The sequence below is a fragment of the Euprymna scolopes genome, chromosome 16, assembly GCF_053919585.1.
Source record: "Euprymna scolopes isolate OS-2025 chromosome 16, ASM5391958v1, whole genome shotgun sequence".
Taxonomy (NCBI): Eukaryota; Metazoa; Mollusca; class Cephalopoda; order Sepiida; family Sepiolidae; genus Euprymna; species Euprymna scolopes.
In genome coordinates this window covers 138518739-138662917 of record NC_136497.1, presented here as the reverse complement: position 1 = coordinate 138662917, position 144179 = coordinate 138518739, and the positions used below count along the sequence as shown (strand labels likewise).

Below are 144179 nucleotides of genomic sequence, written 5' to 3'. Positions count from 1 at the left end.
CATGCCTGACTATCTTATATACCAAATTTTTAGTTTGTTTAGTATATAGGTTGAGAAGTGTCCTCTCTTTCACACACACATATCTTTTATAGATATAGATAATGTCTACCTGTCTCCTTTTGTTGCATAGGAATTCGTGGGTCTGTTGCTTATCCTTCATGCTTATAAGGTTGGGCGGGACCCAAAGGTTGGACCATCTCCGTGACAGGGGTCAAATAAATTGATAGAGACGGTACAAATTTGACTCCAATATTCAATGGCCTTTTATACTAAGAATATTGATCCAAATGAAGTTTTTATTTGTAAATGTTTTTACTGTTTTCTCATTTTCCTCTAGATGGGGATGCCAGACATTTGCCCACTATTTCATTTATTCCAACCGAGAGATCTTTTTAAGATTTTAATCGCCTCTTAAAGTGCAAGTGTTTATATTTCTCTCGCACTTTGTTCACGGTGTATATTTGTCAGGTATTTTTTAAATTCTTTTTTCGTGAGTGCGGTTGCTCTTATAATTACTGAAATGATGGAAATCTTCCTACGATTCCAATTTCTTTTCATAAGGCGTTTGTGTGTAGTTATCTTCTCCCTCTCAGCTTTGTTTAACCAAGCATCGTGCAGGACACTAACTTCTAAGGTTGCTATTTTATCTTTATGACATATCACTGTCAGGTTTAATCGCTCCGTTTTCTAAATGTGTAATTGTTGGAATCGTATAATTAGCATGGGTGGTGTACGACTCCTTACCAACTGTTCTTTCTAAATAATAAGCAAACGAAAAAAAATGGCGTAAATAACTTTGTTTAAATGTTAAAACTTCTTTTTTTTTTAATCGGAAAAACAAAAAAAAACAGCGAATGTGATGAAAAAAGGTGAAAATAAAGATTAAGCAAACAAAAAAAAACTTTAAAAATCAAAAAAAAAATGTCCTTTATGTTGACGCGAATGCGCAACCTTAATATAAAGATTCTATCATGATAACCATTGCTCTACGATGGCGTCAGCGAAGTTAGATCTTTTTTTTTTTCTAGTTAAACCAATTCAAGAAAGGTTTTTCGCGCATGCGTGTTTGGCTAAATTGTCATGAAATAACTATTTTTTTTGCTACCCTCATTCATCGCAAACATCTATTTCTATAATATAATTGACCATTTTTTTTTTCTAATTCTCACATATTATTCGACCGAGACATCGTCCTTTCAGACGGTACCGGTTTCGACCAGCCTGATGTCCCCGAGAAAAGTTTTAGGCAGGCATACAAACACAGACAGACAGGTGAGATTTATATAATCGATTTTTTCCCAGGATTTAGTACTGCATTTGATATTCACCTTTTTACAGATCGTAGAATGGAAATATTTATACACTCCATTAGGTCGCATTAGACAGTACCCGTCTCTCAAGAGAACTTTGCAACTGGATGTTAAGTGACTGGAACTTTACTTTTGTGTGGTACTTGTTGTGATTGATGAGGCCATTCCTCACCTTAAAAGTATTGGTCATCAAGCTAAAATCTTTGGGCAGCCATTAAGGAAAAATGTGACCAAAGATTGAAAAAAGAGCAAATTGTTAGAACTGTTGAAACAATATCACCAAAATTAATTGGCTCTTTGTCTTTGCTTTTTTCACCCCATGCAAGGCACATTGCCACTGAAATGTAAGGGTCTTCTGTGAACAGGGGAAACCTAAGTGGGGAGTTGAGCAGCAATGTGTTATTCACATTATGTTTCTGCTTGATACAGTCGAAGAAACAAGGAGCGGAAAGGGAATTCCAGCGATGAGCAGTTCAAGGAAAACAGCTGTTAAAGCAGAAATTTTCCGACATCTGCAGACCTTTACAGTGAAGGTTTGCGATTTTGCTGCTAGTGGGGTTTGCTGTAGGTATTTACGTTTAGGAGTTGCAAGTGTATTACGTTCCTCGGAGAACATTCTGTGGCAGTATTTATAAGAGTAATTTTAGATTCAGTACAGATACAACATTGCAGCGATAGGATAGGGGCTGAATCTATTAAGTTAGATTCATTTTGAGTAGTAACAACAATACTCTACACACGGATGAATAGTGGCTTTATAGAGTGAAAATTGCTACCGAAACACTCGCTATGAAGCAAACAGACAACAGAACTTGTCTTGAAAGAAACAGCTTAACTTGTAAACTTTATATAATCATATTTTTTAACAGTTTTCACTTGTTAAATGTTTCATTTCGGCTTCCAGTTAATATCGGGTCATCAGCAGAGAATACGAACCGTTTCCGGGCCTTCGTAGTCTTAAGTATTTCACTTGTAGACTTGTATATAATCGTGTTTATCGTCTGTTTTTACTTGCGTATTTTATTTCGGCCTCCAGGTCATCAGGAGAGACTACGCATCGTTTCAGGGCTTTCCCTTCTAGAGATATAGGATACAAGCAGATATGAGACCTTTATTCAAAGGTGCATTGATGCCTGTGGAGGTAGCTTTTTTTTTAAATGCCCCTCTATAAGCACCACCAAATACTGACAAGTTCTCCACCACATTTGAGAACAATTATGCAAATGTGAAGCTAGGTTGAAGAGCCACCTACGTGCACATGGACACTCAACATCAGCCTGAAGGGATTAAAAGGTTCTGGCAATCGTTGCATATACATGTATAAAAATCTGAAATTTTGCTTACTTAATTATAATTTTTTTCCAAGTTCCAAATAATCGAATAACAAACATTTCGAAGTATACTTTCGCCAAAAGAAACTTTTTTTAAAAATGTCTGAAACGTGAATGGCCCAGCATGGTAATCGAACATCGATCAGCTGCCAAAAGATTAATGATCCGATGATAATTGAATAGAGGCAAGTGATTGGTTAATCGCACACTCAAGTGAACGGACTCCGGTTTGAGCCAATCTGCAAAATTCAAGTTGGAGTCTATTCAAGATCAGGCAATCAGTGCAACCCTTCATTTCAAACTCCCCCATCTCTCGCACCCTCGGGCCCGGCGCACCTATAAACAGTAAATTGAATGGTTTGATATCCCCCTCTCTCCACTCGACCACCCAGCCACCTGACAAATATCTGCAATCGTTGGCTCCAAACCTGCTACAAATACTTGCCTGTTCGACTTGGTGGGTGCAACGTGGGGAGGGGAACTTCAGTAGTTTTGTTGTTCTTTGTTGAATTGTGAGCACTAATTGCATATTTTTCGCAGAAATCTGATTGGGGATACGAAATGGTACTTATGTAGAATAAAGACCGTGCTATTGTTCGGAATTTTCCGGATAGTTTATGTAAAACGCTAGAAAATGCCAAGAGAAAATTGTGATTTTTTTTTTTTTTTTTTTTTTTACCGCAAACACTGGCTAAATTTTTCAATGGAAAATATATTGTTGCTATTACGAAAAGAAGTCAATGAAAAAAAAATGATAAACAATACTCGTTTTGCTTGTGACAAAGAAAATACAATGAATAATTGGACAATTTATATGAAACTTAAACATCAAATAATTTTTTTAAAAAACACTTATTGTAAGGTAAGTTTCATGAATAAATATTTAATTTTAGATGGACACAATTTTTTTTTTTTTTTTTTTACCATTACTTTATAATAAACGAATGATAGTTTGTTTTCCTAAAATGACGGTGGATTCTGTGATTTTTATTGGCTCGGCGTTTGGCTACTTTCGATCTTTTGCGTAAACTACCCAGAAAATTCCGGCAATAACACAATGTATAAGTTATACGAAACTTAGACATCAAATAAAAAAAACACCCATTGTAAGGTAAGTTTCATGAATAAAAAAGCTGGAAACGCATCTAAATAGCAATATGTATTTACTTTTAACTTTTTATAACTGGGTTCAATTCCAGCTTTTTCCTTTAAGAAATATAATTTGTAAGCTTATTTACTTTGTTTATTCAATTACTGGGATCTGTTTCCTTCCATATATAATGTGTATTTTTTCTAACTTAAGCACTTGGCACTACTTGAGTTTCAAACTAAATAAATGCTTTAAAATATATTAAAACAGAAAACGAAAATTATCCCGATAAATAGAAGAATAACATCTGTTGCCTTTGGTAACATTTATTTGTTATATATTTGTTGATTACCATTTTTTATCTTAACTGCAAAATTTCAGACACGTTTTTAAAAGCTTTAGATGCGTTATAATTACATTTTTATTTTTCTGCTATTATATAAAAGTCACTTTGTGTGTGTGTTCCTTCTCATAGGTTCCGAAACTGCTGAGCCTATCTTTTGCGAATTTCACACAAAGCTAATTTATATGTCTGGCAGTGTTCTCAGATATGTTGTTTTATACAGAAATTCGTCCGATAAATTTCGAAAATCAAAAACATCCGATCCTAAAAATATTTTTTCTTTCTCATAGATAAAAAAAAAAATTACAGTGGAATATTTTAGGTTGCACCGGCAAGGGAGATAATAAAATCTTAAATTCTTCTTAAAAACAAGAAATTTGTTGAAATTTGGGAACATAGCTCAGTAGTAGAACAATCAAATGATCTCGTGTTCAAACCAGAGTGCACCTTACCATATTATTTTAATTTTTTCTTGTTAATGAATTCGATTTACGATAAAAGTACCATTTAAAATTGCCGCAAATCATTTCTTCGTTTGCATATTTCGGAAGTGAGTTTCCAGGGCATTCATCGTCAAGCCCAAATATTAGCTCACATGATATTGTAAACAAACACAGACGGAATTTGATGAACGACATTATCATTATTATTTATTTTTTTGGGGGGGGGAGTTTTTTTGGTTTTTCTGTTTTTTTCAAATTACTCAACCGGGCAAATTATTCTTCGTAATATATAACAACCAAGACAGGGTTGATTAAATAATGGTACATACGTAATCTGCATAAATTAAAATACCGTGCTTAAGCGTATTGTACGACCGAGCAACGCCGGGTGTACAGCTAGTTTTTAATAAATGTTTTTAACTACTTCTAATAGAATTTAAAACATTATTGATGATACTAGCGAGACCTGTAGAAATTCCACAGTGACATCTTACATATGTAATATATTGCTGCTGGGCATTCTGTGGACGTTTAGCGTAAATGTAGACCCCGCGATATTATCGTAGCCATTTTTGTTAAAACTGTAAAAGTATTTATCTAATTAATCTGGTTAAGGTAGTGTCAGAATATATCTGGTTATTACTGTTTATCTCCAATATTCTTATAGGAGTCTGTGTCATATTTCCATTGTATAGATGCCAGACACTAACGGAATCCCATTATATCATTATACCATCTTTAGTCAGAACAGATACTACCCTTGGATCCTATCCAGAAGACCAAAAAGGTATATTTTAGTTTCACGTATGGTCCAAAATCGACATCATTTTTTTTTCTTTTTTCTTTTTTTCCTTTTTCTTTTTCCCTTTTTTTTTTTTTTTCATTTTTCCTTTATCTTTTCTTTCCTTTTTCTTCTTTTCTTTTTTCCTTTTTCTTCTTTCCTTTTTTCCTTTTTCTTCTTTCCTTTTTTCCTTTTTCTTCTTTCCTTTTTTCCTTTTTCTTTTCTTTTTTTCCTTTCTTTTTCCTTTTTTCCTTTTACTTTACTTTTCTTTCTTCTTTTTTCCTTTTTTCTTTTCTTTTTCCTTTTTTCTTTTCTTTTTCCTTTTTTTCTTTTCTTTTTCCTTTTTTCCTTTTTCTTTTCCTTTTTTCCTTTTTCTTTCCTTTTTTCCTTTTTCTTTCCTTTTTTCCTTTTTCTTTCCTTTTTTCCTTTTTCTTTTCTTTTTTCCTTTTTCTTTACTTTCCTTTTTTTCCTTTTTCTTTTCTTTCCTTTTTTTCCTTTTTCTTTTCTTTCCTTTTTTCCTTTTTCTTTTCTTTCCTTTTTTCCTTTTTCTTTTCTTTCCTTTTTTCCTTTTTCTTTTCTTTCCTTTTTTCCTTTTTCTTTTCTTTTTTTCCTTTTTTTTTCCTTTTTCTTTTTCCTTTTTTCCTTTTACTTTTCTTTCCTTTTTTCTTTTTTCCTTTTTTCTTTTCTTTTTCCTTTTTTTCTTTTCTTTTTCCTTTTTTTCTTTTCTTTTTCCTTTTTTTCTTTTCTTTCCTTTTTTCCTTTTTCTTTCCTTTTTTCCTTTTTCTTTCCTTTTTTCCTTTTTCTTTCCTTTTTTCCTTTTTCTTTTCTTTTTTCCTTTTTCTTTTCTTTTTTCCTTTTTCTTTTCTTTCCTTTTTTTCCTTTTTCTTTTCTTTCCTTTTTTCCTTTTTCTTTTCTTTCCTTTTTTCCTTTTTCTTTTCTTTCCTTTTTTTCCTTTTTCTTTTCTTTCCTTTTTTCCTTTTTCTTTTCTTTTTTTCCTTTTTTTTTCCTTTTTCTTTTTCCTTTTTTCCTTTTACTTTACTTTTCTTTCCTTTTTTCTTTTTTCCTTTTTTCTTTTCTTTTTCCTTTTTTTCTTTTCTTTTTCCTTTTTTTCTTTTCTTTCCTTTTTTCCTTTTTCTTTTCTTTCCTTTTTTCCTTTTTCTTTCCTTTCTTTTTTTCCTTTTTCTTTCCTTTTTTCCTTTTTCTTTCCTTTTTTCCTTTTTCTTTCCTTTTTTCCTTTTTCTTTCCTTTTTTCCTTTTTCTTTTCTTTTTTTCCTTTTTCTTTTCTTTCTTTTTTTTCCTTTTTCTTTTCTTTCCTTTTTTTCCTTTTTCTTTTCCTTTTTTCCTTTTTCTTTTCTTTCCTTTTTTCCTTTTTCTTTTCTGTCCTTTTTTCCTTTTACTTTACTTTTCTTTCCTTTTTTCTTTTCTTTTTCCTTTTTTTCTTTTCTTTCCTTTTTCCTTTTTTTCCTTTTTTTCCTTTTTCTTTTCTTTTTTCTTTCCTTTCCTTTTTTCCATTTTCTTTTTTTCATTTTTCTTTTCTTTTCCTTTATCTTTTCTTTTCCTTTATCTTTTCTTTCGTTTTTTGTCCTTTTTCTCTTTTCCTCTCTTTTCTTTTCCTTTTACATTGCGTCTTCGGTGATCGGGAGATCCTATTTATTAAAAAAAAGAGGATAGAAGGTGATAAAATACTACGAACATTAAATTAGAATATATCTATGAACTAATCTAATGTCGTAGTATGTTATCACCTTCTATCCTCCTTTTTTGATAAATAGGATCTCCCGGTCGAATAATTTATAATCTGGAAATTGTGACACACGTACGTTAAAGGAATTACGGTAGTAACATATATATGACGTAGCATTTTATTTTAAATAGTCAACAAAAAACACACTCTTTTCTTTTTCTACTACAGTAAGTTTTAAGAGATCAAGGGAGCTAACTTCTCCTGGAGCTAACACTATTACGATTTAAATTTATATCCGAGGGCTCTTTTAAGAATTGACACTGTTCCCTTTAGAGCTGTTATTTGTATTTTGTTATAGCTTGGTCTTCCAAGGATTGCTCCTAAGTATTTCTGAAGATTCTTTTTTACTAGGCCAGTTGCTCCTATCACAACCGGTCCTGGATATGACCTAAAACTATATCCGATGGTGAGGCCCCACCTTGCGAGCTTTGGGGAGTGTGGAGCCACCCTTTAATTGCCATTGCTCCCAGGTCCACTCTGACCCGGAGTGTTAGTACCTGTTAGGGTCCCAACTATGGATTAAATAGAATCTGACTTAAATATATATATATATACTCCATTAAAAATAATTCCTCAAAATAACTAGATTCGACATTAAATAACCTGAAAACGGGTGATATGCCGTAAAACAAAAATAACCAACCAATCTATCAAAACCGGTTAAATGTCTATTTATTTCAGGAACCATGTCGCTTTTAAATCATTTTTTAGGTCCTGATATTTTGTTATCTTATTGAAATGAGACAACGCAATGGAGTTTCATTCTATATTAATAAACAAACTTTATTTGTTATTTTCGTTAGTGGAAGAGAGAGAAACGGTTAGTAGTGTTTTTGTGTAAAGATAGAATTAATATATTGCCGACTTGTTTGGGAGAGAACCGCTCAGTCTACACGTGCTTGTAGGTAATCGTCGCCGGGATGAAGGAATTTGCTTCAAGAAGAAAGAAAGGGCAAAGACTTCAGTGTGTTGACGTGTTGTCGTGAGTGCGTGTGAGTTGTATCCCCAGATTTTCAGTACTCTCCACCTCTTTCGATTACATTTGCAAATGAGTTTGCATTATCGCAACAGCCGTTTACTATTAATTTCTCGCTAGCAGCGGCCATTCGTCTCCACTGGAGTTTGAGTGGCAATAAGCTTCCCAAGATACCAGTTCTCTTGGCATTTGCCCAGCGGAGGTTTGGTCAGCGCTCTCACCTCAGTCTTTCCCTCCTCCTTGAGCCTTCTAGACATTTTGTATCGTTTGGGTTCAGCACATGGAAGCTTGTTTTGTACTCATGTCCTGCCTGGGTCAGGATCAAAGAGAATTAGTGGTTTCCAGTGTCACCTTTTATATACTCGGTCACGTGATTGAGAGCTGGCTTGTGATTGGGCAAGCCAGGGGAAATGGATTTCAAATCTCGAATCGTGAGAATTAGCTCCTGCCTGTGTTTGTAGCGGCTGCTACAGTCTTTTCCCGTTAAGTTCAAAATTATTAGGGACTGTGACATCGATAATGAGCGCAATTTTTTCGGGTTTGAACCATATTACAATATCTGACTTGATGGCCTTTCTTTATCTTGCCTGTATCTGCCCGCCTGTATGTCTTTGTCATAGAACACGGTCACTTTTCCGTTTGAGGTTTTCGGGAGTGGTTCAATGAGGTCTTCCAATAAAGGTATTTACATACTTTGTTGTGGCAGACAGTGTAAAGGCCATCTTCAAATAAGATTTCCCATCCAGATATTAGGTGACTTGGGCTCACAATCACTGAGTGGCAAAATTTGCACTGGCCATTTGCTTGAATCCATCTGTATCAAACTATCAAGTGCGTAAATTAAGCTTTTATAATTTTCCGCTGCGCAACTTTTTAGTTCCTTAAATCAAGCAAAAAAACTACAAGGAGTTACACATATTTTTTGTCGTTTCCAAATATTGATTTTGTTTTTAACGGTAGATTATATACTTTTTGTTTTTCAAAATGTGAGCAATTATTTAATTTTAATTTATCTTGCTGTCATATTAAATGGTTTATGAGTTCAGTTTGAGTTGATCAGCAATTAGAATGTCACTTCCTTATATCTCTTCATTTCTATGACAGTTCAAAATAGACTTCGTAGCCTAATGAGGGGTGCCCTTCTCTCTTCCCTGCAACCTCTTATGGTAGCACATCAAAGACAGTAAACGCCAAGTTCTCTCTGATTCTCTCTCCCCTGATCTTGAGCACGTGATACAATTGGGAAAGGGGTGGCTGGTTACTTTTAATGCATCTAAAACCAAGCTTCTATCTTTACATTATCAACGCTCTGATCCCCATCTGGCATCAATTGAATGGCTCTCGTCTTGGGGAGACTCCATGTTTTGACAAGCTTCTGGGCTTGACCTTTACTCCTGATCTGAAATGGAACACGTACATCAAATCCGTTGCCAAGGTCGCTGGAAAATGGTGGGATCCTTTTATAAATCCAGTAGATATCTCCCTGCTGATGCAATTCTCTATCTATATAAGAGCCAGGTACATCCAAAGATGGAGTACTGTTGCCACATCTGGGCAGAAGCTGCTAGAAAGGATTTATCCTGCCTTGAGAGTTCAAAATAGACTTCGTGGTCTCGTAGGAGATGCCCTTTTCTCTTCCCTGTAACCTCTTTTCCACAGAAGCGACGTTGCAAGCCTGTCTCTGCTTTATCATTTTCATTGCAAGTCATCGTCTGAGCCTCCCCTAGCCGGACTTTCACGAGAAACATCCGTCTAGCTGAAACACTATCAATAATTTCCCTCACTCTTTATCTGTGCCTTAACTTAAACGTAAATTTAATTAACAAAGCTTCTTTCTTAGTGAAACTCTCTTTCGTTCTCTCGCTTTCCAACTGACTGCAATATGGTTGTCTTCAAGTCCAACATAAACAAGTTCTTAATGAGCCATTCCCCTTATGTAACCAATTTACCAAATTTCCACTACTAACGATTGCCACATTTTCCCATTGACTACTGTACACTCATTAACCCCCCTATCCTCGAGTGGCTTCTAGGCCTTGATAAGCGGTGCCTCCTTTGTAAAATAAATAAATATGTATGATAGTAACATATATACACTTTTAATGTATATATTCAATCAAAATTATTTTTTGAATTGCCACATTTATTTAAGCTCAATAAAAGTGGATTTGCTCTTTCAGTAATCAAATAGTAATAGCACACGTATATTTATATATTAGGTTGGTGCAAAAATAATGTCGTTTTTATATAGCTGAAGGTCAAAAACGTTTTTGCACCAACCTAATAACATTTATATCAATTTTATTGGCTGTATGGTACGTCTTACATATGTTTCATTGAATGGTATAGATTGATTAAACAATTCATCAGAGACCCATATAAATCCATAAGGAACATATTATTTTGTTTTTTTTTTATTATTAAAAAAGACAATGGGGGAATAGGAATAATGTTCTTTTTAAGTAAAATTAAGTAAAAAAAAATTTTTTTTGTAGGTCTTTCTAGGTCTTTGAATACGGATTTCACGAGTAAGGTTTTTCAAATTTTTTAATTTTTTTTTTTATTTTTACTCTTATGACTTTAAGAGAACTGTCTTTTTCAACCTTGGGTCCTAATCAATAAAAAAAAATGTATTTTACTTATTTGGTCAATCTTTATAATTCAATGAAATGCGTGTAAGACGCACCATACGACTAATAACATAATATGACTGTCATTTAAATATACTTATGGTTTTGGAATTGTTTACTAACGAGATATATATAATCCGAGGTTAATATTTTCCAGATGTAAAGTAGCCAATGAAGTTAATACAAGAGTGCTCAATACCGAAGTAGGACAAGGTATACTTTCTATTTGTTTCACATAAGAATTAATATGTCGCTACACATTCATGAGCATGTTTCGGTCAGCTAGTTGCTAGTAACTAGAGACCTCTTCAGGCGATACTGCTTATACGGAAGTGAAGTTAGCAATGAAAATATCAGGTCTTCAGTGTCATAGAAAATTAATATCAGGAAGTTCCATCACATGCTGTTGAAAATAGGAATAAGATTTAGTTGTATGTAAAGAAGACTAAATAGGGTATCGATTATGGTCTGTTGAAATATAAGAACAAAGAGGAAAAAGATGAGGGTTAAGAAAAGAGATATAGATAATCAACAGGCTCCTTCAGTCTTTAACAGATTATGGATACCCTGCGCGTGAAATTTTTCTGGCAGGAGGTGCGCAATTTCCAACCACGCCTCTCCTAGAATTCCCAAATGGTCACCCATCTGATACTAACCATGCTCAACGTTGCTTAACTTCGGTGATCTGACGAGAACCAGTGTGTCAACGCGATTATGCCGGATATAGATAATAGACTAGAAAGAAAGATATATGTATGCGTGTGTGATAGCGACCTTAAACATTCTTGTGCGTATTGCGTCCATTAGCAGAAGAATTCAAGTTGACAACTTTTTGGAATATCTATGTGAAAAGGAATCTGAGATTAATCGGAATTGTTCCGTTATAAAAAATGCTTTTGAATTAACCCGAATTTGTCGTGGTTAGAAACCGTAAAACTTACGTTGCTTTCTTGCCCCTCACCCCCCCCCCTCCCCAATACCATCCCTACATGCATTTGTAAAGAGATAAAAAGACAGAAGAAAAGGAGATGAAAAGAAAAAAGGGTAGAAGGGAACAAAAGAAAAAACTATAAATATGGTTGGTGGTGATTTGGAAACATTTTTCTAGTCCTCCACCCTTGTCTGATCTCCCCCACCTCCACCCGCAGAATGTTGGTGGAAATGGGGGATGGGACAAAAGCATTTTTATAACAGAACAATTCCGATTAATCTTGTACCCCTTTTTACATAGATATTCCAAAAAGTTGTCAACTTGAATACCTCTTCTAATGGACGCGATAAGCACTAGAATGTTTAAGGTTTAAAGTGGCTATTACATACGCATACATATACCTTTCTTTCTAATTTTTTTATTGTCTATATCTGTTTTCTTAACCCTTATACTTTCCTCTTTATTCCTATATTTCAACACAGATCATAATCCACACCCATATTTGGTCTTCTTTTCATACAAGTAAATCTTATTCCTATAGTGTGTGTGTATATATACACTTGTGCCCGATATTATTCATATCCCCCCTTGAAAATTGAGTTTATTAGGTGTAACTTTGTAAGAATTTATTGTTTACGTCCATATTGATACATATTCTTAATAAACCTCTTCTGATCATTTTCGTCATTTTAAAATCTCGGGATACTTGTAATAAAAGAAATATACAGCTATTTATAAAATCTGCAATGTTCAAAAATAATCATACCCCCTTATTTTTCAGTATTAATCGAGTTTCTGACTGTTTGTTTCCTGTTTGATTCTTATTTTGAATGCTTTTATACAACCTTTGATTAATTTCATTTCGTTTTTTGCATTTTTCAGAAATTAAAATGATATCAACTGAAAACCAATAAAAGAATAAAAAATATTAGAATGGGGAAGAAAAAAGAGCTTAGTAATGATCTTAGGACTAAAATTGTGAATTCACATAAGGATGGTTTAGGTTACAAGTCAATCTCCAAGAAATTTGAGGTCCCTACAGTAACAGTACAGAGCATCATCAAAAAATTCCAGAGCCACCACACAACAAACAACTTGATTGGTAGAGGAAGGAAAAGGAAACTGTCTGCTAGAGCCACCAGAAATATTGTAAGAAGTGTTAATGCAAATCCAACCACCACTACTAAGGACATTTTAGAAAATCTGGAGTCTTCTGGCATAAAAATATCAAGGCAAACATTGCAAAGGACTCTGCATGAAAATGGTCTGAAAGGAAGAAGACCAAGAAGGACTCCATTGCACACCGGAAAACACCTTGCAGCACGTCTAAAGTTTGCTAGGACCCATGTGAATTCTCCAGAGTCCGTTTTCTCAAGTATTTTGTGGACTGACGAAACAAAAATTGAATTGTTTGGCCATATGGATGCTTCTTACGCTTGGAGGAAGAAAGGAGAAGCTTACAACCTAAAGAACACCATACCCACGGTGAAACATGGTGGTGGTAGCCTAATGGTTTGGGGCTCCTTTTCGGCTAGTGGTCCAGTTAGTTTGGTCAAGATAGATGGAACCATGAAGGAGGAGCAATATTTGGAGATACTCCAGAAAAACATTAGACAGGATGCGGAGAAGCTCCATTTAGGACCAAACTGGGTCCTTCAACAGGATAATGATCCAAAACATACTGCCAAAATAGTCAAGAAATGGTTTGAGGATAATCAAATTAATGTTTTGGAATGGCCTAACTAGAGTCCCGACCTGAACCCTATCGAAAACCTCTGGCACATATTGAAAACTAAGGTTAAAAAGCGGAAACCTAGAAATTTGAGGGATTTGGAGAACTACTGCATTGAAGACTGGTCAAAAATCAGTGTTGATGTTTGTAAAAACCTTGTTGATAAATATCCAAAACGGTTACAGGCAGTTATTAAGAATAAAGGGCATGCTATTGACTATTAGTAAGAGAGGTATGAATAATTTTGAACTAGTGCCATTATTGTTTTCCTTTGTATAATGTTTCAAACTTGCATAATTTATTTATTTGTTGAGTTTAAATTAAATGCTTATGCTTGATTTATTGTTTGAAATCCCTTTTATATTATCTACCTTCTGGTTTGAGCAATATTCTTATAGAAATCTCAAAGATCCGAGGGGTATGAATAATATCGGGCACAAGTGTATATATATATGGCATAATCGCGTTGACACACCGAAGTTAAGCAACGTTAAGCCTGGTTAGAATTAGATGGGTGACGATTTCGGAATTCTAGGCGCTGTACGTGCTCTCCGCTTATCTCGGCATTTGTTTCCAGTCGTCATGTACAGGCACTTCACTTGCCACTGGTATTTAACAATGTCGACTCAGGAGAGGTGTGGTGGGAGATTGCGCACCTCCTGCCAGAAAAATTTCACGCGCAGGCACCCCTTCGTGGGTATCCATAGTCTGTCAAAGACTGAAGGAGCCTGTGTGTATATATATATTACTTTACTTTTACATACTTTAATAATTTAAATTTTATGACTGGAAATGGGTAAATTTAAAATCTAGAATTTTTATTAAATGCAAGACAAAGGATACAATTCAAAAGTTTATCACCTTAACCCATAGGTTTTCCATGTCTACTCATCTTCTCAGAGGAGAAAATGTTATTGCAAATATTATAATGGTTTATACATAATTTGCTACATACAATGAACATAGAAAATCATAATTAAAAGTTTTTAAATAATAGAGTAAGATAAATTATATATCCTTTTCATTTTGAACCAATATCTATACTAGCAAAAGTACTCGTCGTTTACTGGGTTCAAAAACAGCCTACAGAAAATGGACTGATTTATGAAAGTATGATAGGTTATGAAAAGGAAGGGTTGTAATGAGATGGCTTCGAATTTGGGGGTATCAAAACCAAAGCAAAATATGATGAAAGTAAAAATAAAATAGATAAACCCCATAATTTATTATACCATACCTGTTCACACTGAAACACTTATCACAATATTCTGTGCATCTATATTAAAAAAAAAAACCTTGTTAAACTTTGTGACATATTTCCATTCTATGGAGGTCAGAAGCGAACGAACACCCCATAATTTTATTATACCGCATTTCTTCAAACTGCAACATAATTATCAAAGTATACTTACGCAGATAGATATAAAAAGTCTTTATTAAAGTTGGTGCTTATTTCCATTCTATGGAGGCCAGGCGCGAACGCAGACCCCACAATTTTATTATACTATCCCTATTTAAGTTAAAACATACTTATCAAAGTATTATTATGTACATCTATATCAAAAACACTTGTAAACGTTTTTTTTTTAATTTTAAAATTTTTTATTTCCATACTTTGTGGACCAGGCGCGTACGCAGACCCCACAATTTTAATGAACCACCGTTCTGCCAGATCAAACATACCCAGCTATCTCTTTACAACCCTTCCTTTTCATAACTTATCATACTTTCATAAATTAGAGTCCATTTTCTGTAGGCTGTTTTTTAACCCAGTCAACGACGGGTATTTTTGCTAGTGTGTGTGTGTGTGTGTGTGTGTGTGTGTGTGTGTGTATATATATATATATATATATATATATATGTATATATATATATATATATATATGCACATAAAGTTATGAACAGTACATAGTGCTACGGTATAACTGGAAATGTTTTCTCAATCATTAAATCATTTCTCTCCGATAGGCTCATAAGAGTAGTGGTCGATGGACAAAAATCAGAGGCCTGCAGTATTAATGCTGGAGTCCCTCAGGGGTCAATCCTGGGCCCAACTCTCTTCCTGATCTACATCAATGACCTCCCTAAACACATACTTAAATCATTCGTTGACATCTATGCTGATGACACGACCATCTACGGCAACACATCAAAGGCTGTAAATGACAAAGTTCTCTCTGGTTCTCTCTCCTCTGATCTCGAGCGCGTGGTTCAGTGGGGGAAGTCGTGGCTGGTTATCTTTAATGCATCTAAAACCAAACTCCTATCCTTACATCATCAACGTTCTGATCCCCATCTGGCATCAATTGGGATGGATGGCTCTCGTCTGAGAGAGACCCCGTGTTTTGACAAGCTTCTGGGTTTGACCTTTACTCCTGATCTGAAATGGAACACGTACATCAAGTCTGTTGCCAAGGTCGCTGAAAAGATGGTGGGATCCTTCTACCGCTCCAGAAGATATCTCACTACTGATGCAATTCTCTATCTATATAAAATCCAAGTACGTCCAAGGATGGAATACTGCTGCCATATATGGGCAGGAGCTGCTAAAAACAGCCTATCCTGCTTTGACAGAGTACAAAATAAACTTCGTTGCTTAGTGGGGGGTGCCCTTTTCTCTACCCTGCAACCTCTCTCCCACAGAAGAGACGTTGTGTGCCTATCCTTGTTTTATCGTTATTTCCATGGCAGGTGCTCGTCTGAACTCTAATCTTTCGTCCCCCCTTGTCAATCTTTCACGAAAAACACCCGTCTAGCCGAATCCACTGTGAAAAATTTCCCCCACTCTTTGTCTGTGCCTAAATCAAAACGTGGATTCCATGAACAAAGCTTCTTTCTTAGAACTGCACGCCTGTGGAACTCTGTTCCGTCTGCCTGCTTCCAACCTAACTACAACTTGGATGTGTTCAAGTCCAACGTTAACAAATTCCTAATGAACCGCCCCCTTAAGTAAACACTTCATCAAATCTTCACACTAACGTAATGTACTTGCAATAACCCTTATCCCTGAGTGGCTTCCGGGCCTTGATAAGTGGTGACCACTGTGTAAAAAAAAAAAAAAAAGCACGAGCAAAGCCGAGCTGAACTGCTAGTATAGAAGTCATCCACACCCATCTCAGCAGCAGCATAACGGCGAGAAGCATTGACTGTCGCTTTGCAGTTGAGTTTCAATTGAGGCTGGTCTAGCCGCATGTATGTGGATGAAATATATATTTATGCTGTTTCGCAGCTCATCAGCGTCGACAGTCGAGGTGGCAGTCAGCGCTTTTCACCGTTACGCTATTTGGCAGCTGCTGAGATGGGTATGCGAAATTAGTTTTTAATGTTTAAACACTACATATGGTAAATTTTTACATTAGGCCCACCTCCACAAATGTCTTTAAAATGACCACTTTCATAAGTTTTCGACTATGCTAAATAAGAAAACCTCCTTTAAATTTCGCAGAGACGAGTAGTTTTCGAGATATTAAAGACCTGTATCATGCACTGTAATTAACTGGCGACCATGTTTGTACGCGCGTGCGATAAACAAATCTACTTCTCTGCGAATGATACTGCCACTGATGAAATATCTTTTGAATTGGGATTCTACTCAAACATGTATACACATATATAATCAATTATGTTTATATAATAAACAGACCATATATATATATACACTACATAAATAGATATTGCAAACAAATATTTTGATACTATAAATGTTTGAAGTAAAAGCTATTATGGAAATTTTTATTGTGATAGAAAGCTAAAGAACGATTCCTTCTTAATTTAACCATGACCCGTGCAAGATGAAAATCTCCTTCATCTGATTCAAGGTTAGCTTTGTTTATTTCGTTTTTCGCATGTTTTCTTTTTTTATATATATATTATCTCCCCTTTTTTTTTTCCTCTGATGAATGAAACGAAATCAATTTTTATTTGATCTTCCAATCTCAACATCATTGATTCGACTTACAATCTGCTTCCATTCAATTCGACTAAGAACATTTTCTGGAATGTATTTTTTCCTTTTTCTTTTTTTTTTTTTTTTTTTCTCCCGCTTTGTAATTTTGACAAGAGAAAACCACAAGGCTCTTTGCCAACCATCCGATTCCAAAGCTTTCTTGGATCAGGGATTTTTCGTTAGGAATACAATCAAGATTAAGCCACACGTATATAAAACGCAATGGATCCACACAAATTCATCTATATATCTATGAAAATGAGAATGTGTGTTAGGACACTTCTCAACCCATATACTCAACGAATTTTTTATGTACATACTTGAAATTTAGCATATAAAGTATTCAGACATGTGGAAAACTTTTTAATTGGTCTCATCTCTAAAAAAAAAAAAAAAGGGTTGCTAAAGGAGTCAACATTGAAAAATTGGTACTTAGGGATCATCGGATTTTTATCTGTTTGTCAACTGTTTCACAAATGCGCATGCGCGAATCGTTTACATGACATGTTAAGAATAAGTAGGTTTGAAAACACTTTTTAAAGACAGGTGAGCTAGCCTAATGGTTATCGTACTTGACTTTCTGTCTTTAGGTTTTGGTTTCGATCTCGGCTCGAGTATTTTTTCTATTTTTTTTTTACTTACAAGAAGTGAACTGTTTAGAAAAAAACATGATACTCGCATGCACATGTCTCAGCTTCTTTCCGTTTTTTTTACTTTATTTTAATATCGGGCAACGCCAAGTACATCAACTAGTATGCGTATATACACTGCATGTCAAATTATATATATATATATATATATATATATATATATATATATATATATATATATATATACGTTTTATTTTTATTGCCGTATCTTTCTGTTAAGTTACATTATTGTTTAAGCTACTTGGCCGTTTTTTTTTGTTTGTTTTTTTTTTGCTGTCTGTAGCATCCTCAGACTTTTACATTCTTTTTTACGTTCTGTAAAAGTCTGAGGATGCTACAGACGGACAAAAAAACGGCCAAGTAGCTGAAACAATAATGTAACTTAACAGAAAGATACGGTAATAAAAAATAAAACGCATATTTGCTCTACAACGGTATTGAGCACTTTCTTCAGTTTTTATCAATTACCATTTCCACTAAACTATATATATATATATATATATTAATGGCCTGGCAAGGCCACATGGGAGACAACGAAGCAGCAAAACTGAAGCTGGTTTGCCAGGACACTATATATACAAATGTAGGCAAATTTGGGCATATTTTATTGGTTTGAAAATATAGGTTCTTTTTTACTAATTGTCATAAAATTTTAAGCATAGAATAGCATCATAATCTTCAAAAAGCCTTCAAATTTTCATATAGTTTCGTCCTATAGAACAATGAGTATTTCAATACTTAACTTGGCCTACCAGTATAGATATATTCATATATAGATATAACACCTTTTTTTTTTTTTTTTTTTTTTTGTCAATTTTATAAGTTCGAAATCAATTGATCAGAATTTAACAAATAAAGGCTCGTTGGAAAGGTAATAACCTGAGTTGTGTAGTGGGCTATGTAACACTTACCTTTAAGGTCGCACATTAAGGGGATCATTCAGAGCCTATCTTTGGCGCTTTTTTTGCAGCCACAAAATGTTTCAATCATAGCCATTTGTTTTCCTAGTTTGGCATATGAATTACAAAGTATTTAATATTTCCCCCCAAAACATCTGACCTTGATGGAGGGGAGACTAAAACTTGCTGTTATAATTTCAAATGATCTGAAATAACAGCAAGGGGAGACTTGATTCCAAATATTTATGTTATATTTCCCCTCTTTGGTTTTCATACATAAAATAAATTTCATAGTGTATAAAAATTTGATACTGGAGATATTCATAATTGTACCCTATTTCCAAAAGAGAGAAGATACAAAATATGAGAAATATTTGGAATCAAGTCTCCCCTTTCTGTTATTTCAGATGATTTGAGCCCATAGCGGCAAGTTTTAGTCTCCTCTCCATCAAAACCAGAAGTTTTGGGGATATATATCGCATTCAAAATAATTTTTGTTTCTCTCAATCATGGTTTTCAGGATATTTTTCTTCTTTTCCCAAAGTACACAATCTTTTATATATATATATATATATATATATATATATATATATATATATATATATATATATATATATATAATGAAATAAGTCTTGATGTCCATTTTTGATAAAACCGAAAAGTTAGTCTTTGTTTTTGGTCACAGATTTTACAAATGTGATTATATTTTGGGGGACGAAATTTGGAAGGTTGATATTTCATTACAAACGTGAAATCTCGCTCGAAATCTCGCTTGAAATCTCGAAATCAAATTCACTTCTATGGAAACCAAATTAAAGAACAGCGATAAAATAAATCTTATGCCTTTTGCTGATATATGAAAGAATTAGTTATCTTTTTGAGGCTTATCCAATTTTATAATAATTTTCTTTTCAACGACATTTGTTATATCCTTACTTTAAAAAAGAATACAGCAAGAAACACGGGGTTATTGGTGAAAGACAAAGGTGTTTATTTACAAGGGAATACATGTGACATAAGAGTTACTCGACATATTTTCTTATTCTCTTCCTGTCTTTATTCCTTCTCTCTCAGTCACGTGAGAGGGTCAATATATCTATAGTTCATTTCATATATAAAGGGATGTTAGGTTATTCCATTACATCACTTTCCTCTCAAGCTAAATTCTTCCATAGAATTTTGCTTCACCCATTTTTTCCTTTTTAGACTTTGTCCAAAAAATTCGATCCTTTTCCTTTTACTTCTCCTCACCATTTGTGTTTGGCGATTTTTTACTTTTGTAGAGTGACTTGATTTCTGAGTTACTGGTACTTCCTTGTTTGGAGGTTGTACATGGAAAGTGTCATATAGCACTTCCATGGGTAACTCTTGGTTTCTGACTGTTTCTATGTATCGGGGTTTCAGTTGGTTAATTTTTTTGTGGAAAAAAAAGTCTGCCCTTTTATAACGTACCTTCCTGGCAAACATAATTTCAGCTGGGGATAATTTAGCATTTGTATTTGGATTTGGTTTTATCCTATATATTGCTAAGAATTTTTTAATGCTTTTTTTCTTCCGTGTCGATGTTATTATTCTTTTTTAAAGCTCGTTTAAAAGTATCGACAAATCTTTCCACTTGTCCGTTTGATCGAGGGTTAAAAGTTGGTGTTGTAATGTATTAAATAGCCAGTGCCTCACAATTCTTGACCTGTGAACATAGTGCCATTATCACTAACAATTGTTTTCGGAACTCCGAACCGACTAAATACCTCGTCCAGCGCTTTTATTGTGTTTGCCGCTGTAGGGTGTTAGTATTTAAAAATTTCTGGCCATTTTGACATACTATCTACGATTACTAGGTAATAATATCCCTTCAGAGGTCCTGCGTAATCGATATGGATGCGTGTCCAGGGTACATCTGTTTTAGGCCAAGGTTGCGGATCTCTCGGCTAGTTGGCAACATTTACATAATTTCACCATTTTCTCAATGTCCTGATCCATTCTAGGCCAGTATGTGAATCCTCTCATTAGGGCCTTCATTCTGGAGATTCCAGGATGTCCCATGTGGAATTCTTTTAGGGTTTTCTTTTGTAATACTTGCTTTCTTTCTCTCTCCTCTTTTTATTGGTATTACTTCGACCTATTAACTTTTTTCTCGCCAGCTAGTTTATTATACTTTTGCTGGTTTTGGTCTGACCCATGACCGATTGACATCAAGGATCTAGGTCATTCTAAATCCCGAGATTTCCCATTGTTCTTATTTGTTTGCCTGGACACAGTGATCGGCCGCACCTCTCCTTAACACTTGGTAGTAGTAATAGGCTAGTTATACGTTTGTATCCGATCCACATTTTTCCTCCCTCAGCAAAAAAAAAGTAGTAAAGAGTTGTTTGCACACAGTGTTCTCTGATATTTTTAACTACCTACACGTTGTATTAGTCTGGTTTTAAAGTTTGTTTGTTGGGGTTTTTTTTCAATAAAATTGTGATCTTTTCCACCCGCGATTTTTCTTCTTACCTTAAGCAATCTGCCGCACATGTCCGTCTTCGTAACACGCCTTCTTCCAACTCAACCTCCCATTCCCTTTACAGTCCCTTTTATGCGTCTGGTATTGTCTCAATTTGCATAGAAACAACGCGGGTCTACGTTACTCACGCATAATCATCAAGTACACAAACAACTGCGAGCCGACATTTTTTCCTTAAGCGACCGAATCCAACCAAGCACACACAAGCGCTACACAGGTAAGTTACGATTTCCCCTACATTCACAAATTTACTTAAATAAAACCATAATTGCTGCAGTAAGTGCCCCATTAAGTAATAAACAGCACACTCTCATTGATCACCAAAGTTAAACGACGTTGAGCTTGGCCAGTACGAGATGAGTGACGATTTGGGAATACATACTGTATCGAAGCGGCACTAATCCTAGGCGGGTTAAACCGGCTTCCCCCATGTTTCTGGATTCTATAAACTTCTGTCTAGTTGCACCAATCAGCACCGGACTTAGATATTAAGCATACATTCAAAATCGTAATGGCGGTTGTTGTAACCGTGTTGCTGTTGTCCCATGCTGTTGCTACAAACTCACCAATCCTTATTTGGGAGGGAGCAACATGCGGAACGTCTGTTAATGTAACAGACCACAGACGCGCGCATGGAGGCTGTGTGCGAAGTGACGTCACGGCCAGGAAGAAAAAGATATAAAAAGGAGTACGTGTGAGTAGACTGAGGATCACGTTTTATTTAGGGGAAGTACAAATGTAGCCGTTTCAACAGAAGTGCGTCGAGTACTTCCTTATTTTGTTCTCCTTTGCAACTGAGTCCACAACGTGTTGGGCCCCGAGTATCTACATGTTAATTCACTCAAGACTGTTTTTGATTTTCCCCATCTTCTCCACCTTCTACATTTCTCAATCGGCATACATCAAACTAAATGCAGTAATAAAATGTGAATGTTATGCAGTTGCTTAATCTATAAAAGTGAAAGTGTGTGTATGTGTATTTCACTACCAAAGTACACTGTCAATTTTCAGTCGACAGACTCGAGATTTGGGAAAATCTCAATAATCTGTTTTAGTCAGAAATTTGGTTGTCAATGGGGCCATAGTTCAACAATTTCATCTTTGAGAACTCTACCAAACTCCTCCGCCAATTTTTGGTCTAAACTCTTGAAATTTTAGATGTAAGGTTACTTGAACATGGATCAACTTTTTAAGTTGATTTGAGCCCAAACAAATGTTAAAGGGTTAAAACTGGGGGTCAAAGTTTAAAAAATTTACCTCTGCGATTTCTGCCAAATTACTCCGGTAATTTTGGGTCTAAACATTTGAAATTTGACATAAAATGTATTCAGACATAGGGCAAGCTTTTTAATCGATTTTTAGCCGAAATTTCGATTGTCAATGTTCAAATGATTTGACCTTTGCGCTCTCTAGCAAACTATTCAGCCAATTTTGGGTCTAAACATTTGAAATTTTAGATAAAGGATATTCAGATATGCAGCAAGCTTTTTAATCAGTTTTTGGACGAAAATTTGGCTGCAAAGAGGTAACAGTTGAAAGAGTTGACCTTTTCAAACTCTACCAAACTCCTCCGTCAATTTTGGGTCTACACACTTGAAATTTTAGATGTAGGTTACCTGGACATGAGTCGGACTTGTTCATATATATATATATATATATATATATATATATATATATATATGCACATAAAGTTATGAACAGTACATAGGACCCGAGCAAAGCCGGGCTGATCTAGTGATGTAGAAAGAAAACTTTGATAATCGCCAAGTGCGAAATGTTACCCTGAAGGTCTTGGTTTTCATATTATCCATTTCAGTAAACTATTTAATTAGTTAAGAGAACTTTACTCTCGTTCTCCAGTGTGAGCCAATTCTCTCTAGAAATAAAACTTTAGAAACTTTCAGCAATCGTCGCAGTGTTTCTTTCTTTAATTAAAAGACGTCTTATTTGTCTAGCTAAACTGATGAAACGATCGACGGCCATACCATAGAATGCAGTGATCACTAGCTAATGCGGCAGTCAAAACTAGACTACTAGAAACGTCGGCATTAGTCAACATGTAAAGAGGAGAAAAAAGACACTGAATTAAGACACGCCACATGCACGCATATACATCTATCTCTATAAAAGTGAAAGTGTCTGTCTGTCTGCCTGTGTGTGCACATTCCCCTACGCAATAACTCTGTCAACTTTTAGTCTACAGACTCGAAATTTGATATACAGGGTACTGAGATTTGGGAAAATCGATGTGATCTGTTTTCGGCCAGAAATTTAGCGATTAAGGGGTAAAAGTTCAACGATTTGAACTTTGAGAACTCTACCAAACTCCTCCGACAATTTTGGGTCTAAACAATTGAAATTTTAGATATAGGTTCCTTGGACATGGATCTAACTTAATAACTTGATGTGAGCCCAAAACAAATGTTAAGGGGTCATAATAGGGGTCAAAGTTTAAAAAATTGACCTTTTTTCTTTTTTTTTTTTTTTTTGCTCAGCATACACCTCCAAACACCCGGGCAACGCCGATCACCCATGCTAATAATGAAGACGACGTATAAAAAACGTATATATATACGAGAGGCGTTCCAAAAGTAATGTCGCCTATTTTTTTTTTTATTATTATTATTTCGTCCGATTGAAGGGATTGCAAATTGCATTATGATTACTGAACTTCTGCATTCATGATCTGAAAGTTTTCTGTGTAGATATTGACGGTGTGAAACTCTAAGAAAGCAACCCTTGTCATGGACGTGCGTTAGAAGTAGAAAAGCGTCATTTGTTATAGAATTGATCAAGAGAGAGAGGGGAAGGAGTGTGAGTTATAGTGTAGACACGTTGACCGGAAGTCAAGATCAGCTGATCGGATTGCGTGTGAGTCATGTGATCAGGTTAGCTGAATCGGGGAGATTTGGTTGGGACTTGGAAGAGAGCAGACGGCTTTGCCGTTGTCTCCTCCCCTTCGTTGGCGGGGGGGGGACGAACGCTGACGTGGTAGAAATAAGACCTAGAAGAAGAAACCACACAGGCCAAATTCACTTTCCATTCTTCTGCGATCGATCTGGAAGATGAATAAAAAACTATAGAACTAATATCTTGTCTTGGGGTGAAATAAATTTTCGTCCCCAAAAACAGGGGTATCAGTCTCCCTCCCAGACGAGATGTTCCAGATGGACCAACAAAATGGTAGAAGGTATGTTGAAAATGCATGTCACACACACAACGAGATTAACTCTGATAAGATGATCAAACACTCAATCCTTTGATACGACAACGTAACACATTGAATTCCTCCATACGGAAAAAATTGAACCAATAAACAATCACCGGTCTTTGTTTAACGTTTACAAAGCCGATGTGGTTGATGTCAGCACAATTAGTTGATGGGTTCGTCGATTTCAGAGTGCTGACAGATGTGAGTAATAAAGCAGGCTCTGGACTTTTATAACATTGTTGTTACATTTTAACACAGACCCACATGTTACATGCAGAGACAGTCGCAAAGGAATAGAAAAGGACAGAAATTCGATTTGCTTATATTTCATAGTTGAAAGAAAAGGCATTTATTCATGGTACTTTCCAAAATAACGCATTTCATCTTGTTTCAAAGGTTTCTTAGTTTGCCATGCAGTTGACAAAACTCTGCCGTGCTTTAAGTCTCTCGCACCACCATGTGGCCGCACGTCCATTTTACGCTGGCACGCCTTGCCGGTCATCTCACCACATGTATAATATAAACAAAGATGGCTGCCGGAACAAACAGACGATGTGAGTTTTATCTATGAACCTTTCTATTTTTTTTTCAGCATCATATTGTAATGCAATTTTTTATCTAAGAAAAGAATTTCTGATTTTTTTTTAAGAGTATATGCACAAAAAGAGACTGCATTGACATAAAAACCGTTTGTTTCTGCATAACGAAACTGATCTGGAAAAAATGTACCGAAATTTTAACATGCTGGGGGGGGGCTATTTTTCTCCGTTTTTCTTTTCCTTCTCTTTCTCTGCTCTAACGTCATCTCACGCATCGGCAAGTTCATTTGTATACGTGTCATACGGATGCTGCTGCTGCTGCTGCTGCTAAATATGTGTCTGCAGCTCTGTTACACTTTTACGACCGAGGCATCTGGAGGTTGGTAAAAGTGCATTAAGAATGCTGGTGACTATGTAGAAAAATAAATTCTGGGGCACAAAAAGGTCGCTCATTTTAATTGTACCATTCCTATCATCTTAACTCTTAAAGGTCTTCGTTTTCGCAAATACGACTAAGTAACAACCCTTCACCTGCTATCTAGGTTATCATTCTTATTCACTATCATACTTTTTGTCGATCACACCGGGAGGGGGGGATATGCATCTAAAAAAAAATGAAACTAACTGCTTCAACTAGAATTTGAACTCAGATCACCGAGCCCGTCCTTTCAATCGCCGCCGATAGCAACATCTGCGCACACGCACCCAAAATGTGATTGGCATCCAAATAAAATTCCATTATCTCACGCCGGGCGATTTGGCAGCGCCGTGAATTGAACCGTTGAACTCGATCCTTCAGTTTCGGTGTCGTTGCCCGTCGGCTAGCACCAAGTGGCGCTTCTGTTGGCAAACGTTTATTTAGCTTGGCATTGATTTCGTGTTTTGAAACTTCTTCAATTTCACCAAGAAGTAGAATGCAATAAAGTGTTTTTGCCAAAGCCTTCGCGCGTGTATTTTCCAATTCCCTGAATATCCCGAAGGGGCTTTGCTAGAATTGCACTGCCTGAACACGCCAGCGCAGATTCATCGGTTATCGTCACAGGCTGCGAATGATTGTGCTTCAACAGTTACTTACAACTGCTCAGCCCTCATTTGGAGTAAAGAACACAATGAAATTATATAAAACAATAGAATCACACATACAAAATTGTGCGTGTGTGTACGTATATATATATATATATATATATATATATATATATATATATATATATATATATGGCGATCAAGCTACACTGAATATTCGGCGTTTCATCCACTCTAGGACTCTTCAGGCTTATGCGCCCAAGCCTGAAGGGTCATAGAGTGGATGAAACGCCGAATATTCAGTGTAGCTTGATCGCCATATACATTTTATAAATTACTAACTAGCTCTAACTACGTATTGAACACTTTTGAAGTAAATAATTAAAGTTTACGCATAAATCTATACTTTCGTATATTAATTTTATGTGAGTAAATTAAGTAGTTATATATGTGTGTGTATATGTGTGGGCGTATATATATGTTTGTGTGAGTGTGTAAATATGTGTGTATACACCTGCGTATATGTATATGTGTGTGTATGCGTGTATTTGTGTACATATACAAGGTGAGCCAAAAGTAGGTGGACAGCATTTTTAATAGGTTTTTAATTGTCTTATTACATATACGTATATATTTATTTACTGCCCACCTACATTTGGCTCACCTTGTATGTATGTATTTACTTACGCGCGTGTATATTATGTGTGTGTGCGTGCGCGTGTCTTCCTTATTCTAGTATTTTTCTTTTGATTTCATTTAATTTTTCTGTTTTTATTTTTTTATATTTAATACTTTGTGTACTTATGCTTTTATACTTTATCACTTTAAATTTTGTCCCATTATTATTTCTATTTTTTATATTATCTTTTTTACCTTTTCTTTTATTATATTGCTTATTTCGTAATATATATTTTTTTACCTATATTCTTTATTTATTTCTCTTCGTATTACACGCATTAAATAATAGATAGATGATTTACAGCACGTATATGAAATAATTTTACCTTTGCGAGGACGGGTAATGTACAACACATTTAAAATAATTTTACCTTTGCGAGGACGGGTAATGTACAACACATTTAAAATAATTTTACCTTTGCGAGGACGGGTAATGTACAACACATTTAAAATAATTTTACCTTTGCGAGGACGGGTAATGTACAACACATTTAAAATAATTTTACCTTTGCGAGGACGGGTAATGTACAACACATTTAAAATAATTTTACCTTTGCGAGGACGGGTAATGTACAACACATTTAAAATAATTTTACCTTTGCGAGGACGGGTAATGTACAACACATTTAAAATAATTTTACCTTTGCGAGGACGGGTAATGTACATACATATATGAAACAATTCCACATACTCTCGACAGGTATTGTACAACATATGTTAAATAATTTCTCTTTCCATCAGGGCTACCATAATTTTAAGAAAACTGATTATCAGGATTTCCAAATTAATACATAAATACATTGTCGTTGCTAAGGATTAGGCGACCCTTGCTTCACCATAAATTTCAACATTACTGGGTTTCTTTCCTTCCTCAGTATCGGCACTATAATTGTCTCAGCAGGATTTTCAAATTAATGTATAAATACATTGACACAGTTAGTGATTAGACAACCCTTGCTTCATTATCAAATTCCACATGCATTAGTATATATATTTTTATATTGTCGTTTTTTTCTTCCTGTTCTTTCTTCATATTCTATATAAGCTCCAAAACAACGTGCAGTCTATATTCCAAATTTCATTATGCTGACCATCTTACAATGTATTCTTTTATTACAGTTGACGCTTACGATTCTTAACAGTATCTGTTTCGTAGCACAAAATAAGTGAATCTATTTTGCCCTTAACTCATCGGAAGAAATAGCAACAATCAATGAACGAAAAGGAAATAAAATGCGTTTGGACATGATTAAAAAATCCGAATATTGAAAAAGAAGCTGAAAATATAAATGTTTGCTTAGATTACGTCAAGAATTGTAAGTGTAAACTGAAATAAAGGAATAAATTGTAAGATGGTCAACATCCTGAAATTTGAAATATAGACTTTCGTCATTCATTATATGCTCTGTAATTACATTGAGCTTTTTAAATAAGGATTGGTATATATTATAAGGAAATATAAGTGAATAAAGTATGTGTGTGTGTGTGTGTGTGTGTGTGTGTGTGTGTGTGTGTGTGTGTGTGTGTGTGTGTGTGTGTGTGTGTGTGTGTGTGTGTGTGTGAAAATTCAATATGGCGTAATGGAAAAATATAAAGGTAACTGCAGCTTCTCTTCCAATTTTCGGATTTTTATCATGTCAAATCACATTTCAATTCCTTTTGACGGATTGATTGTTGCTATTTCTTCTGATGAGTTAAGGGCATAATAGATTCACTGGTTGATATATTAAGTGATTGATTTTGCGCTACGAAACAGATGCTGTCAAGAATTGTATAAGTCAACTGAATTAAAGGAATAAATTATAAGATGGTTAACATCATGAATTTTGGAATATAACTTTTTGTCATTTATTCTATATATTGCTCTGTAATCACATTGAGCTTCTTAAATAAGGATTGATATATAATAAGAAAATATATTTCTACAGAAATATATTTATATAAATAAAATAAATATTTCTACAGAAATATATATATTTACTTATATAAATATATTTCTACAGAAATATATTTATATAAATAAATAAATATATATATATATATATATATATATATATATATATATATATATATATATATATATCGTGTGTTTCCTGTTGAACATAATGATAGGTTTCATGGACTCTACAGAGGGCCAGCATCGTTACCGCAGGACTGCTGTTTCTGGGAGGGTCTTTTGCAATTTAATGAGGTAGCCTTCTGGGAAGATAGCTAAAGGTACAACTTATTTCCCACGAAATTATGCAAGAATCTTGCTCTCCCCAAAAGGAAGAAATAATCGATGTAATTGTTCTTTGGTTTATCGAGAACAAAACTTGGCGTGTCCATAACGGGATTTTGAAGGCATGAACTAGTAATACCACGGGGATTTTCAGGGAAAGTATTGTTTTTTGGCGGGAGTGAAGGACGGATCTGCTCATTCGGCCATTTTGAATTCGATAGTCAATCAGTGCTTGCTTTATAACGTCACGGTATCGATGAGAACCACGCGCGCGCAGGTGTGAAAATACTATCCATGTGTACGCAATAAAGTAAATCTTTATTACTTCCGGTCGATCAAGACCAAACAATTTTTTTTTTTTTTTTTTTTACACAGTGATCACCACTTATTAAGGTCCGGAAGCCACTCAGGGATAAGGGTTATTGCAAGTACATTACGTTAGTGTGGAGATTTGATGAAGTGTTTAATTAAGGGGGCGGTTCATTAGGAATTTGTTAACATTGGACTTGAAGACATCCAAGTTGTAGTCAGGTGGGAAGCAGGCAGACGGAACAGAGTTCCACAGGCGTGCAATTCTAGAAATAATCGAAATAATTGAATTGGCTTTAAAAAAAAAAAATAGAATCCGTTTCGTCTTGTTAAATCCATTTTCCGTTGCCTGTAAAAAATATAGATTTTTTTTTTTTTTTTTTAGTAAGAACACCATCGCGCTAAAGTAATAAACTTGACCGCATATTATAAATGTTATTTTTAATTTATTTTCAAAACAGGAAATTGTAAACATTACTATTATTTGTTCTCATTTTGAGTTTTATTCGCACACATTTCGGCCGGTGTAACATCCGACCTTCTGCAGGTATTATTGCATATTAGGACCCTACGAATGGAAATACCAATACATTAGCTAATTTGCATAGCTATACTGAAAGAATGTTAAAACAAGTTATGGAAATAGTAAAAGGAAATATTTGACATAAAGTCACGCACACACACACGCACACACATACGCGCGTGCGCATATGTATGAGTAACAGTATATTTACATTCCAAGGTCCAAATATCTATTTTTTATGCAAATGTTAAAATTTCGGTACATTTTTTATATGATCTTTTTCGTTATGCAGAAACAAACGGTTATGTCAATAGTTTTTTTTTCGCGCATATACTCTTCAGAAAAAACAGAAATTCTTTGCTTAGATAAAAAAAAAAAATGGCATAACAATATAACGCTGAAAAAATTAAAAGGTTTATAGAAGAAAACTTGCATCGTTTTTTTCCCCGGCAGCCATCTTTGCTCATATTAACACCCACCCCCACATACACATATATATATATATATATAATATGTTAGTTGGAAGAGAACCCCAGCAGAGTGCCGATTATTAAGAAATACTAATAAGAGTGTATTGTATATTTACTAGCAGGAAGACCAGACGTTGTCCTGGACTGAACGAGGATCAACAAATGTATCACTCTCCCATACTTTTCTTGTCATTAAAATCTTTTAAATTGCTCTTTCTTTAATTAAATCGATTGCCTACTCTAGTTACGGACCCCCTCCCCTCAGTGTACCGGGACGAAGCTTCACATACCTCCCCGCAGTGACTTAGTCCACAATACATTGTAGTCTACATTGCACTGTAGACAATTTATTGATTTTATAAAATTATCTGTAAATAATGGCTTTATTTAATGTTTAAAATGCAAAAGTGGTATATAATTTTTAGTGTTATTTTAACAAATCTCGGCTGATGTATTGTCTGTGAATGGAAAGACTATTCGGAAAAAAAATGTAGATCAAGTTATAGAAATAGTAAAAAAAGAAAATAGTTAAAACAACAAACAAAAGTTAAAATGTTTACAACAGAGGGTTGACCTTCTGGAAAAATGTAACGAATGATTCCATTACATTGTCGGAGTAAGTCAGTATTAGAACAAAGAAATATTTTTGATATATACACGTAAACCCGAATCAAAAGGAGTCGGCCAAAGAAAGAAGAGTGTCGGTTAACGGGGAGACATGCTTTTGAGAAGTCGTCAGTTTACATACGGTCGATTTAATGATGTAATCGACAACAGGATGTAGACTGGTTCCTTCCAGAAAACCAAAAGGCAGAGCGACTCTGGATGAATAAAACCGAAGAAATAGACTAAATCTTATCTGCTTTAAGAGTTTCCTTAGTATGCAGCAATAGTTTTTACTGAACCTCAAGCAAGTGATGACCCTCGAAGAACAACGAACGGTAAAAGGTATGTCTCTTTGTCCATTCACCTTGCAGAGGATATGTTTATTCGTCACGCCAGTTTAAATATGTAAAAAGCCTGCATAGAGTCAACGACAATGTGACAGCACTGCATTTTATACATGCATCACAGAGACACTTATTGGTGTCTGTATAAACACCACAAGACCACACAGCGTATATAAGATTATACGAGGTGCCTTCAGTAATTTTTCAGACTTTTTGTACAGGCATATAAAATTGTTGTAGACTCCCGAAAATTCAGTATGTTATTGCTATACATCTTATGAGATGACAGACCAATTTTTATGATTTCAGGTTCAAATGAACAGCTACGACAGGAATTGGAATACACCATACTAAAGCCTGATTGTCCGAGCTGGTGAATTACAAAATGCAATCTAGACGTGAAGAGATTTTAAAAGCACGATATACAATAAAATTATGTTTTAAATTTGGAAAAAATGATACAGAAACGTATAGAATACTTCAGACTGCTTTTGGATCATCTTGCATGAATCGAGCATCAGTTTTGTAATGGCATAAGAGATTTAAGGAAGACAGGGAGTCGGAGAGGTGTGGAAGGAGTAAATAGGTCAGAGTTGATTGGCCAAATAAAGAATTTTATGGATAAGGACCGTTGTCTATGGAGACAATAAGTGCGCAGTTTGATGTCAGTGTGAGAACTGAAGACACAATTATTTGCGAGGAACTGAAGTTGTGGAAGATTTGGGCGAAGTTTTTCCCAAGGATGCTCAGAGAAGATCAGACTATTTTACGAAGATGAACATAAAGATAGTTCCTCACCCTCCCTATTGTCCAGATCTTGCTCCCTGTGACTTTTCATTATTTCCTAATCCCAAGGAAAACCTTAGATACTGTCGTTATGAGACATTTAAGATGAAATAGGCTGTGATGAGGGTCATTGACACGGTCACACAAAAAGACTTCCAGAAATTGTTGCAACGGTATAACAAGTGCATTGCAGCCGAAGGAGATTACTTCGGGGGGGACTAGAGTTTCATGTGTGTACTATCAATAAGTGTCCATACGAAAAAGTCTGGAAACTTATTGAAGGCACCTCGTACATACACTGTTAAAGACTGTTCATGCATTTAAAGAGACATTGCTGGGTTGTGTATACACCTGTAACAGCCAACACCCGCTACATCACAGGCAGAGGCTACTTCTCGTGACCTCGATATTTAAAATCCATTTCTCCCTGGCTTGTCCAATCACAAGCCAGCTCTCAATCACGTGATCTAGTATATAAAAGGCGAAATCACGAACCTTTAATCCTCTTTCTCGTTGCTTTGCCCAGAAGCACACATCGTCTTGGGCTTCAGCCCCAGGCTGGACGTGAGTACTGCGAGCTAACAATGGCTCTCTTATAACTACCGTTTATTTCCTCGTGCTGTACCCACACGAACTTTATCATTCTACAGGACTACTCTTGTCGATACACACACACACACACACACTCGTCAACACACTGAATACCTTTTCCTTTTCTGTTTTTTTAACCGGCTTCCTTTGTTCCGGCGATTACTAGCTATAAACACGTGTAACGGAACTGAACTATTCTCTCCTCAACCAGCCGGCATGATATTAGTCTATCTTTACATAAGAACACTTCCACCTACTAACGAAGATAACAAAGTTATTTATTAATATGGAATAAAACCTCCATTTCGTCGTTCCCTCATTTCTATACACCCATTATACAACAATACATGTTTTGTACATGGATTAAAGAGACTGGTGGCGTATCGTTTATATAGATCCCGCTATTCAACAGTACATCTTTTCGAATTTTGGAATCGAAGGTTCAATCCTCATTGCGGGCGATATTTGAAGTACAATAGATATCTATCCGACTATGGCTGAGGGATCGAGAGCATACTACACCTGTGTGTGAAATAAAGGGTACCGTTTGATATTTTGTGCAGATTACAGAGTTCGAAAATAGACACCTGAAGAAGGTTGGTGGTTGCATCGGCTGAAACGTTGTTAAAATAGCGATGAGAACAGTAGTCCAATGATACAAATTATTAATCCTCATCTCACAAATTCAAAAATATGACGATATTTGAAATTACATTACCTCATCTCTGGCCTTCGGGCCAAGATCACAGTGTAGTATCTGTTCTGAGGCTGCATTCCACTTCTGTTTTGTTCTAGGTTAGTGGAGGAGAAATCTTTTATGACTGACACAATTTTTATTTTTCTTCCTATCCAGAGTTCTCGTTTTGGGGAACTGGATTTCTCCCACATTAAAAACCGAGACGCAAGTAAATAGGAACAATATATCCCCACACGGGCAACGCCGAGTGAATAGCACGCATGAAATGTAAAAGTAGTACACTGTACTATTATTCTCCTCCCTCTCGCTATATGTTGTCTGACACACCCTTTTATGGTCCTGGACATGATCTTAAACTATATCCAGTGGTGAGGCTCCAGCTTGCGGGTTTAGGGAGTGTGAAGCCACCCTTTAATTGCCATTGCTCCCAGGTCCACTCTGACCCGGAGTGGTAGTACCTGTTAGGGTCCCAACTATGGGTTGAATAGAAACCGACTTGAAAACAACAAATATATTCTATTTTAAAAAAATTCTTCAAAATCTTTGGATTCGGCATTAAATAACCTGAAAAGGGTTGATATGCCGCAAAACAAAAGCAACCAACCAACCAATACCCTTTTATTTTATATACTCTCTCAACAATAAAGAATAATCACTACCTCTCTCTTATCGTTTCCTTTAAACCCGCCTCTCCTTCCTTTTCTCTTTCTTTATTGACGAACGAGACAGCAAGAAATGACTATTACTACTTATTACTACTTACATAGCTGAGAGGGAGGAAAAAGAAAGGAAGATATAGCAGAGTAATTTGGCATTGTTGTCTATATACCCCAGTCGACCTAGGTCGACCCATAAACAATGAACACGTAACCTGGTAGGATATGTTTTCCCAATCCTGCTTCACGTGACCAATTAGTGTAACAAGACCGTCTCTATTACCTAAATGCAGTCGCTAAGTCTAGTCCCCGTGGCTACACTTTTACCTTTGTCTAGTGATGGGCCCTTCAAAATGTAACCAGATACTTACTTGTCATTGGAACTACCACTCTGATTCTCAGAGCGCACAAAACGCACATGACCTTAAGTCTGTGTGGCAATACCTTTTAGCATGCGGGCTGGTCGTTCATCGTCAGATGCTATTGGTTGAGTCCTTTTCGCAAGTGTGTTGGTGGATGGCTGGTTGTGGTGTCGGCGCTGGAAATAACTGGATTTTCAAACTAAAGCAATCCAATAATAACTCATCTCATTTACTTCTAAATGAAAATAATTATTCATGCCCAAAGGAAAGTTAATTATTCGAGTTCTTAACGGTTTCAAGATGCAGGATGTTTTCATTTAGATTCGTTCAGACAGCTTTTAAATCAGAGGAGGGAGAGCTTTACAACATAGTTCTTTTTAGGTTATCTAGCCCTGGTTTTTTTATGGAACCCTATTTCAGACCAGCATCTTTGAAATTAGCATTTCCTCCTCTATCGTTTGGAAATTACCCTTTCCCTTCTATTGTCTTTCTCTTCCCTGTTCTTTTTTCTTATAAATCTCTTTTCTCTCTCTTTCTCTCTCTCTTTCTCTCTCTCTTTCTCTCTCTCTTTCTCTCTTTCTCTCTCTCTTTCTCTCTTTCTCTCTCTCTTTCTCTCTTTCTCTCTTTCTCTCTCTCAAAAATCTCAATTCTCCTTCCTTTTTTTTTCTTTCTTTCCCTCTCCCTCCTTTGCTCCAAAGAAACTTTATCAACTATGTCGGAAGTCTTTAATCTTTCAAGTTAATTCTTATCACCTACAAGTGGGTTTCACTTAACATAAAACACGTGGTTTATTGCCGATATATTATGGATGTTGGTGACTTTACTTAGCTGAGAAATTACTTTTTTCCACCATATCAACAATAAAAGCATTCATTCTTTTCTTCACAATTTGGTATATTTTAAACCTCGTGCCAAACACCTCACCCAATCCTTAGTCCGTAAGCAAGTTGAATTGGTATTGCCCAGTGCAAACTGGCTTTGCAAACTGGCTTTTTTTTCCAAATTCTAAGAATCTAAACCCGGACTCAGTGGCTGATTCAACGGATCAGTTTTTCAACATTATGCATTGATATTACCTTTCAAGGCAGTTTTATGTTAAAGTAGCAACTCTCGTGACTCCATTCGTCACTAGTACCATTTTCTTAGCAAGAAGAAAATCGAATTCCATTTCTGGTTTTCTGCGAGTTTTGGAATCCTGATTGAAATGCGAAACAAAATTCTCTTCATTCTTTAAAATATGTTCGCAAAGTTTCTAGTTTAAATTATTTGCTTTGATGCGTCCGCGTCTCATCGGTTTGTTTGTCACGTTTAGGTTTGAATTAGCATTCTCGATGGTCTGTCGAGCTTAGATTTGAATTGGCATTATCGTTGGACTGTCACGCTTAGACTTGAATTGGCATTATCGTTGGACTGTCACGCTTAGATTTGAATTGGCATTTTCGTTGACCTGTCACCCTTATGTAATGTTTAAGTGTAAATTTGTGTTTTCATTGTTAAACACGCAGATTGAATAAATGTATATAATTTTAGTTATGTCCAGAGATATGTCCGTCGGTTAGTCTGTCACGTTTGAGTTTGAAATGAGGCGCAGATAAAATGGACGCATTTTCAGATTATCAATTATTGTTTCCGATTATGTTTTATTATTTAATCTGTCAAAGCCTGGTTGTTCAGATTGCGGTAATCTTTCGTGATTTTAATTTTTATATTTATTTTTTATATTTTGTTTTCAAACTTTGATAAGAGCAGTTAAATTAATAATGTTACTCAAGGTCAAAACCGAATTGGTTACGGAAATCTCGAGCACGTGGATGTCGGGTGTTAGAGGGGTGTGCTACTAGCGATAAGAGATTCAAATACTCTGATTCGGGTGGAGGTCAAAATTATATGAAGGGAGATCGCTAATCCGTTTAGTATTGCGCACATAATCAGTTATACACACACACATACACACACACACACACACACATATATATATATGAGTAGCCTGGGTGCCAGGCGTTGTCCGGGTGTTTGGAGGTGTGTGTTACGCAACAAAAAAAAAGTGGTTGCAGGCAGGCAAGATCGAACCTGTACCACGAAGGAGGAAAAGAATGTGAAAAAAAACATAACGTCTTTGCTGTTGCGCCCATCGCTAAACCGGAAGTGACGTAGGTTTTAATTATGGCTAGTCAATCGAAAAGCGGGGGATAACTTTCGAAAATATAGGCGAGAAAGGTACCCCTCCCTGTAGAAAAATGCTCAGTTGAGGGTGGAGGAATTAATGTTTTGGCCAAATTTTCGATATTTGTCGTCCGAGACATCGATCTTCAAAATGATACCTATCTCGTGAAAATCCGTCGCCTCTGTCGAAAGTTTTAGGCAGACACACGCATACATACATTTAAACAGACAGGTGAGATTTTTATTATAGATAACTAGATATACGTGCTACAAAATACTAAAAAACATTAGTACCGTCAGTTTCAAATCCAAACAAACGAGACCAATATCTGGTCGCCTATGTTGGACTCTTTTCAGCTTCTGTTTATATCTGTCTCCACGGAAATGGCACCTCGGACGCTGTATGAAACTCTGCGATATTTACAGTTCCCAATTTTGTTTTATTTTTTGTTATCTCACCTATTTTATGCTTTTTTTTTTTTTTTTTTTTTTGCTGTTATAGGTGGTTGAATGAAAAAGATTTTCTCTTTATTTTAAATGCATAAACTAAAATATGTTTAAGCATACTATCCAACCGGGCAATGCCAAGTTGCCAGCTATTGCACTCACTCTCTGGGTTTATCATGTGTGTTCATATATTTGTGTTGTAACTTATTTTAAAGCGAAATCTTTAAAGAAGGGGTTCAAAACAAAAAAATGGCCACTCTGTGCTTGATTTAAGAAAATTTCCAAAATAAAGGCATAATATTTATTCATATACGTGCTACAAAATATCAGAAAAACATTGATGCCGTCGGTTTCAAATCGAAACAAACGAGACCAATATCTGGTCGCCTATGTCAGAATCTCTTCAGCTTCTGTTTATATCCGTCTCCACGGAAATGGCGCCTCGCACACTCTATAAAACACTGCGACATTTACAGTTCTCAATCTTGTTTTCATTTTTGTAATCTGTTTTTAATATTTGGTTTCAACCGACAATTTTGATGATATGTGAGGGACTAGCGTAAAATACGCTTAAATATGATATTTTAATTTGTCCAGATTTCGTATATAGTATTATAGAGTCGTGATTTCAAAAGTATTTTTTAAAAATGTATTTAGATGCTATCAGCTAGAATCGAAACCGAAACTGTAGCAAAGCTGGTGACGTTACCACTGTACCAACGTAACATGCATATGAACTTTTTTTTCTTTTTAATTACATTTTCACCCCAAACAAGGCACATTGCCACTTTGGTGTAGGGGGCTACTATCAGGGGCAACAACTACTGGGGTACTATCTAGGGATTTTGGATGCAAGATGTCTGTTCACGTTACACTTGAACTTCTGCACGCCAGTACAGCTGGGGAAGCAAGGACCTGGAATGGAATTCCAAAGTCTAGCAGTTCTGGGGAAGAAACTACTGAAGTAGAAAGATCTTTTACATCTAGGGATCTCTACAGTGTGGGGGTGGGATTTAGCAGCCTGTCGGGTTTGTCGAGGATGTTCACATCGTGGGGGGGCACAAGTGATTGCAGTTCGTCAGAGCATTCACCATTAAAATACTTGTAGAATAGGCAGAGGGATGCAACGTTTCGTCGATGGGACAGAGACTGAAGCTTAGATGCCAGTTCAGGGGCTATCAGATTTGCGACTCTCTTTTGGACCTTGTCAAGGAGCGAGAGACTAGTAGATGCACCAGCCCAAATATGACAGCAATACTCCATACATGGGCGAATGGTGGCCTTATAGAGGTACAGAATACTTTCTGGTGTTAGTAGTTTTCTAGCACGGTAGAGAGAGCCCACCTTCCTTGCAGCGGCCCTGGCAATGCCTTCAATATAATTTTTCCAACTCATGTTTCCTGTGAACGTTAGGCCAAGGAGTTAAGATGAATGTACAAAATGATTAACGATTTTTTTCGATTTTGACCCATTTTAAAACAATTCTAACCGGCTAAAGATCCATAAAAGAACGGCATATAAAAACCCCAATCATTTGAGGCCCCTAGCACTGTTCTGCAACTTTTAGCTTCGGAGAACAGTTTGAAAACGACGATCGGGCGATTCCATCTTTAAAAAATGGTTTAGAACTGAATTTATTTATATATATATCTTTTTCCCAATAAGAATATAAACTTGCGTTTATAGTTTTAAAATTACATTAACGACTATATGACGTCACTAAAATTTCCTTCTCTTTAACAGCGCCAGCCCCCCCCCTCCCCATCCTTTTTGAATTTCCAACATCATTTTTCCGTTTCTCTGAAATAGAACTGCGTCACACTGTGCACGTGAAACATTTTCAAATATTTTGTACTGGTATATTTTTTGGTTTCTTAATCTCATTCATCCAGAGGAAGTCTCGAAATAAAGACGAAACGTTGATGAACACATAATACGGTTTGTTCCTTTTTATTTTTTCTCTATATATATATGTGTGTGTATGTGTGGCCGTGATTCAGAGGCTAAGTTATAAAGGAATAGTTGTATGTTTTGGTTTCGATTCTAGCTGATGGCATCCAAGTCATATCATATATATATATATATATATATATAAAGTGAAATTGCCTGTCTTTGTGTATACATTTCTCTACCAAACTACTCTGCCAAATTTCAGTCTACATACTCGAGATTTGACGTAAGGGGTATTAAGATTTGGGGAAATCTTCTTAATCAGCTTAAGATAGTCCCATCTAACCTCGAGAGAAGAATAGACCGCACCAGTTTCTCAATCTGATATTTTACCTCACGGTACATACAGCGCCTCGTCTTCCTAAATGGTCACTCAACTGGTACTAGCCAGGTAACGTTGCTTAACTTCAGTGATCTGGTGAGAACCGGGGTGTCAACGTGATTGTGTCGTATATACAGCACAAGCTGAGCACAACCCCTTTATTTAATAAACTGAAATAGTTTTGGTTCTTCTTCGTTATTGTCGCAGAATTCGGAAATTGAAATATTGAATTTCAAGTGAAACCAGTGATCTCTACTTAATTGTCATGTCGCAGTAATGAATATATAAAAAAATTATGAAAAACGATCAGGTAGAAAATTAATTATTGATGATTAATGAAAATAGCTTTCGAAGACAATTAGCGAAAATTATGTTGTGCTAAATTGGCCAAAGATTTTCAGTTTTCAGAAAAGATTTACCTCCCTTTTGTTACGATTTGAACTCTCCGGTTTCTTTTCTTTTTTTTCTTTTCTTTTTTGTATAACTCAATTAGCGCTAATTGTCTTCGAAAACTATTTTCATTTCTACTTGTTTTTCGTAATTTTTGGATATGTTCGTTACTGTGGCATTCAGTAGATATCATTGATTTCACTTGAAATTTAATATTTCCATTTTCAAATTTCGCTTCAATAATGAAGAACCAGTATTTTCATGTCCTTTCTTTAATCATTATTATTATTATTTTCATCATTATTATTTGGGGTCGTTTTTATTTATTTCTTTGTTTATTTAAATAGATTCGTGGTCATGCCGTCGTTTTCAGATCTATATACTAACTTTCAAGTCTGTAGATCAAAAATTCATTAAGCATATAGATGGAGAGTTCTCCTCATACACAAATTCTGACTTTTAAAGATATATAGATGAGAAAATCAAATTTGGAGTATACGAGGAGTGACAGTCTCACCTGCCATTTTGAAAAATATCTTTTTTAAAAAACAAGGGAGATAACTATAATTCAAAACTTACTAAATTTATGTTGTAATGCCTACGAATTCTTATTAATTGCTTAAAAATGATTTTCTTTATGAAAATAAAACAACTTGTTACAGATGTGTATGTTATACAGCTTTTCTTTAGTTTTAATATAAGAAGAATTATGGACAAGAACGATTTCTTTTTTTATTATTTTTTTTTCTTTTTAATCAAGTTTGGCCCTGTTGGTGGGGCATTAGAATACACTGACTGCCCCCCCCCCTGCAGAGAGTAAAGGTCCTTCGGTGATGCCACCTGTTGACCGTGGGTGGGAACTCGTAATGCCTAAGGACGGGATCCTGGTGGTTGAGCAGATCATTTAGTATTACGAATGAAATACGGATAAAACATCTTTTATATTCATACTGTGGCGTGATTTCTGTCCCTGGAAACTTCATTTTGGATGACGATAGCGCCTTTGTGTATTTCCAAAAATTCCACCAACATTTAATATAAATTTGATATAAAAGTTATGTAAAAGCGATATGGGGTCGAACAAGGTTTTAGTCTCCATTTTCTTTGAATAAAAAAAAATAAAATAGTAATAATTAAAAATTGCAAATATCAGTTGCTAAACCTCTGGCCTTGCATTGATCAGTGTTTTCAGTTTTAAGATTTGGTTATCTCCCTTGATTTAATAAATCTGAAAGTCTTTCTGGTGCTTGTGTATTATAGTTGAATATTAAAAACGAAATACATTTTGAGTAAAAACACTTTCGTACTTGCGTGGCATGGCGAAATTAGTAAAAATTATAAAAATTACAGAAAAATGAAAGAGTAGAAAAATAATTAATAGAATAATAGTTTTAGCAGTTTGGTCTATTCCATATGATAAACTGACTTATCTCCCTTCTTTTCATTTCAAGTTCGCTATTAGAAAATTGCCAGATCGATAACGACGCGCTTATTAGTTTTTTTTTTGTTTTTTTGGGGGGGGTTGTAATAAAATTAATTCTTCTGGATCATTTTTCTTCATTTTTTTTGGGGGGGGAGGGGTTGTACTCTTGACATCACACATAATTACGTAATAATGTTTTACTTTAAACATTTTTTATGCTTATCTCCTCGGCAATCGTTAATGTGAGAGACGATAGCGAGAAGAGAAGATGAAAGAGAAGGTCATGGCACACAGTGTTGGGGTGGGGGGGGGATAGCAATTGTTGTCGACCAGGGGTTTGGGAAGCACGTGGTTGCACAAGATGACAAATTAATACTTTCAAAATTACTTACATTTTTTTTTTGTTTTTTTATACTCTTATGTTAACTTAGATATTAGCTGGCCACCCGATATTGCCCGGTCATAAAATACGCTTAGATATGATATTTTAATTTATGCAGGTTTCGTATTTATGTTTATAGAGCCAAATCTCTATTGATTATTATATTGTACCCAATATATAGTAGTGATTTCAAAAGTTTAAAAAAAAAATGACTTGAGTGCCATCAGCTAGAATCGAAACGAAAACATTTAGCACTCCAGCTTTAGTCGTTACCATTTGCACTATCGTCAGATAGATGAAAAATCATTAAAAATGAAGTGACTTTAACGAATAAATGTATATTTGCACATGCATACAAGAGCACTTTAAGTCGACTTATGCCTAGCTAGTTTCAATTTTTTCTTAATTTTGAATTTTGTAGAGACTGTTCCTCACAGACAGACAAACAAGATCACTTTTATATATATAAAACAACAATCTACTAAAAATGCAAATTATTTAACCCGCCACATGCCGCTCTGTGACCTTTGTATCTCGCAGAAGATGCACTTTGAAAAAAATGGAGACTGACAGGGAAGGCATCCATCTTGTAAAAATGTACTTTAAGGAAACAATTTTCAAGGAAACTTCACCAGAGATAAGTGTAGAAATCTTTTTTTTAAAGCCGCCCAACACATGCCAACTTGTAAAACCGGTGTTAAATCCGTTTAACAATGAAAAGTTACATTTTAAAAAATTATTTAAAGAAAAAAATCACCCAAGCAGTTGAACGATGAAGAATATTAGGAGAGGATTGAAAATGATGAATGGAATAAATAAAATTTGAATTTTTCATAGAGTACAAAATAGACTTCGTGGCTTAGTGGGGGGGGGTGCCCTTTTTTCTTCCCTGCCACCTCTCTCCCACAGAAGAGACGTTGCGAGCCTGTCTTTGTTTTATCACTATTTCCATGGCAAGTGCTCGCCTGAGTCTAATCTCTTGTCTCCCCCTCGCCAATCTTTCACAATAAACACCCATCTAGCTGAAACCACTGTCAGTAATTTTCCACACTCTTTATCTGTGCCTAAATCAAAACGTGGATTCCATGAACAAAGCTTCTTTCTTAGAAGTTCAGGCCTGTGGAAGTCTCTTCCGTTGCCTGTTTCCCACCTGACTACAACTTGGATGTCTTCAAGTCTAACAAACAAATTTCTGATGAACTGACCTCTTAAGTAAGACACTTTATCAAATCTCCAGTACTAATGATTACTACGATACTATCCCATTGATTACTGTACACGCAATAACCCTTATCCCTGAGTAGCTTCCGGGCCTTGATAAGTGGTGACCTCCATGTAAAAAAAAGAGGCAGATGAAGCACTTTAGGGACTTGATGAGCAATTACCTGGAGATGACAGTTCCATAAAAATACTGGTTCTCAACACCTCACTAGGTTGGGGTCCGAAAGGGTCTCTGACCTTTAAAACTCTTCAATCAATAAAAGAAATAACTTTCAAAGAAACTTTACCAGATATAAGTTTGGAAGTCGACTTTTTTAAGTCCGTTTTTATATGCTCGTATGTAACAACGGACGTCAAATTCGGTATGATGAAGATGATGGTATCTCGCAGAATTTGTAGATAAACACAGAAGAAACTGGCCTTAAAAATCAGGAGAAAATCTCGTTTTTCTTGGCATTCGATTTTGGATTGTTTAGTTAAAGCACTCTTCGGCTTTGGTGAGCAAATTATCTAGAGACGGTATCTCGATAAAAACATTGGACCCTATCACCTCACTAACTTGGCATCAGGGAAGGCATCCAGCCTATAAAGAAAATTTACTAGAGATGAGTTTAAAAGTCTATTTTTTTTAAATCCGTCCACCACATGCCAGCATTGAACAGACATTAAATCGATGATAACAATGATGATTGTTATTGAGTATCAAATTATTATAGTTGGCATTCGTTTCCCTATCTTTCTTGTTAGAATTATTTCCAGAAAGATGTCAGATATTTACTGGAGGGGTCACGTGAAGGTTGCCAACATCCCTAAGTGAAAGTCGTTGGACGAACTGGATTTGAACTTGGCACAGTCGGGTTCTCAGTTCATGCCGTTAACCACTTAGCCATCGTCACCTCGACGATGATGATGATTTGACTTTGTAGAGGAACAGAAGAAATTTTTATTAAAAACGAGGCAGAAAAATCAGCCAGTCTGAAGATATTGGTTTCCTGACCTAAAATGCACCAAACATTGATGTTGTTTTTTTTGTTTTGTTTTTTTACTTTTTACAAAACTCAGTCATGTTCTGCAAAATCAAAAACAACTATCTTTCTAGTTATAACTGTTTAGTTGGCATTCGTTTCCCTGATATCTTTCTAGTTATCTGATATCTTTCTGGAAATAGTTATATTTACTGGAGTGATCACATGAAGGTCGCCAACATCCCTAAGTGAAAGTGTTTCTGTAGAACAAACTGGATTCGAACTCTGCACAGCTGGGTTCTCAGTGCATGCCATTAACCACTTAGCCACTGTCTCTTGATGGTGATGGTTCGCAGAATTTGTGAGGGAACAGAGAAGAAATTGTCATTAAAAACGAGGAGAAAATGTTGTTGGTTTTCAATCTCGTTATGTTTAGGTGTGAAGATTGATTAAAAACGAAGCCGAGTAATTATCCGAGTTGGCTTCCGTCCACCATAATATGATCACGAATGTCACCGAGATGACAAAGATTAGCAAACAAATGATTAAATTGAAAGAAAAACTGTTTTATCGGAACCAAAATTTGTTTATCTTACAAAACTTGGAAAGACGTTTACGAAATGTTTGGCCAAAGACTCCGAGAGGTGGTGGAGGTTCTATTTAATTCTCGAAAATTGGTTTAAGTCCAACGTTAACAAATTCCTAATGAACCGCCCCCTGAAGTATTCAAATCCCCACACTAAAGTAATGTACTTGCAATAACCCTTATCCCTGAGTGGCTTCCGGGCCTTGATAAGTGGTGATCACTGTGTAAAAAAATTAAAAAAAAGTGAACGTATACTACACTTTAGTCTTGGTCCGAAAGCCAAGAACAATAGAAGTTCTTGGTGTATTTTTGGCGACTCTTTTGGATTATTTCCATATCAGACTTGTTTTCTGATTCTGTTTTTTTTTTTTTCACACAGTGATCACCACTTATCAAGACCCGGAAGCCACTCAGGGATAAGGGTTATTGCAAGTACATTACGTTAGTGTGATGATTTGATTAAGTGTTTACTTCAGGGGGCGGTTCATTAGAAATTTGTTAACATTGGACTTGAAGACATCCAAGTTGTAGTCAGGTGGGAAGCAGGCAGACAGAACAGAGTTCCAAAGGCGTGCAGTTCTAAGAAAGAAGCTTTGTTCATGGAATCCACGTTTTGATTTAGGCACAGATATAGAGTGGGGGAAATTTTTCACAGTGGATTCAGCTAGACTGGTGTTTTTCGTGAAAGATTGGCGAGGGGGGACCAGAGATTGGAGTTCAGACGAGCACCTGCCATGGAAATAATGATAATGATGGACGTTGTTGTTCTGTGGACTCTTGTTTCATGATGTTGGTGTACCATTCTGAGGTTTAAATTTTGGGAGCTCATCAGATATTGCTCATGGTTGTGGCACATCTCTAAGAGACCCGTACTTCCCATTCCTCTGGATGGATAAAGTCAAAGACACACTGGTTTCCATTTGTTATTCTATACAGTGTCAACATTTTCTGCATTTTAGTGTCCAGTTTATGTGTGTCCCTTGGTGGTCAGTCGACAATGCCAAAGCTGTATGTTAGCAGTCATGGCAAGTTGGTTAATGGCAGTTATTTTGTTTTTGTTTGTAATCTGGTTTACAGATTTTCCTTACATGACGTATATATTCACAGACAATTTTGAACTTCCTTCCTAGCTCTGTCCAAACCAAACTTCACTCTAATATCCCTGGAGAAGCTATGTATAACCTACAAAAGTTGACTTAATTCAGTTTTGGTTATCGTTTTATTTTACTTCAGTCAGTTCTCAGAAATCAAGGGGCCCCCCCTACCTGGGGCTGACACTTGAACTCTATCTATATGAGATGCATAGATATTCGAATGTTCCATTTAAGTTCTTTACTAACTCAAACACTGAGTTAGTAAAGAAATTGAGAACATAATTTTCCTCTCTCCAACTAACCATTTCCATACGTTGTAGTATATCTTTCGTTTTGGTCTCTTGGATTCCAGGACAAGAATTTATCTAGTCTGGTAGAATATCCAGCTTCGTGCTATTACTTGAGGTAACATCACATGGAGAAGGTGCACCATTCCTCGTAAAAGCTAATGTAAGTTAGCCATAGTGAGATCTTATTTGGGCAGTGAATACGAAAATGTGATTTTGAATATTTGGCTAGGTTTTATTTCTATGGAAAAAGTATCCTCGTGCCAGGTTGTTCTGACCTTAGGATAGTGTCTTTAGATTGTAGGCACTTTGGTCTTTATTTTCTTGACAGCTATCTCTTTGGAAGATTCTTTGTCTGATCCTGATGTCAAGAATTTTTACAGTTCTATTAGTGTAGCTTAATGTCATCGTTGTTTTGCCACATTTTTATACGTACAGCCATGGTCTCTTTGATTATTGGACGGATCTTATGTAAATTAAGGCATCACAGTAGTCATGTGTGGGACACGCTATCATGTGCATTTTCATAATCAATCCATGCCATGCTTAGGTTCTTTGCATCCTCTTGTAATACTCAAGGATGGTTTTAATCAACAATGGTCCTTGGTGCCTAAACAACCCCTTTCTGCATCCCACTTGTTCTTTTTCCAAGTATGCCCCAGAGAAAAGGGGTTGATAGATGCTGTCTGCAACCAAGCCAGTGAAGAGCTTGTAGGTAGTAGTTAGACAGCAGATGGGTCTGTTGAATGTTGTGTTTGACTCGTTATCAGCGTGAAAATTGCATCAGCTTTTTTAACAGTGAATCTTTAAACCACAGGTCCGGTCACAAATGACAACTTAACATTGAAGACTGTGCTGTTATAGCCACCACATAACTGTCGATTCTTTTATTGATTATCTGATTTATGCAACAAGTTTTTTGACAGAAGAAACCTATCGCAGACAGTGCACTTCAATTCCTGTAGTATATTCTCTGACACTATATTCTTTTTTAAAACACTCAAGACATTCTTTAAAATCCTTGCATATTTCTCTAATGCTTTTCTTGAATTGCAGTATAACCAAAGTTGAACAATTACTCTAGTTTTGACACCATTGTTTTACATAAGAGTTGCAGCAAAACTATGTATGCACATATGTAGCTAATAAATGTTGGTATAAATGATATACTACACTTGGCTAAATTTTGATGTCTTTTACACAAGAGTATGTAAGAATAAAGGCTGTAAGTGTATTTATTAAATTACATTTAGACATTATTAGCATCAAGAAAGGAGATGCCTATGGTCTTTAAAAGACCAAGGCTGTAAGTAGGAGGGAAACAGTCAGCAGGAAGAGAATTCCACAGGACTATAATTCTTGGGGAAAAAAAAAACTACTGGAATAGGAAGCTGTATTACAATGAGGTATCAAAAAGTGAATTGATGAAGACCACTAGACCAACAATTCAAACAAGCTGAAACAAAGGAAGCAGGGAATAGATCAGACAATTTTGAAGATCACATGACATATTAGTATTTATAGAAAAGACTGAGACTAGCAACATTGCGTCTGTGAGAGATTTTGCAAAGAAGAAAGGAGGGGGTCAATCAAATCACGGTTTTGCATGTTATCAAGAATTCTTGAATGGGAAATGTGATTCAGCGAATCATCAGATATTAAAATTAAGCCTCTCCTTTGCTCATAAAAAGCAAACATACATTCACTTTTAATATATAGATTAACAATTCTTTTAACAAATGTTTTATAAACTGTACAATGGCTTAAACTTTTCAAGAGTTTTTATGCTGTGTGTGTATATATATATATATATATATATATATATATATTGTTCTTAAAGTGTGTATATTTTGGCATATAAGACGACCCTTAAAGTTAAAAAAAATCATCTATAAAAAAAACAATATTTTATAAGATACCGGGTGTTGCAATCTCTAGTTTCATGATTGACAGTCGTCTTATACAACCGATATATGATAAATTTATTAAAATTCGCTCCAATTTTGTACCTCATCTTATCTGACAGTCGTCTTATGCGTCGAAATATACAGTATTTTATTATTTTAGTAAATTTTTATCTAAAAACAAAAAATTAAACTTGCTTTTAGAGACTTATATATACACACACACACACACACACAGCAAATTGTTATAAATGTCTTATTAATTAGAATTTTTCAATTTATTAATAGTTGTTTGAACTAGTTTCCATACTTCTTGAGTTAATCTGTAAAGGTTTTGTTTGATTTTGTTTTTTTTATTTCCTTTGCTTTCAGTCTTTACAATAGTTTTTCAGGTTTTTTCCCCCCTCCCCTATATATTCTATATTGTTCTTAGTTAAAGTATCTTATTATTTTGGTCTACTTCTGACAGAAAATACAAACAACACCTTAAGCTTTTATGCAAAAAAAAAAAAAAAAAAAAAAATTCTATAGACAAACAAAATCTTTTAAATTGTTAACAATTTTATTCAATTATTTATCAAAATTTGAAAAATGGACTCTAATACTGAAAACTTTGGACTCTTTTCCAGGCACATTTAAATTTTTCGGATTTGTAAATGCATTATGAGAGAATTTGTTGGATGAAAAAGAAAAATGTATAGACAAAGGATGGGGGTAAAACCCAATTTTATTCATGAAAAAAAAAAAAAAAAAAATGTAATTAAAAATGTTTGGTTGAAAAGAGGAATTTCAAATTTTCGCCCATCGTCATTATTAGCACCTTTTTAAAATTTCGATTTAATTTGAATAGTTAAAAAAAAAAAAAAAAGTTGATTTATTAAATATACGTTCATTCGTCTTTGCTTTTCTTTTTTTCCATTAAAAAAAAACTCAATGCAAATATAAAAAGAAGTCTCATTCGTTTGGGGTTGAAAAATTGACTTTTTTTTTAAATGTCCCTTTCAAATTTCTCCTAAAAATAATTTTATTGTATCTGAAAAGAAAAGAAAAATTGTTAAAATTAAAATGCTGAAACATTTTACATTCCAAAAATAAAAAATATTAAAAATATTAACATCCAAAAAATATTTTGAAAACATTTTTTGCAATAAGGAATTTGTCTTTTTTCCAGTAGAAAATTCGAAAAAATGCACTCTCATTCATTGGAGATTAGAAATGCTAATTGACTTTTTCCTTTTATTTTATAATTTAATTGTATGTGAAAATATTTTGAAAACTTTCACATCTTTTCTGCAATAAGGAATTTAATACATTTTATTTTGACTAAAAAAATTATACCTGCAAAAATTCAGAAAAAAAAATTGAAATTTTTGAAAATCACTGCAAACATATTTTACAAAAAAAAATGTAATTACTGTATAACATGTTTGAAATAATTTATATTATCAATTTTTTTTTACTTTCTTCCCACTGCTGGAACATGTGACACAAGGTTAGAATGTGGGGTGAATCAAAGCAGTGCCTTTAGAGTAGGAGCACTCTGACGAAGCAAAAATTGCATGGACAGCCCTGTTAGCATTCTCCATTGAAGACACCTCAATCAGAAAGCAAAGCTGGGAGACAAGGCCTAGAAAGATGGACCCCAAAGGTACCACCCAAGTAAAGACCTCAGTTTGACAGATAAAAGGCCAGTGAACAGGTCTAGCACCTGCAGAGTTGATTGTCAAGAATGGATTCTTGACTAGCATTCTACGAAAGTCTCCAAGCAACCAAAGCAACAAGGAGACTGCACATCTTTTTTTCATAAAAAAGTTTGGAAAATTATAATTCTTTTTTTCATTTCAAATAAATAAATTCTTATTCATATTTTAATCTTTTCCTACTCTTGATTATTTTAAAAGATAAAAATTGTTTAATATATATAATAGACTTGACCTTGACATTGAATTGTGCATTTAACTGTAATATATCAAGGTCAGGGAAACACATTTAATATGCTTAGAATAGATACCACCAACACGTGAATTCTAGCTAGAAAAAATATCAGAGAAACTAATGTCAACAACAGAATCATCAGATTCATATGAGATGAATGAATTTATACAGCATAATGACACTGACACACCGGTCCTCACTAAATCACTGAAGTTAAGCAACATTGGGCCTGGTCAGTACCAGGTGGGTGACCAACTTGGGAATACCAGATGAATGGCCAATTTAGGAATACCAGGTGCTGTATGCCATAGTTTAGTTTTCATTTTCAATTAACGAATTCACAGTGGATTGCAAATGAAGAGTATACAGCTATTTTTGTTCCCAATCCAAAGTATCTCTCTATGAGTTGGATACCAAACCGCATTAAATGACATTGTGTGGAGAAACAAATTTAACCTTCATCTTTCTCCATAATGCTTGAATTTCCGCCAACGCCTCCCCAATCTTCAAATCGTCTTTTTACGACAACCTATTGAATAGAAGACTTCTATAAAATCGCGCCCCCCTCTCCCACACACTTCATCTTTTCACATTTGTGTGAAATTAACTGTTCAATGACGCTACTTAAGCGTTATGAACATCAAGTTCTTTCTTGGTTTTATATGATGGTTTTTGGCCCTCTGGTCAACGTCACACATAAAAAATATGAAATGATTAAAAACATTTTTCACAACTATCAAGATAACGGTCTGCAAAAAAAAAAAAAGATGAATACACAAATTATGAAGCCTCATCTCAAAGGATTCCAAAAAATAATAAAAACTTATATATATGTGTATATTTCTATGCATGGTGTAGCAATCTGTCTCCGAAGACCAACAGGGGCACCACGTGAAGGTTTGCTACTTGCCCCCTATAGGATGGAACGATGGCGAGACTATAACAGCAGGAATAAAAATGAAGCCCTACCAGACCCAAAAGAAACACTCCCCCACAGTTCAAACCTTGGTAGAAAAAAATGAGTGACTCTAAATAGAGCCAGAGCCAAAGTAGACAAAACGAAAGACAATCTCCACAAGTGGGGCCTAGACACCTCACCTTTATGTCCATGTGGAGAGGTAAAAACGATGCACCACCTTAGGGAAACCTGCCGATTGGGTCCTCATTGCTTAAACCAAGACCTTAAGGAGGCAAACAGCACCGCCATGCGATGGGTTAATTTCTATTGCGATAAGATATGCTGATGGCTGCTAAAATCGAGTTAGGTGTCTGTGATGACAGGGTTGTTTTTAATTGGTTTAACTTTATGCCAACAGCCATGTATTTATCCAGCTATGAAGATGTTTAAAGTTTTTGTTTGTTTCACGATTTCTTTAGTGCTGGTATGAATTTGTCTATGAAGGAGGTAGGAGTAATCTTCTGTTTAGTATATCGACAATCTTGAATTAACGTTTGCTGCATGCGTAAATATTTTAAAGAACAAAGAAATTTCTGTTGTCTGAAAATGTGATATTACTTTTGTGCAGGGAGATTTTGTTGAGTGCTTTGTTATGTTGAGACATGTTAGAATTTGTCTTATTATTTTTTTTTAATTCCATAGCTAATCTAAACATATTTTTCTTCTAGTTGTAAACCTTTCTTTATTAGTTGTATGAGTATCTTCTTTTTTTAGTTATTTTATCAGTAACTATAAATCCTGTCTTCTGGGGAGAATGTTTCAATATTTTTGGTATTCCTATGAGGGTATGATAACAAAAAATTGGTAGGTTCTATTTATAAACATGGATGATAAGAACTGACCAATCAAATGGAACCATACTCTGCTACCAACCAATCAGAAACTGAAAACACCCCAGAATTCCTGCACATAACTAGTCATTTTTATTGCGATATGATGTGTGTGTATATATATATATATATATATGTACATGTATGTGTGTACACATATGTATATTTATATATATATATATATATATATATATATATATATAAAGAAAGAAAGGAGGAAAATCGTCTGCCTTAAACCACTAACCTAGTTCTAAAACAGATCCTTTGTTCGATAAAATGCATGCCCATTGGCTGATAGGAAGGGGCGCGGTGGATACTAGAAAGCTGATTGGCTAACTAAAATCCTCAACATATATAAAAACGAGAAACAACCATAGAATTCGCGCATAAGCCTGACGAATCCTATAGTGGATGAAACGCCGAATATTCAGTGTAGCTTAATCGCCATATATATTTTATAAATTACTAACTAGCTCTACCTATGTATTGAGCACTTTTGAAGTAATTACTTAAAGTTTACGCATAAATCTATACTTTCGTATATTAATTTTATGTGAGTAAATGAAGTAGTTACACATATATATATGTATGTGTGTGTTATAAAATAAAATTCAGATGTTATCCCAACAGAAAATGATTAGCAAATTGTGAAGCAATAATATGACACAAGTATTTTTCAAAATGTTTCCCTTGGACCTCTTCACATATCAAAGGCCTTCGATAAGGTATGGCATAAGGGCCTACTTCACAAGATTTCCAGCTACGGTATAACTGGAAATGTTTTCTCAATTATTAAATCATTTCTCTCTGATAGGCTCATAAGAGTAGTGGTTGATGGGCAGAAATCAGAGGCCCACAGTATTAATGCTGGTGTCCCTCAAGGGTCCGTCCTGGGCCAAACTTTCTTCCTGATCTACATCAATGATCTCCCAAAACACATACTTAAATCATTCGTTGACATCTATGCTGATGAAACCACCATCTACAGCAACACATCAAAGGCCGTGAATTACAAAGTTCTCTCTGATTCTCTCTCCTCTAATCTTGAGCGCATGGTACAGTGGAGGAAGAGGTGGCTGGTTACTTTTAATGCCTCTAAAACCAAGCTCCTATCGTTACATCAATGCTCTGATCCCCATCTGGCATCAATTGAAATGAATGGCTCTCGTCTTGAGGCTCCATGTTTTGACAAGCTTCTGTTGATGTGAGAATAACTCTCCACCCGTGAATTGTATGTTATTGATACGGTTTAACAAGAGTTGACTTCTGATGAGTCTCTTTCCAAATGTGGGCGCAGAAAGAAGCTGTCACTTATATTTGTAGGTCACTTCGATATATTCTTTGCACAGTCTTTGATCTTCTTGGATTTCTTCTGACTTTTTTTTTCCCCCTGACATTTTTATGAGTTTAGGTGTTCTGGAGGTGCAAGGATGACCTAATTGTTGTCTATCTTTGATTGACAAAGTTTCCATGTAACGATGAATCGTTCGTTTTTATGAACATTTTGTTGATTTTGAGGTTTTTCCCAACTTAAATATTTCTCGTTGACGTAAGCATTTCTCGTGCTGCTCTATGATGAATATTCTCTTCAATTCAACATTCTTAAAAATTAGTATCTTTTGTTTCTGAAAAATAAGAAATCATTATCAAATAATGACAATGAAAAAATTTATTTTAATATTTTCATAAAAATTTATCATAAAAAAAATACTTCTGAAATTTTGTAACAACTACGTATTGATTTTTGTATCGAAATTTTGTAACAACCCCGTATTGATTTTTGTATCGAAATTTTGTAACAACTCTGTATAACAAAATGATTTTGCAACAACCCCTTATAATAAAATTATTTTGCAACAACCCCGTATAATAAAATGATTTTGCAACAACCCCGTATAATAAAATGATTTTGCAACAACCCCGTATAACAAAATGATTTTGCAACAACCCCGTATAATAAAATAATTTTTGTAACGAAATAAAAAAAACTTTACTTACAGCTGTTTTAAGAGCTTGATCTAAATCCGCTATCAAATCGTCTTCTTCCTCTAGTCCGACAGACAATCGAATCAAATTGTCGCCAATTCCCAATTCTTCTCTTTGATCCTTAGGAACTGAAGCATGGGTCATGATAGCACTGGAATAAAAAAAAAAAAAATTATTAAATCTTAATTTTATTTTTTTTTTTTATGTTTTGCAAAGTTTTTTTTTATCATCATCTATATATTAATATAATAGCGTGTGTGTTATTTTCTGAGTCACACTTACATCCAAGTCGTTGAATTGTTATGGACTTCCATTTCTTGTAATAAATAATTTTTCCAAAAATTCTTCATAAGTTTTGGTTTTGGTTTCGATTATAGCTTATGGCACTCAAGTTATTTAATTTTTTTATGAAGAATTCTTAGTAAAATTATTTATAAGTTTGGTTTCGGATTTGATTATTGCTGAAGGAACTAAAGTTATATATATATATATATATATATAAGAAGAAAAATCTATATATTAGTATAATAGCGTGTGTGTTATTTTCGGAGTCATGCTTACATCCAAGTCGTTTAATTGTTATGGACTTCCATTCTCTGTAATAAATTATTTTACTAAGAAATCTTCATAAGTTTTGGTTTCGATTATAGCTGATGGAACTCCAGTAATCTATACTTTTTTAAAATAATTTTATCCAAAATTCTTTATAAGTTTTGGTTTCAGTTACAGCATTAAAGTTATATATAATTTTTCATAAGTTTGGTTTCACTTTCAATTAAAGCTGGTGCACCCAAATCATGTGGATATGTATTTTTTGAAATCGCAACTTTATAATATAATAAAAAAAAAAATAAATATAAATAAAAAATCGAAAGAACATTAACTCTATAATAATATATAATAAATTTGCAAGAATTAAAATATCATATTTAAGCGTACTTTATAACCCGGGCGTTCGTGCTAGCTTAGATAAATTGATTGATTGATTGATTGGTTTTACGGCATATCAACCTATGTGGTCATTTAATGCCGGAGTCCTTTTTTTTTTTTTTTTTTTTTAACTTTTTTTATTGGGAGGGGGGGGAATGATTTTTTCAGCCTTTCCTCCCTTTTTTTATAAAATTGAACTAAGAAATTAAATGTTGTATTTATACATGGATGTGTATATTTGGGTGACTTTAAATTTCCTTAAATTTTCTTATATAAATTTACTTTCCTTAGGTATGCTAGAATATTTGCTGAGTTGACCTTTTCAAAAAGGTCTTCCATATTGCTTTCTGTATAATATAATTTTCTAGTTGGGGCAAGGTCATCACACCCAACTAGGATATGTTTTACTGTGAGTGTCTCCTGGCATGGGATGCACTCTGGCGCCGATTCTCCATTTAGTATATAAGAATGAGTAAAGTTGGTGTGCCCTATGCGCAGTCGAGTCAGTATCACATCTTCTCGGCGTGATCTCTTGATGTCCGGACATCGTTCCTTAAGTTCAGGTTTGATTGAGTATAATTTGTTGCCCTCTTGCTGACTCCACCGCAGTTGCCATTTTTCCTGTATGTATGCTTTTATCTGGGGTCTAAGATCAGTATGTGGAATCTTAAAATTGTCAGTTGGAAGGTGAGAAGATCTTTTTGCAGCTATATCTGCCCTGTCATTGCCTTTGATCCCCACATGGCTGGGGATCCAGACAAGAATAATGTTTTTAGTAGTTGAAAGGATATTGATTTTTTCTATTAATTTTGTTGTTAGTGGATTTTCTTGTTTTTGATTTTGTATAGATAATAGGACTGATAGAGAATCTGTGAGAATGATGAAGTTTTTGGTGGTTTCCTCTGAAATTATGTTGAGTGCTAGATCGATAGCTATAGTCTCTGCAGTGAATATAGATGCTTCATTTTGAAGATTTCTCTTCATTGTGGTTTTATGGTACGTTGCTGCACATCCAGTGTGATTGTTGCTTTTAGACCCGTCTGTGTAGATAAAGGTGTAGTCTGAATATTGTAATTTTAAATGTTGAAGTTCGTCGTGGTATTCAATAGGGTTTGTGGTAGATTTGGACTTTTTGTTTAGGTTGAGTTTTATTTCAACTTGTTTCATGGTCCATGGGGGTGTTTTAGGCAGTATGAAGTTGTGAATGCTGGAGATTGGAATTTTCGATTCTTCAATGCTTTCCTTCATTCGGAGCCCGAACGTTTTGATAGTTTTTCTTCTCATGTTAAAGAGTTCTTCATATTTAGGATAGAAGGTACATTGGTATGCAGGGTTGTTTGGGCAAGACTTCAGTTTCAGTAAATATTGAAGGGCTAACTTTTCTCGCCTTAGATCTAGTGGGAGTTTGTGTGCTTCCGTGTATAGACTGTTCACGGGGGAAGTTCTGTATGCTCCTAGGGCCAATCTTAGGCCAGTATGGTGAATAGGGTCTAGGCTTTTTATATATGATGTTCGGGTTGATCCATATATGAAACAACCGTAGTCTAGCTTTGAGCGGACTAGTGCTCTGCAAAGTTTAAGGAGTGTTTCCCTGTCTGCACCCCAATCGGTATGCGCTACCACTCTCAAAAGATTTACAGCTTTGTTACATTTTTTTTTCAGATAGTTTATGTGTGGGATGAATGTTAACTTTTTGTCAAATAAAATCCCTAAGAATTTGTACTGGTCAGTAACTGGTATGGGCATTCCTTCCATCGTTAGGACAGGATCATTATGCATGTTCTTTAGTTTGCAGAAATGCATGCATTTCGTTTTTCTTTTGGAGAATTTAAATCCATTCTCTTCCGTCCATCTCATTACTTTGTTTAAGCACAATTGAAGCTTCCTTTCTATTATAGATATATATCTAGATCTACAGCATATTAGGAAGTCATCCACATATAGGGAGCAATCTACCCCAGGGTTAAGGTTTTTTACAATGTTGTTAATTCGGATACTGAACAGGGTCACTGACAGTATACTCCCTTGAGGTACTCCATTCTCTTGTTCTTTCAAGTCCGAGAGAGCTATGCCAACCTTTATTCTGAACCGTCTATTTTTTAAAAAATTTTCAATAAAAATTGGCATTCTGCCTTTTAGTCCAAGCGCCTTCAGATCCCTTGTAACACCGTACTTCCACACAGTATCGTAGGCTTTTTCCATGTCAAAAAACACTGCTGTTAAATGTTCCTTCCTTACAAAGGCTTCTCTGATGAAGGTTTCAAGTCTGACTATGTGGTCTATTGAACTTCGGTTTTTCCTGAATCCTGTTTGAAATTCTGTAATAAGATTCTCTGTTTCCAGGAACCAGATTAGTCTTTTGTTTATAATCCTTTCCATGGTCTTACAAATGCAGCTTGTTAGAGCTATTGGCCTGAAATTCAATGGATCTGAGACGTTACTTGATTGAGATTGGATGTTTGAGTTTTCAGATTTGGGGATTGGTATTATTGTGGCCTCTTTCCAGGTCTCTGGTACGTTTCCACTGGACCATATAATATTGAAAATTTCAAGTAGGTATTTCATTGAGGCTTCTGGAAGTTTTTTGAGGATTTCATATGGAATTTCATCGGGCCCTGTAGTTGTGTCATGGGATTTGGTTAGCGATTCTTTTAATTCAGGCAAGGTAAGAGGTTGGTTGTATTTTTCAGTATTTTGTGATTTAAATAGAATTTTCTTTTTCTCTTCCTTTTCTCTAATCTTTTTGAATTTCTCTGTTTGTCTGTCACATGATGAAATTTTTGATAAATTATCTGCCAGGTTATTGGAAATGTCTTTTTGATCGGTGTATATTTTGTTGCCTTTAGAGATGTGGGATATTGGTGTACTACTACACTTTCCTTCTATTTTCCTCATCATGTTCCAAACTGTTTTCGCCTTGGTATTCACATTAATTTTGGATATATAATTTCTCCAGGTTGTTCTTTTGGATTCCTTTATGATTCGTCTGGCTTTTGCTCTGTTGTTTTTGAAGAAATCCAGATTTTCGCTTGTTGGATACTTTTCGAATTTTCTCAAGGCAGCTCGTCGAGCTCTGATGGATTTTCTGCATTCTTTTGTGAACCAAGGTTTGTTGTGATTGTTGGTTTTGGTTGTTTTCGGTATGGTATTATTTGCTATGTTTGTGAGTGTTTTAATGAAGTAGTTCAAATGGTCATCATCATTCTTTTCGATAATTAATTGGTTTTTGCACTGTTCCTGGAAGTCTTCTCAATCCGCTTTATGTAGGTTCCATTTGGGTGTTTTTTGTTCAGTGCTAGTACTTAGACTTTCCAGGATGATTGGGAAATGATCACTCCCACAGGTGTCATTGTGTACTTTCCAGTCATAGTCCATATATATGGAAGGATCACATAAGGTAAGGTCAATGGCGGTGAAAGTACCTGTTGCTGGGTACATATAGGTGTAGTTTTGATTATTAAGGAGGCATAGATTATTTTTATTTATTATGTTTTCTATTTCTTTTCCTTTTTTATTTGTTTCTTTACTTCCCCATATTACATTGTGACTGTTGAGATCTCCTAGTAGAAAAAAGGGTTTAGGGAGTTGTTTTATTAATTGAGTTATCTCAGTTTCGTTGATTGTATCTTTTGGAGGGATGTATATTGAGCAAAGTGTTATAGTTCTATGTAGAGTCACTGAAACTGCAATTGCTTGCAAGTTTGTGTTTATATTTATTTGTCTTTGAGGGACTTCATTCTTCACAAGTATTGATGTGCCTCCAGAAGCTCTGTCCGTATCTTTATTTATGTAGTTGTAAGATGTGTAGTGTTTTATGTTGATGGTATTATTTTCTTTCAGAAAGGTCTCCTGTAGACAGACAAGTGCTGGGCTCATATTTGTTATTAATAATGTGAGTTCATTTTGGTTTGCTTTTATCCCTCTGATATTCCATTGTAATATTTTGTTCATCATTTGGAATTGTGTTCAACTTCCATCGTCTCCAATCCCTCAAATCTATTTTCTGTCGGAGTCCCTGTTCGAGATATAGATCGGGATCTTTCTTTTCCTGTTTTTGTTTGTTTTTTTTTTTGTCTGGGGGGATTTTTGATTCTTTTCTGGCTTGTGATGTGTTTGATGGTTGTTCGGTTGTTTTTGTAGAAATGGTTTGTGGTTTTGTTTCTTTTTGTGGTTCAGTAGTGTCTTTACTTAATATTATCCTTGGATTGGTTGCAGACATTGCACTATTCATTTTCCTCATTTCTTCTAATAGTTCTTTCATTTCCTTTATTAGTTTGCTTAGGACATCAATTTTCTTGTCAGTTGTATCCGTTACATGTATATGACCATTTTGATTGTTGATTGGATTAGTTTTTTTTGTTGCATCTGCATATGTTTTAGTTTCGATGATTTTCCTGGCCTCTGGGTAGGATATATTCTTTATATGTTTTAGTTTGGTCACTTCTTTTTCTCTTTTCCATATTTCGCAATATCTAGAGCCAGCGCCATGGTTTCCCAGGCAGTTGGCACACTTGAAGTCTTTTCTGCAGTCAATGTGTGGGCCACTTTCTCCACATCTTCCACACACTGATAATCGTGTGCACCGATCTTGATGGTGTCCAAACTTCTGGCACTTGAAGCATTGGAGGGGGTTTGGAATATAAATTTCTACATTTATTTTCATATATCCGACTTTCACTTCTTTGGGTATGGTGAGGGAATCGAAAGTTAGTATATATGTATTGGTATCAATTTTCTCACCGTTTTTTTTAATTTGAACTCTGCGAACATCTAACACATTCTGTTTCTGTAAGTTTGTCCGGATTTCCTCCAAGGGACAAAGTGCAAGTTCGTGGCTTTTCACTACTCCTTTGCAGGTATTTAGGGTTGGATGTCTGTAGCATTTGACTTTGATGTTTTCAAATAATTTTAGTTTCAATATTTCTTTAGTTTGTTCTTCGTTATGGGTTTCTATTAGTAGGCTGCCGTTAAATTGTTTTTTAATAGACTTTGGTTTTAGAGTTTTAAGATTTTTTTCAATTTTAAAAGGTGATAGTTTGCTCAAAGGAGTTTCCTCCATTGATTCTATTACTACAAATGTTGAGTTCCTTGGTTTTATCGTCTCTTCGTCAGAGCTACTGATGTCAGAGACATCAGAGTGGGTTCTCTTTGGGTGGTTGGGTGGTTTTTGGGAGAAATAAGCCATATATTTTGTTTTCTTTTTTCGTCATCTTTGTTCCCCACCCACCTCGGAGTCCTATTTGGGAAGAGCCTGGGGGGAAACCCATTCGCCCAGCCTCTACAGGGATACAATGATGATATAACCGACTTTGGTGGTATCATAATGATTATCTGTTCTCTCTTGATATTGCTATGGGATCTGTAGCAATCCTGAGGGGTTTACAGCCTCGTCATCGATATTCACACCTAATCGATTGACCCTCAGCCACCGCTTTCCATCATATATTAGGGAGTAGGGTTATTTGTGGGAGAGGGGGGATGTGTTGTATTAGTAGTGAGTTTTTGGAATGGGCAATATATGGTGGGGCTTGGCGTGACTGGCCGATTGGTCGGATCGGGCCTCTCCGACCGCCCGTCTAATCGAAGTAAGGGCCAAAGTAATGTGTTGCGGTGCCTAAACTTCTATGTATCCTGGTTTAGGTTTGCTCAATCATCAGGATCACGTCCTAAGACTTTACGGGTAGCAACCTACGGCTAACTGGTTGTCCCATTGAGGGATTTTTACCCTCTGCAGGGGGACAGTCGGTTTGTTCTCATGCCCTACCGACAGGGCAAAAAAATAAATAAATAAATAGATAATTTAATAGAATATATTTGTTTTCTTTTTCTTTCTTTTTTTGTTGTTTCTTTTCCTTTTTAAAATCTGTTTCTATTTAACCCATAGTTGGGACCCTAACAGGTACTACCACTCCGGGTCAGGGTGGACCTGGGAGCAATGGCAATTAAGAGATGGCTCCACACTCCCCAAGTCCGTAAGCTAGACCTCACCATCGGATGTAGTTTAAGGTCATATCCAGGACCGGGAGTAAGGTAGGAAAAAATAAAATAAAAAAGGGGGGGGGAATAGGCTGTTGTTTTTGTTTTTGGTTTTGCAGAACATAATTAAGTTTTACAAAAAAAAGATCAGAAAACAAAAAAACGTCAATGTAGGTGCATTTCGTCTCAGGAAGCCACAGGGCAGCCTGATCTGGTAGCACCAGAGCTTAGATAAATACTTTTGCAGTTTTAACAAAAGAGCTACAATAATATCAGAGCTTCTCTATTTAACCTGAACATCTACAGAATGCCAACATCAGTATACTACATATAAAGGAGTCCGCTGTGGAATATCCGCAGGTCCCACTAGTTTATTTTAACCGATTAGAACAAAGTTTTCAAGCATTTTCATCTACAAATTTCAACTTAAAATCTAACACATACCCTCAGATCTTTTGTCTGTCACGTTTAAGTTTTAAATAGTATTCGCTTGATACCCAGTGTTGCTCAGTCGTACAATACACTTAAAAATGATATTTTAATTCATGCAGATGGCGTATGTATTATTATAGAATCAATCCTTTATTGATTATTTTATATTACGAGGAATAATTTGTCTGGTAGACTAATTCGCAAAAAAAGTAAAAAATGATAACCTTTTATTGAGATTGTCGAACTGACTTCCTCATCTTGGTTGTTATAGTCACAACGTTTCGGCCGTTTTGCCCTCCGGCCTTCATCAGGTGTCTTGTATCGAACGGGGGAGGGCAAAACGGCCGAAACGTTGCGACTATAACAACCAAGATGAGGAAGTCAATCCGACAATCTTAATAAATGAAAACACCTCGTCTCAAAAATACAGACAATCACTAACGGTAACCTCGTCCATCAAATCACGTCTGCATTTGTTTACAATATCACGTCAGCTGATATTTAGGTTTGACAATCTTAAAAATAAAAGAATATTTTACATTATACCGGTCAAGGTTACATTGGTGTAATGTAAAATATTCCCCTGCAAAAATTTTTTTTTTTTTTTTTTTTTTTTTGTATCTATAAGAAAATAAAGACTATTTTTAAGATCGGATTTTTCGATTTTCGATACTTATCAGATGAATTTCTGTACAAAACATATCTAAGAACACTACCAAAAATATAATTACCTTTTTGCGAAGTTTGCAAAAGATAGGCTCAGCCGTTTTGGAACCTATGAGGAAGGAACTCACACCCAAAGTAACTTTTATATAATAGCAGATATAAGAACCATATTATTCCTATAATAAATGTTACTTATACTTAAAAAATAAAATAAATAATTTCATTGTTAAATGCACTAATCGAATGGACGCATCTTAATGTTTCTATTCTGAACTGGAAAACCAATAGACAAAATTTCATGAGCATTTTTTTTTTTTTTTTCTAAAAAAAAAAAACTAACAAGGGGAATAACTCATGATTAGAGTTACTTCCCTTTAAGACTAACAGTTATTTCCCTTTCATTGTACAAAGTCTGCAAAAGTTACAATGGACATTGTTCCTATTTACAATGCCTCCCCACGAGACAAAGTTAGACACTAGGATCGTAGAGAAAGAAACAAAAATTGTCTCAGTTGTGAAGGATTTCTCCTCCACTGAGAGAGAACAAGAAATTGAAGTGTAGCCTCTGAGGAATAAATACTACACATTGATCTTGGCCCAAAGGCCATTAAAAAAATAACTTGCTTTGATTTTGTGTTTTGGATTATTCGGACTTCTGTTCTCATCTTGAGTGCTATTCACACAACAGCTGAAGGTTCAATCCTCAGTGAGGCATCACTCAAAATACAATTGCGAATTAGAACTTCTACTCAGTCATGGCTGACAGAACAAGAACGTGTTATCTCTTCATGGATTAAATAGTTTTTTTGTTCGAAATTCTGTGCATGTTCCCGGGTTCGACAAGATAAAAGGTTGGATGCTGCATCGATCGAAACATTATGTTGATGCAATTCTCTATCTATATAAGAGCCAGGTACGTCCAAAGATGGAGTACTGTTGCCATATCTGGGCAGGAGTTGCTAGAAAGGACTTGTCCTGCCTTGATAAAGTTCTAAATAGACTTCATAGCCTCGTAAGAGCTGTCCTTTTCTCTTCCCTGCAACCTCTACCTCCGAGATAAGATGTTGCGAGTTTGTCTCAGCTTTATCGTTATTTTCATGGCAACTGCTCGACTGAGCTTCAATCTATGGTCCCCCCCCCCAGCCAAACTTTCACAAGAAACACTCGTCTAGCTGAAAACATCAATAATTTCCCCCACTCTTTATCTGTGCCTAAACCTAAACGTAGATTCCATGATCAAAGCTTCTTTCTTAGAACTGTACGTCTGTGGAACTGTCTTCCGTTTTCTTGCTTTCCAGCTGACTACAATCTGATTGTCTTCAAGTCTAACGTAAACAAGTTCTTGATGAGCCGTTCCACTTAAGTTGACAAATTTACCGAATTTCCATTACTAACGATTACTATATTGTCCAATTGACTACTGTACACACTTAACCCTTATCCTCGAGTGGTCTGAGCCTTGATAAGTGGTGATGCTTATGTAAAAACAAAAAAAAAAAACACTTAATGAGAACAGTAGTCTGAATAATTCAAATATGAGTTATCAATCCCCATCTCAAAAATTCAGAAACCTATTTTGATATTTTCCTTTTTTTAATTTTTTACTATTAATTAACTTGCACGACCATCTGGATCGTATTAAGATCCAGTACCAATCTATCTACAAATCCATCCATAACTTACGAATAAGTCTTGGATAAGTCCTTGACAATCAGTTCAGCAATAGATTTGTTGAGTCAGTACTAGGCGGTCCGTCCTTCCAGGACTTATTTTCTTTCTGAGAAGGGTGTCAGTTTATTGATAATCGCCAGAGACGCACCTACCAGAGAATGCTGAGGATCGCTTGGACTTTTTTTGTTTAGTTTATAAAAAGAAAAAAAAAACAATGGTTCACTTCATCTACTGCACTAACTTTCTGAAAAGCACTTGTGTCTAACCTCTTGTAGAGGAAGTAGATAAATATGTAATAATAATCCAGAAGTATTTGTTGCGATCCATATTGAAAGATCCAATTCAGATTGGGATTAATAATCAAATATTTTTTTTTTTTTAATTTATTTTGCAAGTCAGAAGGATTCTCAAAGTTCACAGTAAACGGTGTTAGGTCAAATTGATATTAATAGGTGTTCAAGAAAATCTTACTTTTATAAAAAATACAAATAGTTAAAAATATTAAATGATTTTTAAGCCATTAATGGGAAATCGTAGGCATTACAAGGCTGATCTCACAAGTTTGAATTATCAAAGTGTTATCTCCCTTTGATTATACAAGATGATGACTCCAGACAGTTCTTTCTTGTTTAGTCATAAAATTTGATTTTCTTAGTCCAAAATAAAACTACTTGATCAAATTACGTGATTTTCGGAATAGGATGTTTGTTCTATCACAGCTACACACATCATCCAGATTTTCTTTGACTTTTTTTTTTTTTTTTTTTTATTGGGGGAAACCTGAGATAAAAACTCAAACTGGAATATCTTGTGTCAGCCTTTGTAATTTGATTACTGAACTGCCACGTAATATTTTTTATAGATGCCAAATACTTGGGGCATACCAGCAGGTGTCCAGACTCAAAGTCCGCAGTAAACGGTGTTAAGTCAAAATTGGTTTCTGATATTAAAGCGTGGTTTAATATATATATAAACCATAACTGCCACCATGTGCACGACTTCTAACACGTTTCTTTCGTGCTAACCATCTCCCTGTCCTTTCGCCCTCAGTCTTTTTATAATATCCTCTTTAAGGCTGCTGATTCGTTGATATACAAATTTATGCATTTATAACTACGTAAAGATTTTCTGTTTTCGTCAAAATTAAGTAATCAAGAAAAGTTTTGTATTGATTTTTTTACTTTTACAAAAATAAGTTTTTTCAAATTAGTGTTATTTTATTGGGAATGTATATAATAAATTTTATTTATTCCTTTTTTTTTTTTTTAAATTAATCTATGAAGGTTTTTTTTTTTTTTTTTTTTTTTTTTTTTTTTTTTTTTTTAGGTGGGAGGTCATCACTTGTAAAATCTCCATTTCTTTTTATATATATATATATATATATATATATATATATATATATATATATATATTAATGCCTGTGATAAAACATTTTGTGAAAACAAAATATGGATTCCAAGATATGAATTCACTGTAATTATTATTTTTTTTTTATATATCTGCAACAAAAAGAAATATTTACAGTATGGAAATAAATTGGAAATGTTAGTGGATTCCATTTAAGGCAAAGTTAACGTTTGCCTCCATATATTATGAGTTAGAATTTGGAGTTTTTTGTGCGCAGAAGAAACTTGAACGTTTTATGCCATCATTCACGTATATCCGCCTTGTTTTTTTTCCCCTCAACTCTCCCACGCCCACCTATCTTTTTTCATGCGTAAGTCCTCGATTTTGATTAGCTGAAAGAAAGGAAAGAGGAAAAGAAAAGAACGGGGTATAATGGTAGTAGTCGTAAACCACAAATCCAAGAAGTTCTTTTCTTTTCGAGGTGAGTGAATAAAATGTTTTTCTTTTTTAATTTGTATTTTAAATTTATTTTATAAAAATAAGAATTCAAGTAGATGGTTTGATTTTTTTTTTTTTTTTTTTTTTTTTTTTTTTTTTAATAAAATATTTTTGTACTATACTATGCATAGTTCAGCACTTGCCAACAGTTATATAGAGAGAAAAGAATATTACCCCACATAAGAAATCCGAAAATCTCATCGAAAGTTTGATATTAGGAAACAATTTTGACCTAACACTATTTATTGCTAGCCGAATCTAAATTCCGTCCTGGTTTGCTTTGGTTTCATTTATTGTGTGTGTGTGTGTGTGAAATAATAAATTAAACTTTTTATAGATTTACGTGCAAATGCGGTGGACAAAAGGGGGATAACCGATGTCATCGACTAATTTCAAAGGGAGGTAAGTGTCCAAAAGTTACTCCCCTTTTTACTACTGGGAATATCACTTAAATCGAGTGAAATTAACGCAAATGGATTTCAAATATTATAAGCAAATGGTTATTTTACTTGCTTCAAGACGTGCCACAAAGTTGTTGGTGCTTATTCATACTGACACTTATGGCGACAATAAAAGTAAATAAATACAAAAGTCTGTATGATATTGATGTATGTAACAGTCACCGAACGAAGATGAAAAAAACAAACTAATTTTTACCGAGTGTGTGTGTGTGTGTATATATATATATATATATATATATATATATATACTAGCATTTCAGCCCGGTGTGTGGAGGTGTATGTTGAGCAAAAAAAAAAAAAAAAAACTGTCAATTTTTTTAAACTTTGACCCCTATCATGACCCCTTAACATTTGTTTCGAGCTAAAATCAAGTTATTAAGTTAGATCCATGTCCAAGGAACCTATATCTAAAATTTCAAATGTTCAGACCCAAAATTGGTGGAGGAGTTTGGTAGTTCTCAAAGGTCAAATCGTTGAACTTTGACCTCTTAACAGCCAAATTTCTGACCGAAAACAGATTAAAGATTTTCCTAAATCTCAGTACCCTGTATATCAAATTTCGAGTCTGTAGACTGAAAATTGACAGTTATTGCGTGGGAAAATGTACACACACACGTTCACTTTATATATATATATATATATTATATATATATATATACACACACACACACACACATCTTCAATAAAAAATTTTATATCATGTTAGAAAGACAACTGAAACGTAAGATTTAAAAACAAACAATAATTTACTAACATAACGTGTATTTTTTTGTTTTTCTTTTAGTTTGTTTTTGTTTTGTCTTTTTTTTCCAGAAAATAAAATTTTCAAATGAAAAAAAAAAAAAAAAAAAATTAAAAAGTATTAAAATTGATTCAGCCGTCACTTTCCATGACAGGTAGGTACATAAGTTTTTCTTCGTTTATTTATTTATTTATTTTTTTAATTTTTTTTTTAAATCGCCATAAATGCTACTTCTCAATGAGCACCAAGTCGTTTTATAAAGTAATTCGGGTTTGTTTTGCTATACACAGATTCGAAAAAGTTGTCAAAAAACAAATATATAACAAATAAATTTTATCAAAGACAAGATAAGTTACTTTTCAATTTAACTGGATATTTTTTTAATGTTTTTATTTAATGTAACATGTTTATTCAGCTCGAAAAACAGTGTTTACCGATGTATTGGAAAATTTAAAATGGCGCCCGACTCTCTCTTGAACACGGTAAGTCTTGGAAAATGAGTTAAAAATAAGAAACTATGTAAAATACTGTTAGAAACCCATCAAATATATGTTAGCCCATGTCACGGTAAAATATTGAGTTTCTAATAGTATTTTGTATAGTTTTTTTTTTTTTTTTTAACTCATTTTTCCCAAACTTACCGTGTTCAAGAAAGAGTCTGACGCCATTTTAAATTTTCCAATACATCAGTAAACACTGTTTTTCAAGCCCAATAAACATGTTACATTAAATAAAAACACAAAATTATCTTGCCTTTGATAACATTTATTTGTTATATATTTGTTTTTTTGACAACTTTTTTTAATCTGTGTGCATAGTAATACAAACCCAGTAATTCTAATATCTTGAATAGTACTGTGCAATCGTTTATGAAAAAAAAATGGAGTAGACTATTTTTTTATCAGCAAGCCATTCTTATAGAGTTCTAGAAGAGTTAACTTTTTTTTTAGCCTGTTTGGAGCCCAGGAGATAGAACGCTGGCAGTGAGGTCTTTTAAGTTTGTCTTAAAGTGATTCTACTTTACTTTGTGATTATTATAAGTAAACTAGCAGGACCTGTGGAAATTCACAGCGGACTCTTTCCTATGTAATATATTAACGTTAACATTCTGTGAATGTTCAGCATAAATGGAGATGTTCTGATATTATTGTAGCTATTTTGTTAAAACTGCAAAAGTATTTATCTAAGCTAACACGGAGGCCTGGTTGTAAAATATGCTTAAATATATTTTAATTTATGCAGATTTTGTATATATTATTATAAAGTAAATTTTCTATCGATTCTTGTATATTATAAAGTTGTGATTTCAAATATAAAAAAAAAAATATATATCCATGATTTCGGTGCATCAACTTGAACCAAAACTTATGAAGGAAATATATATATATATAACTGGAGTTCCTTCAGCTTATAAATAAAATCAAAACTTATAAAGAATTCTTGGTAAAATTATTTATAAAAAAAATAGATGACTTGAGTGGCAACAGTCACTCAGAAGAAAAAAAATGTAAACGTGAAATAAACACATAAAATAACACGTTATCGTATTAATATATATATATATATATATATATATATATATATATATATATATATATAGAACAAATCTGATCTTTTATTCTTGAAATGAAATGAAATAAAATGTTGTTTACAACTAATACGGCAAATGCCATAACTAGAAATCGAAACCTTATGAATTCAAGATTGTTCAGATTATGAAAGTTCTAAAACAAATTGTTTAAAAAAAAAAAAAAAAAAAAAAAAAAAAAAAAAAATTTAAAATTAAAAAAAAAAAAAGAAATTTTTTTTTTAATCATTTCCGGCAAAAACTAAAGATAAAACAGCAAAAATCAAAACTCAACAAAATTGGAAAATTAAAAAAAACTTAAAAAAAAAACTCGATTAGTTTTTCATGTTTGTTTTGTGGGGACTATACACAATATCTGAACTCCTCCGAATGGTACAAATATACAAAGGTACCACTCTTTAGGTGCGTACATCATAGTACGCCATATTGGCATTAAGTACGACAAATCTCATTCTCTATGAATTCTGTCTTGTAAATACAAATACTTTTTCTTAAACTATATCCATGTCCTAGTCTTAATAGACCTTTCAGACCACAACAACTTGATGACGAGGAACTTTAATTCAGAAAAGGGATACCTATAACATCGCATCACCACCAATACTTACACATCAAAACTATTTGACGATGGAGTGGCATTCTCAATGAATCTGATGCTACATTTCAATTTTTTTTTTTTCTCTGTTAGTGGAGGAGAAATACTTTACGACTGAGACAATTTTTATTTTGGTTCCTTCCCCCACATTAAAAACTGACCTTGGTGTCCTACTCTGCCCTCATGGGGAGGCAAGTAAGCAGGAACATTTTTGACCAGAAAAAGTTCAAGAAACGAAAACCTACAAAATCTCTTTAAAACTCAAGTTGTCTATGAAAAAAAAAAACAAAGATTTATGAACTGAAGCAAATCAGGAAAGACTTTGAAACATAGAAATACCAAATTAATGGAATTTGCACAAAAGAACTGGGATGTCATTCAAAAACTAATAGATGATATCACTAAAGAAACAGAAACCTTTAATCAAATTTAAAAGGATTGGCGATATCGTGTATATCATACAAGGTTCCAAAAATGTTGCTTAGCAATAGCATATCCATTCACTCTCATGGTGTGTGACATTGGTTCTAAGTACGACAACTCTCGCTTTCTACGTATTCTATCTTTTTCTAAACCATATCAGTGTCCATGGCAAAAGACTCTTTCAGATTAACTTGGGGGGGGGGGAATTTCTCATAAAAAAAACGTTTATCATTTCATCCAAATTTTTTAACTATACTCATTCTTGTGGCAAATGATAAAAACAGTTTATAAAGAAAGTAAATTGATTTCAGAAATATTTATAAAAAAAGAAAAAGGGTAAATTTACTTACGGTAACTCAGCCAAGCTTTCATAACCACCTAAACTTTCTGCAGTCGTAAAAAGCTGAAAATCAGGAGGAAAGAAATAAATTTTTGTAGAAATAATTTTAGAAAAAAAAAAAAAAAAAAAAAGATTTTGTCCATTAGAAGTATAATTTTTCCATTAGTCACAAATTTTTTTAAACATAATAAATTCATTTTGAATTTTGTCTCATTTTAAAATTAGATATGGAAAATATTGCATTAATAGTAAATAAATTCCCAACTAATAACCACCAATGCCATGACTAGAAATCGAAACCTTATGTTCAATCTTAATTTCTACCGACTATTCATAAGAAAGTCTGAATAAATCAAAGCTTAACATTATGGTAACAAACGGTAAATCTGACATAATGTCATAGATTTGATTTATATCCGGTTTTAAAGATGAATTCAAACAAATTAAAAATTAAATTGATACGTAAACATGAATAAAATTTTGGAATACAGTTGTTTTGTCATCCAAATATATATATATATATATATATACATACTTTCAATTTGTCTTTACATAAGCAGTAACTTGTTGCTACACAGTCATAAGCATGTTTCGGTCTTCTAGTATTTAGAAACTAGAAACCTCCTTAGGCAACAACGCTTATATCATAAGTTTTTTTTTTTTTAGAATTCCGTTTTTGAATATAAGCGTTGTTGCCTAAGGAGGTCTTTAATTACTAAATACTTGAAGGCCAAAACATGCTCATGATTGTGTAGCGACAAATTACTGCTTATGTAAAGACAAATTGAAAGTGTAACTTGCTCTACTTCTGTATTGAGCACTCTTGTATTAACATTGTTATATTTCACTGGTTACCTTTGAAAAATAGCAACCTCAAATTTTTTACATATATATATATATATATATAAGTATATGCAGCTTCTCTTCCAATTCATGTCAAATCACACTTTTCCTTTTGACGGATTGATTGTTGCTCTTTCTTCTGAGGAGTTAAGGGCAAAATAGATTCACTGATTGATATAATAAGTGCTTGATTTTGCGCTATGAAACAGATACTGTCAAGAATTGTAAAAGTCAACTGAATTGTTTCTTAGAATTTTTTTTATATATTCCCTAGATTATAAGGTCTCTGATTTACGAAATGAGGTCAAGTCTATCTTTTATTTCAGCAACATTTATGTTACAAAATTTGTGCCGTGCTGTAATTTCATTTCTCTATGCCAGGCACCACCACTAGTATAATTATAAAACTCAGATCAGCTTGCTTAGGCATTTAAACCGTCCATCCGGTTTCTGACTTCCGGTTTATAAAAAAAAATTTTTTTTTTTTAAAAACTGCTTACCTATTTCATGTCCACCCTGTCCAATACTAAAAGCCACTGCTGCTATTCAAAGCATACACAAGATCCACAATATTTTTTGTTTTAACTTATTTTAACGTGTTTTCCTTACAAATAAATGTAGTTTAACCCCATCGAGTTAAAAAAAAAAAGATTTAAATACAAAAATACAATATATAGCTATGATCATATTTATAACCATATTTACTGCTTTTAGTTAGTTTTAGTGGATTCTGGCATTTTTTTTTTTTTTTTTCAGGCCTTACTTAAAAATTAGTTTCTCTTCAAGGAGAGGGGAAGGTAGAAACTTCGTTTTAGTAGAGCTTTTAATAGGGTCTCCTAAATTTTAATGAGTGCTTGTAGTAGTGCTCTGGAGACTTCCAGAGTTTTATTTTTTTTCACTCATCACTTAAAAAATATTTTCTCCAAACAATAAAAAGACAATATAATCTCAAAATCACTTTTTATTTTGAACATTTTACATTTTACCCTTTAACGGCTAACAGGCAGACTAGTGATATCTAAAATTAAAAAAAAACAACAGATTCATTGTTTGGGATTAAATGGCGATTTATATCATTTCACGTTTTTAAGACATGCACATCTTTTAATGTTCTCATGTAGTCTGGGGTTTTTTTTAGCCACTAACTAAAGGGAAGTAAACAATTTTTTCACAGTTACGAGGTGCCTTCAATAAGTTTCCAGACTTTTTCATATGGATACTTTTATTGATAGTACACACATGAAATTCTAAAAATTCTAATCTTTTTCAAAGTAATCTCCTCGGCTTGCAAAGAACTTGAAGAACAACAACTCCTCTCAATGACCCCTATTTCATCTCAATTGTCTCAGAATGACAGCCTCTAAGGCTCATCTTGATGCCTATCTTGGTCAAATACTCTGCAATAAGGATGGAGTTGTGGACTGGTGCATTCGTGCAAATCTTCTGTATCTTCAGTTCCTCGCAAATAATTGTGTCCAGTTCCCACACTGACATCAAACTGTGCACTTACTGTCGCTATAGCCACATGACGGTCCTTATCCATGAAATTTTTTATTTGGCCAATCAACTTTAGTGTTCTCACTTCCTTACTCCTCCACACCTCTCATCATACCTCAGATTCCTCGTCTTCCTTGAATCTCTTATGCCACTCAAAAACTAATGCTCGATTCATGCAAGATGGTCCAAAAGCAGTCTGAAGTATTCCATGTGTTTCTGTGGCATTTTCCCAGGTTTAAAACAGAATTTTATTGCATACCCTTCTTCTAAAGTGTCCTCATGTCCTGATCGCATTTTTGAAATCCTCCAGCTATGATAATCAGGCTTTAGTAGGGTGTATTCCAATTCCTGCTGTAGCTGTTCATTTGAATCTGAAATCATAAGATGTATAGCAATAACATACTGTGACAATGATGTTTTGACAATTTCTGACTGTTTACACAACCTACCTGGAATATCTCATCCCTATTCTTCTTGGGTACCAAATTTTCAAACACTTACCTTGAGATTCTGCAGGAATTTCCGAGATTCTTCAATACCTCCCTTGAGATAAACAGTAACCATTCCACTGAAACCACGGGTTTGCCGTTTAGCAAGCAAATGTTGGGGATGTGATTCAAGACCTAAAAATGAACCAAAGACAAGTTTTAACTTACATAGCAATTGCGATGTTGCTAGTCTCAGTCTTTTCTCTAAATATTATTATGGCGTATTGCCATAAGGACTTACCCATTTATTCATAATGGACTCTTCTAACCATTATATAACCCTCCCCTGATATTTAATACTCTCATGGGGTAATATCCCGACCTAACGCAAAACTGTCTTAATTAGAAAAACCAATGACATTTCTTTGTATTTACTTTCTTGTGCAATATATTCTTTCTACCAAAAGCTATTGTTTGTGTCTTTCTTTACGACTATTTCCTAGGGCCACAACACAATTGTCTGATTTATAAATAAAAAAAATTTGAGTGAACCTGAATGATCTTGCCCCTTACCTGTAAACGATTTCCGTTTCACTTTTTCTTCATTCTTTTAAAAGGCACAAAGATCTAAGGAATTAGTTTGGTTGTTTTGTTTTCCGGCATATCAACCCTTTTCCGGTTATTAATTAATGCAGCATCCAGTTATTTTTTAAACAGTTTTTATGCTTCAAGTTCTTTATATTTTTAAATATTTATTTGTAGTATTTGGTTTGGTTGTTTTGGTTTACGGCATATCAACCCATTTCGGGTTATTTAATATCGAATCCAGTTATTTTGTAGAAAGTTTTTATTCTTCAAGCTTTTTGTATCTTTAATCGATAGTTTGTAGTGTTTGATTTGGTTGTTTTATAGTGGATTTTATCGTTTTTGTTCCCTGCCCTGTAGAACATGAGTTTTTCAATGGTAGAAGGGAAAAGGGTTACAGTATTAATGTTGGGTACATTTTAAGTTAGGAAACCAGTCAGGAAGTGGGGGAGATGGAAATGGGAAGACAGAAAAGAGGCAAAAGGTGAGTTGATTTTGTTTTGGTTTTGCAGAAAATAATTAAGTTTTGCAAAAGGAACTAGAAAAACAAAAAGCATCAATGTTCGGTGCATTTCGTCTCGGGAAGCCAATATTTTCAGACAGCCTGATCTGGTAGCAGCAGCGAGATGTAAGGGGCTACTTTGAATTAGGGGCCAGATTTATAGGGGCATCCTAAGTGGGGAGTTGTGTAGCAAGATATTTGTTCGCATTATATCTAAATTTATGCTTGTAAGTGCAAGCAAGAAACAGGGAGAGAATTCCAAAGTCTAGCGGTTCAAGGGAAGAAACTATTAGAGTAGAAAGTTTTCCAGAACCGAGAGATCTCTACAGTGAAGAGGTGGGATTTTGCTGCTTGTCGAGTAAGTCAGGAGTATTTACATTGAGTAAAGTATTTGTTAAACACAGGAATACAACATTGCCGCGATGGGAAGAGGGGTTGAAGCCTGGTTGACGATCTTAGATCGGACACTCTTTCACTCTTTTTGGGCCTATTCTAACAGGAAATGACTAGCGGTAGATGTACCAGCCCAAATGTGGCAACAGCACTTCATGCATGCGCGAATTGTGGCTCTGTAAAAATATAGGATACTCTCAGATGGGAGTTAGTTTCTAATATGCTAAAGGGAGACTACCTTCTTTGCATTATCTTCTATAGACTATTGGATACATCATCAATTTTCTTTTATACCGTACTTTGGGGTAATTGTGCCAAGTTCAGGGTAATTGAACCAGCTAGCTAAAAATACTTTTTGGCAACCATGCATATAAAGAGCACTTTCTTTTTTCTTTTTTTTTTCAGTTGGAGCAATTACCCCAAAGTACAGTATAACTAGTAGGCCGCCCAGCATTGCCCAGTCATAAGATATGTTTAAATATGATGTCTTAATTCATACAGATTACGCGTTTATTATTATAGAGCCCCTTCTCTATCGATTATTATATCGAACCGAATATATAATATCAATATCAAAAGCAAAAAAAAAAATAAAAATAACTTGGGCACCATCAGCCAGAATTGAAATCGAGACCAACAACTCTCCAGCCACATTCCTTAGCTTCTGAGCCACACCTATATGCATATAAATTGTTAACAAATAAGGTTGTTTAACCTATGAATATAGGTTTGTACATGTGAACGTGTCGACTACTCCTGCCAAGGTCAACTGTTTTGTTTTCAATTTTAACCTCTTAGCAGCAACTTTTGCCAGCTAAAAACAAAGTCAAACGTGTGCTACAAGTCCAAATACTCTATATCAAATTTCTACTCTGAACACCAAATATTCAGACGAGTTTGGTAGAGATTTTTCACACATACAGATAAGGTAACTTATATCTGTGCGTGTGTGTGTGATGGAATGCCTTCATCTTAAAGTATGCAGAATGTAGAAACTATGCATAAATAGAATTCAGCATAATAATGAAATGAAACGAATCATTTAATAAGAAACGATAAAAAATGAATAAGTAATTAAGGATCATTTTTTAAAGGAATATGTTATTATTCATGTAGTCGTTTGCATATCTGTGACTGAGTATATTAAAAAGTCTGTTATAAAAAAATTTTTAAATAGAAAAATTAAGGTTTTAATATCAATGGCAGAGTGAGGAAAAACTTAACTTTACAGATTTTTTTTTTTTTTTTTTTTTTTTCAAAATCAATGTTTTTAAGATATTGTAAAAGTTTAATATTATAACCTACAAATTAAAACTAAATAAATTTAATTAAATCTTTTTTTTTTTTTTTTTTTTTTTTACCTGGATGAAGAACTTTTACAACTCTTGGATTTTTTTCCAGGAATCTTGCCACAGCCAAACCATTGGACATGTGCTGCTTCATACGGACATGCATCGTTTTCAGGCCACGATTGACAAGGAAGCAGTCAAACGGAGACGGAACTGCACCGCAGGCTGGAACCAAAGAAAAAAAAAAGACGATTAATAAGAAAATAAAAACGTAAGTAATTTGTCATCGGATCGAGTCATCGAGAGCCAAAAGTTATATTCTATTATTGTACCGTGAATCTTTCTTGCAAGTGTTAGAGAAATGCAAACAATTGCACTCAAAAGGACACTCAGAATCTTAAAAAGATCTCTCGGTTGAAATATCTGAGTTAGCGGCTAAATGTTTGGCATCCGGTTGGATGCCCCACTCCCAGCTTGAACAAACTAATAAGAAAATATAAAAAGAAAAGAAAGGATACGCATAATCATCATGTACTTATTTTTTTTTTTTTTTTTCTTATTCTGTTGCATTCGTCCACTCCAATCTTGGCAGCTAACCAAACTATCCAGTTTTACATCTCAAGCCACAGTGAAGAGCAGTGAACGACAAATATGCTATCCCCAGCGCAGTGGCATCTGACTCACCTGTTTGCACGTATCCGTTGTCCTTAGATCATCCGCATAGCTGCAGTCTAATAATGTAACTTTTAATACCATAGAACCGTTGATCTGCTAGAGATTCATCTTCCTCCATGGCCATCCAACGTCCTGCTGCCGACATCAGTTATCTTCTCCTAGATGCAGGTCTTAACTAAGACGAGGGTTGCATCTCTCTCAGTGAATTATACACCTCCAGATATCAACCTGTAAATTTCTTATGACTTGGCACGATACATACAGTCCTAGCTTTCCCAAATGGTTACCCATCTGGTACTGGTCATATTTAGAATTACTTATTTAAAATAAATGCAGAAAAATCTTTATAATGTACATACTCATCATGGAATGGAGACGTCATATTCCCAAAATCACATAAATTGATCAAGTAGGGTTTTCTTTGTTTTGTTTTTTAAGCTAAGAAGATTTACAATTTATAATGATTTTAATACTAAATTGTATCCATTATAAGGTGGATTTTGATCTTGATAGTTTGAAGTGAATTGAATTGTCTCCCCCTTATTTTTTACTAGATCTAAAACATATCTGTTGGAGACACTGGGAGCTGTTTAGCTACCGGTTATAGGCTGAGGTCCCCACTTAGTATGCGGAGTTGAGGAACTGGTTTATTGAGAAGGTTGCATGTTCGATTACTAGAAAGATCGAAGGTCGTCATTTGCAGACCATACGTCATAATGAAAATAATCAATCACTTGTTACGAGTACATTTTTAAGACATTAAAATGAAACACGCCTAAACAGCAGGATCATATATTTACATATGTATCGGGAATATAGGGTCAGAAGTTGTTATTGAAGAGTCAGCACCCCATAGGAGAAGCACTCTGGCCTAGCATTCTCCGGTAGAGGCACCTCAGATGATCAGCAATAAACCATCCTTTTCAAGAAGAAAAGGTAAAGCCTGGGAGGGTGGACCACCTAGGACTGCACGATCAGCAATATACCACAATTAACAGGGAAATGGCCATTTCAGGAATGGCATAGATTGTTTATTTTGGCGCCGAAGGAAAAATATTCTGGTTGATTTTGTCGCTAATAATTTCCCATCTCTTTTAATAGAGTAGATACTGCAGTAATTAAGAAAATTTAGTAGATTCAACTTTCTGGACCATATTTGTAAATCTTGGGAGCATTTTGTATATAAGAAGTGTTGGTGGATCCCGGGAACTGTTTGGTTACCCGATTATAGGCTGGAGTCCCACTTTGTAAGCTGTGTTGAGGAACATGTTCTAGGAGTATATTTAAGCATTTAAATGAAGCACACCAAAGCAGGATTGCATATTTACAGGAGAATTTATTTACACAGAAAGTTTATGAACATTCGAGTTTGTGTGTATATGAACTAGCATGCATGTAGATAAAATGTTGGTTGCGTGAATGTATACGAGAGTTTGTCAAATCTTTTTTTTTTTTTTTTTTTACACGGTGGTCACCACTTATCAAGGCCCGGAAGCCACTCAGGGATAAAGGTTATTGCAAGTACAGTACATTAGTGTGGAGATTTGATGAAGTGTTTACTTAAGGGGGCGGTTCATTAGGAATTTGTTAACATTGGACTTGAAGACATCCAAGTTGTAATCAGGTGGGAAGCAGGCAGATGGAACAGAGTTCCACAGGCGTGCAGTTCTAAGAAAGAAGCTTTGTTCATGGAATCCACGTTTTGATTTAGGCATAGATAAAGAGTGGGGGAAATTTTTCACAGTGGATTCAGCTAGACGGGTGTTTTTCGTGAAAGATTGGCGAGGGGGGGAGGGACCAGAGATTGGAGTTCAGACGAGCACCTGCCAAGGAAATAACGATAAATTGGAAGTCCATTGTGTGTGTACAAGTTTGTTAAATTATACACAAGTATTCGATCCTACTTTGGAGAAGGAAAACGATTCTGTTGAGGTGGGTTTAAGGGTGCGTCCTTTATCTGGACAATAAGGCAGGCAAGCGAGGAAAAGAGAGAGACGGAACAGGGAACAGAACGCCATCTGTTGAGCAAACGCGGATTATGACAGGGTCAGTAACTGGTGTTTATTAGAGATGTATGTATGTGTGTACAGTTTGAGCAACGCATGTTAGCATTTCAAAGGCATGTGCCTATATATCCGACCAAAAAAAAATCACATCTTGCTTAGTTATAAAATTTGATTTTCTTAAAACAAAAATAAATAAAAATAAACTTGATCAATTTAGGCGATGTTTGGATTACGATATCTTTAATTCTATGGCAAGCACGTCAAAGATTTTTTTTTTTTTAAATAAGCAATTCTAAACAAGCACTATTCATTTTGTATGAGCGGGACCTGTGGAAATTCCACAGGGGACTCATTCATATGTAATATATTGATGTTGGCATTCTGTAGATTTTCAGTGTAAATGGAGACGCTCTGATATTATTGTAGCTCTTTTGTTAAAACTGCAAAAGTATTTATCCAAGCTAGCAGGGACGCCCGGCATAGCGAGATTGTAAAATACGCTTAAATATGTCTTTTGTATATATTATTATAGAGTTAATGTTCTATCGATTTTTTATATATTATAAAGTTGCAAATTCAAAAATTAAAAATATGTCTATATGACTTGGGTTCATCAGCTTGGATCGAAACCGAAACCAAAACTTATGAAGAATTCTTAGTAAAATTATTTATTAAAAAAAAAAAAAAAAAAAAAAAAATAGATGCCTTAAGTGCCATCAGCTATAATCGAAACCAAAACCAAAACTTATAAATAATTTTATCAAGAATTCATAACAAGAAATGGAAATACATAACAATTAAATGACCCGCATGTAAGCGTGACACAGAAAATAACACACGCTATCATATTAATATATAGATTATAATTTGTTTTTGTTTTATTATTTCAGATGACTGTATTGTTAACAGTGAACCTATCTCCGCTTTTATTGCCGTAATTAACTTTATTCATAGCTAGCAGGGAGACCCAACGTTGCCCGGGATTGAATGATGATCAACGAATGTTTCACACTCCCATATTTTTATTGTCTTCGAAATCGGACATTTCTCAATCAAATCTATTAATTGCTTGCTCAAGTTGGGGACCCATCGCAGTGCATCTTGAAGAAGCTTCATGTGCCTCTCCGCAGCAACTTAATCCACAACACATTGAGGTCTACATTGCACTGTAGAGAACATACTATTGATCTTATAAAATTATTTTTACATATAATGGTTTGAGTTAAAGTTTAAAATGCAAAAGTCAAGTATCCTGATTTAATTGTGCGCTAAACAGAAACATTCATTTCGAATACACAGTAGGTTCTTTGATATGACATAAAACCAACAGTAGTTTCTTTGATATGTCAGGCCTTTCTGGTAATAAAACTTCTCAAATGCGCTGGTGATGTTAGGCTGTGTAAGGTGTTAACTTTGTTCAAAATCGCCTGTTCCTTCTTTCATCGAATTATTTTAATTATCGATACTTATTGAAGACATTCTGATACAAAACCCAAGAACATTGCCAGATACATAAAGTACAACTCACACAAATTTCCTTTTATATAATAGATATTGAAAAATTGTTTATCAGGGATATTAATTCCTCAGGTTTATCATTTTCTTTCTTCATATCTGATTTTCTGTCATTAAAGATTATTATTAAAGACCAACATCGGGTATTCTTTGATAATTTATAATTAGTCCTCGCGCAAAAGCGCAGGACACAAAATGTTTTAAATAATAATAATAGAATAACAATAATAACAAAGTCTTTTGCTAGCGAGGACTACTATTGAGCGTAGCCAGTTATACACTCCTTTTGAAATTTTCATCTCTATTTTTCTCATTATCTACTGAATATTTTTAATGAAACCTATATGAAATATGTTCCTTATTAAATTGCAAAGATTTTCTATTCGGAAAGAAGTTTAAAATAACTTTTTTAGATTAAATTTTTTTTAAGTTTTTGTTAAAAAAATTCAGATTTTCTTATTATTCAGACATGTATGACAAAGAGGGAGTTGCAAAAAAGAGTTGTGGTATGAGGAGAATTACGAACTGAAACAGAGAGAATATTCAGACCTGTAATAATACAAAGAGGGGGTTGCAAAATAAATGAGTAAAACCTGGATCATCTCCCTTTAACAATACTTCACAGACCGCTTTCTTGTTTAGCCGTTACGAAAACGCCTTGCCATTATATGTACACTCACAACCACATTAATCAGTATGCAAGACTTTCTCCTCAACTTACATTGTTTAAAAAAGAATTTTAAACAGAGTAGACACACATTTGTTGTATTTAAAGAACATTTGGTTGACAACAATGGTTTTATGGCAAAAGGAATTTCTTAATAGCATTGACCGACATATTTATTATTTCAAAAGAACAATCGTTATTAAAAGTAAAGTCGATATAAAAGGCACCACGGAATTTCCACGATGTCTCACTAATCTATCACACCATTAAAAATTAATCAAAATTTTTTTTTTTTTTTTTTTTACACAATGGTCACCACTTATCAAGGCCCGGAAGCCACTCAGAGATAAGGGTTATTGCAAGTACAGTACATTAGTGTGGAGATTTGATGAAGTGTTTACTTAAGGGGGCGGTTCATTAGGAATTTGTTAACGTTGGACTTGAAGACATCCAAGTTGTAGTCAGGTGGGAAGCAGGCATATGGAACAGAGTTCCACAAGCGTGCAGTTCTAAGAAAGAAGCTTTGTTCATGGAATCCACGTTTTGATTTAGGCATAGATAAAGAGTGGGGGAAATTTTTCACAGTGGATTCAGCTAGACGGGTGTTTTTCGTGAAGGATTGGCGAGGGGGGACCAGAGATTGGTGTTCAGACGAGCACCTGCCATGGAAATAACGATAAAACAAGGATAGGCTCGCAACGTCTCTTCTGTGGGAGAGAGGTTGCAGGGTAGAGAAAAGGGCATCCCCACTAAGCCACGAAGTCTATTTTGTACTCTATCAAGGCAGGATAGGCTGTTTTTAGCAGCTCCTGCCCAGATATGGCAGCAGTACTCCATCCTTGAACATACTTGGCTTTTATATAGATAGAGAATTAAAGTAAAACAGAAAATGACTCACCATTTTGTAAAAATCTTAAACGTTCAGCAACTTTATCGTCCCTCACAACAACACAGCCCATAACAGCATCGGAATGACCTGCATAGATAAAAATATTTGGATTATTTGAACGATTTTTACCCCGAGTGCCATTTGCACAATGTTTCAGTTGATATAACCTCATATCTTGTTGCACTCAGGAATCTGCATGGAATTTCGAACAGAGCTTTTTATTTAATCCACTGAAGTAGCATGCGTTCTTAATATCACCTGCATAATAGAAATCATCTCTCTGGCAAACGTAATAGAAATCATCTCTCTGGCAAACGTAATAGAAATCATCTCTCTGGCAAACGTAATAGAAATCATCTCTCTGGCAAACGTAATAGAAATCATCTCTCTGGCAAATGTAATAGAAATCATCTCTCTCGCAAACGTAATAGAAATCATCTCTCTGGCAAACGTAATAGAAATCATCTCTCTGGCAAATGTAATAGAAATCATCTCTCTGGCAAACGTAATAGAAATCATCTCTCTGGCAAACGTAATAGAAATCATCTCTCTGGCAAACGTAATAGAAATCATCTCTCTGGCAAACGTAATAGAAATCATCTCTCTGGCAAACGTAATAGAAATCATCTCTCTGGCAAACGTAATAGAAATCATCTCTCTGGCAAACGTAATAGAAATCATCTCTCTGGCAAACGTAATAGAAATCATCTCTCTGGCAAACGTAATAGAAATCATCTCTCTGGCAAACGTAATAGAAATCATCTCTCTGGCAAACGTAATAGAAATCATCTCTCTGGCAAACGTAATAGAAATCATCTCTCTGGCAAACGTAATAGAAATCATCTCGCAAACGACCTCATGTTTGCTTAGCTTGTAAAATGACGGCAGAAAATATAAGAAAAAAGAAGACAGATAGAAAGTGTATGGAATAATCAATCAAGTTTTCATCGGAGGAAACATAACAAAATCATATATGTACGATCGTTTCAGAAACAATGTCTTTTTATTCATTCGATATTTACAAATAAAACCATCGAGAAATAAGTAAAATAAAACTTGATCGATAATTTCATACACTTTCTCTCTCTCATATATATATATATATATATATATATAGTATTAATAAAGGTGAATTTGCATAACTTTTTCTACCATCATATCTTAATTTATTTCAGTTTGTGTATATCCATTACACGTCTGCATTGTATTGCTTTCTATAAATTTAAACTTTATATACACACTAAACAATGCTTCAAGCAAACTACATAAACTTCTTGCAAAAAAAAAAAAAAAAAAAAATCAACTATTGATAGTTTTCACTGATAATATAAACAAAAAACCCTGAAAACGATTAGATTTTTTTTTGTTTGGTTATGTTTTTTTGTTATTTAAAAAAAAAAAAAAATGTTTAAAATAATGAAACGCTCACCATTCATGTATTTTGTCATGGAATTAACAACAATATCGGCTCCTAGTTCGAGTGGTCGCTGTAAGAAAAAAAAAAAAAAATTGAATCTTTGCAGTTTGAAACTATGTTTATGATGAAGGTCCGGAGAAGAAAAATTAAAGTCATCATCAATGGTGATTGTTGAAGTTTTGTTACCTTGGTGATAACATTGGAGCAAAAGGGGGGAACAGGTGCGATTGCTAGAGTTATGCGTGGAGTAAGTTCAGAGAACTTCTGCCATTACTAACCAGCAGAGTGTTGACACTGCTGACCAAGGGAAAAGTTTATCAGGTATGTGCATGCAGTTTGATGATGCATGGGAGTGAAACCTGGCCAGTGAAGGTTGAGGACATGCGTTGCATGGAGAGAAATTATATGGAAATAATACAATGGATGTCTAATGCGATTTGGTTGTTGGCAAAAAGTTTTACACTTCAAGTTCTTTATAACTTCAAATATTTATTCATGGTGTTTAGTAGTGTTGGGACGATTGAGCGAAATCAGAATCGAAAGATTTGGGGGTATCAGAATCGGTATCGGAAAAATTGTTGCCTAATTTTCCGATGCCAAAACGATTCTTTTGTCTTTTTTATTTGATTTTGTTTAAACTAAAATCTTCCATTGCTGGTAATAATGATAAAATAATGAATATTTATTGATTTGAAATATCAGTAAAGCTAAGATCGATGGATCATCCTCCACAAGTGTATTTTAAATTTTAAGGAAAATATCTGAATATTTAACGCGTGTTTCGATGAAAATCAAGGGAAATAATTTTAAAGTTAAATAATTAGATATTTATAAAGATTCAGTAATCGTATCGGAATCAAGAAAAATATTGGAATCGTCCCATCACTAATGTTTAGTTTAAAATTGTTTTTGTTCTTGGCTTTGAAGAACATAATAGTTTTGCAAAGAGAAAGGAAACAAAACGTTTTGTGCTTTTAAGTCAGGAAATCAACATCTTCAGATTGATGGTCCCGTTATGTTAAAAGAATAGATGAGAGTTCTTTGTTTGATAGATGCAAGACAGTTTTATGGACTTGAAAGAAAGAGGGGAAAAATGAAGACCTGACCAGAGATAGATTAGTCTGGAAGTAAATTTCTAAAAGTATGTCAATATGTACAACAGACATCATCTAGACGATGAGCAATTATGGTGAAATTTAATTTTCTATAACTGAATGTTTTATCAAAAAGAGGGGTACATCTCTCTTGTAGGTTCAGGTTGGTTGGTTGTTTTATGGCATATCAACCTTTTTCAGGTTATTTAACGCCGAATCCAGTTATTTTGAAGAAAAATTTTTTAATAGAATATGTATATTTTTTTCAAGTTGGTTTCTATTTAACCCATAGTTGGGATCCTAACAAGTATTACTACTCCGGGTCAGAGTGGACCTGGGAGCAATGGCAATTAAAGGGTGGCTCCACACTCCAAAGCCCGCAAGCTGGGGCCTCACCATAGGATATAGTTTAACGTCATATCCAGAACCATCTCTCTTGCAAGAAAAAAAAAAATTTAATTTTTATTCATAATCCAGAAAAAGAAGAAGAAAAAAAAAAATGGTTACCTGAAAATAGCAGGTGGCAAAAGTGTTATCAATAGCAACCAGAGCGTTCGATTTCTCCTTTGTTATTTTCACAACGGCTTCAATGTCAACAACATTCAGCATTGGATTCGTAGGAGTTTCTATCCATACAAGCTGAAAAATAGGTTAAATGAATAAAAAATTTAAATTCTAGATCGAAAAAGAAATTTTTTTTTTTTATTAAAATGTTCATTAATACCAACACTTTCATTTTAACTTTTCTTGATTAGTCAGACAATGAGAAGCTTCGTTTAATGTGTGCACTACTTATCAAGGCCAAGAGGCCACTCGAGGATAAGGGTTTTTGTGATACTATTAACGCTGTCCCTCCCCCTCCAAGTGTTAGGAAGAGGAAAGGAAAGAGGATAAGGTATAACAAATAAAAAAAAAAAATTTTAAATACAAAAAAAAAAAAAAAAAAGAAAGAAAAGGGAAATAAGTTTATCAGATAAAACAAAGACACAGGAATTTGTTTATCAACGCACATAAAGGAGAGCTGAGGTTGCAATCCAGATGTAGCACATGACAGGAACAAAAGGACCAGAGATATTTTTAGAGTTGGTTTACGGACATATTAGGAATGGCTAGCAGTTTTACGGCAGTGGGGATGCTTTGCGACAGTTAACAACAATTATAATTTGAGGAGAGTAACGAGTTAAACAGCTGGATTATGATTTGAACTGGATTGGAAGAACTTCAGAAAGTTGAGATGAATGGATCAACTGATTGGTGAACATAGCCTCAACAGAAGAACTATATAGATGTAGACTTTGGCTCTTAATGGGTTGTTTTCCACGATGGTGTCACACACACACACACACACACAAACTAAAAATGTTTACAGAAAATGTTGGAGTTTATTTTTTTCTTCTTGTTTTATTTTATATTTTTATAGTTGTGAGCCAGTGCACTCCTCGACAGTCATCAATGCGTGGGAGATGACAACACGGCCAGAATGAGAAGAGAAGACGGCAAAAAAATTCCACAGCATACAATGTTTGGGTTGGCAATCATTATCAAGCAGGGCGATACATGATTTTCTCACATCTGAAGAAGGTCAAAGGTTGTGTATGTTATCATTAGGGCTGGGACAACAGCATATTCTTTTCATTGTTTTGACTCTCGAGTGCGTATATGGTGATATCTTATATGCTTTTATATAGTGATGTGATTCTCGGTTGATTAACTGTGTCGGATATATACTTGAGAGTCAAAACAATGAAAAGAATATTCTGCTGTCATAGCCCTAGTCATCATAAACCAAACCTGCAAAACAATCGTTCCCAGAGATGGGTGACGTAAAGTTGAAGCAGGGGGCAGCAGGTGAAATGGTAGGCAAACTAGTTGAATGGTAATTAATGGCATCACATTTTCGAGTTGAAAGATTTTCAAATAAGTCTCTGTGGAAACCGTGTGAATGAGACACCGCCAATGATGTAGAAAATAGTGAATATTACTCCAGATTTACATATGCAAAATGTAAATAGCAATACTAACAAAATACAAAATTAGCAAGAGCAGCGATAGTGATAAAAATGGACATAAACCAATCGGGCACGTTCAAAACATATGAGAGCATCAAAGACTTTTTTCAGTATAATTTATGATTCATTTTAGCAAGAAAAATACTAGAAAGGACTATTCGGCTCAAAAACAATCAAGTCTAAAGTGTGAACATCTCTCAGGATATATATTAGCACAAATAATTCAAGGGACACCATGAAAGTATAATTGTTTTACTCGAATATATTCACAAATTTATCAGCATTAATCCGAAACGGACAAGCCTCCTTCAAAGAAGAAGGCCCGGCAACAATACCCCGGGTATGTGATGAGACATACTTCTGAAAACTGTTTACGTGGCTACGGTTTTACACGTATTTTAGAAGGAGTGAAGTTATTTAAAAAGAAAAGACCTTATTTTACGTGACAAGGAATTTTGGAACCTCCTACAAAGAAGAAAACCCGGCAAAGAAAACCCCGGATATGTGACGCGGCCATACTTCTGAAATCCATCTGCATGTCTACGGTTTGCACACAAACATGGAGGGAGAGAAAATTCTAAAAGAACTTTAAACGAGAAAAAAAAAAAGAAAAAGGCACGTGCCTGACTGGCTTTCAATTTGTGAGTACGCTCCTAAAACTAAAACACAGAAACTAACACAAGCCGAGAAAAAAAAAAAAAAAAAAATTTTCCTTTTTACTTTTGAAATCACGACTATAATAATAATACAGGGTGTCCAAAAAGTCACTCCAGAGTCATTTTATCATTAATGATTTTTTTTTTTCTCTATTTTAAATATTTTACAAATAATATTTAGAAAATTATTTAGAAATTAATTATAAATAAGTATAGCATTGAACAACGTATGCAAGTTGTGAAATTGTTTTACCAAAATCAGGGGTCAATTGTTTTGTTTTCAGTAACTTTTTGGACACCCTGTATATACGAAATCTGGAGAAATTAAAATATATTTAATCGTATTTTATATCCACGCAAAGCCAAGCGAGCACCCCCACCCCTAGTAAGTTGATAAACATTTCTATTTCTCTAGACCTTAAACCCGAAGCGATTTAATTCTAACATTCTTATAGAGAACTACAATTCTAACATTCTTATAGAGAACTACAACCTTGTTGTAGTTCTCTATAAGAATGTTAGAATTAAATCGCTTCGGGTTTAAGGTCTAGAGAAATAGAAATGTTTATCAACTTACTAGGGGTGGGGGTGCTCGCTTGGCTTTGCGTGGATGTAAAATACGATTAAATATATTTTAATTTCTCCAGATTTCGTATATATAGGGTGTCCAAAAAGTTACTGAAAACAAAACAATTGACCCCTGATTTTGGTAAAACAATTTCACAACTTGCATACGTTGTTCAAGGCACTTCCATTTCTCGTTCTCTTTCAGTGGAGGAGAAATCCTTCACGACTGAGACAATTTTTATTTTTGTACCTTTTCTCCACGTTAAAAAACGACCCTAGTGTCTAACTCTGTCCCGTGGGGAGGCATTGTAAATAGGTACAACAAGAAACAGTACTATCTACTGAACAACTGTCAACGTTTTAAAAAAATAAATAAATAAATAAAAAAAAAAATTAAAAAAGAAAAAAAGATGACTTTGTTAAGTCAAAATAAAAATAAGTTTTATCAAATGCTCATTAAGACAATAACTTTCAAAGTTTCAAATTTACAGTGCCTGTTACAAATAATCACTTATCCATGTATGGACTTGCCTCAACATTGATGGGAATTTATAGTTCAACCCAGCATAGTTTGATTTGCTGAAAAGCAATAAAACGATCACTTTTTGTTTTGTTTTTTAATTACATTTTCACCCCAAACAAGGCACATTGCCACTTTGATGTAGGGGCTACTATCAGGGACATAAGCTATAGGGGTACTATTTGGAGAGTTGGGCAGCAAGATGTCGGTTCACGTTACACTTGAACTTCTGCATGTCAGTACAGTTGGGGAAGCAGGAACCCGGAAGGGAATTCCAAAGTCTAGCGGTTCTGGGAAAGAAACTACTTGAGTAAAAGGCTCTCTTACATCTAGGGATCTCAACTGTGAAGGGGTGGGATTTTGCTTCTTGTCAGGTTTGTCGGGGGGGTATTTACGTCAAGTGGGTACAAGTGCTTGCTTGTTTTCATCACTTAATAGCTTCAACGAAATTCTGAAAGGGCACTGCACTTTATGACCAGTGTAGATATTAATGTGCCGAAACTATTTTTATCTGCAAGAAAACGAAGTCATCTGCTTTCCTTTCTTTCCTTTCTACCTTCACTTCCCTCTATCTCTTTCACAAAAATATGAGTAGAATTCGAGAAAAAGAAATTCAGAAAGAGGGAAAGAGTAAGGTTATGCATTTGTTTCTTTTGATATTTGGACCGTCTTGAAGTCGACACTTGTGCCAAGGATTTCGAGTCTAAGAAAGTAAGTTTTGTTTTGCATTTTCTCTTCTGATTGTTCAATCAATGAAAGACTTCATGTTAAAGGAACTGCCAGTACTTCTACAGTATAGGTTCTTTGTCTATCACAGGTACTCAAACACCTAAAACAGATAAGTGGAAAATTCTATTAGAAGTTAAAACTAGAGTTAAGGTTTTCCTTGAGCTTAGGGAATAACCAAAAGACATAGGAAGCAGGATCTAGACTCTAAAAAGAATGAGGAACTGTCTTGATGTCAGTCTTGGTCAAATAGTCTGAGACAAGGATGGAGTTGTACCTATTTACTATGCCTCCCCACGGGACAGAGTTAGACACCAGAGTCGTTTTTTAACGTGGAGAAAAGGTACAAAAATAAAAATTGTCTCAGTCGTGAAGGATTTCTCCTCCACCGAAAGAGAACAAAAAATAAAAGTGCAGCATCTGAAGAACAGATACTACACTTTGAGATATTAAATCTTTTATTCATGTTAAAAAAATACAGAAAAAAAAAAAAACAACGATGAACAAAAAACTTAGGCACATGGCCAACTCAAAAGGGGGGATTTTGGGGGTCGTTGGTCATCCTTGTCACTCCAGAACCACTTTGATCTTGACCAAAAGGCCAAGTGGATGGAGTTGTAGACCGTTGTTTATACATTTAAATTAAACGCGTTTTGGCATCTTTATGACGAGGAGTGGATAGGAGTTTTGAGTGAAGATGCATAGCTGTTTGTTTTTTGTTTTTGGGGGAATGTATTTTTTTTTTCAATGAATAACTAATTTTCTTCATTTCTTATGTTCTTCTGTGTTGACTGGAGGACATAATCCATCGCGCCTCATCGTCCATTTTCAAACAACTTCTATGCAGTCCAGGAACATCTAATTTGCATATGAACAATGAGAATTCATATTAATTTCATTGAACATAAAATCAACTGCACATTGCTATTTTGTTGTTAAGTAACTTGACTTTACAAAATCTGCAGACGTTTCTCACTACAATTGTCTTTACAGATTGCAAAAGCGGCTATGTTTTCACACAGCTACTTCATCTCCACATGATGGACGGGTTGGGGATATATTTGTATAGCATATGAAGAAAAAGAAAAAAGCATTGTCATTTTTAATTACTTTTACAACTGCTATAATTAAGGAGATGACTGCAATAGAATGAAAGAAAGACATCACTACCCAATGAGCAACAAAACAAGGAATAAGCTGTACTAAAAGACAGCAGTCAGAGCTATGCTCTTATATTATATAATCAAAACTTCGTCCAGTTGTTTGAATAAATTTCTTAAAAAAACATTTTTCTTAAAAAGAAAAAAAAATGTTGACAAAGAAAAAAGAAAATGTTTAAAAATAAAAAAAAAATGTTTAAAAATAAAAAAAAAAATGTTTAAAAATAAAATTTGTTAATAAAACCTCTACTAGATACCTTAGTATTATCTTGAAATGCTGTCCCAAATTTATTGATGTCGGTGGCATCCACAAATGTAATATCGATTCCAAATTGCTTCATTGTACGGAAATAACGGTTCGTGCCTTCAAAAAAAATTTTAAATCCTCAAAATTGGCAGAAATGAAAAAATGTTTTTAAAAAAATGTTAAAAACAAAAAAAAAACGTTTAAAAATTAAAAAAACGTAAAAATTAAAAAAAAAACTTTTAAAATTTTAAAAATGTTTAAAAATAAAATTAAATAGACAGACAAATTTTTTCAACCGGAAGTGAGAAATGCTGGAGTTCTTCAGGGGTCCATACTATGCCCAACTTGCTTCCTGATCTACATCAATAATCTCCCAAAACACATACAAAAATCTTTCGTTGACATCTATGCTGATGACACGACTATCTATGGCAACACATCAAAGGCCGTAAATGATGATGTTCTCTCTGATTCTCTCTCCTCTGATCTTGAGCGTGTGGTACAGTGGGGAGGAGAAGAGGTGGCTAATTATGCATCTAAGACCCAGCTCCTATCTCTACAATATAAATGCTCTGATCCCCATCTGGCATCAATTGAAATGGATAGCTCTCGTCTAGTGGAGGCCCCATGTTTTGATAAGCTTCCGGGTTTGATCTTTACTCCTGATCTTAAATGGAACACATACATCAAGTCTGTGGCCAAGGTCGCTGGGAAAATGGTGGGATCCTTCTACCGCTCCAGAAGATATCTCACTAATGATGCAATTCTCTATATAAAAGTCAAGTACGTCCAAGGATGGAGTACTGCTGCCACATCTGGGCAGGAGCTGCTAAGACCAGGCTATCCTGCCTTGACAGAGTACAAAATAGACTTTGTGGCTTAGTGGGGGATGCCCTTTTCTCCTCCCTGCAACCTCTTTCCCACAGAAGAGACGTAGCAAGCCTATCTTTGTTCTATCGTTATTTCCATGGCAAGTGCTCGTCTGAGCTCCATTCTCTGGTCCCCCCTCGCCAATATTTTTCAAAAAACACCCGACTAGCTGAAACCACCGTCAATAATTTTCCCCCACCCCTTATCTGTACCTAAATCAAGATATAGATTCCATGAACAAAGCTTCTTTCTTAGAACTGCACGCCTGTGGAACTCTGTTCCGCTTGCCTGTTTCCCTCCCGACTTCAACCTGGATGTCTTCAAGTCCAACACAAACAAATTCCTGATGAACCGCCCCCTTAAGTAATGACACTTTATCAATTCTCCAATACTATCACTACACTATCCCACTGATTACTGTACACACAATAACCCTTATCCTCGAGTGGCCCTTGGGCCTTGATAAATGGTGAACTCCATGAAAAGAAAAAAAAAAAAAAAAAAAAAAAAAAAAACGAATGGACAGTTTAAAAACCCATGCAAGCAGGCTGATGAGATTTTTATAATCATATAGATGTATAATTTTATATAATATATAAACTCCATATTATAATTCATAAATAACTAGCGGAACCTGTAGAAATTCCACAGCGGACTCTTTCATTATTGTAGCTCTTTTGTTAAAACTAGCCCGGTCATGAAATATGTTTAAATATGATATTTTAATTCACGCAGATTTTGACATATTATTATAGAGTAAACGTTTTATCGCTTCTAATATATTATAAAGTTGCGATTTCAAAAATAAAAAAAATATATATCCATATGACTTTGAATGGAAAACGAAACTTATGAAAAAAAAAAAAATATATATATATATAACTTGAGTTCCCTCAGCTATAACCGAAACCAAAACTTAAGAATTCTTAATAAAATTATTTATTACAAGAAATGGAAGGTCATAACAATTAAATGACAGTCACTCGGAAGAAAAAAAATATGAACATGACACAAAATAACACTTTCATATTAAAATATATATTAAAATATATATTACTATATATTACTATATATATTACTATATATTAAAATATATATTAAAATATATATTAAAATATATATTACTATATATTACTATATATATTACTATATATTAAAATATATATTAAAATATATATTAATATATATTACTATATATATTACTATATATTAAAATATATATTAAAATATATATTAATATATATTAACATATATTAATATATATTAACATATATATTAATATATATTAATATATATTAACATATATTAATATATATTAACATATATTAATATATATTAACATATATTAACATATATATTAATATATATTAACATATATTAACATATATATTAATATATATTAACATATATTAACATATATATTAATATATATTAACATATATATTAATATATATTAACATATATTAATATATATTAACATATATTAACATATATTAAAATATATATTAATATATATATTAATATATATATTAAAATATATATTAAAATATATATTAATATATATATTAAAATATATATTAATATATATATTAATATATATTAATATATATATTAATATATATATTAAAATATATATTAATATATATATTAAAATATATATTAATATATATATTAAAATATATATTAATATATATATTAAAATATATATTAATATATATATTAATATATATATTAATATATATATTAATATATATATTAATATATATATTAATATATATTAAAATATATATTAAAATATATATTAATATATATTAAAATATATATTAATATATATTAATATATATTAAAATATATATTAATATATATTAAAATATATATTAATATATATTAAAATATATATTAATATATATTAAAATATATATTAATATATATTAAAATATATATTAATATATATTAAAATATATATTAATATATATTAAAATATATATTAATATATATTAAAATATATATTAATATATATTAAAATATATATTAATATATATTAAAATATATATTAATATATATTAAAATATATATTAATATATATTAAAATATATATTAATATATATTAAAATATATATTAATATATATTAAAATATATATTAATATATATTAAAATATATATTAATATATATTAAAATATATATTAATATATATTAAAATATATATTAATATATATTAAAATATATATTAATATATATTAAAATATATATTAATATATATTAAAATATATATTAATATATATTAAAATATATATTAATATATATTAAAATATATATTAATATATATTAATATATATATTAATATATATTAATATATATTAAAATATATATTAATATATATTAATATATATTAAAATATATTAATATATATTAATATATATTAAAATATATTAATATATATTAATATATATTAAAATATATTAATATATATTAATATATATTAATATATATTAATATATATTAAAATATATATTAATATATATTAATATATATTAAAATATATATTAATATATATTAACATATATTAAAATATATATTAATATATATTAACATATATTAAAATATATTAAAATATATATTAAAATATATTTTAAAATATATTAAAATATATTAAAATATATTAAAATATAACTATAGTATATAGTAGAGTGAAAAGCACATATTTTTCTTTTATTAATATTATTTTTTTCCTTGTACACATTTTTGTGAATTATTCCATGGATTTCTGCCTTTGGATTATTATGAACCATCTTCCAATTACAGGATTTCCTTGGATTTTACTTGTACAAATGGAAATTCTTTTAACTTTCTTGAAGTTTTACATTTGGATTTTACCGTCACTGGATTTTTTATCTTCCACCAGACTATCCATTCATGTGTAATCACCTTTTTCTTTACCATATTCCCTCTGCTTAACTTATTTTGTTTTCAAGTAAGATCTTTGACTTACTTGTTGTTTCAGCAAATACTCCTGCATGCAAAATCCGATCCCGCATTTTGCTAATTCCTACCCTCTGATGAGAAGGAGAGTATTTCTTCGAAACTCCGCGGATTAAGGACTATCCATTTATCTAGTGTTTCCTTTTCAGATTAAATATGTTTTTAACTCATTTCAAAGTGTTTTTTAACATATTTTATTAACTGTTTGCTCATATATATATATATATATATATAAAAAATTACAATAAGTTTACAAAGGTAATCAAAATGGTGAACTTAAAATATATTATAAATATTAAAGAGTTAATATTTACAAATAAAGTAATCTCAACCAGATGTAAAAGCTCAATAAAACCGAAAAGGAAATAGAGCTTATAATATGAACAAATGAATAATAAAACCTGTTAAAAAACATCTTGAAAAAGAGTTAAAAACATATTCAATTTTAAAAAGGAAGCACAAGATAAGTGGATAGTCCTTAATAAGATAAGATTTCACATGAATGGATAGTCCGGTGAAGGGTAAAAAATCCAAGAATGGTAAAATCCAAACACACTCGAATTAAAAACTTCCAATCCAACAGGTAAGTTCCAAATGGTCCAAAATGATCCAAAAGCACAGAAGAGATGTTGCGAGTTTGTCTCTGATGTATCGTTATTTTCATGGAAAGTGTTCGACTGAGCTTCAATCTATGGTCCCCCCTCGCCAAACTTTCACAAGAAACACTCGTCTAGCTGTAAACACTATCAATAATTCCCCCCACTCTTTATCTGTGCCTAAACCTAAACATAGATTCCATGAACAAAGCTTCTTTCTTAGAACTGCACGCCTGTGGAATTGTCTTCTGTTTTCCTGCTTTCCGGCTGACTACAATATGGTTGTGTTCAAGTCTGACGTAAATAAGTTCTTGATGAGCCGTTCCATATAAGTTATCAAATTTACCAAATTTTCATTACTAATGATTACTATATTGTCCAATGTCTACTGTACACTCTTTAACACTTATCCTTGAGTGGCCTCTTGGCCTTGATAATGTGGTGATGCCTATGTAAAAAAAAAAAAAAAAGGCAGAATTCCTTGGAAAAAAAAATCACAAATGGAATGAGTTAAAAATCATTAAAAGAAAAGTTCAAATGTGCACAGAAAAAGCACTGGAGAGAATATTTAAAACACGTCTGCCAAGGCCGGAAGAATCGAGTAAATTTTTTAATTCGACCGTGTTTGGATTTTACCATTCTTGGATTTTTTACCCTTCACCGGACTATCCATTCATGTGAAATCTTTTTATCTTTTTTACTTTTACCTCCTATTCCCCTTACCTCACCCTTTTTTAACCAAGTAAGATCTATGACTTACTTGTGGTTTCATTAAATACTTTTACATGCAAAATCCGATCCCGCATTTTGCTAATTCCTACCCTCTGATGAAAAGGAGAGTATTTCTTCGAAACTCCGTGGATTAAGGACTATCCACTTATCTTGTGCTTCCTTTTTAAAATTAAATATGTTTTTAACTCTTTTTCAAGATGTTTTTTAACACGTTTTATTATTAATTTTATTATACCATATTTCTTCAAACTGAAACATAATTATCAAAGTATACTTACGCAGATAGATATGAAAAGTATTTATTAAAATTTGTGCCTATTTCCATTCTATGGAGGCCAGGCGCAAACGCAGACCCCACAATTTTATTATACCATCCCTATTTAAGTTAAAACATACTTATCAAAGTATTCTTGTGTACATCTATAACAAAAACAATTGTAAACGTTTTTTTTTTTATTTTTTATTTTCATACTTTGTGGACCAGGCGTGAACGCAGACCCCACAATTTTAATGAACCACCGTTCTGCCAGATCAAACATACCTATTCCTGTGTCTCTATACATCTTCTATCATTATATGTAATCAGTTTTTTAAAATCGTCAACCATATAGGAGCCTATTCGTGACCAGACACATACACAGACATTCAGCTTTATATATATATATATATATATATATATATAAAACAAATTCAATTATAATTAAATATTTTTATTCCTGAAATTCAAATGTAGCTTTTTTTTTTTTTTTAATTTGCAGTATCTCTGTGCCCGTTTTACAATACTTTCATGGAATGTGCTTTGATGAACTCCTAGCAATTATGCCCCCACTCCTTGACGTAACTAACCCGACAAGCAGCAAAATCGCACCTCTTCACTGTTGTTGCTAGAAAGCCTTTTACTCTAACAACTTTTTCCCTTGCTATGTTAGACTTTGAAATTTCCTCCCTGTTAATTACTTTCCTGACTGTACTAACCTGCAGGAACTTAAATGTAATGCGAACAGACATCTTTCTGCTCAACTCCTCTCAGTCCCCTGCTAGACATGTTCCTAAATAGTAGCCCCTTCTGTCCAAGTGTCAATAATTCTTGATTGGGTTGAAAATGAGTACAAAGAAAAAATTGTTTGTTTTTTTTTTATTAAAATTTCATTTTCTTTTAATAAAAAGTGAACAACTTACCTCCATACAAATCGTTCATGCTAACAATGTGGTCACCTGCCTTCAAAAGACGCACGACAAGGTCGGTAGCTGCAAGACCTGATGCCATACACAAAGCTGTAAGAAATAGAAAAATTATCAATAGAAACTTTTTTTTTTCTTATGATTGCAGAGAAATTCATCCAAATGCATTTGCCTCTAGTCTATCAATATTTCCATGGAAAAGGGAGCCTTTGAGTCGCCTTCAACTATGGTCAACCGCTTCATTTTTAGTTGCAACCCACTGAAATGACCACCAGCAGGTTTTAGAGAACTCGATATATTAAGAATCTACCCACAACTCTAATATAATTTTAAACATTAAAATTTAATTTTTTTAATTTAATCTTTAAAAGTGATAAAATTTTTTTGGTTTTATCACTACTTATGAAGGCCAAGATCCACTCGAGGATAAAGGTTAAGGAAACAGAATGATTGTTGGCCAATAGATGGATCAAGATAGACATCCAAACAACAGTCTAGAAGTGTAAGCCATGTTTAGTTTCAGAACAGTTTCTGATGGTTTGTTGTTCTACACAAGTCCTGAGAGATGACTGGTTTGCAGTAGGCAGTTCTCAAGTTGGAATCCACAGAGCAAAAGATTCTTCTCGTGTTGAGACGGAAAAAACATATGCGAAATTGCTACAGAAAGGTTTAATATTTATGGAGCAATTTTGGTTTCTGATTGGTTTTTTTTTTTTTTTTTTACATAGGCATCACCACTTATCAAGGCCAAGAGGCCACTCAAGGATAAGGGTTAAAGAGTGTACAGTAGACATTGGACAATATAGTAATCATTAGTAATGAAAATTTGGTAAATTTGATAACTCATATGGAACGGCTCATCAAGAACTTATTTACGTCAGACTTGAACACAACCATATTGTAGTCAGCCGGAAAGCAGGAAAACGGAAGACAATTCCACAGGCGTGCAGTTCTAAGAAAGAAGCTTTGATCATGGAATCTATGTTTAGGTTTAGGCACAGATAAAGAGTGGGGGGAATTATTGACAGTGTGTACAACTAGACGAGTGTTTCTTGTGAAAGTTTGGCGAGGGGGGGGGCATAGATTGAAGCTCAGTTGAACATCTTCCATGAAAATAACGATACATCAGAAACAAACTCGCAACATCTCTTCTGTGAGATAGAGGTTGCAAGGAAGAGAAAAGGATATCTTCTACGAGGCTACGAAGTCTATTTTGAACTCTATCAATGGTTGGTAGCAGAATGTGAATTAATTTGATTTGTCAGTTCTTAACAGCATTGTTTATAAATCTCCCGACTGTGCATTATAGAGCTAAAAATATTGTAACAATATGTGTAGAGATACAAAATTCGTATACACATTTAAACATTAGTGGTTTGCAGTAGGCAGTTCTCGAGTTGGAATCCACAGAGCAAAAGATTCTTCCGTGTTGAGACGGAGAAAACATATGCGAAATTGCTACAGAAACGTTTAATATTATCAGCGTTGATTCATAAATATAATGGCGCCAACCTGTGCTTAACTAAAATATTCAACTGACTGTTAAGGAATTATGTTTTTTTGTACCCATGCTTCCACTATGGCAAACAGTTCATTATCGCAAAGAATTATCGGGTGAAATACATTGTCCAAGGAAATAGCTACGTTAAGAGAGAGAAGACCAGGAGATTTCGACAGATGGAATACGAATATATGTGATAAAAATATTCATGAAATGGCCACAAGTGACAAACTTAGTCTAAATTCGTTCTCGGGTTTAAACAGGTAGATGCGACGACTCGTATGGATTACTCTTTCTCTAACAGCAGCAGCTAACTCAGAACGTCTTCACCCTTTCCTTCTCATAGTAGCAGAGGCCGTTCGCTCACCGAAAACAACAAACTTTAATAACAAGGACTTTAATATTTTCTTCATCTCAAACATCCTGCATCAACAAGAGATATTTCTAATCATTTTCACTCAAACAAACCTTAATAACAAGGACTTTGTTATTTTCTTCTCGGAAACTTTTTATCAACAAGAGACATTTTCAACCATTTTGTTTCTTTTCAATAAATGTTTAACTTAATACTCTGTTTCTTTTGCTACCATACACTAAAATTGTTATTGTGAGTGTCGTTATTGGGTATTGAGATACAATACCTTGTGTCAACGATATAACTATTGGCGTCAAAGCTTTACAACATACCAGAAGTAACAATATAACAATATTAAGAACTGCTCTGCTGAACTAGCCCGTCTTGGTTTCCTGTTAGCTGAAAAACTGCCTTTATTGTACCAGTATTTTAGAATTATAGTTTTTTTTTTTTTTTTTTTTTTTTTTTTTTACATGGAGGTCACCACTTATCAAGGCCCGGAAGCCACTCGTCGGGGATAAGGATTATTGCTGCGTGTACAGTAATCAATGGGATAGTGTTGTAGTAATCGTTAGTATTGGAGATTTGATAAAGTGTCATTACTTAAGGGGGCGGTTGATCAGGAATTTGTTTATGTTGGACTTGAAGACATCCAAGTTGTAATCAGCTGGGAAACAGGCAAGCGGTAAAGAGTTCCACAGGCGGACACTTCTAAGAAAGAAGCCTTGTTCATGGAATCTACATCTTGATTTAGACACAGATAAAGAGTGGGGAAAATTATTGACAATGGTTTCAGCTAGACGGGTGTTCATCATGAAAGATTGGCGAGGGGGGACCAGGGATTGGAGTTCAGACGAACACCTGCCATGAAAATAATGATCAAACAAGGACCAGAGGTTGGAGCTGACAAGCGCTTGCCATGGAAGTAACGATAAAACAAAGACAGGCTCGCAACGTCTCTTCTGTGGGAGAGAGGTTGCAGGGAAGAGAAAAGGGCATCCCCCACTAAGCCACGAAGTCTATTTTGTACTCTGTCAAGGCAGGATAGGCTGGTTTTAGCAGCTCCTACCCAGATGTGGCAGCAATACTCCATCCTTGGACATACTTGGCTTTTATATAGATAGAGAATTGCATCAGTAGTGAGATATCTTCTTGAGCGGTAGAAGGATCCCACCATTTTCCCAGCAACCTTAGAAACAGACTTGATGTACGTGTTCCATTTAAGATCAGGAGTAAAAGTCAATCCCAGAAGCTTGCCAAAACATGAAGCCTCCCCAAGACGAGGGCCATCCATTTCAATTGATGCCAGATGGGGATCAGAGCATTGATGATGTAAAGATAGAAGCTTGGTTTTAGATGCATTAAAAGTAACCAGCCACCTTTTCCCTCCACTGTACCACACGCTAGAGATCCGAGGAGAGAGAATCAGAGAGAACTTTGTCATTTACAGCCTTTGATGTGTTGCCATTGATGGTTGTGTCATTAGCATAAATGTCAACAAATGATTTAAGTATGTGTTTTGGGAGATCATTGATGTAGATCAGGAAGAGAGTTGGGCCCAGGATGGACCCCTGAGGGACTCCAGTATTAATACTGTGGGCCTCTGATTTCTGCCCATCAACCACTACTCTTATGAGCCTATCAGAGAGAAATGATTCAATGATTGAGAAAACATTTCCAGTTATACCGTAGCTGGAAATCTTTGGAAGTAGGCTTTTATGCCATACCTTGTCGAAGGCCTTGGATATGTCAAGAGCAATTGCCCTAGAAAGGAAGCCTTTGTCAAGAGATTCACTAATCCTATGGGATATAACCGTTAGCACATCTGTTGTAGATCTAGCAGAACAGAAACCATATTGTGTGTCACTAAGAAGGTTATTCCTGCTGAGGTGGTTGACTATTTCTCTATTTAATATGGATTCCAGCAGCGTACTCATGACACACAGGAGACTTATTGGTCTGTACTGAGAGGGAGATGACTTATCACTTGAGTTCTTAGATACAGGGCATACTGATGAGGTTTTCCAGGGTGTTGGAAAGCACTTTTCCTTAAGGCAACGCTTAAACAGTTTTGTAAGTATGGGGGAAAGTTCTGGTTGAAGCTTTTTCAACACTATAATTAGAATGCCGTCAGGGCCAGTTGCTTTACTGGAATCAAGGTTCTTGATTAGCTTGGCGACCTCACGCACAGATATTTGTATGTTGCATAGCGTGTTGTCTGTTATAGGAGGAAATACGGGGAGTTGATGGCCTTCGTCGCATAGGGTAGAATTAACTGCAAAGTTCTTGGGAAATAGTTTGGCCTTGTCTGATGCTGACGAGATGACCTCAGGTCCATTGATGATGGTTGGGATAGAACGCACGCTTCTGTTCAGGATCCTGTTTGTTATTTGCCGAAACTGGTGGGAACCAAGCCGCTGCTCAGCTACTTTGGATTTAATGGATTGAGAATAGCTCTCTTGCATTTTTTATTACTCTTTTACAGTGGTTGCTGGCAGTCCTGAAAGCAGCTTTAGTCTCAGTGCATCTATTACGTTGGTAGCTATGGAAAAAGTGATTTCTGTGCGCGATGGCAGCAGCACATTCTGGGAAGAACCATGGCTGGTTGTTAGGTTTTTGTTGGAATTTTTTGGATGGTATGAATCGGTCTATTCCTACAATTAACCATTTGGTCAGGTCTGATACCATAGAGGACACATCCTTTTTAAACATGGAATGCAGAGGTAGATCAGATATGAATGTACGGAAGCTATCACAGTCATAGAGTATCGATATACATTACGGTGGAGAGGTAAGTCTGAAGACTTATTACATTTCATTTTTATCTTAGCTGATACAACGGAGTGGTCGGAGAATCGCAGAGGGATAGAACAGAACATGAACATAGCTGAGAACGCTTGCATACTGACCAGTAGCATTGGGCACATGGGTGGGTTTGCGAACAATCTGAGTGAGGTCATAGGCAATGGCAAAATCATGACAGAACCTCACCTCATCTGTCTTATTTGAGTGGGTCGGCCATTCCACATTATGGACATTGAAGTCACCGCAAATGTGAATGTTAGTGAAAGAACTGACCCATCTTTGCTAAAATTCGAGTCTTTAATCACTCAAGCACTAGTCCACCATATTGTAAATACTTAGCTTCTTTCTGACCAACAGCATGGATTTAAGCAAACCTGTTCCAACGCAGATATTTTAAGCATCATCTCTGAATGCATATACCATGCACTGGCTAAGGAAGAAGAAGCTAGTGTGGTAGCCTTTGATATGTCCAAAGGCCTTTGACAAAGTCTGGCATGAAGGATTTTTCAGAAAAATTAAATCCTTAGATATTTTCTTGACAAATACTCAGCATAATCAGATCCCTCTAGAAAAATCCAGATTGTCCTCGATAGCCGTACGTTTAAACAACATATTTATGCAGGTATACCTCAGGGGTCGATACTTGGACCTTTATTTGATATTCAGAAATGACCTCGCTGATAAAATTGTGTCTCAGATGTACATATTTGCTGATGACGCCATGCTCTATAACAAACATGAGGGAAAAAACGAATGTACACGTATCCAAGGCAATGGCAGAAACCCTAAAAAACAACCTTTAGTTGGTAGTGGAATGAGGCCTGTAAGTGGATGGTTACATTTAATGCTACTAAGACAAAGCTGCTTTCCTTTAACAATTAAAAAGAACCTTCACAACTATCGATTGTCATGACATAACACACTAAGCGTCTTTTCTGTAACTATGAAAAACTTTCTCAATCACTGATTGCTATGAAAACACCTTGAGAGTCTAGACAAGAGACAAAGCTAGATTGTCCTCGATAGCGATACGTCTAAATAACATTAATGCAGGTATGCCTCAGTGGTCGATCCTAATATTAATAAATGACCCTATTTGCTGATGACAACATTCTATAATAGACATGGGGACAAAACGAATATACACATATTCAAGGCAATAGCTGAGATCCTAGAAAATGATCTTCAGTCGGTAGTGGAATGAGGCCCATAAGTGGATGTTAACATTTAATGCTATTAAGACTAAGCGTCTTTTCTGTAACTATGAAAAACTTTCTCAACCACAGAGTGCCATGACAACACATTGAGAGTCTATCTTTAAGCTTAACTTTCACAGGCAACATGAATTGGAACAAATACATTGCGTAGATTGCCAAGGCTGCTGAAAAGAAGGTAGGCTCCCGCTACTGTACTAGAAAATTACTCACAGCAGGCAGCATTCTACATCTTTACAAAGCAACAATTCACTCATGCATAGAATAGTGTTGCCACATCAGATGTACATATTTGTTGATGACACCATGCTCTATAACGGACATGAGGGAAAAACGAATGTACACGTATCTAAGGCAATGGCAGAAACCCTAAAAAACAACCTTTAGTCGGTAGTGGAATGAGGCTCGTAAGTGGATGTTAACATTTAATGCTACTAAGACAAAGCTTCTTTCCTTTAACAATTAAAAGAACCTTCACAGTGTCTGTTATAGAGCATGATGTCATCAGCAAATATGTACAGTTGGTCAGAAAAAAGCTAAATATTTACAATATAGTGGACTAGTGTGAGACAAAATCCAAAAATAAGGAGTTGTAGAAGTCATCATAACATTATTTTCTCTCGTGGATTAATGACCACGCACTGACTAGGGAGTTAGTAGGGCATATTAATCCTATATGTCCCTTAGGGAACTAATTATCCATCAGGAGCTAACCAGTATCCAACAGAGGAGCTTAGACCACCAAAGAAGACAGATCTCTGATGTATCGTTATTTTCATGGAAAGTGTTCGACTGAGCTTCAATCTATGGCCCCCCCCTCGCCAAACTTTCACAAGAAACACTCGTCTAGCTGTAAACACTATCAATAATTCCCCCCCACTCTTTATCTGTGCCTAAACCTAAACGTAGATTCCATGAACAAAGCTTCTTTCTTAGAACTGCACGCCTGTGAAATTGTCTTCCATTTTCCTGCTTTCCGGCTGACTACAATATGGTTGTCTTCAAGTCTAAAGTAAATAAGTTCTTGATGAGCCGTTCCATATAAGTTATCAAATTTACCAAATTTTCATTACTAATGATTACTATATTGTCCAATTTCTACTGTACACTCTTTAACCCTTATCCTTGAGTGGCCTCTGGGCCTTGATAATGTGGTGATGCCTATGTAAAAAAAAAAAAAAAAAAAAAAAAACTCTCTCCTCTCACTCTCTGTCCACTGAATCCCCACAGATTGCGACTACTTCACTGAAGACCTCCACTGGACAACCTCGGGACACTTCAAGTTTCTGCCTCTGCGACACAATATTATTCAAGAACTTTTGATTCCTTTTCTTTCACCTCGGACGCAGTCCCTCTTCTTCCGAAATAAACCCTTTCGTTGTTTTGTTTTTAAAAAGAGGTGTTGATTAATTACTCTGTGCTTTCGTGTTGCAAATTAATCTTTTATTAGTTTTGTGTATTCACGTATAAAGCCTATCTGAAGAGCCTCAAAACTAATAGATGCCACACTATCAACCAAGCTCCAACCTCTGTCCCATCGCCACAAGGTTGCATGCCTGTGCCTGCTTTACAAATACTTTAATGGAACGTGCTCTGATGAACTCATAGCACTTGTGCCCCCTCAACATACATGCTCACGACTAACACAAAAAAGTAGCAAGTTTCTCTGCTTAGACTGATAAATTTTGGAATTCTCTTTTCCTGCTTCCCTGACTGTACTAACCTGCAGAAGTTTGAATGTAACGTGAACAGACATCTTGTTGCTCAACTCCCCTCAGTTCCCTGTTAGATACAATCCCAAACAGTAGCCCTTTACATTCCAAGTGGCAATATGCCTTGTTTGCAGGTGAAAGTGAGTTAAAAGTAAAAATATTCACATTTTTTAACAGTCAATATGAGTGACAGAGTAAGATGATCTACGGATGCACTAATCCAGACGATATAGTTATATCCAACCGCGGCAGCGCCTCATGCCATTTATTTAGTTTCGAGCTTAGCAAATAATGGTTCTAATTTTAACAATCAGAACAGCAGAAAGTGGGCCATTTCAGTGGGATTTTTTTTCTGTCAGACTAAGGCATTAGTTGTAAATACTTAGGGGGTCCACCAATTTATTGCTTACTTCTAAGGTGCCCTGTCTGAGAATGCCGACAATGCTGCACAAGCAATTAAAAAAAAAAAAATAGAATGCTCTTTCTTTGGACAGGTTAGCTTAGCTCTCCTCACCTTGTGTCACATTTTCCTGTGGTGGGAAGAAAGTACATACAATATCTGGTAGTTATTGCTCTAGAATCATGACGTGTACTTTTGCTAAGACACTTTTGTTAAATATAGTCATACGACTGTCCGTCTTGATTAATGCTTTTAAAAAAGTGTATATTATTGTTATGGGGTAAGCTGATTTACACATTTTAGGAATAAATGGACTTACCTAGAGACAATTACATCTGAACGTTGAGGCAGTCATGTTGCCAGAATCAAGAAGTGTACCTTTGTAATATACTGTTTTTTTTTGTTTTTGTTTTTTTAGTGATCACCACTTATCAAGGCCCGGAAGCCACTCAGGGATAAGGGTTATTGCAAGTACATTACGTTAGTGTGGAGATTTGATGAAGTGTTTACTTAAGGGGGCGGTTCATTAGGAATTTGTTAACATTGGACTTGAAGACATCCAAGTTGTAGTCTGGTGGGAAGCAGGCAGACGGAACAGAGTTCCACAGGCGTGCAGTTCTAAGAAAGAAGCTTTGTTCATGGAATCCACGTTTTGATTTAGGCACAGATAAAGAGTGGGGGAAATTTTTCACAGTGGATTCGGCTAGTGAAAGATTGGCGAGGGGGGACCAGAGATTGGAGTTCAGACGAGCACCTGCCATGGAAATAACGATAAAACAAGGATAGGCTCGCAACGTCTCTTCTGTGGGAGAGAGGTTGCAGGGCAGGGTAGAGAAAAGGGCATCCCTCACTAAGCCACGAAGTCTATTTTGTACTCTGTCAAGGCAGGATAGGCTGTTTTTTGCAGCTCCTGCCCAGATATGGCAACAGTATTCCATCCTTGGACGTACTTGGCTTTTATATAGATAGAGAATTGCATCAGTAGTGATAAGTTCGTCCAAAGGCTATAAAAGTTGATACCAAAATCATTCGGAGAGTAACTTCTGAGGTTGCTCTGGTAACATGTCATGTTGAGTTATTTCATTCGGGATCATGTCGCGTTGAATCGTCAGGTGTTCAGGTTCGAATCTACAGAGTTGTTCGGGATCATGTAGTGTCGAATTGACAGAGGTGTCCAAGTTTGAATCGATGGAGATGTTCAGGTTTAAACCGATGGAGTTGTTCGGGTCCTGTCATGTCAAATTGACGGAGGTGTTTGAATTGTATCGAGTTGTGTAGACGAAATTGTCCGGGGACCCTGCTACCACGTATGATAACAGATTTTTTTTTCTTTTGTCTCTTTACGAATACACTTTTTGTTGATCATACCATATTATTTGTTTACGATGATAAAAATCACAGTTAGTCAAGGATATTTAGGTCAGATGAACTTTAAGGTTTGCAAACAAAATCTCTAACTTCAGAAGGGGGAGATTGGGTGGATGGTGGATGGTCCTAAGTAAATACAAAATATTTGAAAAGCATTTCTTTTTCAATGTTTTAAATCCCTCCTTCCTCCCTTTCATGTTTTATGGATGAAAAGCAGTTTGACAAGGCAATTACAGTAACCAGAGGAAATACTTTTGATAATAGTTAGATGTTAAAGATTAGAAATTTGCTACTAAGTGTTGTTGCAGTACATGCTGGGTAAAAGGATTGCTTGGTTGTTTTTGTTTTATGGCATATCAACCCTTTTCAGGTTATTTAATGCCGAATCCAGTGATTTTGAAAATTTTTTTAATAGAATATATTTGTTTTTTGCAAGTCAGTTTCTATTTAACCCATAGTTGGGACGCTAACACGTACTACCACTCCGGGTCAGAGTGGACCTGGGAGCAATGGCAATTAAAGGATGGCTCCACACTCCCCAAAGCCCACAAACTGGGGCCTCATCATTGGATATAGTTTAAGGTCATATCCAGGACCGGGGTAAAAGGAAACTGATTGCAAATGATCAAAAATTTCCAAATGTTTTTTCCTCGAGGCGGGTGGGGGATTATATGTGGGTCTATTTTCTCAATTCTTTTAAGTTCAAATTATTTGAAAAAGTTTTTTTCAATATCTTAATCCCTTCTTCCCCTATTTTATGTTTTACTAGCCTCGGCGCCCGGCGTTGCCCGGGTGTTTGGAAGTGTGTGTTGAGCAAAAAAAATAAATAAAAATTAAGTGCTAGTAAGCAGGCAGGAAAAGAATGTGTAAAAAAAAAAAAAAAAAAAAAAAAATGTGACGTCTTTGCTGTTGCGCCCATCTCAAAACCATAAGTGACGAACGTCAATAAAAGCTAGTCAATCAAAAAGAGAGGATGACTTTCGAAAATATCTGTGAAAAAAAGCGACCCTTCCTTGTAAAAAAAACTGTTGAGGGTGAACGAATTAATTTTTTTGGCCAATTTTTCGATATGTGTCGTCCGAAAGTTCGAGGTTTAAAACGATACCAGTTTCGCGACATTCCGATGCAGCTGTCAAAAGTTTTAGACAAACATACATGCATACATAAAACAGAAAGGTGAGATTTATATTATAGACTAGCAGGGCTACCCGGCGTTGCTCGGGACCGTATTAACAATGAAAAAACAAAAGCAGATATTGAATATATGTTTTATTCTTAGGGGAGAGGAATCTTTCATCTCTATGTATTATTTGTTTTATCTACCCTAGGACTGGTATTGTTCATGTTTTATCCCTAGCGTAGGTAATTTACAGCATGTATATGAAATTGTTTTACCTTAGGGAGAAGAGAACAGGTAATATACAACATAATGTGTCTATATTACATCCCTGGCAACGCCTAGAAACCAGCTAGAACATGTATTTCAGTCAATCTTTATTACATCCTGGGCTATGCCGGGAATCCAGCTAATCTCTATTTAGTGACTTGACCACCAAAATACCTCCCTAAGTGTGTCCTTTCTTTTGAACTTATTAGATATAGGTATCTAGAAATTTGTGTGAAATTTTGTTGAATGCATTGTTCACTATGATTTTCTTATTGTTCTACACAATATCAACTGTAGCGAAATAACACAGTAATTTATATTATAGATGGCTGGAAAGCAGTTTGACAAGTTAATAAGGGGAAATATATTCGATAATAGTGAAACCGTAAACAAATTTGTTTCTTTTGGTGAGAGAAAAGAAACAAATTTGTTTCTTTTGGTGAGAGAAAAGAAACAAATTTGTTTCTTTTGGTGAGAGAAAAGAAACGTTTTAGATAGTGCTTCAGTACTTTGTTGTTTAAGTATGTGTTGGAAAATAAGGAAACTGGTTGCAAATAATCAACCCTACTACAGTAAAATTTCCAATAACAAAAATGTTTTTTGTACGGGGAGGGAAGGGAGGGTTATATGTAGGTCTTTTTGCAGTTGCTTTTTTTTTTTATGTGGCTTTCATTTTTCATATTCAGAGCTTATTTTAACAGTTGCGCTATACAAATGAAGTTTCTTTTTATGTAGGAAAGATAAAAGGAGATGTTTGCTAAAAGTTCTTAAAGATATTCATGCTTAGATTATCAAAGTTTGTTGCATTATATATCAACTGCCATGTGCAACTGATTGCAGATTCACATTATTATCGGTCTGCCGTACAGCTTATAGACACAGTATATAGATTTTTCTGGTCAAACAAAATGCTTATCTCCACATTCATCACACTCCCCAAGAAACCTAGAACAACTTATTGCGAATGTCATAGACTGATTAGCTTGAGGAGCCATACGTTGAAGCTCCTTCTGAAAATACTAATGGTGAGACTGCAAAACAAAATATGTGAAATATTAGAATTGCAATTTGGATTTATCGCAAAGGAACAACAGCTGCCATATTCACAATGATGATGCTGACAGAAAAATATATTTAGATGCAGAAAGACATCTACCAGTATTTTATCGATTTTTCAAAAACCTTTGATAAAGTAAGACATGAAGACCAATTCAAAATGCTTAGAATTCTGATTGGTTGGTTGTTTTTGTTTTATGGCATATCAACCCTTTTCAGGTTATTTAATGTCGAATCCAAAGATTTTGAAGAAAGATTTTTTAATAGAATATATTTGTTGTTTTCAAATCAGTTTCTATCTAACCCATAATTGAGACCCTAACAGGTACTACTACTCCGGGTCAGAGTGGACCTGGGAGCAATGGCAATTAAAGGGTGGCTCCACACTCCCCAAAGCCCGCAAGCTGGGGCCTCACCACTGGATATAGTTTAAGGTCATATCCAGGACCTAGAATTTTGAGATGGAGAGTACAGTAAAGAAACATCTATATATATATAAGCGAAAATGTATGTATGTATGTTTGTGTCTGCTGAAAACTTTCGACAGATACAACAAAAATTCACAAACTCGGTATCATATTGAAGCTCCATCCTTCGCTCAAAAAATATCGAAAAATTGGCCAAAAATGTTAATTTTTTCACCCCGAAATCGACAATTTTCGACGGGGGGGGGGGGTCAACAAAAACGGCCCTTTCGACCGGTTCTACGCATGCGCCAGATGACGTCATAACCTGATTTACTTCAAATAGTTGAAAAACTGAACAAATTTCATGTACGTCGTGTTTAGGTCAGTTGATTAGCACGTTTGTGCATTATGTAAATGTTTTGGGTTCGAATCATGGTGCGAGGTCTTTTTTTTTTTTTTCGATTTTTTAAATTTAAATATTAAACCAGCCATTTAAGCCATTTTTTACGTAACGTTCGTTTTTTCTGTTTTGTTTTTTTTTTTTTTGTTTTTTTTACTTCGCTTATCTACCTCCGACCACACACCCAAAAACACCCGGGTACCCACCGATTTTTTAAATTTTAATATCGAAACAGGCGTATTCACGTGTTCGTTTTTCTGTTTCATCATTCGTTCGCCTACGTTAGTTTTTTTTGTGTGTCCCCTCCCCCCGCTTAAGTGTTAATGTTGTTTTCTTTTTTTACTTCGCTTATAACAAACAAACCTGGTCATTGACATCGTCGTCGTAACGCTCGATGACTTCCGGGCGCGCACGTGTCAATTTCGTTCTTACTTAAATAAATTCAAACATCGTACACTAACTCATTCTGGATGACCAATTTTATTTTCAAACTTCGCCTCGGGGCTTCGGTTCGATCATACCCCCCCCCGGGTTCTTTTTTATTTAACACCACACACACACTTACAAACACCCGGGCAACGCTGGGTACCCCCCCCCTAGTTAATAATAATAGGCGTTTTGTTACAAGATTTATTCTAACCTCTATAGCGAAAATATACTGAGAGAAATTGAGGACAAAGGAATACATTCCTGTGCCATGATTATACATGGATCTTTTAAGTCCTGAACTGGCAACCAAACTCCAACCTCTGACCCAGAGATAAAATATTTCATTTGCGTGCCTATTTTACAAGTATTTTAATGGTATGTGCTCCAGCAAACTTCAAGCACTTGTACTCCGTCTACTTAAATATTCCCGACAAGCAACAAAACCCCACCCCTATACTATAGAGATTCCTAGATGCTTGAAAGCCTTCTACTATTAGTCTCTTCTCTCAAACTGCTAGACTTTGAAATTCTCTCCTGGGTCTTTGCTTTCCTCCGGAAATGCAGAAGTTCAAGTGTGATCTGAACAGACATTTTACTGCTCAACTTCCTACATAGTAACCCTGTAAATTTGGAGTGAGAAAGCAGTAAAACAACATTTTCCACATGTGTTTTGAATTGCTTTGTTTGTTTGTTTTTTTTGTCTCATTTTTGCAAACTATGAAATTATTCATTTCCTTTTATCAAAATTTTTATTTTTTCCAAGGTAATTAGAAAAAAAAAAAAAAAAAAAAATTTCCAACTATTTTTTGAGGAATGTGCCTTTGTCTCTGATTATGACGAGATCCCTGGCGACACCAGATGATCTTGCTTTTCAAATAGAGGATGAGGCATGGGAGGGGAGGGACATACTGACACTTGGTCAAGGAAAAACAGATGTTTATGAGAGAAGAAATAGTGAATATTTTGATAGGAAATTAATTAAAATGCAAACTATCAAATTATTCATTTCCTTTTATCAAAATTTTTTATTTTTTCCAAATTCTTATTTTTTCCAAGGCAATAAAAAAAAAAAAGACAACTTTCCAACTAATTTTTGAGGAATGTGCATTTGTTTGGTGGGGTTTCACTATTCAATTAAACACGTGTAAGACATACTTCATTAAATATAAATAAAATATTAGTACAAATTATACATCTTTAGTTATCATTTTGAAACCAGATGTATTTAATATCTCTACTATTATATAAAGGGAGCTGTGTCTGTGTGTTCATTCCCTATGGACTCCAAAACGGCTAAGATGATTTTTATGAAATTTCACATGAAGGTACTTTATGTGCCTGGCAGTGTTCTTAGATGGGTTTTGTATCGGAATGACTTTGATAAGTATTGATGATTGAAATAATCCGATGAAAGAAGGAACAGGCGATTTTGACCAAAGTTAACACCTTACACAGCCTAACATCACAAGCATTTGATAAGTCTTATTACCATACAAGCTGACACACCTGATAAAATTTTATAGTTCCACAGTAGGTTCTCTGCTGTGACGGGCTCCAATTAGAGTAGGCAATCAATCGATTTGATTGAAAAATGGGCAATTTCACCTATTTCGACAATAAAATATTCAATTCCGGACAAAGTCAGGTCTCCCTGCTAGTAGTGCATGTAAGCCTAGCATTTTGGTTGAAAAGTCTGTTTCCAATTAATTTATTTATTGTGACGCTCAATTCTCACAAGCAACATGGCTCCAACTAGTACGGATGATTTTCAAATAATAGAATTTTATTAGTAATTTCATTTTTTTTTTTTTTTGATAAAGTAGGTAAGATTATATGGATCAAATAGAGCCATTGAATTACCAACCAAGATGGCAATAGGTAATATCGTTAATAATTTACAAATAATGTTTAGGTTGGCTCTGACATGACCGAAGATTGGTCCCCAGAGAGAATTGCCAATCAAGTGTTTCAATGGTGGAAAAAAGAGAGGAAAACCAAAATTCCACTAGAAACTGGCAATTGAAAGGTTATTGCAACAGGAAAAAACTGGAGAGACGCTGAAGATATGGCTTTAGACTGAAAACAATGGTATACTTTAACTGATGTGTCGCAAAAGAGTTCCTAAGTCTAAGTTTGGAGAAAAAAAAAATTGATGTTTTTGACTCTGCAGAACATGATTGAGTTTTGAAAACAAAAAAACAATAACAATGTTTGGTGCATTTTTGTTCATAAAGCTAGTCTCTTCAGACAACCTGACCAGGTATATATAATATCCTAATAGTTACTACCTCTCCAGGCCAAAGTGGATCTGAGAGCAAGAGCAACTAAGGAGCAACTTCGTATTTCCCAACCCCGCTAAATGAGGCCTCACCACTGAATGTCTCTTATGGTCATACCCAAGGCAAGGAAGCAGTAGACAGCACTGGATGACTTAATGTCATAACCAGGAACAATAACTTTAGGAGTAAACTGTATATACAAATATACAAACATATAAACATATCTAACTTAGATTTCTTATGGAGGTTTGTGTACAGAAAATCACATAGCACCAGGTGAACAGAAATCGATTTTTTTTTCTTTTCTATTGCATTTAATTGAAAAAGATTTGTTCTAGAAAAAAAAAAAAAAAGAAACTGTGCACCATATGGTTGAAAATAATATTAGAAATCAGTAATGAAAGTGGATCATGGGTTCTCCCGCCTCCCCTATGTTTGTCATTCTAACCAGTCCCGATAAACATTCTTTATTACCTTAATAATCAGACAATCTTCTACATATATAAAAGCGAAAATGTATGTATGCATGTATGCTTTTCCTCGATGTCCACAAAAGGCTTCTTTCAGAGAAGCGCTCGCTCGCTTCACAACTTCTTAAAACTTATTATATCATCTATAAATTGTAATATCTCGCAGTTAACCACGGAGCTCTCCTGTCTATTTAATTTTATTGACTTTCAAACGTTAAATATTCCACATTTCCCCGCATCGGCACACGTTACATTCGGTTTTCGGTATAAACAAAAAGCGAAACTCGACTCCAATCACAGGCCCAGAGCCAGTGAATGTTTGTCAACTTTGTCATATCAGACGAGGGGAGCGGGTTTTTGAAAACAAACAAACCGATTTATTGACCTCATTAAAAGCTGTCCCACACAAAATGCCGACTGCTGAATGCCTATCGCCGTCACGTCAATCAAAAACGAGCACCTGTTTTTTTTTTCACACTTTACTATTTTCCAACTGCGCATCGTCAAGACTGTTTTTTTTTCACGGGCACCTGTTTTTTTTTCACACACATCTACAAACACCCGGGCAACGCCGGATACCCCTCGCTAGTCTATAATATAAATCTCACCTGTCTGTTTAAATGTATGTATGTATGTGTGTTTGTATGTCTGCCTAAAATTTCCGACAAAGGCGCCAAATTTTTACAAGACCGGTATCATTTTGAAGCTTGACCCTTTGGACGACAAATATCAAAAAATTAACCAAAAACATTAATTCCTTCACCCTCAACTGGGCAATTTTACTACAGGGAGGGTCGATTTTTTCGCTGACATTTTTTGTAAGTCATTCAACCCTCGCATTCACGACATCGCTTAAAAGGCGTTATTTCGACAACCATGGTAGGCACTTCAGTAAGAGTTTTTTTGGGGTTTTTTTCACGTCTTTTTTTCTCTGGCGCATTACGGGTTCGATCCTGCTAACTACTCCTATTAAAAAAAAAATTCTTTTTTGCTCAATGCCGGGCACCTAGTCTATAATATAAATCTCCCCTGTCTGTTTAAATGTATGTTTGTATGTATGTATGTTTTGCAAAAACTTTCGACAGAGGCGACGGATTTTTATGAGATCGGTATTGTTTTTAAGCTTGACACTTCGGACGACAAATATCGAAAAATTGGTTAAAAACATTTATTGCTTTACCCTCAACATTTTCGATTGTGTCGCCTTAATTTAAACCTACGTCACTACCGGTTTCGTGATGGGCGCAATAGTTAATGCATCACGTTTTTGTTTTTTTTTTTTCTCCTTTGTGGTTCGCATAGCTCTAAAAAGTCAGCAATCCATCCACACCCCCATACGAAAACTCTGGAGACCCCCTAATTATTTAGTTAACAGAAATGAGTGACGCACGGACAGACATCCAAGCAACATTTCATATCCTGATCATCAAAGCTTTCTAGTATAATCCTATGGGCTGCATCACCTGTCACCAGGAGCAGAGTTGGGCCGCACCTTAAAGGTAACCTCACTTCCAACAGCTCGGATTACATTTTTAAAAATAAAAATAAAATAAAAAACTTGTCAAATAAAATTCAGTAACTTTGCATCTGGACCCTTGAAGTTTTCAATGCCTTAATTTTCTTCAAATTTTTTCAAAAGCTTTTGAAAGCCTTTAACTCTTAAACTCCTTGAAAATTAGAAGTCTTTAAACTGGTGAACACTTATTCATAACTCACTCCTTGTTGTGGCTTGATCGTCTAGTTTTTATCTTTGTCTTCATCTTTTCTTCATCTAGTGGTTAGGACCTTAATATCTATGCCAGACACTCACTGGTTGCTGGAACTCATCGCTTTTCTACTTAAACACGCAACTCATGCATAACCCTAAGTTCATGTGGCAGATCTCTCATGATGGCTGGTCAGTAACCCTACCACAAGAGTCCTTCAGTTGGTCATCTGCCGTTGAACGCAGAGGAGGAGGTCCTCTTTCACAGACGGGTGCGTCGCTCTCTGCTGCATTTTGAAACTTTGATCTAGGGAAGAATTCATTTCACAACCACAGGCAAACAAAAGAAATCACAAAGGCTTTTTAATAACATTCATTATTCAACGTTGTAACAGGTGTAGTCTCAGTAAGGACATGAGCTAGGAGCTTTCATAAGCTTGGTAAATCAGACCGACTTCTGGGTGCAGGATTATAATGGTTTAAATTAAGTTTTGTTTCACCCAGGCCATCAGATGTCATGCTCAACCGCTAGGTTGTCAACAAAATCTTCTCACAAAACGTAGATTCCATGAACAAAGTTTCTTTCTTAGAAGTGCATGCCTGTGGAACTCCCCACCAAGTAAAAAAATAAAATAAAATAAAAACAGCATATGCAAGACAGAGGATGGAAGAGATGATATTAGCAAGAATACAAAGTGACCACACCTGCTTAGCTTTTTTTAGGAAAGGTAGTTCTTTTACCTTTCTAATAAAATATTTTAAAAGAAAACAGCACAAAAGAACAACGAACTTCTTTTACACAATAACAACTTAACCCTAACAACTTTTAACAAGATTTAATTGGTAGCAAGAATTGGCAGGTCGGACTGTGAAAAAGAAGAACAGAAAATTCTTTTTGAGGTCATCGGTCAGTCAGTAGTGCATCATTCCCAGCTAATAGCAATTAGTGGAGGCTGTTGATGCTAGAGCAAGATGTCCAGTGGACAGGGGACGACAGAAGAGATGTTGCTTGAATGATTGATATTCGCTTGAGACTTTAGAGAGCAGATGAATCAATGTGCACTGTTAGCTGATAGGTCAGCCTGTGGCCCGAATAACTCTGAGGGAGAGGGGGGGATCATTGATTCACTACAGAAAATATATCTCTGGGAGAGGAACCATGCTAGTCACCATAGAATACATGCTCATTGTCTGTAAAGATCTCCAACAAATCAGACAAAAATACTATTAGGTTGACAAGGTTTTTTTTCAGAATTTTTAATTTTGATTTCAAATAAGTTTTTGTTATAATACCTTTACTTTATATATCATTTTTAAAGAGCGTTTTTCGCTTTATCTAATCATTTAAATTACAATCGTTTTAAAACAATTATGTCTTCTTTTCAAAGGGTTGAATACAATATGAAGAAAAAAAAGCAAATTCGCACAATTTTCTTATTTTAATTCAAACTAGGCCAAAAATCTGCTAAAACGGTTCGCAATATCAATGACCCAGGAACCATGACTGAACACACAGCACAATGGTGGTTTAAGAAATTTTGTGGCGGCGATGAGTCTTGAAGATGATAAGCATAATGATCGGCCATCGGATGTTGATAACGATCAATTAAGAGACTTAGTCGAAGCCAATCCACGCACAAGTGTTCGAGAACTTGCTTCTAAATTAGATGTAACAGACAATTTCCAACCATTTGAGAGATGGGAAAGACAAAAAAAACTTGAACGGCAACCAAAAGAAACGCCGTTACGAAGTGTCATCTTCTCTTTTATGCAACAAGAACAACCCGTTTCTTGACCGGGTTGTGACTTGTGATGAAAAGTGGGTTCTTTATGACAACCAGTGGCGCTCATCTCAGTGGGTAGATGCCAACGAAGCTCCACGACACTTTCCGAAGCCGGAGTTGCACCAAAAGAAGGTCGACTGGTTTCATCCATTACAGTTTTTTTTGACTGCAGGCGAAACCATTACGGCAGCAAAGTACTGTCAACAAATGGATGAAACGTTAGAAACTTTGACAACAACACCCAGCATTAATCAACAGAAAAACTCAATTCTCCTTCATGACAATGCCCAACCACGCGTTGCTAAACCAACCCTGCTGATGTTGAACGAATTGGGTCATGAAACTGCTTCATCCACCATACTCTCCAGACCTCTCACCTACCGACTACCACTTTTTCAAGCATTTCAACAACTTTCTGAATGAGAAATGCTTCAAAAACCTAAGCGATATCAAAAACGCCTTCAGCGACTTCATTGCCACCGAAACGCAAGATTTTTTATGTAACTGACATTGTTTTGCGTTGTTTTGTTTTGGCAAAAGTGTGTTCATTCTAACGGTGGTGGTTATTTCAATCAATAAAGTTTTGTTTGTTTAAAACTGCAGGAATTTTCTTGTCTACCCGATAAAGAAAGAAATAGTTACCAACCATGTTTGCCATTTTCCAAAGAAGCGATGCATGCCTCTAAACAATTCCTCGTAGGATTTCCACTTCGTGAATAATCGAAACCCTAAAGAGAAAAAAAAGGAAAAAAAATGTCAGCATGTCATGAGAAGGAGCAAAACTAAATAAATGAAACAATAAAAACAATTTTTAAAAAGCAAATATTACGTGTGCACATAACCTTTTCTCTTCCCTGCAACCTTTCCCACAAAAGAGATGTTGCAAGCCTGTCTCTGCTCCATCATTATTTTCATGGTAAGTGCTGGTCCGAGTTCAAATCTATGATCCCTCCACTCCACCCTTGCCAAACTTTCATAAACAACACTCGACTAGCTATAACCACTATCAACAATTCTCCTCCCCACTCTCTTACTAAATCTAAATGCAGATTCCATGAATAAAGCTTCTTTCCGCCTGGGGAACACTTGTTCTGCTGGCCTGCTTTCCGGCTAACTACAACATGGTAGTCTTTAAGTTCAGTGTAAACAAGTTGAGCCGTCCCCTTAAATCAAATTATACCTAATTTTCATTACTAACGATTACTACAAGTTGTACCAGTCTCAACTGTCCACTCTTTAACTCTTATCCTCGAGTGGCCTTCAGGCATTGATAAGTGGTGACTCCCTTGTAAAAAAAAAAGAAAAGAAAAAAAACATACAAAACAAAACAATTGATACTTTTATTCAAACTATAGAAGGAGAGAGATCAAAATATAACACTTCAATGAAAAGTCAAAATTATTTTTTTACCATCGATAAAATGAAGAAAAAATGTATGCAACCAAAAGTCAGAAAAAAAAAAAAAAATTATGATTTTATTAAATTTAACCCTTTAAATCCCAGTGCATCTAATTTGTCCCGTTTTTTTTTTTTTAAGTTGAAAGTAAAAATGGGTTACAATGCACAAATTGAAAGAAAAAAGTTATTCATCTATTATATAAATCTCACCTGTCTGTTTAAATGTATGCATGTATGTATGTCTAAAACTTTCAAAAGACGACAGATTTTCACAAGATCGGTATAGTTTTAAAGCTCGACCCTTTGGACAACAAATATCGAAAAATTAGCTAAAAACATCAATTCTTTCACCCTCAAGTGAGCACTTTTCTACAGGGAGGGGTCACTTTTTTCAGATATTTTCAAAAGTCATTCCCTCTTTTTTACACACACACACACACACACGTCTCCTCTTTAAGTCTCCAGGACCGAATATGGAAAACTTATGTTATTAAGGTTGCTAAGACAAAAAAAATTTTTAATTAAAAATCAATGGCTGGATCATTCTATCATTCCAGAAACTACCCTACCCCTGACACAATCCTCTAAGTATATAATAGCCAGATACAATTTGTAGCAGATAGAATTTATTCTTTTGATAAAGATAAACAAAAAACATATATACATAATTTATCAATTTTTGTAAAAAAAATTTTTAACAGTTTCAATTTCCAATTTTCTTTTTAATAAAATAACTGATTTAATTACCTCTCCTGTTAACCGATTCAAATCGGTAGAATCTGAAACTAAATCGCTAGATTTTACAAATATCTTTTTCATGAATAATTATTTTTCTACCTTATCGTTTTCTGTAATTTTTGGATATGTTACTATTTGTGACATGACAATTAGGTAGGTACCATTTCTTTTACTTAAAAGTCAATTGTTTTTTTTTTTTTCGTCATTATAATATAGAAGTACCTGACAAGTAAATGCATGTTACCCTCGTTCTCATAAAAAAAAATATTAGTCAACCAATCAACCATTGTTTGATTTTGTGGCTGTTTTTATTTATTTTTTTATTATACTTAACCTAGATTCATTTGAGAATTTTATATTTCTAGCTGGCTTTGTCAACTCGTAGAATTCCCTCTTTAAAATACCTGAAATTTTAATCTCTAAAAAAGGAACTTTGTGTGTGTTTGTTCCCTATGGACTCGAAAATAGCTGAGCCAATTTTTATGAAATTTCACACGAAGGTGCTTTGTGTGCTTCAGTTTGTTTTTTTTTTGTTTGTTTTTTTTTTTGTTTTTTGTTTTTTTTTTTACTTGGGAGTCAGTCCTGAAGGCCACTTGAAAAAAAAAAAAAAAAAAAAGACCAAATTCATAAAATTTGGCTTTAAAAATCCAATATGGCAACCCTAGACAAGAATATGAGAGTGACCTCCCTTTCATATAGCCTCGTTTTCAAACATCATTATATGAATATATGGTGCGAGAAAGGAACTCATAGTAATTACGATGTGAAGCTGTTCTTCACCTAAGAAAGAAGTCAACAAAACATTACGTAAAAAAAAGAAACACTCAAAAGAAATAGGGCAAAAAAGTCAGGAGATGCCGGACTGAAGGAGTAAATTAAAGATTGCCTCTTACAATGTGATTTTACTATTTGTATTGAACTATGTAGCACAATATTACTTTCTATTTATTAGTACTTATTAATTTATCTAATTTAGGTAAGTTCTATATTTAAAATACAATAGGCACTATTTTCATTCGCTTAGAACTGTTTATATACCCCCTAGATAATAATATCTAGGATTTGGGAATGCAGGTCGCCTCTACATTTATTTATGTCGATTTTTACAAAATTATTGCTATTTCAGCCCGTCTTGTGTTCATTCAGCTTTTTTGTATAATACCGAACCTAATTCAGAGCTAAGGCGTGTTCCCGGCAATCGCACCGGGAAACGTCCAAAAGCAATCAGCTTTGATCAATGTGGGGCCAAACTCCTTATATCAGACAATTGCTATTCAACTGGACAATGGGGAGCTGGTTTTCCCCTCCCCAACATCTTGGGGAAAAAACCAGCCGAAGTTGGGTAAACAAACCCAAAAGCTGTCCCGCAGCAAAAGTTAACTCTGGGACTTCTATTTGACCTCATTAATGAGGTTAAATAGAAGTTCCAGAGTTAACTTTTATTGCGGACACGTGTCAATTCTGTTTTTGATACTTAAATAAATAAATTCAAATGCGTTTCCATTAGTATGTCGCGGTGGCCCAATGGTTAACGTCGCACATTTTTTTTTTCACATTTTAATTTCCAACTTTGCCTCAAGGGTTGGGATTCGATCCTCATACTTACTTAAAACTTTTTTTTTTTATTTTACCCCCCCCCCCCGACACACACACCTCCAAACACCTGGGCAACGCCGGGTACCCCCCGCTAGTTCATCAATATAAAAATTAAACGGAGACAAACATACGAGAGGTCTTCAATAAGTTTCCAGACCTTTTTTCGTATGGACACTTTTATTAATAGTACATACATGAAACTCTAATCTCCTTCGAAGTAATCTCCTCCGACTGCAATGCACTTGTTGTACCATTCCAACAACTTCTGGAAGACCCACCCCCCATGGAAGTCCTCTTGGTGTGAGTATGCCAATGACCCTCGTCACAGCCTCTTTCATCTCCTACACCGTCTCATAATGACATCCTTTAAGGTTTTCTTTGAGCTTAGGGAATAACAAAAAACCACAAGGAGCAATGTCTGGATTATAAGGAGAGTGAAAAACTGTCTTGATACTCATCTTCGTCAAATAGTCTGTGACAAGAATGGAGTTGTGGACTGGTGCATTCGCGCAAGTCTACCGCATCTTCAGTCCCTTGCAAGTAATTGTGTGTACAGTTCCCACACTGACATCAAACTATGCACTTATTGTCTATAGACACACGATAGTCCTTATCCATAAAATTCTTTATTTGGCCAATCAACTCTGGTGTTCCAACTTCCTTACTCCCTCGGCAACCTCTCATCATCTCTAACAGATTCAGTCTTTCTTGAATCTCTTATGCCACTAAAAAAACTGGCACGATTCATGAAAGATGGTCCAAAAGCAGTCTGAAGCATTCCATATGTTTCTGTGGCATTTTTTTCCAAGTTTAAAACAGAATCGAATTGCATATTGTTCTTCTAAAGTATCCTTGCATCCAGATTGCATTTTTGAAATTCACAAGCTGTGACAATCAGGCTTTAGTAGGGTGTATTCCAATTCCTGCTATAGCTGTTTATTTAAACCTGAAATCATAAAAGTTGGTCAGTCATCGCATAATACGTATGGCAATAACATACTGAATTTTCAAAAGTCTAAGACAATTTTAAAATTCTGGAAACTTATTGAAGGTATCTCGCACAATTATGAGATCCTAATTTGTTCTTTAAAACAAAACTATTAAAACGCTAAAAATATATGAAAAGTTAAAATCGTTTCCTCGGCTGATCATTTCAGATTTTTTTAAATAATTATTTAAAACTACTCAGCCATATACAGAAAAAAAAAAAAAAACGTTTCAATGTATTGTCATCTAGTGGGGATTTCGAAATGACAATCCATGGAAAATCTTAACCTAACATGAGAAGAGTGGTTTAAATGATGACCCGATTACGACTAACTTGCAACTGATAATGCACTTGAATCAAATTACATACAAATATTTTGTGCGGTTGCACAACTTTCTTTTTTCGGGGTTTTTTTTTTTTTTTTCAACATAGAGATTTCACGCAAGTGAACAATTTCTCACATGGGCAAAAAATCTGGTTCAGTTATTTTTTTTAGCAATGAATTGCGTTTTTTTTAAAGAAATAATAAAAAAAAAGAAAAGAAAGGGCATGTTTTGTTTGAGAAGAAGTTATCAAAAAGGACTAAAAAATTTTTGTTTGTTTCTTTTGTTTTTTGTTTTTTTTTTACAAGAGATTCACTACTTATCAAGGCCTGAAGATCACTCAAGGATGTGTTAATAAGTTTAAGGTGTGATCCAACCACCTGTGATGGTCGAAATTTACATCACTAACGGTTAAAATAGGTCAGAGTTAGAGCTTTTATATGAGCAATCCCGAGCAATTCCTGGTTGCCTTGCTGGTTCCATTTGATTGGTTGAGGACTCAGACCAAAATAAGGAAAAACGATTTCAGCTAAGCGGATTTGGGTATTGATAATATTTAATAATATTGTTTTGAAGGAACCCATTGCATGGCGTATGGTAATATTCACGATTCTTTTGTCTAAACTTGAGAATCAGTTTGACCCAAAGTCAATTCTAAGGCTGTGCCATGTGAGAAAATTTTGATGGAAAATTACTTAATATGCACAAGTGATTTTACCAAATTGGCTAATCAGGGCAAATTCAATTTTGATGCTGCAAAGCTTGATTGGCTGAATGAAACCTCAAACCTCGTCAGACTCACCACAAATTTCAGTAGTCTAACGGGAACCAATGTGTCAATGTGAATTATGCCATAATCAGCATAATCCTAGATAATAATATACATATATATATATAAATTAGAGGGAGGAGCAAATGGTCGTTTGTATCATTTAATATTATCAAGAATTAAGCACGATTTTTAATGCTATCATGTAATTATATAACACAGGAAATGAGTCAGCATTTTTAACTATTGTCATTTCTCTACAAAGAAAGGGATGGGTAGGAAAAACTTGATTTTAGTAGTGCTCTGGAGGCACCCTTTAATTTTATTTAGCACTTTCGGTAATGCTCTGAAGGCCTGCTAAGTTTTATTTTTTCCCCCCTCACATAAAAGCAATTTATTTTTTGCATGGAGGGAGGGGGTGTAAGAAACTTTACACTATTTAACAACTATTTATTTTATGAACCCTGGCAACGCCAGATAACTGCTAGTTTTATGTATGAGCTAAGCACTCATGTTTTTATTAAGTAAAACTTCAGTTCAGAATTTATTGCTTTTACTCTTCAAATTGTCATCTTAAATTGTAAAACTCTTGAATATATTCCTTCGCCACCCTAACCCAACATTTGATTTGTTTATTTTTCTGTTTTATTATTGAAGCGATCATTACATGTGCAATATAAAAGCAAAATTTTATCAAATACTTGTTACTGAAATATATCAGTGTACACCAAGAATTATGGAAAATAATCAAGTGTTTTTATTTAAGAAATTAAACTAATATGCATAGTTCTCGAACAATGCTATTGATGCTCATTCAAGGGAGGTAAATCAAACTTTAAATTTTCACATATATCTTTTAAGATAAAGATGACACATGGCGTCACTCCATTGTAAAATCGTCAACCTTATATCTACATTCATTTTTTTTTTTTTTTTTTTTTTATTAAATTTCTATAATTTTCGGTGCATGCTAATATTTTTCAAGAAGAAACATTACATTTGTGATATTTTCAGGTTTACATACAAACATCATAATATTAGATACTTGTGCATCTTAGGTTAAAAGAACATTTTATTTTTGTTTTCAATTTCGAAAATTCCCAAGGGGAGACAATTCAAAAGGTTCTTAAGGTTTATAATTTAATAATTGTTTTGATTTATTACAAAAGTTTTTGTAAAGTTTTATAAATTTTCATTTTTTTTTTTTTAAGTCATATATTTTACATACAATGAGCACTCATTTATTTGAGAATCTTTTTTTTTTTTAACATTTCTTTGTTTTGTTTTCGTTTTACAATATTTCCAAGGGGAGACAATTCAACTTTAAATGATGTTTGGATTTTTTATAAAATATCAATTTTGTAAAATGTTTTTTAAAAGTCATACATTTGAGAATTCTTTTTTTCAGTGAGTGTACATCAAGAAGTTTTTCAAAAAGGGTCATGCATTTTCAAAAAGGTTTGTTTTGCTAAGTCGTACATTTTCATATATATACATCCAAAAAATTTTGTTGTAATATATTTCGAAATTCTAATTATTTTAGAAAAGATAAAAATTTATTTTAATAAATGTTCAGATAATGTTTTATTTTGTGTTCTTTTTGTTATTGTTAATTTAATGTTTTTGCTTTGCATTTACCAATATATAAACACTTTAGCAACTTTTTGAATTGTCTCCCTTTGGAAATCTTCAAATATGAAGACCAAAAAAAAAAAAAAAATGTCTTCCAAATTTAAAATGTACATCATTATGCAAAACATTTGTTTATCTAATGCTTTTTTCTATATACTTTCGTACTTATTCAGAACCTAATTTCATACCAGCATCTTTCAGAATAAGCAACCGGAAAAATTTGACACAAAGATTGCCAGAAACAAAATCTAAACTGTAAACAAAATTGTAAAACAAGAAATAGTTATAAGTTTACTTCTATAAAAAAATTTTTAAATTTTCAAGCAAATTATATATAATTATTTTTTTCCAAGAAAATTATATATATATATTAGTTATTTTTTTCTTGCAAGAAAATTTTATATATATAGTTATTTTTTTGTGCAAGAAAATTATATATATATATATATAGTTTTGTTTTTCTTCAAGAAAAGTTTTAAAGATTTTTTTTTTTTTCAGAAAAATGTATTTTAAAAGGAAAGTTAAGTATTTGAACATTTTTCAGGGAATCTTTTTTTATATACTTCAAAAGGTTTTCTGTTGATCAATGTTTTGACAAATAGTGTGTGTGTGGGGGGGGGTTACTTCTCACAGCATTTGCTATAATTTATTTTCAATTTAAAAAAATTCCTTGTTGAAACGACTTTCATGACTTCACCTAAACGTGTCTGCTGATTACCAATTAGTTAAACACGTTGACATATTCTAGCTGCTAACTATAACCTGCCGGCGCAAAGTTAAGTAAAGTTCTGAATAAGTACCTATACTTTAATAAAATATATGCTAAAAATATACATTTGTTCCCAGATTGAATTATGTTAGGGTTTTTTTTTGGGGGGGGGCAACTGAAAATAATTCATTATTAAAGCAATAATATTTGCCTTGAATCCCTGACAAAAAAATTTATAGCTTGTAGTAAAAATCCTAAAAATACAGGGAAGGTGGGAGGGGAGTGCTCTGATTTAGATAATATGTCACTTAGAGATAAAACAAAATCGACCAGTTGATATTTTTATTATTACTTGGGTCAATTCAGATTAAACCTTTATCTCTCCCAAACAAACCTACACATCAGGCTATTAAGGTCAATGACTTGAAGTAGAAATTATCAGGATTTGGTGAAATTATTTTCTTCAGCTTCTGTGAAACAAAAAGGCAAACATAAAATTCACATAAAAATTTGCCAAATTTTTACAAAATTTGTATTTTTTGTTATTTTATCGCCAATTGTATTATGTGGCTGAATGTTTGCTGTTCTGTGCACATACGTAAATAAAATTTTTAAAAAATAGAATATTTTGTAAATATGTACATAATAACTAGCAGGGTATTGCCCGGAGCAAAAGTGTAACATATTTCTATTACTCTTCCATATCATTTCCCCCCCCTCTCTCTTCTCTTCCCAGCCCATTCCTCTCTGGACACACACACACACTGATTTATCAAGGAAGGAGTTTGCATGAGAAAAATAACTCTTAAAAAGTTACTTACCTTTAGTTAGTAACTGAAAAACAGCCCCCCCCCGTTCCCTTCTCCTTATGGTATCTGCATCAGTTTATGGTCAAAGAATGTTTTTTTTTTTTTTTTTAAGATATTCATCCAGATCAAGAAAATATAAACTTTGTAGGCGTTTGTTTTGTAGATTTCAAATTTTAGCTGGACTTGCACACTAACAGCTGTCTGTTATCTATAATATAAATGTCACCTACCTGTTTAAATGTATGTATGTCTCGAAAAAACTTTTGATAGAGGCAACGGATGTTCACGAGTTAGGTATCATTTTGAAGCTTCGGACGACAAATATTGAAAAATTGGCTAACAACATTAATTCCTTTATCCTCAACTGGGCACTTTTCTACAGGGAGGGGTCGCTTTTTTCGCCAATATTTTCAAAAGTCATCCCCTCTTTCCAATTGACTAGCCTTAATTTAAACCTTCACCACTTCCGGTTTGGTGATGGGCACAATAGTAAAGACATCACTATTTTTTTCATGTTCTTTTCCACCTTCACGGTACGGGTTTGAGCTTGCCATCATTTTTTTTTTTTTTTTTTTTTTTTGCTCAATACACACCTCCAAACACCCGGGCAACGCCAAGTACCCAGGCTAGTATAAAAGATAACTGATAATCTTGCTTGCTTGGCTGTTTGCACACTGAATATATTAAAAGGAGGGAGCAAATGAGATTTGAAGTGGTAGAAGGAGAGGGAGTATTAAAAACAAAAGTTTCATAATTTAAAGGCTGCAAGTCTAATCCCTGCTACGGGCAGTGCACTCATTTTAATTGCGTTCAAGAATAAATTTTAGGAAACGAAATGTCAAACATTATCATGGGTGAACGAGGATATGTTGAGCAAAAGCTAATCGGTATACCGTTACATTGGTTTTATTGTACGAATGCAGAGGTAAAAAAAAAATTCTGGCTGACATATAGGAAGCATCAGAGAAGGCATTATATTGGATCTGGTTGAAAAGAAACCATGTCTTGGACAGAAAAGTAGCTTATACCAATATGAAAATCACTCGAGACAATGCATGAAGCCACTTGATGTAAAGAGCTAACAAGAACGAAAGATGGTTATTACAAAGACAAGATATTCCTATTGACCTTAGCCTTGAAAATACCAAGTCTGTAGGTAGAAAGAAAACAGTAAGCAGGAAGAGAGTTTCATAACCTTGCAGTCCTTGGAAAAAAAGCTACTGGAATAATAAGCTGTATTATAATGAGGTATTAAAACAGTGAATTGATGGAGACCACTAGACCAACAAGCGAAACAAGCTGAACAAGGTAGGGAATAGATCAGACAATTCTGAGAAACACATACCATAATATTTGTAGAAAAGACTGAGACTAGCAACATCACGTCTGTGAGAGAAGATGCAGTGAAGAAGAAAGTGTGGGGCCCAATCAAATTACAGATACATTTTTGCAATTTATCAAGAAAATTCGAATAAAACAGATTCACGGGCATGAGAAAGTGTTTAGAGGGATAGAGAGAATCGATTTTACAAGAAAGAGCAATGGATTCAATATATGGACTTTGAAAGATTTGATGAGAAAAAAAAGGCCAAGAAATTTTAGAGTCAATTTTTTCATCAAGAGAAGAGCCATCCATAAGAATCTCAGACAATTCTGAGAAACACATACTGTAGTGGAGACGCCCACTAATTAACGGGTGAGTGAGATATATAAAAGTATCAATCACCAATACCGGGAGAGTTCTGCAATGACCGCCAAATAGGCAAGGCGCCTATGTTGCCTCCAGTAAGACATGCAACACACCACTTGCCGGAATATCTCCAACTGAAGTATATCTGAAATGTAAATATGTATATAACTTCTCTTCCGAATATATTATTGTTATATCTTTACTTTCGTATTCTTGTTAATTCTTTGTGCAGACACAACAAATACCATAATATTTGTAGAAAAGACTGAGACTAGCAACATCACGTCTGTGAGAGAAGTTGCAGTGAAGAAAAAAGTGTGGGGACCAATCAAATTACAGATTCGTTTTTGCAATTTATCAAGAAAATTCAAATGAAACAGATTTACGAGCTCAAATATGGCAACAGTATTCCATACGTGGTTGGTTAGTAGATTTGCAGAGATAGAGAATAGCCTCGGGCATGAGAAAGTGTTTAGAGGGATAGAGAGAATCGATTTTACAAGAAGCAGAAAGAGCAATGGATTCAATATATGGACTTTGAAAGATTTGATGAGAAAGAAAAACTAAGTTTTAGAACCAATTTCTCATCGAGAGCAGAGACATCCATGAGAATCTCAGGAAGAGTCAAAACTGAAGTGGTTTCTCCTAAAGAAGATTGTACACGTTATTAGATGGAATGCTACTGCCATTCCCTCACCCACCCCAAGTGTTAGGAAGGGGAAAAAAAGAGGAATAAGCTGATCAGCAGAACTAAGGAGTGAGCTGAGTAGAAAAATAATGGATAGGAAGTTGTCACCAAGGCGCACAAAAGAAAGCTGAAATAGGATTGTTAATCAAGGTGTAGAGGTTTAAAAACTCGAATCCCAATATGTGGTCATAAGGGTGCATACAGATGGAAGAGAGAAAGAATGTAATTCTCACACATCGAGATGCAGAATCCGAAAAAGTTATATTTTTTTAATTTTTGGTCATGAATTTGGATTATTTGGATTATCATCTTGAGTTTATTTTCACAACATTTCGCACTGAGGCTTGAACCTTCAACCTCCAGAAGAATGTAACTTACAACTGAATTTACCAAGTACTTTTTTCACTATGCCACAGGTTTCATTCAAAATTCTATGCATTCAAAGTTTTTCTTGGATTTAAAATAACCAGACATAAAAGGGGGGGGGCGTAAAAAAAAAGGGGGGGGGGCAAACTAATTTAACAGTCATACTTAACAATGATCCAGTCTATTCTTAGCAGAACTTTATACTTTGGGGTTTAAAAACTTGAATGCCAGGAAATGACTACTACAACTGCTGAAAGAATCAACATCACAAAACGACAAATTTCTTCTCCTTCTCTTTTTCTTGATGATGAAGACAATTCTCAGCATCTTTTACTGGAAGGGCAAGGTTTATTAGAACATCTTTCAAATCGGGGATTAAAAAGGCAAATCTTTGCAAAAACCAGTCCTGAAATTTTAATTCTGAATTATGAGTGTATTCAAAATTAAACATGGATTTTTTTGGTGTGACTATTATTTTAAAGATAGTTTCATTTATATGAAAAACAAATTATTTATATAACAAAAAATTTCATTTCTATTTCGGAAATGTTGAGATGAGGATTGATCATGTATATTTGAATTATTAGGACTATTGTTCTCATCTCGGTTGTTATTTTTACTGTGAACTTATGAACTGATATCGAATTTCAAACTGACCTCCTTATTTATTGTGACACTATTGTAAGGAAAAACCATCAAGAGGCAAAACTATAACAAAAAAGAAAAAAAAAATTAGTTGATTAACAGAACAAAGGTTATAGGGAGTAAGCTTAGTAGAAAACAATGGAGAAGTTGTTCACGAATAAACAAAAAGAAAAGCTGGAATATGATTGTTAATCAAGGTATGGCGGTAACTAGCACAAAAGATCGGACATACAGGTCAATATATTTAGAGGTTATGAACAGTTGAGTGTGGAAGTGAGTTTTGACACAATTGAAAACAGTTGAAAATAGTGTCCAGTTTGGGTCAGTCGACAGCTCTAAAGTCCTCCGAGATCAGAAAGATTCAAATGGAAGATGGACAAGAGTAAATTGGGCCAAGAAGAAAATGACACGATCAGATAATTAGTGATAATGTTTGTGGTATCTTTTTTCTATGCTAGTTAACGGTATCGCACCCACAACTTAACTCATTAACATCAAGTACTTGTATTGTTTTATCGTAGAACAATCATGAAGGTGATCATTAGATCACATTATTCTACGGGGGTGGATTGTCCTTGTTCCATTAGTCATAATTCAGGTGTGGCGGTAACTGGTGCATAAGATCGGACATACAGGTCAATATATTAATATATACCAACAAAATCAACTCTGGCCTGTTCATGAAGGACTCATCTGTTCAGGACCTTGTTTTTATTTTCCAAAACTCCTGGGAACCAAGCCTCTATTCTACTTTGGACTTGACGAACTGAACATATGTTCTTGCATTTTCTATAATCCTTTTGCAGTGATTGCTGTCAGTCGTAAAGATGGCTTTAGTTTCAAAACATATTACGAGGTGCCTTCAATAAGTTTCCAGACATTTTTTGTATGGTAACTTATTTTGATAGTATACACATGAAACTCTAGCTGCCTTTGAAGTAATCTCCTCCGGCTGCAATGCACTTGTACCATTCCAACAACTTCTGGAAGGCCCCATGGAAGTCCCCTTGAGTGAGCGTGTCAATGACCTTCATCACGGCCTCTTTAATCTCCTCAATTGTCACATAACGACAGCCTTTATGGTTTTCCTTGAGCTTAGGGAATAACCAAAAGTCACAGGGAGGAAGGTCTGGACTGCAGGATCTCCCATTGACCATCTCCCTGTTGTCATGACAACATCTTTCTTTCTGATCTTCTGAGCACCCTTGCATCTTCAGTCCCTTGCGACTAATTGTGTGTACAGTTTCCACACTGACATCAAACTGTGCACTTATTATCTCTATAGACGCACGACAATCCTTATCCATGAAATTTTTTATTTGGCCAAACAACTCTGGTGTTCTGACTTCATAACTCCTCCCACATCTCTCGTCACAGACTCCTGCCTTCCTTGAACAATATTGTTCTTCTAAGGTGTCCTCATGTCCAGATTTCATTTTTCTAAATTCTCCAGCTGTGACAATCAAGCTTTAATAGGGTGTATTCCAATTCCCACTGTAGCTGTTTATCTGAACCTGAAATCATAAAAATTGGTCAGCCATCTCATAAGATGTATAGCAATAACATACTGAATTTTTTTTTTTTTTATTACATTTTCACCCCAAACAAGGCAAATTGCCACTTTGGTGTAGGGGGCTACTATCAGGGGCAACAACTACTGGGGTACTATGTAGGGATTTGGGCAGCAAGGTGTCAGTTCACGTTACACTTGAACTTCTGCACGTCAGTACTGTTGGGGAAGCAGGGACCTGGGATGGAATTCCAGAGTCTAGCGGTTCTGGGGAAGAAACTATTGGAGTAAAAAGATCTTTTACATCTAGGGATCTCTACAGTGTGGGGGTGGGATTTAGCAGCCTGTCGGGTTTGTCGAGGGTGCACACGTCGTGGGGGCACAAGTGATTGCAGTTCGTCAGAGCATTTACCACTAAAATACTTGTAGAAAAGGCAGAGGGATGCAACATTTCGTCGATGGGACAGAGGCTGAAGCTTAGATGCCAGTTCAGGGCCTATCAGGTTTGCGACTCTCTTTTGAACCTTGTCAAGGAGCGAGAGACTAGTAGCAGATGCACCAGCCCAGATGTGGCAGCAATACTCCATACATGGGCGAATGGTGGCCCTATAGAGGTACAGGATACTTTCGGGTGTTAGTAGTTTTCTAGCACGGTAGAGAGAGCCCACCTTTCTTGCAGCGGCCCTGGCAATGCCTTCAATGTAATTGTTCCAACTCATGTTTCCTGTGAACGTTAGGCTAAGGAGTTTGAAAGATGGACTCTCAGATAAAGAGTCGTTGGCCATTGCTATGGGTGGTAGAGAGGGTTTCTTGTAATTATTGAATGAGTCAAGAGTCCACGACAATTTTAAATGCCTGTACAAAATAATTCTGGAAACTTTTTTAAAGCACTTCACACATGTGAAACAATTGAATGGTTTTTGTGTGCAATAGTGGCAACACAATCAGAGGGTACATGTAGTCGTCTATGTCGATGGTTAACCAATCAGTTAAATCAGATGATAGAGCGGATGCAGTCAGCCATTGAATAACGATACACGGTTCAATGGAGAGGGATATTTGGGTTTTGTTATACTTTGTGTTTATCTTTGAGACAACCAAGGAATCAGAGGATCCCAGAAGAGGATGAGCATAGTTCAGGCCATTTCTTGATTAGTTTCATTTATTAATTTTTATTTTATTGCAAACTATTATCCTCATCTTTTTATTAGTTGTTTCTTTACGACATTTCAGCCAACTATTCCTCTGGCCTTCGTCAGGTTGTAGCTGCGACAGGATAAGAACTCTGCATCTCCTGACTGCATCCACTACAATTACTGCCTTCCATAGTTGTTGTCGTCCCACCTCAACAACTAAGAAAAAGATGAGGATAATAGTCCGCAATAAAATAAAAATTAATAAATAATACTCATCTCAATAATGAATTCCAATTAAAATTTTTTTTTTTTTTTACATTTTCACCCTAAACAAGGCACATTGCCACTTTGATGTAGGGGCTACTTTCAGGGACATAAGCATCAGGGGTATTATGTAGGGAGTTGGGTAACAAGATGTCGGTTCATGTTACACTTGAACTTCTGCACGTCAGTAGAGTTGGGGAAGCAGGGACCCGCAAGGGAATTCCAAAGTCTAGCGGTTCTGGGGGAAGAAGCTACTGGAGTAGAAGGCTTTCTTAAATCTAGAGATCTCTACTGTGAAGGGGTGGGATTTAGCTGCTTGTCAGGTTGGTTGGGGGTATTTACATCGAGGGGGACACAAGTGCTTGCAGTTCGTCAGAGCATTCACCGTTAAAGTACTTGCAGAACAGGCAGAGGGATGCAATATTTCGTCGATGGGACAGAGGTTGAAGCTTAGATGAAAGTTCCGGACCTCCAGTTTTATTAATTCTGGTTATTTATTTGTTTTGTCCCATTTTTTGTGACCTAAACGTGGATTTTGGTAGCGACTCCGAAACTTCATTACTTGTGTAATTTCTGATTTAAATGAGTGGTCAGACTTTGCTTTATATAATAGATGATTTATATACAACAAGTTTGCATTTCATCATATTTACAGTCAAGTTTCATCTCAGTGCAACACCAGATGGTTCTGGAAGAAACAGCTGTGAAGCATTTACGTCATCACATCAAGTTTGCTATCATCCAACCGCCATTAAAAATAGTTTTGTTGGTTTGCTTTTAAAACCGTGTGATTAAAAAAGACGGGGTGGGGGGGTCCTTTAATTCAATTGTACTATAGGGATTGTTAGGATATTTTATTTCACTTATTTTGGGGGGCAATCCTACAGTATACTTTAACAGCTGAGAAATCGAAAATATATATATATATATTAATAGTGTAGTACCTTTAATGTACATACGTGTCACGGTTTCCAGATTACAAATTATTTGATCTGGAGATACTAGGAGGATAGGTGATAACATACTATGAACATTAACTTACTAATAGACAGGATATCCCAATAAAATGTAAACACTCTTTAAATGACCATAAAACCAACATTTATTATAAGAAAGAAAAGTTTCATACATCAAAATGCTGTGAACAAATATAGAAACCAGCTAATTATCGAAAGTGTTCAAGTTATTATCATTGTGGCCCATGAACAGCTGAGAACATTCACTGATTGAATCAAAAACATTCCTAATTGGTATGTTGACACATCTTCTTTCAATGGTTGTTTTCAACTCATTCATTGTAGCTCGTTTTGTGGTGTGAACCCTGTGTTTAACATGCCCTCCAACCCGGCCCTAAAAAAGGAAAAAAATCCGGGGAAGGGGTGGGGGTAGGGTCAAATGCGGTAAGCGTTTGTAGTACTCGATACTTCCTCTTTGTTTTAACTATCCATTTTGCAGGTGACTATTAAGATGCTCTTACGACATGATGATAGTGGGGAAGTGTTCCATCCTGCTGGAAGTACCATTCTTTATTCCTAAACATCTCTTGAATACATGCCATATCGTATTCATGTAGCAAGTTGAGATAATTTAAAAACTGTATACATTTTTTTTTTTTTAATTTTTTTTTTATTTATTTATTTTTTTTTTTTTATTACATTTTCACCCCAAACAAGGCAAATTGCCACTTTGGTGTAGGGGGCTACTATCAGGGGCAACACCTACTGGGGTACTATGTAGGGATTTGGCCAGCAAGATGTCGGTTCACGTTACACTTGAACTTCTGCACGTCAGTACTGTTGGGGAAGCAGGGACCTGAAATGGAATTCCAGAGTCTAGCGGTTCTGGGGAAGAAACTATTGAAGTAAAAAGATCTTTTACATCTAGGGATCTCTACAGTGTGGGGGTGGGATTTAGCAGCCTGTCGGGTTTGTCGAGGGTGCTCACGTCGTGGGGGCACAAGTGATTGCAGTTCGTCAGAGCATTCACAACTAAAATACTTGGGACACCCTATAGATACGCTAATTCAATGTTCATAGCATCTTATCACTTTCTATCCTCCTTTTTAATAAATAGAATCTCACGATCACCGAAGATGCAATGGTAAAAGAAAAGTCACTTTTGGATCGTACGTGAAACTAAAATATACCTTCTTGGTTTTCTGGTTAGGATCCAAAGTAGTATCTGTTCTGTCTAAAAATGGTATGATATTGTGGAGTTTCTATTCGCACCAGGCGTCCATACAATGGATATATGTCAGACTATTATAAAGATATTGGAGATAAACCGTAATAACCAGATATATTCTGACACTACATTAACCAAATTACTTAGATAAATACTTTTACAGTTTTAACAAAAGGGCTACAATAATATTGCGGGGTCTCCATTAAAACTAAACATTTACAGAATGCTCAGAAGCAATATATTACATCTGAAAGCTACTGCTGTGGAATTTCCGCCCACAGGTCCTGCTAGTAAATATAAAAATAACAATAAATAGCTTTCATCAAACGCAAGAAAATCTAATTTTTTACTGACCTGTATACTTTTGGAGTGTTGAAACAAAGATTTATATCTGAATTTGTTATTACCAAGTTGAAAAAAAAATTTTTTAAATGAAAATAAAACTAAGTCCAGGAGAAGAAATTATTACTTGGAATTAAAGATAGTGATAGAGAAAGTCTTCTTTTTAGGAAACGAACGAAGCTCCCCTTTCTCAACAACAGACTGAGAGGCAGCCATTTTGACTTGTGTGACAAAACTGCTCTATCGCTAATTTCATGGTAAGTGCTGATCTGAACTCCAAATTGCAGATTCCATGAACAAAGCTTTTTTCCCCAGACCTGCCTGCCTTTGGAACGCGGTTTCACTGGCATACTTCCCCACTAAATAAAACAAGGTAGCCTTTATATCTAATGTAAACAAGCTCCTGTTAAACCGTCCTCATAAATAATCAAATTCTACCCAATTTACACCATAAGTGATTACTACCCCACCAACATTAACCCTTATCCTAGAGTTGCTTCTAGTCTTGATAAGTGGTGACCCCCCCCACCCAGTAAAAAAAAAAAAATCTAACTTTAAATTAAAAATTTTTTTATAAGTTTTAATAGTATACAGGTTGTTAGAAAAATTAGATTTTAATACACTTGGTTAAAGTCATTTGGGTAATATAGCACGGACAGTAATATGCAAATACTAAGCCATGCACAAAATGATGTCACATAAGGAAATAGAAGACTATAAAAAGGAGAGGATCACGTGAGAGACGTCAAAGCCATAATGAGAAGTCACATGTGGCAGGAAATAAATGTAAAAAAAAAAAAAAAAAAAAAAAAAAAAAGCGAGTTGAAGTAATTTTTCTATTCTTTGTTTATATCAGTACAGTCAGGGAATTCCAAAGTCTAGCTGTTCGAGAGAAGAAAATATTAGAGTAGAAATCTTTCTGGGATTTAGGGACCTCAACAGTGAAGGGGTGTGATTTTGTTGCTAAGCAAGTTTGTTGGGAATCTATACATCGAGGGGGGCACAAGTGCAACAAGTTACCTTCCATTAAAATACTTGTAAAACAGGCAGAGATGTAACATTGCGATGATGAGACAGGGGTTGGAGCTTAGTTGACAAAGTGGGACCTATCAAATTGACAGGATACGGCATGAAGGTCTCCTCATGAAAATCAAATTATATGGTATTACTTGACGAATACTTAACATAATCAAATATTTCTTATATAAGAGGAAAATCCAGGTTTTCTTTGATGGTCGTACATCAAGACATGATATCAATGCGGTTGTGCCTCAGGGTTCGATCATTGGACTATTTATTATTCCTCATATCCATAAATTACCTCCCTGATAAAATTGTCTCCGAGATGGGTATATTTGCTGATGACACTTTGTAACAGATACAAGAGAAAAACGAACGAACATATATCTAAGAAAAAGACTGAACCCTCAGAGAAAACCTCCAGTCTGTTGTGAAATGGGAACATAAAAATGAATGGTAACTTTTAATGCTACCAAGACTAAGCTCGCTACCATTTAATAATTACAAAAAACCTTCTCAACCACTAATAGCCATGGCTAATGATACACTACCTGAAAGCTCTTTGTTCAAACTACTTGGCTTAACAGTTATAGAAAATATGAACTGGAACGAGTACATTGAGGACATTGCCAAAGCTGCTGTGAAGAAGATGGGTTCTCTCTACCGTGCTAGAAAGTTTCTTATGTCTGAAAGTATCCTGTACATCTACAAGGCCACCATTCGCCCATGTATGGAGTATTGTTGTCACATTTGGGCTGGAACATGGGGAAAACAACGGAACAGATATCCAAGGCAATGGCGGAAACTCTAGAGGAAGATCTCCAGTGGAATACAAAAATGGATGGTAATGTTCAATGCTGCCAAGACTAAGCTTATTTCCTTTAATAATTACAAGAAACCTTCTCAACCACCAAATCGTTATGGCTAAAGATACATTACCTGGAAGTACTTCTTTCAAACTCCTTGGTTTAACACTCACAGGTAACATGAGTTGGAACAGATACATCGAGGCCATTGTGGCTGCTGCTGCGAGGAATGTGGGCTCTCTGCCATGCTAGAAAGCTACTAACGCCTGAAAGTATCCTGTACCTCTATAAGGCTACCATTCTCCCATGTATCACTCCAAGACAGAGTTATATAAAAAAAGAAAAAAAAAAAAAAAAAAGGCCGCCAACCTAATCAGTCCGGCACTGTCAACCAAACTCCAACCTCTGCCCCATCACCAAAATGTTGCATCTGTGCTTAATTTACAAATACTTTAATGGAATGTGCTCAGACGAACTCCAAGCACTTGTACTCCACCTTCGACGTAAATACCTCAGACTAATCCGACAAGCAGCAAAATCCCACCCCTACACTGTAGAGATCCATAGATGCCAGAAAGCCTTCTTAAATAGTTTTTTACCTCAAACTGTCAGACTTCGGAATTCCCTTTCGGGTCCCTGCTTGCCTGACTGTACTGACATGCCAAAGTTCAGACACTTTGCTATTTAACTCCCTACATATCGTCCCTGTAAATTTGCTCCCAAAATAGTAGTCCCTTACATCTGTAGTGTCACTGTGATTTATTTTTTTTTTTTTTTTTTTTTTTACTACTTATTTAAGTAGTAAAAAAAAAAATTAAAAAAAAACAAAAAACTTTGGTATGTTGAATAAATTAGTTGGAAAAAAAAACATTGGGTGCTTCTAAAATATTAGAACGAAATTTTGTAGTCGATAAATGTAGTTTTCAGATTTAAAAAAAAAAAAAAAAAAAAAAAAAAAAAAAAAAAACAATGGTTTCTACTGATTTTTTTTTTTTTTTTCAATTCTAATAAATTACAACGGTAGCTTCGAAATTATGCAGTCGAAATTACATGAATATTACTGAATTATTTAAAAAAAAAAAAAAACTTTTATCGTGTTAGCAGGTGAAATATTTCGGCCATCTTGTTTAAATCAAAACAGAAAATTACGCCCCTTTTTAACTCTGTATTACGATCGTTTCCTTCAAATTCTTTTTTTTTTCTTTTCTTTGATAAATAATTTTCTACTTCATCGATTGTCGTAATTTTTGGATAAAATCATCTTACAAAAAACCGGGGACTACGTAGATACCATTGTTTTCATGTGAAATTCAGTTTTACGATTTCCGAAATTTCGTCCCAATAGTGTAGAAGCATCAAAAATTGTTTTTCACACAATTCTTAGTAAAATAGAGTGACCTCCCTTAGAATAAGGAGTTAGATTCCCAATTGTCTTAATATTTAACAAAAATAAGTGTCCGTATTTTTTTAATCTGAGAAAATAGGATATTGATTGAACATGCGTGTCAAAAAAGAAAAGAGAAATATCTCGCTCAAATGCTGGATGAAATTGACAGTAAAAAATCTATTATCACGGTTCCGTGCGTATTTTTGATAATTTTAGATTAAACCTCCGCTACCCCCCCCCTTTTTTTTTACTTTGTCCTTTAGCCCAAATAATCCCCCAATTTTTTTTTTCTATTCTCTCGTTTCGTTCTTTTATTTTCCTTTTATTATATTTCATTCATTCCCGATCATTCCTCTCTGTTTTCCATCTTTTTTTATTTTCTCTTTTTAAATTCCATCCTTTTGTTTGTCTTTTTCCCTTCTATTTACTTCTGTTCCCTTTTCTCGTTCTTTCCTTCATTTCATTCTTTTTTTTTTATTATTTCATTCATTTTCAGTCATTAATTTCATCTTCCTTCTATTTTCTCCGCATTCCTTAACAGACTTGTCAAAAGGTCATTATGGGACCCCATTGTACTTTTATTTCCATTCATTTATCTTCCTTCCTATATACACCGTTATCCAAGCCACTAAACTACACTCGACCGGTTATTCTCGATAGAAGTGTCCGTATTTCTTTGATATATAATAAAAAAAATAAATAAATAAATAAAACAGGATATTGGACATGTGCGTAAAAAAAAAAAAAAAAAAAAAAAAAAAAAAAAAAAAATCACGCTCACATGGACGCATATTTTTTTGTTAATTCCGCGTCTTACCCCATTTTATTTCCCCCCACTGGAGCTATTTTTACGTGTGACCTGAAAAACTTGGCGTATAAAAACAATTTTCAGTAGAACAATAAAAAAGACGCAATGAAAAAAAGGGGGGGGGCAATAAATAAACGAGTGCTTGTTAAGTCACCACCAGCACGCTTTTTTAAATATGTGGTTTTAAGCAAAAACAACAGAAAAATACTAATAAATCAAAAAATTACAAAACTTATTTATAGCTAAAACTAATTTTTACAGGAAATTGGGGGAAATTGTATTTCCCTAGATGTGAACACCTTGAAGATAGCGAATGCAATATTTCCCTATTCACAACTTTAATGACGACGTTTTGTTTTAGCCGGTAGCGCTCTAGACTTGTTTTTTGTTGTTGTTTTTTTTTTACTAAAAACATAAGTTGATCTACTCGATGAATTTTCGCAATTTTTGGATATATTACTATTTTCGACATGACAATTTGGCCTAAAGCCACATATTTAAAAATCGATTTGTCGACTCTGTCCTAACAAGCATCTTAAACTGTTAGGTGAAAGTACGAAATAGTTAAAAAGCTTCTCCTTCCAGTGGACCCTCTCCAGTCTCCACATGACTAACATTAGTTCACGGTTCGTAAACTGCACAAGTACTAATAAATAAAGTTGTTGTTTTTTTTTTTCTTTCAATAAAATTTCGTTGTTTACTGTTTTATTTCTTATTAAAAACAATTTTTTAACGTTCAGATTTTCTTGGTCGGACGGACGATCCTGGCGTACCAAGTTCGAATCCAGTTTCTTCCATAATACAATTTGGTATGCACTTATTGATCCGTGCTGAAATAATAACGTTATTATTTAAAAAAAAAAAAAAAAAAAAAAAAAAAAAAACATTCTTAACATGGGGAGGGGAGGGTGTTTTGTACCTATTCTGTACTTTAACCTTACAATTGAATAAAACACGCACATAAAACTTTAATTAAACTGGAAAATACGATTTTTAAAAAATAGCGCGGATCAGTAAGTGCATTAGCACCTACGATTTTAACTTTAAATGCCCGATTCTAGGAAGGATCGGCGAAGGAAATATATTAACTACAGAAACAAGCAAGTGAAAAAAGGGGGGTAGGGGTCATACCATGCGTCTTCATACAAATGTTACTTTTTATGAAATTAATACTTACATATGTTTCGCCGGGTCCTTTTTGTTTATAAGTTGTGGACATGGTGATAGGTGGTACAACCATCCTTGCATTCCACTGGTCCGGATCTTGACCGGCATGGATCGCATTCGTCCCGAAATGCGAAAAGGGTTTCCCAAAATTTTCCTTTGCCATTTTTTTTTTTTTTTTTTTTTTTTCTTCTTAGTTTGCGGTGATGCTCTAATTTATCTTATCCCGTGACGTTTACAAAGCGGTGAATCTCGACAGACTGGCTCTAACTTGAAAAAGGTTAACATTTTATAAGCGCGAAATTGACCAATCAGAAGCGAGGAAAGCGATCACACCTCCTGCTTGTAAAACAATAGTAGCAAATCACTACGCAAACGCAGTGCTAAGGCCTCAGCGTTGAGAAATTTTGTAGGAATTTTTGACACCCCTAACACGAAACTGCGAATAAAATATAAAAAACTCGTAATTTCTCCTTTAAAAGTGGGTTGTTTATTTTCTGTATGGATGATACTTCCAAAATAAACTATTAAAGTTGTTTTAAAAGTAATAGAAATATTATTTTTTATAAAAAAAAAAAAAAAACAGTAATGAAATTAATTGAATTTTACGAGTTCAGTATTTTTCAATTTTTAAAATTTAAAAATCTTCAACATTTTCCTATTGATTCTATTTTTACGATATTTTCAGAGTCAATGGGAAATTTTATGCTCTTTCCAATAAACCGAATATAATATTTTAGACAAACGTTTTTTTCTTTTTTAATTCACGTCCCCCCCCCATTTTGAAATGTTTATTAAAAAGTAAATAATTAATTTATGTGCCAAAGGTTTATATATCACAAATTGAAGATAAAATATCAATAAATAATATATACCTTCTTTTTTTTTTTACCACGTTGTTTGTATTTATTTTTTTTTTTTTTAATGAAACCTTGGTCCTTGCCTCTTTAATTGAAAAAAAATTAGGGTTTGAATTACATTTTTCGAGTAGTTATAAGCTTGGAAAGACAGGGGGTCGAATTAATTCACGCCCCCCCCCCATTTTGAAATGTCTATTAAAAAGTAACTAATTAATTTATGTGCCAAAGATTTATGTATCACAAATTGAAGATAAAAGATCACTAAATAATATATTCTAATTTAAAACAAAAAAAAAGAACAGCTTTTTGGAAATTTACCTGTAAAGTCCGAAGTTCAAAACCTTTTTTAAAAAAAACACGTTGTTTGTATTTTTTTTTTTTTAATGAAACCTTGGTCCTTGCTCCTTTCATTGAAAAAAAAATTAGGGTTTGAATTACATTTTTCGAGTAGTTACAAGCTTGGAAAGACAGGGGGTCGAATTATTCAATATTTTTCACAAAGTTTCTGACACACCTACCTCAGCGCAGGTGCCCTAAAACGTGGCCATATGGATGTCCATATGATGTGTGTAGAGGGGAGGGCATCATATGGATGTATATGGGATCGGGGGTGGGCATCATATACAGTTTGGGAAACCTAACTATTTAGTGTGTCTTATAATATTATTGGTGCTTCTATATAATAACAACAAAAAAATATTGAATTAAAACAAATGATACCTACGTAATTGTCATGTCTTAAATAGTAACATATCCAACAATTACGGGAAACGATAAGATAAAAAAATGATTATTCATTAAAAAAAAAAGACAATTATAAAATATTTTTCGTTTTTATAATATAGAGGCACCATCTTCTATAATATAAATCTCATCTGCCTGTTTAAATGTATGTATGTATGTATGTATGTATGTATGTATGTATGTATGTATGTATGTATGTATTACTTTAATCTTTTTTTTTTATCTTAGAAGATTTAATGCCAGAACAAAGCTGCATCATGTCTTGGTCAAGGAGTTACTGTATGCAGACGATGCTGTTTTTTTTTTGTTTTTTTTTTTTGTTTTTTGTCGCACACTGAGACCGATATGCAGCATATAATGGATAGCTTTGCTGACTCCTACACTGCCTTTGGTCTGAGGATCAGTCAGTCTAAAACAAAGGTGATGTTCACTCCTGTACCGGGCCAGTCATATGTGGAGCCGAACATCATGGTCTGTGGTACTAGACTGGGAGTAATTGATTCATGTGTGTACCTTGGTAGTTCTCTGTCGAGGGATGGCTGTCTCGACACTGAAATCCACAGGTGAATTCAGAAGCCATCTGTAGCTTTTGGAAGGTTGGAGAAGAGAGTGTTGTTGTCTGATCGTGGCATCACAGATAGGACTAAGATCTGCGTTTACAAGACCTGTGTGCTAACCACACTGTTGTATTCATCGGAGACATGGACATTGCATCAAAGGTACATTAAATGGCTTGAACGATTTCAGCAAAAATGCTTGAGACGTATCTTAAACATCAAGTAGCAAGCACAAGTACCCGATACTGAAGTCCTTGTGAGAGCATGTTGCTCTAGTGTTGAGACCCTTGTAATCAGATCTCACATGCATTGGGTGAGCCACTTGGTTCAAATGAAAGATTGTAGGCTGCCAAAACAAATATTTTATGGGGAGCTGGAAAATAGCAAGCGCCCTCAACACAAGCCTAGGAAGAGGTTCAGGGACTTTACAAAGAATAATTTGAAAGTCTTACAAATCGACATCGACACATAGGAAGAACTTACTCTGCAAAGACAGAAGTGGCGAAAGCTTTTTCGTGAAAGTTGTGATGCTCTAGAGAAAAGAAAGCTGGCCCACAGCAACCTGAAGTGAGAGCTTCACAAAGGTTTAATTGATGGTCTTAACCATGACACACAGAGCTATAAATGCAGCACTTGTGAACGAGTGCTTTTGTTAAAAGCTGGCTACGTCAACTACCTTAAGTCGCACAAAACTCCTGTTCAGGTCAACTTTGTACCTATTAGTCCGAACCAAACGATCTGTTTAACATGCAGCAAAGTTTGCAAGTCTACTGCTGGTTTGAGGAGACATGTGATTGTTCATAGGAATACCCTTCAACCTCCAGAAGAAGTCAACTCGATGGAAATTGCTCAATCTGTATGTCACATCTGCTTCAAGATGTGCAAATCTGCAGCGGGAGTGCAGAGTCATCTGAGATGTCATGGACAAGATTGGGAGAACTCAATTTGACGGCGATCATCTGGAAAGATGCAGCAATCATTATGTATGTATGTTTCGCAAAAACTTTTCACAGAGGCGACGGATTTTCGCAAGATCAGTACATTTTGAAGCTCGACTCTTCGGATGACAAATATCGAAAAATTGGCTGAAAACATTAATTCCTTCACCCTCAACTTGATACTTTTCTACAGGGAGGGGTCGTTTTCTTCGCCTATATTTTCGAAAGTCATTGGCTCTTTTTGATTGTCTAGCCTTAATTTAAACCTACGTCACTTCCGGTTTGGCAATGGGTGGAACAGCTAACGTGTTTTCACCCCTCCTTCGCAGTACGGGTTCAAGCCTGCCTGCCTACTACCATTTTTTTTTTTTTTTTGAACTCCCAATTTTCCTTTTTTTTTTCTTTTGCTCAATCAACATACTTACACACACCTCCACTTTCTTTTCTGCCTTCGTGTCATGGGTTCAGGCCTACCTGCCTACCACAACTTTGTTTTTTGTTGCTCAACACACACCTGCAAACACCTGGGCAAAGCCGGGCCCCCAGGCTAGTATTTTTATCACAGCGAAGTTAAAAAATCGAAATATTGAATTTCAAGTAAACTAATAGTTACTTGCAGTAACGTCGCAGTAACGAACATATCCAAAAGTTACAATAAACGATAAACGATACTTGTTAAGCGTATTTAGCTCTCTTCCACTGCAAGAACACAGACACCAGGGTCGGTAAATGGAACTGAGAAGTCAGCGCCTGAGAGGACGGGCACTCTGACCCGCAAAAAGTGCCTGGGACATCCCCATCAGCATTCCCCAGTGAGGGTGCCTCAGGCGATTAGCAATAAACTAACCCCCTTCTCAAAGAGAGAAGGTAAACCCTGGGAGGGTGGACCTCCTAGAACTGCACAGAACTTTTACTACCACCGCAAAATCAACAGGGACCGGATCATTACAGGAATGAATGCTCTAATTTCTGTTGATGTTGGAGGCCCAGGATTAAAAAACACTAGCCGTGTTACTTGTTAAGATAGAGTAAACAAACCGATTTTTTTAAATATGTCGTTTTAAGCAAAACAAATATTATTTACTTAATTGTGATGTCGAAAATAGTAATATATCCAAAAATTACGAAAATTCATAGAGTAGAACAACTACTATTGTGTTTTTAGTAACAAAAAAAAAAAAAAAAAAAAGTTTCCACTATAGACAACAAATATTGCAGCTATGAACAAGTAATCTAAAATATTCGTTCCGGGTTATGTTCTCTATGTGTAACATCTAAGAAAAATGCAATTTTACCCAATTTTTTATAAAAAATACTTTTAACTATAAATAACTCGATTAATTTTCATAATTTTTGGATATATTACTATTTTCGGCATGACAATTAAGTACGTAATATTGTTGCTCAAAACGATATATACTTAAAAATCGATCTGTCGACTCTATCTTACAATAAGACAGAAAATTAATTACTAATTAAAACAGTTTTCGAAGACAATTAGCGAAAATTGAGTTTTGCTAAGTTGGCCTAAAATTTTCAAAGTATTCAGAAAATTCGAACTCTCCGGTTTATTTATTTATTTTTTTTTTTTTTCTTAGTAAAATTCAATTAGCGTTAATTTCATTCAAAAACTATTTTTATTAATGATTAATTTTCTACCTTATCGTTTTTTGTAATTTTGGGATATGTTCATTACTACGACATGGCAATTAAGTAGACGCCATTGGTTTTATTTGAAATTCAATATTTCGAATTTCGCTATTATAACGAAGAAGTGCCGACAATCTGAAAGAATACCGTGTCATGTTTCTAGTTCGAGGCATTTTTTTTACAATAGCCAAACAAACAAAAAAGAGGATAAAAAAATGAATATACGAAAGGCACTTCCAAATTGGCGTAAAACCGCAAACTATTTGCGCAAAATCAATGACGTCATCATTATCTGCATAAATTCAATATCGACGAGTGATTCAAAACATCGCGTTTGTTTTCCATTCTACAGAGATGTGAAAAAGTGGTCAAATAATTAAAAAATGTAACAAATAAATGTTATCAAATGCAAGCTGAGTTACTCATCTACCTATCTAGAAAAGTATTTTTAGTCACTCACTTTGCAATATTTAATCGGTTCGAAAAACATACAGTGTTTAGCAATAGGTGCCAGCAAGAAAAATGGCGGCGAGCTGACACCTAAATACATGAAGTTTGGGAAATGCGTTAAAAATAAAACATTATACAAAATACTATTAGAAACCCACACACTGTAGCATATATTGGGTTTCTAACAGCATGTTGCATAATTTTTATTGGCACTTGTACAGTTTAGTCAAGACATTAAAAAATATCGAAAAAAGATTATATTGCACGTATCCGTTATGGAGCGAAGTTCTCCAAAAAATAAAATTTTCACTTAATTTCATCAAGTACTTTTTGTTTTACAGCGAAAAAAACAATAGAAAAGCTAGAATTAAAGATGGGAAGGGAGTATCGGCGCTTTACATGGAGTTATCTCCCCATGGCGTGTTCAGCAAATTTCACAATGGCTGACTTCAACGCGCTCTCATAAGAACGCGTTTTTCCGCTGTAAAAAAAAAAACTACTCAATCAAATTAAATGAATTTTTTTTTTTCGGAGATCTTCAGTCCAAAACAAATACGTACAGCATAACCTTTTTTCGATATTTTCATTTTTTAATGTCTTGATTAAACTGTACAAGTACCTAATTTTGTTTGTCTATATTTCGCAATAACTCTTGGATGTGTCAGTAAATCCAATCACATTATGCATAAAAGATTTGACGAGATTAACACGATTTTTTAGAAAATTGGTAACTTTAGGACAGTTAAAGGAAAGACAGTTGTGTTTGATATCAGCGTTTTGATAGCTTGGCTAGTTTGGGGTATTGTTGAAAGTAAGTACAATAATTCTTATCATGGACCCTTTTATGACTACCTCCCTTTTACGTTGTAATCCCATAATCCCTTTCTTTACTCCCCGATTCCTCTTCCTGTCCTAAATAAAATATACTTCTCTTTATACCTGTCACATGCGTGTTCGTGTCCTCCTTTAAATATTTGTTCCAGTTCCTTTTCTCTTTTCACTGAAATGCAACTCGCAACAGGTTATGGGCCCAGAAAAGATAATGGAAGCCGATGGAACAGACTTTTATTTGACGGAGATGAAACCAAATACGGAATTTATGAGACAAAATTTTTGTCGTTTATGCACGATCAGCCTAAAAGATGCCATTTTAGGTATACACCCTAATAGAGACGGAAGCGACACTGAGAGAAATGAAGATGCTTACGCCGAACTTATACAGTTTCTGGATGACAAAAGTTTATCCTTAATAATGAGAGAAACTACAGATAATGGGAGAAAAGCTCTCAAAATATTACGCGAACACTATGCAAGCAAAGGAAAACCAAGTGTAATCTCCTTGTACACCCAAATCACGTTTCTCACAAAGAAAGGAGACGAAAGCGTCATAGAATACGTGATAAGAACTGAGACAATTTTAACAGCTCTGAGAAATGCCGATCAAACAGTTGACGATGCCCTAATTATCGACATGATATTAAAAGGACTACCAAGCTGCTACGATCCTTTTTCGATTTATGTGACACACAGCAACAAAGAAATAACATTCCTGGAATTTAAAACAGAACTCCATGGTTTCGACGTAGGAAGGAAATGCAGAAGACAGTTGTCATCAATGCCACGATATCCACACGTGGTGGCATAAAATACTCGGCCATTGCAATTACGACGACACAACGAAACTATCCGATGTGGTCTAAGGGATGAAAAAAAAAAATAAGACGGAAAACAACAAAAACTGCAACGCCTGCATCCAAAGAAAATTTCCCTAGAAAAGAAATAAATCTCCCGACAAAAGACCGACAAATATTCTGTATTTAGTACATTCAGATTTAGCCGGCCCCATAGAA

The 144179-nt window shown here is 34.7% G+C and overlaps 1 protein-coding gene across 1 annotated transcript; it reads right to left on the bottom strand.

Annotated features, from left to right (window-relative positions):
* Window positions 1–48005: 48005 nt before the first annotated feature.
* On the bottom strand, window positions 48006–137471 carry LOC145296131 (cystathionine gamma-lyase-like). The gene is made up of 12 exons (XM_080142287.1): window positions 137144–137471; window positions 114805–114886; window positions 94884–94979; window positions 88536–88642; window positions 83148–83279; window positions 81559–81616; window positions 80139–80216; window positions 74450–74602; window positions 71682–71803; window positions 68851–68903; window positions 53184–53322; window positions 48006–48495 (listed from the first exon to the last, which is right to left on the bottom strand). The coding sequence occupies exons 1-12, from the start codon at window positions 137294–137296 to the stop codon at window positions 48487–48489; spliced, it is 1182 nt and encodes a 393-aa protein (XP_079998413.1). The 5' UTR covers window positions 137297–137471; the 3' UTR covers window positions 48006–48486.
* Between the last annotated feature and the right edge of the window lie 6708 nt (window positions 137472–144179).

Coding starts and splice junctions, on each gene's coding strand:
- LOC145296131 (XM_080142287.1), bottom strand. CDS start 137,296: ATGGCAAAGGAAAATTTTGGGAAACCCTTTTCGCATTTCGGGACGAAT. Junction 81,617..83,147: donor TTGCCACCTGCTATTTTCAG/GTAACCATTTTT, acceptor TTTTTCTTACAG/CGACCACTCGAACTAGGAGC. Junction 71,804..74,449: donor TGTAAAAGTTCTTCATCCAG/GTAAAAAAAAAA, acceptor GTTCATTTTTAG/GTCTTGAATCACATCCCCAA.